The sequence below is a fragment of the Mus caroli genome, unplaced genomic scaffold, assembly GCF_978045245.1.
Source record: "Mus caroli unplaced genomic scaffold, Mus_caroli_1 scaffold_14, whole genome shotgun sequence".
Lineage (NCBI taxonomy): Eukaryota > Metazoa > Chordata > Mammalia > Rodentia > Muridae > Mus > Mus caroli.
Window position 1 is genome coordinate 79984208 of NW_028227269.1, and position 133293 is coordinate 80117500.

At 40.3% G+C, this 133293-nt stretch overlaps 4 protein-coding genes, 1 non-coding gene and 1 pseudogene across 7 annotated transcripts in view; 1 reads left to right on the forward strand and 5 right to left on the reverse strand.

The window, feature by feature from the left end:
* Positions 1–713: 713 nt before the first annotated feature.
* On the reverse strand, positions 714–14108 carry Cox16 (cytochrome c oxidase assembly factor COX16). 2 transcript variants are annotated; one of them, XM_085830521.1, is made up of 4 exons: positions 13868–14108; positions 9678–9749; positions 3461–3523; positions 714–792 (listed from the first exon to the last, which is right to left on the reverse strand). In XM_085830521.1, the coding sequence occupies exons 1-4, from the start codon at positions 13934–13936 to the stop codon at positions 757–759; spliced, it is 240 nt and encodes a 79-aa protein (XP_085686647.1). In that variant the 5' UTR covers positions 13937–14108; the 3' UTR covers positions 714–756. The 2 variants fall into 2 exon arrangements, with proteins under 2 accessions (XP_085686647.1, XP_021034928.1); XM_021179269.2 differs by having other exon boundaries at positions 714–986.
* A 12768-nt stretch (positions 14109–26876) lies between these two features.
* On the reverse strand, positions 26877–66638 carry Synj2bp (synaptojanin 2 binding protein). Its single transcript, XM_085830520.1, has 4 exons — positions 66463–66638; positions 39718–39854; positions 33467–33562; positions 26877–31236 (listed from the first exon to the last, which is right to left on the reverse strand). Exons 1-4 carry the CDS (start codon positions 66524–66526, stop codon positions 31096–31098), a joined length of 438 nt encoding a protein of 145 aa, XP_085686646.1. The 5' UTR covers positions 66527–66638; the 3' UTR covers positions 26877–31095.
* LOC147001272 (small nucleolar RNA SNORA40) lies at positions 30294–30420 on the forward strand. The gene has a single exon (XR_015045309.1). It is a non-coding gene; the product is annotated as a small nucleolar RNA SNORA40 (small nucleolar RNA).
* A 32764-nt stretch (positions 66639–99402) lies between the features above and the next one.
* Positions 99403–112553, reverse strand: LOC110307020 (disintegrin and metalloproteinase domain-containing protein 21). The gene is made up of 2 exons (XM_021179216.2): positions 112323–112553; positions 99403–101923 (listed from the first exon to the last, which is right to left on the reverse strand). The coding sequence occupies exon 2, from the start codon at positions 101796–101798 to the stop codon at positions 99609–99611; it is 2190 nt and encodes a 729-aa protein (XP_021034875.1). The 5' UTR covers positions 101799–101923; positions 112323–112553; the 3' UTR covers positions 99403–99608.
* A 7860-nt stretch (positions 112554–120413) lies between these two features.
* The window catches only part of Med6 (mediator complex subunit 6), an 18025-nt gene continuing 5145 nt past the window's right edge, over positions 120414–133293 (reverse strand). Inside the window, exons 3-8 of one of the 2 annotated variants that reach the window (XM_021178979.3) lie at positions 131916–132007; positions 130201–130283; positions 129361–129469; positions 127168–127283; positions 121386–121413; positions 120414–120818 (exon numbers count right to left, since the gene is read on the reverse strand). In XM_021178979.3, coding sequence (XP_021034638.1) covers positions 120688–120818; positions 121386–121413; positions 127168–127283; positions 129361–129469; positions 130201–130283; positions 131916–132007 — 559 coding nt within the window. In that variant the 3' untranslated portion in view covers positions 120414–120687. The remainder of the gene's footprint in view (positions 120819–121385; positions 121414–127167; positions 127284–129360; positions 129470–130200; positions 130284–131915; positions 132008–133293) is intronic. The other variant, XM_021178980.3, reaches the window with a different exon arrangement.
* Positions 132363–133148, reverse strand: LOC110306851 (small ribosomal subunit protein uS12 pseudogene; annotated as a pseudogene).

Consider the following 133293-nt stretch of genomic DNA (forward strand, 5'->3'; position numbering starts at 1 on the left):
TTATCCATTAAGTAATATTCTAAGATTACTAAAACTAATGTGTTGAAATTAATTAAAATTGATTGAGAGAAAAGTGGGGTGTTTCGATCATTTGGAATAGTTATAGTGGGAATATTTCAGCTAAAACTTCAGGTATTTAGAATTCAGTACTGAGATTACACAAGGTAGAGAATTGAGACTGCCTAAACAGAAGAAAATGAGCTACTGGTTTTAAAAACAAAACTCTTACCTTTCCTACCATTTTGTTTAAGGATCAGACTACAGGAGATCTAACAAACAAACTAGAACCAACTCCCAGACTATGCTAATGCACAACACAGCCATTTCATAACCTCAACAAAATGTCACATCTTCTTACCATCATGCACTACATATGAACAGGTTTCAGAGGCTGATTTATAAAGTATTAGGAATAAAATATAAGACCATTACTAGATTATGATCACTTATTTATAAGCTTAACATAAAGTCACCGTTTTATTGGGAAAATCTGGATCTAAGCCTATGATTTTCATCAGAAACCAAACTGAGATAGCAAAAATGTTCCAATGACTAGAAAGAGTATGAGTGGGTAATAGGAAAGTAGAATTCATGGCATGTTATGGAAGCAGTAGTCACATTTTTTTTTTTATAGATTGGTAGTGGAGTGTGTGTGTGTGTATGTGTTCAACACTACTATTTTCATTTGCAAGTAGACTGAAAAGCATACAGACTTATACTTGACTTTTTAATCAAAAATTTCTGCCATCATATTATTCACATCCAGGTTTCCACAGGTCTGGAATCTTCTTCCTACATATCGAGATGAGAACATTTCATTGAAAAAAACAAAACAAAACAAAACAAAACAAAACAAAAACTGAGCACAGTCAGGTTGTCTTAGGCTTAAGAGTTTCTGGGTTTCGTCCTTGGAGGAGTTGAGGATCTTCCCAAGGCCTCGGTCCTCGAATATTCTTCCAGTTTTCAAAAGTGGAGTCCTTTATTTTCTACAGAGCCACAAAGTTAAGCATATTAGTTCAAAAGCCCAGTGGCTTTGACTGATGTTATCACTAAGTGGTGATCAGGTCAAGGAAAACCCAATAGGCTCAAGAACAAGTTCAGCAAACAGACTCCAAGCCAACCTCAGGGACTTCCTGGGTTTAGAACTTTACTTGCTTGCTACAGAGAGACGTTACATCTACCTTTCCGCATAATAAGCCCATAGTGGCAAAAGGAGTTTACACTCTGTTTCTTTTTTTTTTTTTTAATAAATTCCTTTTCTTTTTTTTTTTTAAGATTTATTTATTTATTATTTGTAAGTACACTGTAGCTGTCTTCAGACACTCCAGGAGAGGGCTCCAGATCTCGTTACGGATGGTTGTGAGCCACCATGTTGCTGGGATTTGAACTCTGGACCTTCGGAAGAGCAGTCGGGTGCTCTTACCCACTGAGCCATCTCACCAGCCCTACACTCTGTTTCTAAGAGCACAAAGAAAGGAAAGAGTCTGGGAAAACAGGAGTAAATATGAAGCTGTACTAGTGTAGCAACAGCTGAAAGACTGGTATGAGTAACAGTAGAAAACAGAAGACCTAAGGTGTAGACTCTGGCATCTTCACAAGGAAGAAAACAACCAAAGCGCCCTGTTTTGCAACCTGGGAAATGACACTGGGCTTCAGAATGAAGTCATTCACCTCTGGTAACCTGAGTAAAAGTATTTATCCTAGGCAGAACCATTCAACTACACTCTGATATACCATAGCTTCCCTTAGTCTTAAATGTCTCAAGCATGGGGGGAAGCTGGAGAAAAGGGGTGGATAGAAGAGCTCCTTGAACCTCTCCAATAGTCACTTTTATATACCTGCTTCTATTCTGAAATAACTGAGGGAAGAAAAAAATTGCTATGAGATCAAAGGGTAATTTATATCCAAAAATGGAGAAAATGGCATATGTTTTCCTTGATGTTTAGATACAAAGTATTAACCCTTTTATTGAAGAACCATACAATCTTTACCAATTAGCACAGGCCACCTTGGCATTGCCTCTCTTATAAGTGGTTGCTAAAAGGCAAGATGAAATACTCTATATTCATAAAGCTATTAACCTTTATGATTCCTAAAAGAACTACACAGAAAAATCTATTCCCAGACAAGCCATTCACAGCCCCGACTGCCTGCTAAGTGCTCACTCACTTCCCCAAGCAGACAGTCCAAGGCTTCAACAAAGGACAGGGAAGCAGGAAATGAAAGTGTTTCTCTTTCAGGTAGGAGTGTATTTTAAATATATATGGATGTACAAAGTGCTATTAATTTAGCATAAATATTTTCAAGAATGGCTATGAAACTATCTAAAGCAGCAGTTCTTACCGTTCCAAATGCCACAACCCTTTATTATAATCTCTCATGTTGTGGTGATCCCTCAATCATAAAATTATTTTTGTTGCTACTTCCTAACTGTAACTTGGGGACTGTTATGAATAGTAATGTAAATATCTGATATTTCCAGTGGTCTTTAAGGGGTCACAACCCACAGTTTGAGAATTACTTATCTAAAGGAATTAAATGGCCTTTTAGTTTGTTTCTTTGTTTGTTTTTTGAAACAGAGTCTATATAGCCAAGGTTAGCCTTGAATTCACTATGTAGTATAAGTTGGCTTTGAATTACCAGCAATCCTAGTGCATTGGTGTCTTAGGGTTTTACTGCTGTGAACAGACACCATGACCAAGGCAACTCTTATAAGGTAACATTTAATCAGGGCTGTCTTACAGGTTCAGAGGCTCAGTCCATTATTATCAAGGCAGGAGGATGGCAGCGTCCTGGCATGCATGGTACAGGAAGAGCTGAAAGTTCTATATCTTCATCTGAAGGCTGCTAGGAGAAGACTGAGTTCCAAGCAGCTAGGATGAGGATCTTAAAGCCCACACTCACAGGGATACACCTACTCCAACAAGGCACACCAACTCCAACAACTACTAGGAGGCTACACATCCTAATAGTGCCACTCCCTAGGCTGAGCATATACAAACTATCAAGCTTGGCCTCCCTAAATACTGGCATAGCAAACATGTGGTTCCATTCCTGGCAAAATCACCATTATCCAGATATGTTGAAGTATACATGCTTATTAGAATTTAAAATAATTCCTAGGATGTGAGACAAAATTGACAAGAAAGAGTCATGGGAACATATTGTGTTTAGGGGCCATTTACAGGAAAGACTCCTTGTAGAAAATCTACAAAAATTTATGTTTGGCTGCATGTCAGGCTGTACATACATGTTATGCAAGACTCAAGCCTCACTGTCTAATACCCAGTGCTATAGGACTTATTCCCCAGCACTTCTGGTTCCAAATTTAAGATAATTTACCAAATACTGCAAACTCAGATTAAATTTATTTTTTCTTTACTATTAATATATCTTGAGAAACAGAACCAGTCATGACTAATGAGAATGTAACAAAACATAGAATATTAGCATACTATACCTCATACTCTGACTCTAAAGTTATTTTATTTACTTTCAATTTTTTCTCCAATTCAGGATCAATCTATAGAAAAGAAAAAAGAACATATATCATTTAATTGTTTTATATTCATTTTTCACTTTTTTTTTTCATTTTTTACTTTTAAAAATCATAGGAGAGCAGAGACTAAAGGAAAGGCCATCCAGAGACATGCCCCACCTGGGGACACCAAACCCTGACACTGTTGATGCCAAGTGCTAGCTGACAGGACCCTGGTATAGCTGTCTCCCGAGAGGCTCTGCTAGCACCTGACGAACATAAATGCAGATACTCACAGTAACCATCAGACTGAGCCCAGGGACCTCAATGGAAGACTTAGGGGAAGGACTTAAGAAGCTGAAGGGATTTGCAGCCCCATAGGAAGAACAACAATATTAACTAACTGGACTCCCCTACCCCCACCCCCACAACCCCACCAGAGCTTCCAGGGACTAAGCCACCAACCAAAGAGTATACATGAGTGGACCCATGGCTCCAGCTGCTTTTGTAGCATAGGATGGCCTTATCTGGAATTGGAGAGGAGGCCCTTGGTAATGTGGAGGCTTGATGCCCCAGTGTAGTGGGATGCTAGAGCAGTAAGGCAGGAGTGGGTGGGTAGGGGGGGGGGAGCACCTCTAGAGGATGGGGTATTTGCAGAGGGGAGAACAGGAAGGGGAAAACATTTGAAATGCAAATAAATAAAATAACCAATTAAAAAGAGAGAGAGAAAGATTATATAATCTCAAAAAAAAGTCATAGGAGAGCTGAGCCTGGTGGCTCATGCCTTTAATCCCAGCACAAAGGAGGTAGAAATAGAAGATCTCTATGAATCTGAGGTCAGCCTGCTCTCATGAGTCCTAGGCCAGCAAAGGACACAGTGAGCCCCTGCCCAAACAAACAAACAAACAAACAAAGTCATAGAAAAAATAGATAAGAAAATTCAGCCAATTTAAAGCATATGTCAAAATCTCTAATATCAACTGTGATAATTAATGCATAGTGAAAACTAATACATAACTCCAGACACTGATCTACACTGAGGAATTGTTTACTAGGCATTTGGCATGTACATATACTGTTTAATGCTCACAAAACCTATAAGATAAACATAAATTCCATCATCTACTATGTATATAGAAAGCAGGATACAGCAAGTTGAATAACTTGTGAAAGACACGTGTGTTGGTATTAAACATTGGCCCTCTGCCTCCAGAGGCAGCAGTATTCACCTACTGCCAATGTAGATTTTGTAGTACAGAAATATTTAAAATATTGCTATATAATGCACTTGAAAATAAAAGAACCTTTTCCATAGACCAAATAAAGAGTTAGAAATTTAGAGTTCCAGCCGGGCGTGGTGGCACACGCCTTTAATCCTAGCACTCGGGAGGCAGAGGCAGGTGGATTTCTGAGTTCGGGGCCAGCCTGGTCTACAAAGTGAGTTCCAGGACAGCCAGGGCTATACAGAGAAACCCTGTCTCGAAAAAAAAAAAACCAAAAAAACAACAACAAAGAAATTTAGAGTTCCATAGTGGCACACTGAAACTCATGTCTATTACCTGTGAGTTACAAAAAAATAAAAAAAAAGAATGTTGGTGAAATAAACAAGACACAGAACATAGACTCACTGAGTATGAGTGACTTAACAGAGCCTATGAACAAAGTGATGAGCCAGGGGTTTAATCCCAGAATTCCACTAGAATGATGTATGGTAGAGACAAATGTGATAAATCAAAAAAGGATAAATTATGACAAGTAGATCTAAAAATCCCAACTCATGGGGCTGGAGAGATGGCTCAGCAATTGAGAGCACTGACTGCTCTTCTGAAGGTCCTGAGTTAAAATCCCAGCAACCACATGGTGGCTCACAACCATCTGTAATGAGATCCGACACCCTCTTCTGGTGTGTCTGAATATAGCTACAGTGTACTCACATATAATAAATAAAGTAAATCTTTAAAAAAAAAAATCCCACACATATGTACCTGAGCTTCCAGAATTATATCAGTGCTATTGGTCATGTGCCACTTCTGCCTTATCAGCAAATACTATCCTATTGAATAACACTTCCCTAAGCTATCTTCTCACGCTTCTATTTTCTATTCAAAGTGAGATTTAAAACAAAATAAATAAATACATAAAATAAAATAAAATAAAATAAAATAGCTCAATTAAGTCTTCAGTTTAGGGTTTCCTAAGAGCTGAGAATTGGAGTTGAAAGTCATTTTCCCTCCACTGTACTTGCCAAGCCTGGAACAAGTATAGAATCATAACCAAGGGTTATTAGCATTACAGCCAGCTATCTCATGTTTGTGCTCATGTATGAAATTTATAAAAATAAATAAATAAATAAGGAAAGAAAGTAAAAGGATTATTAGAAATGTGCATTGGGGTCGAGCGTGATGGCGCACGCCTTTAATCCCAGCACTTGGGAGGCAGAGGCAGGCGAATCTCTAAGTTTGAGGCCAGCCTGGTCTACAGAGTGAGTTCCAGGACAGCCAGAGCTACACAGAGAAACCCTGTCTCGGGAAAAAAAAAAAAAGAAATGTGCGTTGGGAATGAAGAAAGGAAGAAGTGAGAGATAAGAAAGGGTACTAGGAGTGTGGTGGTTTGAATATGGTTGGCCCACAGGAAGTGGCACTATTCAGAGGTGTGGCCTTGTTGGAGTTGTGTGGCCTTATTGGAGGAATTGTGTCACTTTGGGTATGGGCTTTAAGGTCCTATGCTCAAGTTCCATCCAATGTGAAACAGAGTCCTCCCCTGGCTGCCTTTGTATCAAGATGTAGAACTCTCAGATCCTCCAGCACCATTTCTGACTACTCACTGTTGTGCTTCCAGCAATAATGATAATGGACTGAACCTTTGAAACTATAAGCCAGCCCCAATTGAATGTTGTCCTTTGTAAGAGTTGCCTTCGTCAAGATGTCTCTTCACAAGAATAAAACCCAAACTATGACAAGTGAAGAGAATATTATCAAAGCACGTTACACACATGTATGGAAATGTCATAATGAAGAATGTTACTTTGTACAGTTTATATGTTAATTTAAAAAGAAGAGGTTGGAAAGCAGGAAGATGTTGCTACTGGGGATTAGAAAAATCATCACCTAGGGCTGCAAAGACAAAAGCAGAAAGCAAATGACAAGTGACAGGGTTTATCTCTCCCAACAGAATTACTAAATTATTATTACTACATTAGTAATTATTAAATTCCTAAATTCTAAACTCCATAAAATAAAAATATAGAGCTAAGCTGAAAAATCTCTGAAAAGTACAGCTGAATTTCTTGGTTTACTAATTAAAAGTCATATAAAGTCAGGTCTAAAGAATAAGGAAGAAGCTGAGACACACTAAAGCTAACTGTAACTCCAGCTAAGCCAGGACCCAGCTCATGCCCAAGTGTTAAGGGCACCAGACCCCACTCTGCCTGCCAAGAAAAAAAATGATGAACTGTTTCTAAGGAAAACAATATCACCTAGAACCTTTACAGCCACCTATAAAAAATAATTAATATTTAGGTGAAAATAATTATAAGGCATATTCAAAGATAAAATCATATAGTAAAAAATGAAGAAAATGGATAATTATATCCTTATGGGAGATGGGACTTTTAAGTAATTATGATTCACAAAGTGTTTAAGTTACTCCCAAAAAATGGATAAAATATGGCATTATGAAAGATTTCTCTAGAGTACTGAAATACATAATAAAAGAATTAAGTGAACCGTTTAGAAGTAAAAAATATGTACTAAATCACAAAGTTATATAGCTGTCTCTTGTGAGGCTATGCCAGTGTCTGGCAAACACAGAAGTGGATGCTCACAGTCAGCTATAGGATGGAACACAGGGACCCCAATGGAGGAGCTAGAGAAAGCACCCAAGGAGCTAAAGGAGTCTGCAACCCTATAGGTAGAACAACAATATAAACTAACCAATTCCCCCAGAGCTCGTGTCTCTAGCTGCATATGTATCAGAAGAGAGCCTAGTCAGCCATTAGTGGAAAGAGAGGCACATTGGTCGTGCAAACTTTATATGCCTCAGTACAGGGGAAAGCCAGGGCCAAGAAGTGGGAGTGGGTGGATAGGGAAGCAGGGCGGAGGGAGGGTATAGGGGACTTTTGGGATAGCATTTGAAATGTAAATGAAGAAAATATCTAATAAAAAAATTTTTTAAAAAGGAATCGATAAATGGAACCTCATAAAATTGCAAAGCTTCTTTCTGTAAGGCAAAAGACACTGTCAATTAAAAAAAAAAAAAAAAAGAACAGGGTTGGTAAGAAACTCATCATAACAAAAGACAGATTTAGTAATTAGAAAGTAAAACAGCAGAGAGTCTCCAGGGATGAGTATATACACAAAAAGGGTTAAGTGCAGATTAATAGTATATTCTGTAGTGCATACAGGCTATGAATTTACACATAGTTTAATAGTACACTCTACAGCTCTTATAGCTCATGAACTTAGGCATAGTTCAATAGTACACTTTATAAATCTTAAAGTCCCATGTAGGAGGCAGAAAGAAAACTGAGGTAAAAACAAACAAAAAACTTTTTTATAAAACATTAATCTTTTGTTTTATGTATCCCATGGTTTTGCTTAAAATCCTCAAAGATACAAATGACAGTTTGAAACTCCAGGGGTTTTTTCCACATTAGAGTACCTAAGAGTTAAGGAAACCATTTCCTGCTTCCATGATTCAATATCAACCCCTCTCCTCCTCCCTCATTGTGCTGGAGGTCAAACCCATGGCTTGCTCGATGGTAGGCAAGTGCTCTACCACTCAGTTTGATTCACAGGCCAGGGAATCACTGTGTATAAAATAATAGAAAGCTAGACCCTTGATAAGACTGAACAAGGCCAACTGTGTTCCTGCTGGACAAAAACATGTCTAGTATCAGATCTTCCCCTGTTGGTCACCACTCTATTTAGTTCCACCTCATAAGGAAAATGGAATTTTAATAAGTTTTGTAGACAGTCAAATAAATAATATAAGTAAGGGGGGTGTATGCACAAGCTAACTCAGCATTTACTACCCTGTTTTAAGATGAACCAATTTAGGATTGATTTGTAAGTACTTGCCTGTTTCTTCCTGGACATGTGGGATTCAGTCTTCTTATGTGTTTTCATCCCCATATCCAATATAACCAACTGCAATTTCTTTTTTGCATATTGTGCAGTCTGCTGTTTTGGTTATTTAACTCCCTAATCTAGTTACATGTGCCCTTTTCATCTGTCATTAAAGTAACAGGATTACTTAGTTTTCTTTTCTAGTGATGTCTGGATCATATCAGCACTATTATTATGATTATTCTTATTTTCATTACCTGGTCTTGAAAATAGGGTTACAATATTTACATTAAATATTAAGCTAATACTCTCTTGTTACAGAGCACAAGATAGATAGGCAAATCAAAGACTGTCCTACTCACATGTACTTAAACTACATACTTAGTCATAGTACTTGGTGGGGATACAGCAATGGAGAGTCCATTACCACAGTGAAGAATGCTTGTTCCAGCATATAATGGTACATTATATATTATTTAGAAGAGTCTTCAAATATCAGGTATGTGTTCCCTCTCCCCAAATTACAACACATTTCTCAGTTAATGAACCAGACATCTTATGTAACAGACAGCGCAAATTTGAGAGTGAAAGTGTAATTACAGAGGGTACAAATCCTAGCTCTGTCCGGCATACACACATGACTATACGCAGGATAGTATAGCTGTCTGGAGCTTTTTTTCCACACCTGTAAAATGGAGGTCCTAGTATACTCACTCCTACAATAATACAGATGCTATAAAAAAAGATAGGTGTCTTCATTTATAATAAAATATTTTATTTTAGTATCAGTTACTAATGAGAAATGGCATATACTTATAACATCACTGGCAGTTACAATAGAATAGCTAATTTATAATTAGAGAGGAAAACTGTGTTCTTAAATTCCATAAAAATCCAAAAACAACTACATCTGAGAATATTTGGGGAGAGAAACAATATTACAAGTAAATACAGAGAACTTTTCCTGAATGCTTGCTATGGTTCACTTGCATGGACCCACAGTAGTGGTATTTTAACCAAGAAAAGGTGCAAAGACCAGCTATTGGGTTTGCAAGACAAGACAGATTAACATTGCTAAGTGAAATGAGCATGAAATTCTCCTACACAAGTCAAACACCAATTATAGTTCTTACCTTAATCGTCACAGCATCATACCGGATTTGTGAAAATTCACGAAGACCAAAAGAACCTCCAACAACCAGCAACTGAAACAAAGGAAGGGAATAGCTACATGAACTAGGTCAACTCTGACTAGCTACATTCAGTTAAACAATGCCTTAGACAGCATATAAACAACTTATAGATTATATTTCCTAGAAAATTATTACTCATTTTCTTAAAAGTAGATATGGTGGGGGTTACCTTCAAAGGCATTCTAGTGACACCTGAAACCTGAACAAATATTAAACCCTAAATACACTGTTTTCTTTCTATATATAAATATATATAGCAAAGTTTAATTTTCAAAATAGGCACAATAAGATTAGCAACAATAACTAGTAATAAAGTACAGCAATGATAATATATTGCAATAAATGCCATTCGAAATACTTGCATCTGAAATAATCCATGGGATTTTTTTCTCCTTTTTTTTTTTTTTTTTTTTTTTAATAACAACAGACAAGATGCAGCAAGTGAAATGTCCGAAAGGGAGGCCACTATACTATCCTGGAAAAATTATAATATTGTAACTGATGTTATAAATCAATACTACATATGTTTTTCTGGTTTACTTTTTTTTTGAGACAGAGTGTGGTGATTTGAATAAGAATGGCCCCCACAGCTCATATATTTGAATGCTTAGTCATCAGGGATTCACACTCTTTGAAAGGATTAGGAGGTGTGGCCTTGATGGAGAAGTATCTCACTGGGGGTGACCTTTGAGGTGTCAGAGCCTAAAAGGCTCTCTCTTCCTACTGCCTGAAGGTCTAGATGTTGAATTCTCCAATTATTTCCCCAGCAGCATGTCTGCCTGCATGCCACTGTGCTCCTCGCCTTGAAGGCAATGGACTGAACCTCTGAAACTGTCAGCCAGCCCCAACTAAATGTTTGTCTTTGTAAGAGTTGGTCATGAGCCGGGCGTGGTGGCGCACGCCTTTAATCCCAGCACTCGGGAGGCAGAGGCAGGCGGATTTCTGAGTTCGAGGCCAGCCTGGTCTACAAAGTGAGCTCCAGGACAGCCAGGGCTATAAAGAGAAACCCTGTCTCGAAAAACCAAAAAAAAAAAAAAAAAAAAAAAGAGTTGGTCATGGTGTCTCCTTACAGCAATAGAAACCAACTAAGGCACAGGGTCTCATTAACCAAGATGACCCTGAACTTGGTATGTGCCTTGAACTTCCAATTCCCCTGCTTCCAAACTCAAGAGGAAATAAAAAACACACCCAACTAAATGATTGCCTACTGTTATATAGTTTGGAGTGGGCCTGTCTCTGTACTTAAATCCCTTTAGAGATTTATGTAACCTTAGAAGGTAAACCAACAGAAATACCATTTGTTAACTAATTGATCAAACCAAGTCAAAAAAAAAAAAAAAAAACCACAAATGTCTATCCAATTAAGTTTTTTTTTAGTGTTTGTTTGTTTGTTTGTTTTGTCTTGTTTTGTCTTGTCTATAAATATTTCCTGTCAATGTAGCAGGACAGAACTCTTAAAACCTCTTTGGGTTTTGAGTGCTATTTGATTCCTGAGTCTTCTTTGATCACACAGAATCAGTAAAGTGTGTTTTGCTTGAAGTTTTAATTTTAAAATTTATTTAGTATTTGTGCATGCAACCATACATGCACACTTATGTGTACATGTGCACGTATGTGTCCTATGTGCCGGTACATGCGGGTGACTGTGGAGATCAGAAAAGGACAATCAGATACCATGGAGCTGGAGTTACAAGCAGTCATGAGCAGCCAGATACAGCTGCTGGGAAACTCTAGTCCTCTGAAAGAGCAGCAAGTACTCTTGATCAGGGAACCAGCTCTCTCCTCCCTTGAGTTTCTAATACTAACTACATAGGGTACACCTGGGAGTAAAACTCTGGCCTTGTCTGTGTAGAATTTCTTTCAACTTCATGACTTTACAAAATTGGACATTTGTAAACACTGCCTTTTATTTTCTTAACAAATTATAAAGGAGTCTTGCAGCATATGGCCCATTTTTTTGTATGAAGAAACCCTTTCAGAGAGCTTCCAAACTGCTACTGTTATTTTACCAAAGAGTGAGCTGGCTATAATCCTCACATCAGAGATGAATAAGCTAAGCCAATTAGGAGCAAAAAGCTTGATATCCATATCACTACTTAAATAATTAAATAGAAAGAGTGTAAAAACATAAAAATAGAAATTTAAAATTTGAGGTTCATAAAAGCAACAAAACTTCACTGTTGTAACTTTAAAACTTCTGACAAAAGGAAAATGGAAAAAAAAAAAAAAAACCTAGATAAACTCAGAAGGTAAGAAACGGGGAGAGCACCTGTGCTGCATGTCCCTGCGTGTGCACACGAGTGCACATGTACACAGGCTGAAGGGTGAAAAGTAAAACAAAAAAAATCATCAAAAAACAACATTCGATTTAGAGTCTCTGTTCACTAGATTAGTGGCTCAATTGGAGGAACTGCTCTGCTCTCTGAAAGGGTTTCTGCATCAGAAAAATGGGTCATATGCTTTTCTTCTAAGAACATTCTCTCCTCTTGTTTCCTCTCTTGCAATCTAGAGATTCACCTCTTAGGTTTTAGGGCCCTCCATTAACCACCATGATTTCTAGGTATACAGCAGCCACAATAAAAATTTGTATTTAACAATTATACATATAAACTATTCTTAGCTACTTTTTAAAAAAAAATGCTATTTGGAATACATAAGACTAAATCAAAATATCTGCTTTTACACATGCATACAATATATAATTTTATATATATATACATATATATAATTAACATGTAACAATAGTAGTTTTAAAAAGTCATAAAACTGAAAGGGAGAAAGGAATCACAGGAGAAGTTGGAGGGGGAGAAGTAGGGATGAAACAGATGTAAACACAGTGCTTATCTATTAAATCTATATAGTAATTTTAAATAAAAAGAATGCTATTTTGCACACGTGTATGTGCATAAAGCAAACAGAAATGAACGACTAGCTAGATGTGTGTGTGTGTGTGTGTGTGTGTGTGTGTGTGTGTGTAAAAAGGTTATAATGAATAGCTTCCTGTGAAGAACTTGCGTTTGCTCCATGACTGGAGGCTCCCTTACTGTGCACCCTGGACTATGCGTTATAAAACAGAAGAGGAGAACCCCAGAACTCAGAGGAGGATTTCTCAAATTGGGCATAGAAAGTGCTCTTTGCTTAACTTCTGGAAGGGCATCTGGAAAATAAATTAGGCTTAAAGAGTTTTTTTTCTAGACAGAGTTCCAGATTGTGCCTTCATAAGACTGATATAACCATTTAAAAACTGACCAAGAAAGAAATTTCCATTTGTAAAGGAGCCTCTTTCCTGCTGGTTAGCCCCGAAAATAGGGCAGGGTACTAAGTCTACATAGAAAGCCTAGCCCTGAGATTTTTTTTTCTTTCTGTAACATCTTGACTTTTATAATTTTGAAAGAAAATCAAATTGGCTCCCATAGTGATAGATGGTGATTGCAAGTCAGTAGCAACATCCGTGTTTTTGAACGGCAGAGGAATTTGCAGAAATAAAAAATTTATGCATGCCTTGTCTACATAAATTGCTGTCATTTTATAAAAACGAACGCTTACCCCAAAACTCTTAAAGCAAAATTATCAAAACAAGATCCACACACATCAAAGACGACTTAAAAAAAAAAAATTCCGTTTCTAAAATCAACCTTTCTTTTAACAGTGCTTAAATACAAAAGGCACTTCACCCGTGCCAAGAACCACACCAAGAAAAATGTCTTGTATTTTTAAAAGCTTTTGTTTATTTTCTTTTATATCGAAGTATGCTAAAGCAAATTAACAATGATCAAACAACAAATTATGAACATAATTACTACAAATGAATGTAATTATTAAAGAAGACATTTGATTAATCTTCTTGCAAAATCTCAATATCTAACCCAGGAAAGGTACTGTAAAACGGGGATAGTAACACGCGCGTTCACGAAGGGAAAGGCAACGGGGGGTGGGGGATGGTGGGACCCGAGGTACACTTTTGAGAATGAACTAAAAAAAAACAAAAACAAAACCCTCACAGTTCAGGTGGCTCCCACAGACCCCTAGTCAGCAGTATCCGAAAGACAGCACCAACACGCCACTCAGCCAAAGAGGGCCCGCCCCTTCCGGACTCGCAGCCCCGCCCCGCTCCCGCCACAGCCGCTCACCAACATGGGAACTCCGTAGCGTAGGGTCTTGTTCTTACGCAGAGCGCGCAACACAGCGGGCGCAATCATGGCAGAAGGTGCGGCCTGCTTAGTTAGCCGCTTCCAGAGCAAGCCCAGCGCGGCCCGCAACACGTCTCAGGCGAAGTTGTAGACTCAGCGCAGGCTTTGGGTGCCAGGTCCACGCCTGATAAGCCTCCGCGAGTCAAACGGAAACGATTGGCCTTAACGCACTCCTGCTTCCTCCCTCCCCCGGAAGTCGGGGCTACTGAGCTCTGGTTCCGTGACCTCAGGATAGGCCGGGTGCAACTGGGTTTTTCGATTTGGAAAATCTGTAATTCGCATATTCTGGATCTTGACTTCTGCGGCTCAAGAAACGCAGATAAAGGGCGGGGTTGGTTTTTAAGCTAATGCACAAGTAGCACCAGGTTAATGAAGACATTTTAAGTTGTGGCTCATCCGTTGTAACTGAACTTTTTTAAAAAACTTTTATTGATTATTTTATTTACAATTCAAATGCTATCCCCCGTCCCGGTTTCTGCTCCGCAAACCCTCTATCTTACTCCTTACTCCCTGCTTCTTTGAGGGTGCTCCCCCACCTACTCCCACCTCACTGCCCTAGCATTCTCCTACACTGGAGCATCAGGCCTTCAGAGGACCAAGGGCCTCCCCTCCCATTGATGCCAGATAAAGCCATCCTCTGCTACATATGCAGTGGAGCCATAGGTCCCTCCACGTATACTCTTTGGTTGGTGGTTTAGTCCCTGGGAGCTCTGGGGAATCGGATGGTTGTTCTACCTATGGGGTTGCAAATCCCTTCAGTTCCTTCAGTCCTTCCCCTAACTCCTCCATTGGGGTCCCTGTGTTCAGTCCGATGGTTGGCTGTGAGCATCCACATCTGTATAGGTAAGGCTCTGACAGAGCCTCTCAGGAGACAGCTATATCAAGCTCCTTGCAACAAGCACTTCTTGGCATCGGCAATAGTGATGGCTGTATGGGTATTGATCAACAATACGTTTGGTAGCTGCATATGGGATGGATCCCCAGGTAGGGCAGTCTCTGATGGCCTTTCCTTCAGTCTCTACTCCACTCTTTGTCCCTATATTTTCTTTAGACAGGAGCAATTTTGGATTAAAATTTTTGAGAAAAGTGGGTGGCCCCATCCCTCAACTGGGGGTCATGTCTAACCTCTGGATATGGTCTCTACAGGTTCTCTCTCCCCTTTGTTAGATATTTCAGCTAATGTTATCCCCATTGGGTCCTGGGAACCTCTTGCTTTCCTGGTGTCTGGGACCTTCTGTTGGCTACCTCCTGTTCGTCTCCCATTACAACACACCTTTCTGTTCAATTCCCTGATCCTGGCTCTGTACATCTCCCCTGTTTCTTCCCACCTGATCCTGCCCCCCTTTTTTTCTTCTCCCCTTCCTTTATTCCTCCCAACCTTCCCACCCTCTACCTCCCATGATTATTTTGTTCCCTCTTCTAAGTAGGACTAAAGCATCCACACTTTGGTCTTCCTTCTTCTTGAGCTTCATATGGTCTGTATAAGTTGTATCATGAATATTCCAAGCTTTTTTTTCTAATATCCACTTATCAGTAAGTGCATACCATGTGTGTTCTTTTGTGACTGGATTACCTCACTCAAGATGATACAGTCTAGTTTCATCCATTTGCCTGCGAATTTCATTAAGTCCTATACTTAATGAATGAACACTTGTTTTTCATTGTTTGTGTGCCTCTGGATGAGTCAAGAAACACAGAAACGAAAAAGAAGAAACAGGCCATCTAATAAGGACACAAACTAGAAACTATGATAGCTTGGATGAACAAAACACCTGCCTTGTCTTTTCCAGGAAGAGACAGAGAAAACTCGCCTCCCTCTGCCTCTCTGCCTCTGCCTCTGCCTCTGCCTCTGCCTCTGCCTCTGCCTCTGCCTCTGCCTCTGCCTCTGCCTCTGCCTCTGCCTCTGCCTCTGCCTCTGCCTCTGCCTCTGCCTCTGCCTCTGCCTCTGCCTCTGCCTCTGCCTCTGCCTCTGCCTCTGCCTCTGCCTCTGCCTCTGCCTCTGCCTCTGCCTCTGCCTCTGCCTCTGCCTCTGCCTCTGCCTCTGCCTCTGCCTCTGCCTCTGCCTCTGCCTCTGCCTCTGCCTCTGCCTCTGCCTCTGCCTCTGCCTCTGCCTCTGCCTCTGCCTCTGCCTCTGCCTCTGCCTCTGCCTCTGCCTCTGCCTCTGCCTCTGCCTCTGCCTCTGCCTCTGCCTCTGCCTCTGCCTCTGCCTCTGCCTCTGCCTCTGCCTCTGCCTCTGCCTCTGCCTCTGCCTCTGCCTCTCTGATGCCTCTGCCTCTCTGATGCCTCTGCCTCTGCCTCTCTGATGCCTCTGCCTCTCTGATGCCACTGAATGCTTTGGGAATAGCCTCACAAGTAACCACAGGAGAAGCTACATATCTCCTTAAGCTTAGGCTAACATCTATGTCAGGGGGAAAGAGGGCATAAAGGCAAAGGGGAGATGGCATGATCTTAATCTCACACAACACTAGAAGACAGGTTTATACGTAATGAAAAGATCCTCTCTCTTTACAATTTTCATAACAAGCTTTAAAATTGTTAGAAGACTACACTCTGGTGCTGTTTTGTTGTGGTGGTTGGCTGGTTGGTTGGTTGATTGGTTGGTTTTGCCACTTTTCATTCCATACTAATATTCCTTACTGAATATGCCATGAATTTACACACCTCCAATTTACACACTTCCATAGCACTTGAAGTCCACTGTACTCTATAGGCAACATAAATTATTCCCTCTTCAGAGCTCCATAGCCTTTGACTTATAACTCGGCACACTGTGTATTGTGTTAGTGTATAAAAGTGTTACTATTGTTAGTAGCATACAAACAAAACAGGAGGATAGCTACAGTATTTCAGAGTTTGAATATTAATATCGGGGGAAAGACATAATTTGCATTAAATCAAAGGAAACGTTGATGTGTCCAGGAAAACATTTCTTAAAGCAAGACTTTTTGTCAATCCCTTTCCTCCCCTGCGTCTTCACTTGACTGTAGAATAGAGATCTGCAAATGTGTGAATCAAGTAGTATAAGGGTGAGCAGTTTTAAACTGAGAGAAACAACACAATTAGAAGTACTAGAAGAAAATTTTGTAGATATACTAAAATTACTTTGGATCAGAATTTAGGATTGACAGGATAGGTCTCTAATAACAGGGGTGCTATAAATTATGAAGGGTGTCTCCTTCAAAGCTGGTGTTTATCGTTCTTGGTTGACTGTGCTGATCCGCCTGCTTCGGGAGCACTAGGATTACAGGTGTATGCCATTATACCTAGCCTTGGATAGACATCTTTCTGTTGTTTTGAAAAATCTTCTCTGTACAAAGATGAAACCATAAGGGGCTACAAGATTTATTAAAATAGTGTGAAGTGTATAGCACTTACACAGCATCAACTTTCATCTTAAATTCATTTCCTATGACATTTCAAAACTCATCCAGTGTCCATATTACTTAAGTGTGTTATTTCTCACTTCAACAGATATTAGAAATCAAGGGGCCTGGCTCCAAAACTCTGGGCATTTTCTGACCTCCTTACTACATAGAAGACCATCGTTCTGAGTCATACTCCATCAAAGCCCTGCACCCAGCTAGTGATTTATAATGGGATTAATCATACACATATAGTCTAGATAGTGCTATTATCAGTAATATGCTATCCTTTTCATATAAGTATTTATCCAGATTAGTGAAAGGAAACAAGCTTATCCAAGGTTATACTTTGTCAAGTAGTACAGATATTCCTTCCTATAGAATTGACTATTATCTAATTGATAATGGCTTCTATGGACATTTCATGGATCCTCTTAAATTGTAAACTTTAAGCTGGCCTTTAGTCCTTGTGGGAAACATTGTGTTAGAGCCTTAAGTCCTTGAATGAGAAGCAACCCCATAGACTCAAATGTTTGAATATGTGGTTCCCAGTTGGTAGAAATGTTTGGGGAGGAATAGAAGGTATGGGCTTGTCAGAGAAGGTATGTCACTAGGAATGGGTTTTAAGGTTTCAAAACCCCATGCCAATCTCACTCTTGCCCTTCCTCCTCCCAACCTCTCTCCTTCCCCCCCTCCCCCTCCCCTCCCCAGATATATCTTCTGCTGTGGATCAAAGGTAAGCTCTCTGCTACTGCTCCAGTGTTATACATGTTTGCTGCCATTAAACTTTGTTTATATATTATCTGGATCATGGTGTTTTGTCATGGCAATATAAAAGTAGCTAAGACAAACAATTCTTTTCCAAATTATTACCTCTGTCTCAGTGCTGTGTGTGTGTCTCTGTGTGTGTGTGTGTGTGTCCTTCACCATTCAAGTTGTCAAACTTAATGGCAAGAACCATTACCCCAGGTCATCTTGCTGTTCTGTACTAGTGACTGTCAAACATTAGTGTGTCTCTAAATCCTGTAGAGAATACTAAAAATCTATTCTAGGCCCTATCACCAGTTTCTGATTGCGCAGGTGAAGGATGAAACCTAAAATATATTTCCCAACAAGCTTCCAGGTCATACTGAAACTGAGGTTCTAGGGACAACACTAAAGAACCCCTATCTATCTTCTTTCCCTAAAAATGTTTTTCCTTCAAACTTGATCAGTGTGGGGATTTCTGGTACATTGCTAAAACCTGGAAACCATAACCTCCTCCTATGATCACTAAGACAACATGTCAAAAAAAATCTTATTTTGGTTCTCCCTACCATTTAATGTAACTTCTGAGTGTAACTGGAGTGGCTGAGAGTAGATTTACTCCAGTTCCGTTTTATTTAGCTAAAACAAGTTACAATTAGGTTGTTAGCACAAAACTAGAAAACTCTTACTCCTTTATGCACATTCTCTGATAAAAGTGATCACAAGTGCTCTCTAGGGTATTTCCAGTATCATCTTGTTTTCTATGGGGTGTGAGCTATAGGATAAATGAGGCCACATAACTGCCCCTCTCCTGGTCATCCCCTCCCACAATCCTTCCCCCATCCAGCCCCTTCTCCTCTGAGAGGGTAGGTGCCCCCTCTGGGTATCCATCCACCCTGGCACATCAAGTCTCTTCCTCTCCCACTGAGGCCAAATAAGGCAGCCCAGCTAGAACAGCAGAATAATATATCCCACATACAGGAAACAGCTTTTGAGATAGCCCCTGCTCCAGTTGTTTGGGAAAGACCAAGCTGCACATCTGTTACATATGTACAAGGAAGCCTAGTTCCAGCCCGTGTATGTTCTTTTGATTGGTGGTTCAGTCTTTGAGAGCCCCACAAGCCCAGGTTAGCTGATTCTGCTGGTCTTCCTGTGGAGTTTCTCTCCCTTTAGGGGCTGCAATCCTTCCTCCTAGTCTTCCTTAAGAGTCCCCAAGCTGCATCCACTGTTTGGCTGTGGGTGTATGCCTCTGTGGTTGATGGTTTGGGCATCTCAAGAGGACAGATGGTAGCTAATCTTAATGGTCACATTGATGGGATTTTGGCAACTCTGTAAGGGAGTTTCTAAATTAGGTTAAATGAGGTCGGAAGATCCATCCTAAGTGTGGGGATCACCACACCATGGGTGAAGAATAGAAGGGAGAGTGCCAATATTCATCACTCTGCTTCCTGGTGGCAGACACAATACAGCAGCTGTCTCCTCACACCCCTGCTGCATATCTTGCCTGCCATGGTAGGATTGCTCAGTCAAACTGACACAAATGTATCCCTTTTTGGTTTTTTGGTTTTGTTTTTAATTTTGCCACACCAACAAGAAAAGTTGCTGATACAATTTTACCTCTGCCACTAGATTTATCAAATTGAGCAAAGCTCTATCCAATTTTTCAATTGTCAAGGGCCAATTTATAAAGTAAACGCCTAACATAGTTTAATATTTTCAGGTAGACAGTTAAATCTTAAGGATGGAATTCTAGCCAAGACAGATACTCACATTCAATTCTAGCAATAGTCATTGTTCACTTCACTTTCAAATAAAGAACAAGGGAAATTTTTACAGGATTTTTTTCTGGCACCTATTTCTTGGAGGTTGTTGTGTATGTGTGTCCCTACTCCATATTACGTGCTTGTGTAGAGGCCGTAGTCAACATTGGGTATCTTCCTCTCTCTCCACCTTATAATTTGTAGCAATCTTTGAACCTGTAGCTTTCCGTTTGAATCCTGTCTCCTCCTTGTACTGCTGCTGTTAAAGAGTACCATTACGGCCAAAGTTTATGTGGTTAATGGGTAACCAAACTTAAGCCTTCATGCTTGCACAGCAAGCACATTCCCTACTGAGCCTTCTATGACTACAGAATATACTAATGCATATTTTAGAGCCATTCTTTAAATATGTCATGGTTTTCCATTTAGGACTCAAACCGATCAACATTTGAAGAATTTCTTCCACTTTTATTACTTCAGATGAACCTGGTTAGGTTTACAATTTTTAGTAATGTGACCAAGAGCCTAATATGGACAGGTTTGGAGTTGTTTGTTTTGGTAACTAGTAATGGAACATACAGTATTTTAGCCATCTATGGACGGCATATAAGACAGGAGTTCTTGAAAAATTTAATAACTGAAAATTCCCATAGACTAGTATTTTTACTAAATATTTTCTATGTTTACATATCTGAAGGTTTAATAGCATGCTACATGAATTTAAATCTGAGAACAGACTCTACCTTCTAGGTTTGCCTACATATAGTTTATGATGTCACAGGATTGGCAGTACACTGTATCACTAGTAAGTAATGCATAACCATAAAACTTTATTGGAATAGAACCATATCTTTTTAATATTCATTGTTCTTTTCAGGCTATAAATGCAAAAATATAAGAACTGCAACCTAAAACATTTTTAAATTATTTCTCTCTCTCTCTCTCTCTCTCTCTCTCTCTCTCTCTCTCTCTCTCTCTCTCTCTCTTTCTCTCTCTCTCCTTCTCCCCCCTCCTCCCCCCTCCCTCTCCCTCATGTGTGTGTGTGTTTAGGGGTAGGAGTTATTGTCCTGGTGCTGGAGTGATGGTTAGAGAACAACTTGGGGGAGTCAGATGTCTTCCACCATGTGGGTTCCAGAAATCACTCAAGTCCTCAAGCTTGGTAAAAGGTGCCTTTATATGCTGAGGCATCTCACCACCCTAGTCATTTACTAGACTTTCTGAGTCTGAAGTAAACTGCCAGGTTTGGTAACAAAACAGCTGTACATCTGGAACAAGTTTATCATCTTTAACCATTGACTTATTTCACCTATAAAAATGGAACTACTCAAACTGCCTTGTAGTTTTGAGAGTTTAATACTGGGAAAGTGCAGTAGAACACAGTATCTAGCACCAAGAAAGTAGAGCCAGTAGAGTGTTCTGATTATGATGAAGACTCTGAAGCCAGACTGCATGGCTTTAAACTTCAGCTGACATTAAGTAACTGTGTGACCTGGGCAAGTTTCTTAACCTGTCTATGCCTTGTTCATCTCATTGTAAAACGGACATAACAGCTTCTCTAAGAGTTTTGTGAACCTAAAGTGAAATGTTAAGGGCTTAGGATAATAGCTAGGACACTGGTCAGCACTCAGGAATTGTTAAAAATTCTATCACAGTGCTGAGTCCTAGTGTCGGCCTCTTCTGTAAAGTAAACCTCAAAATTATGTTTCTTTCCCCTTCCCATTGTCCCATCAGAGGTATTGGTTTAAGAAGATGACAGAAAAATAAGGAAATACATAATAGTCTTCTAAAGAAAACAAGACTGTAAATGTTCAATAAGTTCAACAGGTCTTTATTGAGTGTCATAGTTCAAGAGGCAAACCTGGACACACTGGTATCAAACAGTGAGCTTGAAACAGGATCACTGATGAATTGGTGATGATTCCTAGTTAATGTGGTTTACGTCTACTTGCTTTGCAAGTAGCTCTCAGACATGTAACCTGTGAAACAGCTGATGTTTACATACAGGGAGCCAAGGGGATATAAAAATTAGAGCAGAGAGAGACCCACACAGAGCCATCAGGACAGAGGAGCCGAGGAGCAACCTGGGACAGGACCCTTCGAGTTTCCATCTGTACTGGGAGCTGACCCTGTGCCACAGCGCTCCATACCAAAATACTGCTGGGAGAGAGCTGGTCTCCCAGGAGTGCTGACAAATCAGTGAGCACAGGTAGGACCACCACTTCTGCTCAAATTCCTGGACCAAGAAGGACGAGCCCAAAGCCATCAAGATACAGGAACTAAGGAACAGCCAAGGAAAGGATCCTTCTGGTTTCCATCTGCACCCAGAGTTGACCCTGTGCCACAGCTTTCCAGACCCAAATTCCTCTAGGAGAGAACTGGTCTCCCAGGAATGCTGACACACAGGTTTATAGGAGAGTCAAGCCACAGTCAGAGACAGCAAGATGAGCTAAGACCAGAGATAACCAGATGGCGAGAGGCAAGAGCAAGAACATAAGTAACAGAAACCAAGGTTACTTAGCATTATCAGAATCCAGTTCTACCTTCACATCAAACCCTGGATAGCCCGACACACCAGAAAATCAAGACTCTGATTTAAAATCACATGTCATGATGATGATAGAGGACTTTAAGAAGGACATAAATAACTTCCTTAAAGAAATACAGGGGAGCACAGGTAAACAGCTAGAAGCCCTTAAAGAGGTAACACAAAAATCCCTTAAAGAATTACAGAAAAAAAAAAAAATCAGGGGAAGGAATTGAACAAAACCATCCAAAATTGTGGGGCATTGGGCTATGTACAGACAGCCTGGTTTCCAGTTGAGGCTAGATGTTGAACCCCGGGACCCAGTGGTGATAATTCACTTACATGGGACGGAAGGAGTTCTCTCATGTCTCCTGGAACCCTGGCTCCTGTCAAAGTTACTGCCCCCTCAACCCCAAGAGAAGCATGGTTAGTAGTCACATAGGCAATGTCCCAAGCTTCTGACCTTCAGGCTAAACTCCTCCCCAGTTAGCTAGCAACAGTAAAGATAACAGCACACCATAAGAGGGTCTGTTTGGCCCCTCCTTACTCTCTTGCTCTCACTCCCCTTACTCTCTCCTTGCTCTCTCCTCACCCTCTCCCTCTTGCTCTCTCCCTCTTACTCTAGCCTTTCTTCTCTCTCTCCTTTTCCCCCTTTCTCTCCTCTCGGACATGGCCAGTCTCTTTCTCTTTCTACCTTTTCTCTTTCCCCCTGCCTTTCTACAATAAAGCTCTAAAACCATAGACTATCTCTGTTCATCAAGGCCCGCTGCATTTACTCTTGCCTCTCTCCAATAACCCCAGGGCAACCCGGTGTTGCCCTGGGGCCCCCAGTTGGGGGCTGCCCCTTGTCCACCCTCCCCCCATCGTTGAGTGGGGTCAGTGGCTCAGATGCCCACCCGGGGCCAAGTGGACAGTGTCCAGCACCCCTCCCGTATCCGCCTGCCCAGAGCATAAGAGGACTCTGGCTGGGCTCGGGTTATCTGCCCTTCCCCCTCCTTCCCCTACACCCCTTTTAGTACCCACACAGGATCTAAAAATTGAAATAGAAAAAAATAAAGAAATCACAAAGGGAGACAATCTTGGAGATAGAAAACCCAGGAGAGAAATCAGGAGTCACAGATGCAAGCATCACCAACAGAATACAAGAGATAAAAGAGAGAATCTCAGGTGCAGAAGATACCATAGAAAACATTGGCACAACAGTCAAAGAAAATGCAAAATGCAAAAAGATCCTAACCCAAAACATCCAGGAAATCCAGGACACAATAAGACCAAATCAAGGATAATAGGTTTAGAAGAGAGTGAAGATTCCCAACTTAAAGGGTCAGTAAGTATCTTCAACAAAATTATACAAGAAAACTTTCCTAACCTAAACAAAGAGATACCCATGAACATACAAGAAGCTTACAAACCTCCAAATAGACTGGACCAGAAAAGAAATTCCTCCCGTCACATAATAGTCAAAACATCAAATGCACAAAACAAAGAAAAAGAATATTAAAAGCAACAAGGAGAAAAGGTCAAGTAACATATAAAGGCAAACCTATCAGAATTATATCTGACTTCTCACAAGAGGCTATGAAAGCTGGAAGATCCTGGACAGATGTCATTCAGACCATAAGAGAACACAAATGCCAGCCCAGGCTACTATACCCAACAAACCTCTCAATTACCATAGATGGAGAAAACAAGATATTCCATGACAAAACCAAATTTAAACAATATCATTCCACAAATCCAGCCCTATAAAGAATAATAATAGATGGAAAACTCCCAACACAAGGAGGGATACTACACCCTAAAAAAAGCAAGAAAGTAATCTTCATTCAACAAACCCAAAAGAAGATACACATACACACACACACACACACACACACACACACACACACACATATATAAAAATAACATCAAAAATAACAGGAAGCAACAATCACTATTCCCTAATATCTCTTAACACCAATGGACCCAATTCCCCAATAAAAAGACATAGACTAACAGACTGGTTGCGTGTAAACAGGACCCAACATTTTGCTATATACAGGAAACACACCTGAGTGTCAAAGACAAACACTAACTTAGAGTAAAGGGCTGGAAAACAATTTTCCAAACAATGGTCCCAAGAAACAAGCTGGAGTAGCCATTCTAATATTGGATAAAATCAACTTTGAACCAAAAGTCATCAAAAAAGATAAGGAAGGACACTTCATACTTATCAAAGGAAAAAAATCTACCAAGAAGAACTCTCAATTCTGAACATCTATGCTCCAAATACAAGGGCACACACATTCATAAAACAAACGTTAATGCAGCTCAAACAATAATAGTGGGGGACTTCAACACCCCTCTTTCATCATCGGACAGATCAGGGAAACACAAACTAAACAGAGACAGAGTGAAAAGAACAGAAGTTATGAATTCAACAGATATCTATACAACATTTCATCCTAAAGCAAAAGAATATACCTTCTTGTCAGCATCTCATGGTACCTTCTCCAAAATTGACCATATAATCAGTCACAAAACAGACCTCAGCAGATACAAAAAGACTGAAATAATCCTATGCCTATCAGATCACTACAGATTAAGACTAGTCTTCAATAGCAAGAAAAACAACAGAAAGCCCACGTACACGTGGAAGCTGAACAACACTCTACTCAATGATAACTTGGTCAAGGAAGAAATAAAGAAAGAAATTAAAGACTTTTTAGAATTTATGAAAATGACAGCACAACATACCCAAACTTATGGGACACAATGAAAGCAGTCCTAAGAGGAAAACTCATAGCTCTGAGTGCCTCCAAAAAGAAACTGGAGAGAGCAAACCCTACCAGCTTAACAGCAGACCTAAAAGCTCTAGAACAAAAAGAAGTACACCGAAGAGGAGTATATGGCAGGAAATAATCAAACACAGGGCTGAAATCAACCAAGTAGAAACAAAAAGAACTATACAAAGAATCAACCAAACCAGGAGGTGGTTCTTTGAGAAAATCAACAAGACAGATAAACCCTTAGCCAGACTAACCAGAGGGCACAGAGACAGTATCCAAATTAACAAAATCAGAAATGAAAAGGCAGATATAACAACAGAAACTGAGGAAATTCAAAAAAGCATCAGATCCTACTACAAAAGCCTATATTCAACAAAACTGGAAAATATAGATGAAATGGACAATTTTCTAGACAGATACCAAATATCAGATATACTATCTAAAGAGTCCCATTCTGTCAGACATTTAAAGAAGACAAAATACCTATACTCTTCAAACTATTCCACAAAATAGAAACAGAAGGAACACTATCTAATTCATTCTATGAAGACACAGTTACACTGTGTATTCTCCCTTGGAGATGTAATGGTTTCTGTCCAATCAGGAACTTGTCACAATTTCCTTTCATAGAGGACTTCATATGAGATTTTTTTCTACTTCCATCCTGTTTAATATTCTAAGTAGCTTTTAAAAACTGAAAGAAAAAAAAAAGAATCAGAGCAGAAAGGAAACAACATAAGGTGCTTAAAGAAAATAGTTTTCCAAGAAGTGAAAAGCCTGGAAGGTATACAAGTATCCAGTATAATAAACTCGTATTCAAACAGAATTGGAAACATAGCATTACAACTGAAACGGAATTCAATTCTGTGTCTTCATTTGCAAACCTGTCAACACTGAAAAGAATCATCCCATTTTCCTGTGACTAGTCAATACATTACGAAGTTCTTTTGTAAATCATTCTGCTGGCAAATAACAAAATTGCATTGAAAACCTTTATTAGTCCTCCTTTCTTCCCTTTCTCCCCTGTAGTAATGGAACATGAGGGGAATTCACAGTTAGAGGCATTAGTGTTTAATAGAGCTGGATTTTTCATCAACAGTGCTTTCTTCTGTCAAATTTTGTATTATTAAGTGCATCAGGTAAATAGTCACATGCTTTGAATTCTCTATATAGATATCAACACAAGAGTTAATGGCAGTTCAGAATCTCATTCCCACTGGTCAGAATTCTTTAAAATACTGTCTCTTTTTTAAAAATCATAACTGCACACTGTAGGTGAGGACTGGTCTCAATAAAATTCTGCAGTTAAAAGGTACAGCAAAGAAGGCTTAACCTAGGATAGTAGCCAACCCTGAAACTACTGTGAGAGGTAGAGAGCTTAGGAACTCAACCCCTGAACTTCTTCAGTGATGTTAAAAAGATACAAAAAAGATCACCCACTCTCAAAATGTAAGCTGTTCCAGCTTCGTGACTAAACTTTATCTTTGTATTTCTGTACTACATCATTATCTGTACAAAGATACATTCCACTGAAAGTGGGTAAAATAAAATTCTTATTGACTACACAAACACACACACACACACATACACACACACACACACACCAGAGGAAGGGGAATGGAAGGAGGGAGAGGGAGAGGGGGAGGGGGAGGGGGAGGGGGAGGGGGAGGGGGAGGGGGAGGGGGAGGGGGAGGGGGAGGGGGAGGGGGAGGGGGAGGGGAGGGGGAGGGGGAGGGGGAGGGGGAGGGGGAGGGGGAGGGGGAGGGGGAGGGGGAGGGGGAGGGAGAGGGAGAGGGAGAGGGAGAGGGAGAGGGAGAGGGAGAGGGAGAGGGAGAGGGGGAGGGAGATCTAGCCCTAGCTTCCTACTCACAGAGATCTGCTTGCCTCTGCATCCTAATGCTGAGAGCAAAGACATGTGCCATTATACTTGGCTTCTAAATGTATTTTAATTGCTTACTTGCACAATAAAACCCAAAATACTACAAACAGCTTGTATCTAACTTAAAACTAATATAATTAAAACAACACCTGATTCGTTTTCTCAGATTGTTCAATGGATTCTCCCATTCTAATCTAGATGCCTACACAATTCTCTCTAGCTGTCTATCAGTCCTTCTGGTCTTTATTGAAAGCCTAAAGAGAAAAGATGAAAGTAAACTGATTTTTTAAAATATAGCTTTTGTATGTTTTCATGTTGTGGACACACTAAAACAAATTTGAGACCAAAATAGAGGCGGGTATCTAACTTGAAGTTAGCTCACCATTCTGACCCTCATTTTTTTTTTCCATTCTAATACAAATTTTACCCAGGAGTATTTTAGATTCACAATCCTATGACTTGGTTATTAATGGCTGCACAAGCTGAAGCACTTACTAACCACATATGTTACTGGAGGTTGATCACTGTCCTGAATAAAACAATGTTCCACTTCATACTCTGCCTCAGTATCTGGGGCAGATGCTCAGAGAGCAGGGCTCTGGACTTAGCCCAGTTCTTCATCCTGGCTACTGAAATGCCATGGAACATTTCCAACAGAATCTGCTGTACATTTTAGCCACCTGATGAAACATGTCATTGTTGACTGAATTCTAGTCCCACATGTTCTTCTTTAATGTGGGCTGACCAGCCCACTGTCCAGGTGATTCTAAGCAGAGAGAGAGCTCCTGACAGTGGTGAATCTCAAGGCTCAGCATTAACCAGTTACCTAGAAGGGCTGCCACACACTCATCTCACTGCATAAGTATGGGATGAAACCCAGCATTTGCAGGTAATACATTATGGCTTTTGTTCAGAGACCTTGCATGAGGACTGCTAGCCATGAGGGAATATTACTGATACTGCCATCCATAGTCCAGGCTTTAAATCATGATTCTCTCTTACCAACTATATAGCCCTAGGAAAATACTTCCTTCTCTCCTCTTCAGTCTCTTTATAGCAATACTTAGATCTCAGGGTAAGTCATAGCGTTACTAATCAGTTTAAGACAGTCCCTGGCATAGACTGTAATTACAAACACCATTTCTACTTGTTGCCTGCGGTTAGACTGTCCAATTAATTACATGAAATCACCCACACAGAAAACTGTAGGAAAAGGAAACAAAAACAACTGAAGCAAACAGTGTCTATTAGAATTACATATAATTCACAATAACAAATATAAGAAATACTTTATGGAAACTTAAAAATACCTATAATCAATTTTCAAAACATTAAACATTATAATTTATGTGGTAGGTGCATCATATATAATTTTAAGGTGGTAGGAATATTTGAGTTAGTCTATAAGGAACATAAAATTTGAATAATCTATATAGATTCTCAACATCTCATCTAGTTTTCATATAACTAAGAGTGAAATATTACAGTATTTGCCTAAAAATTAAATGTTTTAGTTAAGTGTTTCTTTCCTAAGGAGACCCAAGTGTTACCAGAATCCTTATCAACCAAAGTAAAACTTCTACCAATGATATTTTTTATTTAGATCAACAATACAACACACAGCAGTGTTTTATCCTCCTTGCCATTAGTTTTACTTTCTATGTCTGAAGGCCTTTCAAAATCAATTTCCAAGCCCTGAGGTGAATACTAGAAGTAAGCAGGCCCATGGCAGAGCTGTTACCCATGCCATCAGATACAAGAAGGGTAGCAGACACTGGGCCTCCAGAGTGCTGCTGGTCAAGACAAGATCTGGAATACGTCTTGCCTTCTATGGAGCTTACAATGGCTCCTGTTACTAAGTCAGTTTCAGAAAGAACTGAATGGCTTAGTTATGTGAAGACTGTTTAAAGCAAATGTCTCCCTGCATCAAGAGTTTTCCCAGAGGCAAAGTCTCACTGGACTGTTCTAGACTTTGCTTTCCATTCTCCCCTGCTGCCACTACAGGATGGCTTTCCTTTTCTGAGTTCCTTACAATACTTGCTGGTTGTCTGCTTATCTTCTATGTTGCTGCACTGTGCTCTGTTTTGCATGGCAATATTTTTCTTACTGGCTGTGTTTATTACTCACCCTGATAAGATTCTTAACTTTTCCTCTATTTATGCATGCTCTTACTAGATGATTGGACACCTAACAATTCCCTCTTCTATGAAATCCTCAGTACCCAGATCTCAGGAGCTATTTTCTTTTGCTGTCTGTAATATAAACAACTTATACTTAGATAACTAACTCCATTTTAAGGGTTTTCTTCCTAACTGTAACCACAATGTCCCTTTGGATGAAATATGTGCATTTCTCTTTTTATAAAGGTGTGCTGACAACACTAGTGTGCAATCAACATCTGTTAAGTGACTGCTAGACTGTCAGGAAAACTCTTCATAATCGTATGTCAAAATAATAGTCTGGCCAATGTATTGAAAAGAAGGAAATTATTTTGTTAAAGTGGAAAAAAAAAATAGGCTTGGTTCAACTATCCTCAGTACTCTAAAACCAACTTAGATGCTACACGAACAGGACAGCTCCTACCTCGCCAATATCCCTGCATCTCCAGCATCTCTTCATCTACACTGTGGACTCAGGCTTTCCTCAGCAATGCTCACCAAATTTCCTTGCACCCTCTACAAACAAACAAAACTTATTCCTTCTCCTTTTTTGAAAAATGGTCCATTAACCTTATTAAAACCAAAACTAGTGTTTATAGCTTTGGGGGAAAATACCTTTTTCAAAAAACACTTTTTTTTTTTTTTTTTCAAAAAGAAAACCCATACCAATGCCTTCTCATCCTAACTCAGTCAGAAGCAGGCTGATTCAGGTCCATCCTGCCAGCAGGGCAGTTCCTTCCCTTAGGCTTTTTGTCTGACACTAGAAACTGAGAATTGTTAAGCAGCTTTGAAGGCTCAAGTGCCACCTTGAGACATGATCTTTTTCAGCTGTCTTGATGGTTGATTGGGCCCTGCTGCTTCCCATCCCATGCCAATGGATCCTTTAACAGTACTGTAAAATAGCAACTAAGGCAGTTCAGAGACTGGTGGGACTCATCTATACCCCAAAGCCTTTTGAACAAATTGACTTGAGTAGAGCTGCCTTACTACAATTTCCCACAGCACTGTAGCTACTGAGTAACACCAGTTGCTCTACAATTTTTAACTAATTGCTTCAGTCATTATTTTCCTAATGTCACTGACTGAGCATTCTCTTTTAAAGCTAACTTCCCCATTCTCAATATACATGCTCTGCTAAGAGTTCTTGAAATGTTTCAGTTATGATCATTCCTTAGCATGGTGTATGTTTTTAACTTGTGGACAAAGACTTACAGGCAAGTGGAAAAAGTAAGTTCTCTTTACAATCCAGAACTCATTTTTCAATATGAGTCTTGATTATATATGAGGGAATATGATCCCCTAGTCCCCAAAAATTGTCCATTAGAAACCCAAGAACCAGTAGCTTTCTTACCTCTTTAATTCTCCATAAGGCATCAATTTTATGCTACTCTGTGTGTGTGTGTGTGTGTGTGTGTGTATTACTGTATACATGTATTTTCTTTTTTAATTTAAAAAAATAAAAAAGAAAGAAAAAAAAAACTTCATTCGCCTATGTCCAATATAGGCATCTAGGTATATAGTTACAAATTAAAGGCCACAAATACTTCCCAAGAAAAAGCGTTTAAATAAAAAAAAAAAAAAAAAAAAAATCAGCTCCCCTTTCACATAGCACAGCTAGCCATCAAAGCACGCCAGCTAAGAGAAAGGTGTCGTCCATGGAGACAGGAAGGCTGAGCTTTTCCTCTTTGGATGATAGCTGAGTTTTTATTGGCAGTCCTAGTAAAATATGTAACTTCTCATTCATTCTAAGCAAGGCTTCCCCCGCACCACCACCACCACAGCTTTTCTTCAAATAACCCCTGTACTCTTCCATTAGAATTGGAGATTTTGAATAGCAGGGTTTTGGGTGATAAGCAGTCACTTTAAATCATGTATTGGCTATGTGGAGGAGAAAGAATATGGGAGGATGTCAGAGATGGTGAGTGAGAGAGAGATAGTTCATTGGACACACTGGAAGACAGCAAGCATTTCAAAGCTGCTTTCGGTATCTCACGAAGGCCCAAACTGCTACCATGGTGAGGGCAAACACTGGTAGCAGCACCATAGCTACAGGAACTCCACTTGGCTCTCCTTCACCTCGATGTACTATAGGTCCGTTCTGCACTGGTAACTAAAAGGGAAGGAGAAATATTAACTCTCTAACTACTGTGTATGCCACAACTAAAAGATCCAAGCTGACAATGACCTGCAAACGTAGTCTCTATCACCCAAAGCTGTAAACCCACACACACTAACAGAAGAGACAGACTAGTCTCCTAGTTGAGCATCACTCTCACAGATGTTCTGACCGGGAAGCATTGAACTTCGGTTTACTAGCCTAATGGGACCTCACAGAGGAGAGTAGATCATCCTGTCTGTTTCTATAAGGTCTCTACCTTGTTATATATGCTTCCTAACAGGAAAATGAAGGGGTGAGATGAAAATTATGATCCCTCAGGAAGTCTAGATACTGCAGAGCAGAAGAGGGGAGAGAAAGGAGACCTACCTAAAAACATTTACTTACAAAGAGCATCAGTCATTTTAATACAGTAAGAGCAGATCCAAGCTCTGTCAACACACTTACAAGGTCATTACTGGGAAAGATTCTAACTCAGCCTCTTGTTCCTAAGATGGGACCTTGTCCTCCATTCCCACATTCGCAATGCTAGGTACAGATAAAGGTGAGCTCTATCTGGAGTAGACATTAAAGACTTAGAGATAAACAACCTACATCCTAGTCCTTCTCAATGTCTTTTTCTTCTTTTTTTTTTTTTTTTTTTTTTTTTTTTTTTCTTTTTAGGTTTTCAAGACAGGGATTCTCTGTGTAGTCCTGGCTGTCCTGGAACTCACTCTGTAGACCAGGCTGGCCTCGAACTCAGAAATCCACCTGCCTCTGCCTCCTGAGTGCTGGGATTAAAGGTGTGCGTCACCATGCCCGGCGACCATTCTCAATTTCTATGCCCGAAGTATTTCCTTAATTTATATCTGCATTGTCTTTCTTCATTCCAGCCCTGTTTTACAGGGTGGCTCCTCTTAAATCAATTTTTGGTGGTTGTACTGGCTGGTTTTGTGTCAACTTGACACAAGCTGGAGTTATCACAGAGAAAGGAGCTTCAGATGAGAAATGCCTCCATGAGATCCAGCTGTAAGGCATTTTCTCAATGAGTGATCAAGGTGGGAAGGGCCTCTTATAGGTGGTACCATCTCTGGGCTGATAGTCTTGGGGTCTTTTAGAAAGCAAGCTGAGCAAGACAGGGGAAGAAAGCAAGTAAGAAACATTCCTCCATGGCCTGGGCATCAGCTCCTGCTTCCTGACCTGTTTGAGTTCCAGTCCTGACTTCCTTGGTGATGAACAGCAGTATGGAGGTGTAAGCTAAATAAACCCTTTCCTCCCCAACTTGCTTCTTGGTCATGATGTTTGTGCAGGAATAAAAACCCTGACTAAGACAGTGGTTAACTTGAAATAACAATACCATCTTCTTCCAGTTAGATTTAACCTCATTACATCCAGCCCATGAAACCCTAACCCATTTTATAGGGAAGCAACTGCACAAACTATCTTCTGTAACTGCTGTTCTACCGTTTATCAAGAGATGAGACATGGGTCTTCAGGGTTAGATAAAATTTTGGAACAATACTGCTTGTTGCATTCTAAGTTATTTGTGGCTGTTTCTAAAGTGAACATATATCCTCCAAAAGGAACCCTTATCATATCTGAAACATGTGCCCACATAAATTCTCCATGCTTTAGAACCAGAGAAGAACCACTGCAAAAGCAGATGCTGACCAATACTATACTGTCTTTTATCACTTGCTTTTGCATTCAACACACCAATGTTCTGTTTGCAACTCTGGTTGCTTTCTTGGATATCACTTTATGTTTTGGGGGTATTTGGTTTTTTGGGTTTTTTTTTCTTTTTTATTTTCTTCTTCTTCTTTTTTTTTTTTTTTTTAATAGTTTGAGTTTTCTTTCAGAGTCTCACCACATAGTTCAAACTGACTTCTGCTTTCTCCAGTTTTGTTTTGTTTTTGTTTTTGTTTTTTGGATTTTTTTTTTTTTTTTTTTTTTTACACTAGCTCCTTTCAATCTTCTTCAGCCTCTGTATCCTCATTTGGCCTCTTACCAAGTAATTCTACTTTCTTTCCATTTTCACTTAATGAAACTTTAATCCACTGAAGGTAGAACCTGGGTTACATACTTCTTTTACTGATAGGCAGAAATGCTAAAGGACTCCTGCCTATGCTAGACAAAGGCAATCATAACAAAAGATAAAGTAAAACAGACTTTGAAGCTTACAAACTTATTCACAAGAACAGTGTAAAAGCCTACTGTCCCATATCCAGGTGCAGGTAATACCTACCCTGTGCTGTACTCTCAGGGACACAGCACATCCCGCATTACGGAAAAGGTCTACAGCATCTTGGTGCAGCAGGTTCTTCAGATCTTGGCCATTTACCTGTCAATAGCAAGAGAGAGAAGTCAGAAAGGCAAAAGACTAAGTCTCTTAAGTGAACAATTTACTTTCATGCAGTGAACCAATCCCTTAAAAATAAAATCAGACTCTTTCAGGTCAAATTCCAAGGTCTAGAAATATGAGCTAAGTTACTGAGCATGTAGAAGGAAGTTTCTTCATTTTCAAAGTTAGGTTTTCCAACAACCGAGGATCTATGGACCATCTGAAGTGAAGTCAGGTTTTAATAGACTTGGTTCTCCTCTTTCTTAACTTCTGTGCTTATCCTGTTTGAATGTACCGGCTCTGGTTACTATACCTACAGATCATCTGTGAGTATCTGTCTATCTCTATGTAGGTAGCATCAGGTAACCCTCTATGACATCATCTTCGAGGTTATCCCCTTATTCTTTATATTTCTAGTCCTCAGCATCTCTAGCTTCAGCCCTGGAAACAATTCTCTAGACCATTCTAGTAGGTTTATTTTATTGTCAACAATTTTCTTTAATTCCATGTAAATTCCTAACCTCAAGTTTACTAAAATTCTTTTTTTGTGAAGATAGAAACCTTTACAAATGACTTGAATGTAGGGCATTCTTACTACATAGAGTTGACAAATGGGAAGCACTAGTACTCTTTCTGCTGTTAGGAGTCACAAGTGTTATTTATATCACACTCAGTGACTCAACACATCCCACCTTGTGCAAGACATATGGATTTATACATGTCACTGTTACTATTTATGGGATTAATAGATGAAATATTTACTATATTTAATAGGCCTGTGCTTTATATACACTATCCAATTTAATTCCTGCAATTATCCTATGAAGTAGATTGCATTTTTATACTAACTTTGTTAAAGAAGTAACTGTCACGCAGCCTCCTAAGTATAGAAACTAGGGCTAGAGATTTTAAATAATGGAATGAAGCTCAGAATACTCTTAACATTTCACTGTTCTTTGAATGTTTCTATTTTCCCACCCTGACTTGCTAACTGCTCCTTTGCTCAGCTAAAGCTGAAGCTATTTACGTTTATATTGTTCTTTCCACTCTCATCAGTCTTAGGTTAAGTTTTAGACAAACTGGGTGGCTCAAAAGGATACTGAGACAGATCAACTTTGCATAGAGTTTTCATTTGTTGGGAGCCCAGGAAAAGTCCAGTGGGAGAAACACCTTACATACATGGTCCTGATCAAACCTAAGTTATTGAATAGAAAAGTTTACAAGGAGCTTAAGAAACACAGCAGCTACAAAAATTTCCCACTCAGTGAGACTGAAGAGTCACCAGAAGAAAGTGTTGTAAGAGGCAGGCTTGATAGTCACAGTGAAAATACACGAAGAAGCAGCTAACACCCTACAGAAACCCACTGTGTCATCTTCAACCACCATCCCCATCCAGACCTACCATCTCCCATCTCTAACACATTTTTACTGTACTTTCTCTTCATGAGTCTTGCTAGTATCTTTGATAAGTGGAACTACCAATACTTTTATTTTCTTTTCTTTTTTGAATCGGATTTTCTTTATTTACATTTCAAATGTTATCCCTGTTCCTGGTTTCCCCTCCGAAAAACACACTACCCTTATCTCCCCCTGACCCCATTCTCCTGCTCACCAACCCACCCACTCCTGCTTCCTGGTCCTGGCATTCCCCCACACTGGGGCATAGAGCCTTCACAGGACCAAGGGCTTCTCCTCCCATTGCTGTCTGACTAGGCCATCCTCTGCTACATATGCCCATGAGTCCCACCATGTGTACTCTTTGGTTGGTGGTTTAGTGCCTGAGAGTTCTGGGAGTGCTGGTTAGTTCATATTGTTGTTCCTCCTGGGGGGCTGCAAACCCTTTCAGCTCCTTAGGTCCTTTCTCTAGCTGCTTCATTGGGGACCCTGTGCTCAGTCCAATGGATGGCTGTGAGCATCCACTTCTGTATTTGTCAGGCACTGGCAGAGCCTACCAGGAGAGAGCTGTATCATGCTCCTGTCAGCAAGCACTTGTTGGTATCCACAAGTGTCTGGGTTTGGCAATTGTATATGGAATGGACCAAATGGGGCACTCTCTGGATGGTCATTTCTTTAGTCTCTACTTCATACTTTCTCTCTGTAACTCCTTCCATGGATATTTTGTCCCCCCATCTAAAAAGAATTGAAGTATCCACACTTTGGTCTTCCTTCTTAAGTTTCGTGTGGTTCATGAATTGTATTTTGAATATTCTGAGCTTCTGGGCTAATATTCACTTATCAGTGAGTGCATATCATGTGTGTTCTTTTGTGATTGGGTTACCTCACTCAGAATGATATCCTCTAGATCCATGCTTAAGAATTTCATATTTTTAATAACTTAATAGTACTCCATTGTGTAAATGAACCACATTTTCTGTATCCACTCATCTGTTGAGGCACATCTGGGTTCTTTCCAGCTCCTCGCTATTGTAAATAAGGCTATGAACATAGTGGAGCCTGTGTCCTTGTGACACTTTAGATTGGGGATATTTTCTTCTATCATTTTGTTGAAAACATTTACTAGCCCTTTAGGTTGAAAATCTTCACAGTCTTCTGTACCTATTATCCTTAGGTTTGGTCTTCTCAGTTTGTCTAGATTTCCTGGATGTTTTGGGTTAGGAACTTTTTGCATTTCTCATTTTCTTTGATTGTTGTGTCAATGTTTTCTATGCTATCTTCTGCACCTGAGATTCTCCCTTCTATCTCTTGTATTCTGTTGGTGGTGTTTGCATCTATGGCTCCTGACTTCTTTCCTAGGTTGTCTATCTCCAAGGTTGTCTCCCTTTGTGATTTATTGTTTCTATTCCCATTTTTAGATCCTGGATGGTTTTGTTCAATTCCTTCACCTGTTTGGATGTGTTTTCCTGTAACTCTTTAAGGGATTTTTACCTTTTCTCTTTTAAGGGCTTCTACCTGTTTACCTGTGTTCTCCTGTATTTCTTTAAGGGAATATTTATGTCCTTCTTAAAGTCCTCTATCATCATCATGAGGAGTGACTTTAAATCCATGTCTTGCTTTTCTGGCATGATGGTGTATCCAGGACTTGCTATGGTGGAAGAATTTGGTTGTGATGATGCCAAGTAACCTTGATTTCTGTTGCCTCTGTTCTTACACTTGCCTCCCGCCATCTGATTATCTCAAGTGCTCCCTGCCCTCGCTATATCTGATTGGAGCCTGTCCTTCCTGCAATCCCAGTTGAGTCAGAACTCATCAGAGTCCAGCTTTCTCTGTGATCCTGTGATTCCAGGATCCTGTAATCCTGAGATTCTGGGTGTGTCAGAGTTCCTAGGAGTCAAGCTTCTTCTGAGACCCTGAGATCCTGGAGTGACCAAGCTCCTAGGATTCTGGGATCTTGGGATCCTAAAATCCTGGGCATGTTAAGAGTTCCTGGGAGTGGTACCTCCTCGAGGGGCCATGGGGCTGTCTGCTGAGTTTGCAACCAAGGTAGACCAGCAACTGGAAGGAACCTGAGCCACTGGTCGGGCAGGGCTCCTGCATCTCTGGCTCCTGCTGCTCCCAGTCACTCACGTGGTGTAGGAACTGATGATGTGTTCTGCTCACCAGTGATCCTAAGATCCTGGGCGTGCTAGGGCACCTGGGGAGCAGAGAGTCCTCTGGGGACCATGGGACTGTCCGCCGAGTTTGTGGGCGCTGGCACCCACCGACAGACTGGATATTTTCAATCATCATAATTTCTCTAGTTATCAACTGAGATTAAACTCAGACATTAACATTTAGACATACTAGACATATAGCAAACTCTAAAAACCTACCCACAACTTCTGCCCTTCACACTTTCAGTCCTTCATTATTTTGTCTTTATCATCTTCACATTTGACTCATCTAGGATTTTAGCTATAATTTAAACAAAGCACTTTGTAAATTATTGTAATCATTTGTCCCAGTACCTGACACGTAGTCCAGGAACAGACTGCCCTACTTTCTTTGCCATTATTGAGTTGAATATCCCTGGAGAAAAGCATGGTCATATTCTGTACAAAGATCCAAGTTAGCTGCTACAAGTTATCCTTAAAACCCTTCTATTCACCAAGCAAACTCACTAACAAATATTCATAGTATCTGTTACATACCTTCTTCATTATCCTAACCTGAGTCACCTCAGTAGGTTCTTCTGCTTCATCCTTTGTGAGAATCCTGAAAGCAGCTCACTCTTTCTTTTTCATCTTCTTCCTCATCTGTGAATGTTCTCTCACTGCTGTTTCCTAATCCCTACTTAAATTTATTTTTATTTATTAAGAGTAACCCACACACTATATATTTACAGAACTCAGTCACTTTCTTCTCTTGATTATAATCTTTTGATGGTCCTTCTCAACTAAAACCACTGTTCTCTACATAGAAAACAGTGGTACATGTACATGGCTGCTCTCTTTCTTCCCCTGCAAAATTGTTGAAGGACCTGCTTATGGGGCTGGTGACATGACTGTTTGGCCAAGAGCACTGCTTCTTTTCTAGAGGACCTGGGTTCAGTTCCCAGCACCATGGCAGCTTACAACCATCTGTAACCCCAGTTCCAGGGGTTAAGAAGTACTCATTTGGCTTCCTGCAGACACCAAGTCCAGATACACGATAGACATACATCCATACACTAAATAAAATCTTTAATAGTCCTTGTTTGTGGAAGTTCTAAATCAAGTATCTGACATAATCCTTAATTTTTAATCAAATCCTGTCTTGGTCTATGCTTCATTCACTTACTTCAGCCTTTTACCAGTTTGGCCCTCTTGCTCTATTCAGTTCATAAGACAAAGTAGGAAATAATTGTTTTTTCTTAGACCATGGGCCACAGTCCAAGGCACATGTGGAAACAGGAAGCACTTCTGTAGCGAGAAGTCCCATCCTTCTTCAAATTTCTTTTATTTGAGCACAGCCCTTAGAAGCAGGCCTAAATCCTAGATAGTAATTCACAATCTCATTACTTTGCCAGTCTTTATACCAATGTGTATGTTATTTTCACACAAATAAGCTGAGCTACAGCAGCATTAAAAAAATGAATTTTTAAGATTTTATAGCATGGTCTAAGCATTCCCAATGCTCAAAATTGACAGTATAATTAATGACACTGTAGCCAGTGAAGTAGAACAGAAATAAAAAATACAGCCACACATAAGAGTTTTAAAAGTCTTATTATACCTGAATTTTTATTTACTTTAGGAATATTCAATTGATTCTAAGACTAAGGGTCTGGGGCTGAAGAGATGGCTCAGTTGTTAAAAGCATACACCGTTCTTCCTGAGGTCCTCCGTTCAGTTTCCAGCAATCACATAGGGCAGCTCATAATCTCCTATAACTCTTACACCAGGAGGATCCCATCCCTCTGGCTTCCATGGCACCAGCACTCATGTGTACATTTCACCCTACACACACACACACACACACACACACACACACACACACACACACATATACACAGTTAAAATAATAAAAAATTTAAAGGGTCAGTGAGCCCATATGACTGTATTTGTTAGTCAACCTTCCTATTTTAGAATTCCTGATTTGGTCATTTGTTAAGCCTATGTTGAGTACTATACTGAGATATGGAAACCATAATAAAATTTAGTTCCTATCTTTGAGTATATAAAAATAAGATTCATGATTACTATATAATAAGAAACATTAACAGGATGAAATGGGAGCACAATTGACAGAGATCCAAACTGTACTTCATTTTTTTCATCTTAATAATGGGTAAGGAAGGGCCCTAAATTTAAAGAAGAAACTTAATCCTTACCTTGCTTTTTAAAGTTAACACCATTATTAAGGACTGACAGTCTCCCAAGAAAAGGCACAATTCAGTGTTTTAGTCAACAAAAGAGAAGTGGTAAAGTTATCAAGAGAAAGTTGAAAAGTGTGGATCTTAAATCTCCTTCCTCCAAACCAGTCCTTCATTTCTACCTGCTTTGTGTTTTTTGAACTAGGGCAAGTAACTTCACATTTTATGTTAAATTTGCCTTGTCTGTCAAACAAGAATAATACTATCCTCCCAGCCCAGCGGTAAAGTTGGAAGAGTGATCAATGTTCTTCCTATTCAATGATACACTCTAAATATTTTCATTTCCAAAAAGGCAGGTCAAGGATGGAATCAGATGTGGTCTAGGGAGCAAAGTATAGCAAAGAAAGCCGAAGCCATTTCTCACCGAGAGGATCTTATCACCCTCCTGGAGCCGCCCATCCTGGGCCGCAGCCCCATCCTCTTTGATACGGCTGACGTAGATGCCACTGTCGTTGGAGACATACTGTTGATCTGTCCCACCGACGATGTTGAAGCCCAGCCCTGAGAAAATCATGGAAGAGTGAAGGAGAGAGGGACGAAGAAGAAAGAAAGATTAGAGGAGAAGAAAAGAGAGGCAAATGGTCTAGTGGGGAAGAGAGACTGATAATTCAGACTGTGAGGTAAGCTAAAACACAGTCATGGGCAAAGCCAGTAAGTCATTATGAACAAAGGCCAAAAGTACCTATATTGCTAATTGGAACCAGGCAGTACTACAGGTACTGTGGTCACAACTGTGATCAAAATGACTGGCTGAATGAAACATAAACATATATGTACATATATATATAACATGGGAAATAGTATTGTTGAGTCTCGATATAAGTGCTTCTGCCCGCACTTGATTTTGATCCTGTTGGTGATATTCAGAGGACCCAAATTCTGGTATTCCTGTATTAATGTAAGGGCTAGCTGTGCTCATGAAAAGTAGGTTTGTTTTAAACTATTAAATAATATGTTCTTTTTTGTTTGTTTTGTTTTGTTTTTCTTTTTTTCGAGACAGGGATTCTCTGTGTAGTCCTGGCTATCCTGGAACTCACTTTGTAGACCAGGCTGGCCTCGAACTCAGAAATCTGCCTGCCTCTGCCTCCCGATTAAAGGCATGCGCCATTCTTAACTGAAGTCTCTCCAACTTGTTTCTTCTGTGTTTCAACATTGGGATCATTTGTATATGTCAGTGTTTTGGAATAAGCAGTCTTGGAAGTTTATCTCTTTCTATTTTATACTGGGGTAGGAGGGTAGTGATATGGTTGTTAGAGGAAACCTCAGAACTAGAAAAGCAACTGCTACTTTACAGGAGAACCAAGTCACCAAATTCACTCTTCTCTTTCTATGTCAAGTACAATTGACCACATACCTACACACAGTGATGGCCAAGTTTACTCACTAGAGAAAACTAATTGCTCACTGATTAGTGGCTGAGTACTCCCCTCCTCCTAGTCCCTGGAACCCACCATTCTATTCTTAGTTTCTACAAGTTTCATTAGTTGACATGAGTAAAAATTTCAGTTACAGGAGAAAGGTTCTAGAAATCTGCTGTGTCTACCCAGTTATATTAATAAGTATAATATGGTATACTTTCAAATTGGTTAATATGGTAGACCTAAGTATACTTATAATAAAATATAGCAAGCAAACAAGTTAGCTGCCTAATTGATTAAATTTTTATTTTCATGATCCAACCACTAAGTTGTAGCAAGTATTTTGTCTACAAAAATCATTTGATTTTCTTGAAGAAATTGTTTTTAAACTTATGTAAAGAAGAAAAAGGAAAAGGGTGAGAGAGAAAGGGAAAGAGAATAAGAAAAAAAAGAAAGTAATCTCTTCTTTCTGTAACTATAGGCATAATTCAGGGACACAGTACAAAGAGAAGGAAGACGGGTGGGAATAATTTAAAAGACAATGTATTGGTGCAACAGGAAAGGGAAGCCAGTCATGGCTCCCCTAATGATCTCAGTAGAAACGTATCACTAACATGTGGGCTTTCTAAGTTCTCTGAAGGGCAGAGCAAAGCTAAGACTCAAAGTACTAGCACAGCATACCAAATCAATCCACAATGTAATGAGAGACAGAACCAAAGAGGAAGTGTCAGAAAGCTTGTGATCTAAATAGCATACCTTGTCCATAAGTCTTTGCTACCAAGTTAGCTTTGTGTTTATTTGGGGACTTAGGACACACAACAGGAAAAAAATTACTTCTAGAAGGCTATTTTCATAACCCTGAAGAGTAGAATAGGAAAAACGTGAACTCTAAATTACTTATTCATTTTTTTATAACTTCCAAATTTAAATTATACATGATTGTAGTTTAAGTGTGGATGGGACTGGCAAAATAGCAGAAACCAGATCATGAAAGGCTTTGAAAATTTAGACTTAAAAATAGTGGCAGGAGATCAGCGCCAGGGTAGCGGGAGCGCAGGGTTGCCTGACACCCGCCAGCTACCCACGACCCCCGCCGCAGGATTTTGGGACTGCTGGTGAGTGGAACACAGCTTCTGCTCCAATCCAATTGCGCGGGACCTGAGACTGCATTAGTTAGGGAAGCAGAAACCGGCCTGAGTAGGGCCACAGGCCTCATCCGGCCGGATCAGCGCCAGGGTAGCGGGAGCGCAGGGTTGCCTGACACCCGCCAGCTACCCACGACCCCCGCCGCAGGATTTTGGGACTGCTGGTGAGTGGAACACAGCTTCTGCTCCAGTCCAATCACGCGGGACCTGAGACTGCTCTGGTTGGGGAGAGAGAAATCCGGCCTACATAGGGCCACAACCCTCTTCCGGTCAGAAAAGCACCGGGGCAGCTGGGGCGCAGGGTCCGCAGACACTCGCCAGCTACCCACAACACCCCCCACAGGATCTTAAGACTTCTGGTGAGTGGAGCACAGCTTCTGCTCCAATCCAATTGCGCGGGACCTGAGACTGCATTAGTTAGGGAAGCAGAAACCAGCCTGAGTAGGACCACAGGCCTCATCCGGCTGGATCAGCGCGGGGGTAGCGGGAGCGCAGGGTTGCCTGACACCTGCCAGCTACCCACGACCCCCGCCGCAGGATTTTGGGACTGCTGGTGAGTGGAACACAGCTTCTGCTCCAATCCAATTGCGCGGGACCTGAGACTGCATTAGTTAGGGAAGCAGAAACCGGCCTAAGTAGGGCCACAGGCCTCATCCGGCCGGATCAGCGCCGGGGTAGCGGGCGCGCAGGGTTGCCTGACACCCGCCAGCTACCCACGACCCCCGCCGCAGGATTTTGGGACTGCTGGTGAGTGGAACACAGCTTCTGCTCCAGTCCAATCACGCGGGACCTGAGACTGCTCTGGTTGGGGAGAGAGAAATCCGGCCTACATAGGGCCACAACCCTCTTCCGGTCAGAAAAGCACCGGGGCAGCTGGGGCGCAGGGTCGGCTGACACTCACCAGCTACCCACAACACCCACCACAGGATCTTAAGACTTCTGGAGAGTGGAACACAGCTTCTGCTCCAATCCAATTGCACGCGGGACCAGAGACTGCATTAGTTAGGGAAGCAGAAAAACGGCCTGTGTAGGACCACAGGCCTCTTCCGGCTGGACCAGCACCGGGGTACCGTCAGCTACCCAGGACCCCCGCCACAGGATCTAGAGACTGCTGGTGAGTGGAACACAGCTTCTGCTCCAATCTTTAAACAATGACAACGATAACAACTAACCCCAGAGATTACCAGATGGCGAAAGGTAAACGTAATAATCTTACTAACAGAAACCAAGACCACTCACCATCATCAGAACCCAGCACCCCCACTTCGCCCAGTCCAGGGCACCCCAACACACCGGAAAAGCTAGACACGGATTTAAAAGCATATCTCCTGATGATGATAGAGAACTTCAAGAAGGACTTTAATAACACACTTAAAGAAATGCAGGAGAACACTGCTAAACAGGCAGAAGACAATAAAGAGAAAGCACAAAAATCCCTTAAAGAACTGCAGGAGAACACTGCTAAAGAGTTACAAATCCTTAAAGAAAAACACGATAACATAATCAAACAGGTAGAAGTCCTTACAGAAAAACAGGAAAACACATCCAAACAGATGATGGAAATGAACAAAACCATACTAGACCTAAAAAGGGAAGTAGACACAATAAAGAAAACCCAAAATGAGGCAACACTGGAGATAGAAACCCTAGGAAAGAAATCTGGAACCATAGATACCAGCATCAGCAACAGAATACAAGAGATGGAAGAGAGAATCTCAGGTGCAGAAGATTCCATAGAGAACATCGGCACAACAATCAAGGAAAATGTAAAATGCAAAAAGATCCTAACTCAAAACATCCAAGAAATACAGGACGCAATGAGAAGACCAAACCTACGGATAATAGGAGTGGATGAGAATGAAGATTTTCAACTCAAAGGACCAGCAAACATCTTCAACAAAATTATAGAAGAAAACTTCCCAAATCTAAAGAAAGAGATGCCCATGAACATACAAGAAGCCTACAGAACTCCAAATAGACTGGACCAGAAAAGAAATACCTCCCGACACATAATAATCAGAGCAACAAATGCTCTAAATAAAGATAGAATACTAAAAGCAGTAAGAGAAAAAGGCCAAGTAACATATAAAGGCAAGCCTATCAGAATTACACCAGATTTTTCACCAGAGACTATGAAAGCCAGAAGATCCTGGACGGATGTTATACAGACACTAAAAGAACACAAATTCCAGCCCAGGCTACTATACCCAGCCAAACTCTCAATTAACATAGATGGAGAAACCAAAGTATTCCACGACAAAACCAAATTCACACATTATCTCTCCACGAATCCAGCCCTTCAAAGGATAATAACAGAAAAAAACCAATACAAGGACAGGAAACACGCCCTAGAAACAACAAGAAGGTAATCCCTCAACAAACCTAAAAGAAGACAGCCACAAGAACAAAATGCCAACTTTAACAACAAAAATAACAGGAAACAACAAGTACTTCTCCTTAATATCTCTTAATATCAATGGACTCAACTCCCCGATAAAAAGACATAGACTAACAAACTGGCTACACAAACAAGACCCAACATTTTGCTGCTTACAGGAAACTCATCTCAGAGAAAAGGATAGACACTACCTCAGAATGAAAGGCTGGAAAACAATTTTCCAAGCAAATGGCATGAAGAAACAAGCTGGAGTAGCCATTCTAATATCTGATAAGATTGACTTCCAACCCAAAGTCATTAAAAAAGACAGGGAGGGACACTTCATACTCATCAAAGGTAAAATCCTCCAAGAGGAACTATCAATCCTGAATATCTATGCTCCAAATACAAAGGCAGCCACATTCATTAAAGAAACTTTAGTAAATCTCAAAGCACACATTGCACCTCATACAATAATAGTGGGAGACTTCAACACACCACTTTCACCAATGGACAGATCATGGAAACAGAAACTAAACAGGGACACAGTGAAACTAAGAGAAATTATAAATCAAATGGATCTGGCAGATATCTACAGAACATTCTATCCTAAAACAAAAGGATATACCTTCTTCTCAGCACCTCATGGTACCTTCTCCAAAATTGACCACATAATTGGTCACAAAGCAGGCCTCAACAGATATAAAAATATTGAAATTGTCCCATGCATCCTATCAGATCACCATGGACTAAGGCTGATCTTCAATAACAAAATAAATAATAGAAAGCCAACCTTCACGTGGAAACTGAACAACACTCTTCTCAATGATACCTTGGTCAAGGAAGGAATAAAGAAAGAAATTAAGGACTTTTTAGAGTTCAATGAAAATGAAGCCACAACATACCCAAACTTATGGGACGCAATGAAAGCATTTCTAAGAGGAAAACTCATAGCTCTGAGTGCCTCCAAAAGGAAACTAGAGAGAGCACACATTAGCAGCTTGACAACACACCTAAAAGCACTAGAACAAAAGGAAGCAAATTCACCCAAGAGGAGTAGACGGCAGGAAATAATCAAACTCAGGGGTGAAATCAACCAAGTGGAAACAAGAAAAACTATTCAAAGAATCAACCAATCAAGGAGCTGGTTCTTTGAGAAAATCAACAAGATAGATAAACCCTTAGCCAGACTCACTAGAGGGCACAGGGAAAGCATCCTAATTAACAAAATCAGAAATGAAAAAGGAGACATAACAACAGATCCTGAAGACATCCAAAACACCATCAGATCCTTCTACCAAAGGCTATACTCAACAAAACTGGAGAACCTGGATGAAATGGAGAAGTTCCTAGACAGATACCAGGTACCAAAGTTGAATCAAGATCAGGTTAATGATCTAAACAGCCCTATATCCCCCAAAGAAATAGAAGCAGTCATTAATAGTCTCCCAACTAAAAAAAGCCCAGGACCAGATGGGTTTAGTGCAGAGTTCTATCAGACCTTCAAAGAAGATCTAATCCCAGTTCTTCACAAACTATTCCACAAAATAGAAACAGAAGGTACACTACCCAACTCATTCTATGAAGCCACAATTACTCTGATACCTAAACCACAAAAAGACCCAACAAAGATAGAAAACTTCAGACCAATATCCCTTATGAATATTGATGCAAAAATCCTCAATAAAGTTCTTGCTAACCGAATCCAAGAACACATCAAAACAATCATCCATCCTGACCAAGTAGGTTTCATCCCAGGGATGCAGGGATGGTTCAATATACGGAAATCCATCAACGTAATCCAGTATATAAACAAACTCAAAGACAAAAACCACATGGTCATCTCCTTAGATGCGGAAAAAGCATTTGACAAGATCCAACACCCATTCATGATAAAAGTCTTGGAAAGATCAGGAATTCAAGGCCCATACCTAAACATGATAAAAGCAATCTACAGCAAACCAGTAGCCAACATCAAAGTAAATGGTGAGAAGCTTGAAGCAATCCCTCTAAAATCAGGGACTAGACAAGGCTGTCCACTTTCTCCATACCTATTCAACATTGTACTTGAAGTCCTAGCCAGAGCAATTCGACAACAAAAGGAGATCAAAGGGATACAAATTGGAAAAGATGAAGTCAAAATATCACTTTTTGCAGATGATATGATAGTATATATAAGTGACCCTAAAAATTCCACCAGAGAACTCCTAAGCCTGATAAACAGCTTCGGTGAAGTAGCTGGATATAAAATTAACTCAAACAAATCAATGGCCTTTCTCTACACAAAGAATAAACAGGCTGAGAAAGAAATTAGGGAAACAACACCCTTCTCAATAGTCACAAATAATATAAAATATCTTGGCGTGACTCTAACTAAGGAAGTGAAAGATCTGTATAATAAAAACTTCAAGTCTCTGAAGAAAGAAATTATAGAAGATCTCAGAAGATGGAAAGATCTCCCATGCTCATGGATTGGCAGGATCAACATTGTAAAAATGGCTATCTTGACAAAAGCAATCTACAGATTCAATGCAATCCCCATCAAAATTCCAAATCAATTCTTCAACGAATTAGAAAGTGCAATCTGCAAATTCATCTGGAATAACAAAAAACCTAGGATAGCAAAAACTCTTCTCAAGGATAAAAGAACCTCTGGTGGAATCACCATGCCGGACCTAAAGCTCTACTACAGAGCAATTGTGATAAAAACTGCATGGTACTGGTATAGTGACAGACAAATAGACCAATGGAATAGAATTGAAGACCCAGAAATGAACCCACACACCTATGGTCACTTGATCTTCGACAAGGGAGCTAAAAACATCCAGTGGAAGAAAGACAGCATTTTCAACAAATGGTGCTGGCACAACTGGTTGTTAACATGTAGAAGAATGCGAATCGATCCATTCCTATCTCCTTGTACTAAGGTCAAGTCTAAGTGGATCAAGGAACTTTACATAAAACCAGAGACACTGAAACTTATAGAGGAGAAAGTGGGGAAAAGCCTTGAAGATATGGGCACAGGGGAAAAATTCCTGAATAGAACAGTAATGGCTTGTGCTGTAAGATCGAGAATTGACAAGTGGGACCTCATGAAACTACAAAGCTTCTGCAAGGCTAAAGACACCATCAATAAGACAAAAAAACCACCAACAGATTGGGAAAGGATCTTCACCTATCCTAAATCAGATAAGGGACTAATATCCAATATATATAAAGAACTCAAGAAGGTGGACTCCAGAAAGTCAAATAACCCCATTAAAAAATGGGGCTCAGAACTGAACAAAGAATTCTCACCTGAGGAATACCGAATGGCAGAGAAGCACCTGAAAAAATGTTCAACATCCTTAATCATCAGGGAAATGCAAATCAAAACAACCCTGAGATTCCACCTCACACCAGTCAGAATGGCTAAGATCAAAAATTCAGGTGACAGCAGATGCTGGCGAGGATGTGGAGAAAGAGGAACACTCCTCCATTGTTGGTGGGATTGCAAGCTTGTACAACCACTCTGGAAATCAGTCTGGCGGTTCCTCAGAAAATTGGACATAGTACTACCGGAGGATCCAGCAATACCTCTCCTGGGCATATATCCAGAAGATGTCCCAACCGGTAAAAAGGACACATGCTCCACTATGTTCATAGCAGCCCTATTTATAATAGCCAGAAGCTGGAAAGAACCCAGATGTCCCTCAACAGAGGAATGGATACAGAAATTATGGTACATTTACACAATGGAGTACTACTCAGCTATTAAAAAGAATGAATTTATGAAATTCCTAGCCAAATGGATGGACCTGGAGGGCATCATCTTGAGTGAAGTAACACAATCACAAAAGAACTCACACAATATGTATTCATTGATAAGTGGATATTAGCCCAAAACTTAGGATACCCAAGATATAAGATACAATTTGATAAACGCATGAAACCCAAGAAGAATGAAGACCAAAGTGTGGACACTGTGCACCTTCTTAGAATTGGGAACAAAACACCCAGGGAAGGAGTTACAGAGACAAAGTTCGTAGCTGTGATGAAAGGATGGACCATTTAGAGACTGCTGTATCCAGGGATCCGTCCCATAATCAGCTTCTAAACGCTGACACCATTGCATACACTAGCAAGATTTTGCTGAAAGGACCCAAATATAGCTGTCTCTTGTGAGACGATGCCGGGGCCTAGCAAACACAGGAGTGGATGTTCACAGTCAGCTATTGGATGTATCACAGGGCTCCCAATGGAGAAGCTAGAGAAAGTACCCAAGGAGCTAAAGGGATCTGCAACCCTATTGTTGGAACAACATGATGTACTAACCAGAACCCTGGAGCTCTTGTCTCTAGCTGCATATGTATCGAAAGATGGCCTAGTCGGCCATCAATGGAAAGAGAGGCCCATTGGACTTGCAAACTTTATATGCCCCAATATAGGGGAATGCCAGGGCCAAAAGAATGGGAATGGGTGGGTAGGGAAGTGGGGGGCGCTATGGGGGACTTTTGGGATAGTATTGGAAATGTAATTGAGGAAAATATGTAATAAAAATATAAAAAAAAAATAAAAAATAAATAAAAAAAAATAGTGGCAGGTTTGAACAAGGGGGCTGAGGCCTATCAGTTCTCTCAATGCTGAGACAAACCAGAGAAAACTCTTGCAGTGAAATTTAACATCTTCACTACGGTTTGAGTCTCTCATGAAATAGCTCCTGTCTTTGAAGAGCTTGGAAATGAGGAATCAGGTGTTAAGGAGCCAAATGAAGCTGATTACACAGAGAGACTTTGTTACAGGTTATTTAAAACTCTAGAACAGCATTTAAAAAGTTGTACAAAAAACCTGAGATCTATTATTTGAAAGTACAGTCTTTTATTCACCCCTAATACCACATCATAGAGGTACATTTATTTAACGCATTGGTATTTCTGTTGTCAGTGAACCAAAACCACTTGAAATAAGAACTCTTAGATTAACTGAAGCCTTTTAACCATATTTACAAAATGAACTTATCTATACCTTAAAACTTTACTAGAATGAATGACAGTTACCACAGCAGTGAGTAGTGACATTACAGTTTGTACTTGGGGCTGGAGAAATAGCTTAGCAATATAGCATTTACCTAGCTAGCATGCTGGGCAATACCCAGCACTACCAATAAACAGATAAAAACTTAACCATGTTTTAAATTATGTGTGTGTATATATATGTATGTGTATATGTGTGTGTATATATATATATGTATATATATATATATATATATATATATATATATTTCCTAATCCATTTGTTCAATAAAAATCACTGACTATTTACTAGTAGTCAGGCAACTGTTATGTCCTGATGAAGACAAAAAGCTAACCTGTACTAAACTGTTCAGTTCTGACTTTAACCACCAACAAACATATTCTTTCTGTCTCTTTTTGATATTTCATAAGTCAGATTAGTTTTAAGTTCAACTCCATAACTTACCAGATGAGGAATGAAGCAAATGAGTTTGGAAATCTGATGATCACCTTTCTTTTCTGGAAAATAAGGATTACAAATTCTACCCTCTCTCTCTCAAAGTTAACGGTTAGACTCTTGTAACAAAATCTGAAAAATGTCTTTATGTAAAACATAGTAACTGTTACATTGGGACAAAGCACTAGGAGTTTCTGTCAATAAACTAGCGACTGTTTAATTTCCAATTAAAAGTCTGATGGGGCAAGGAAAAATATATGATGTAGTCATGAAAATTCTTTTAAAAATGAGAAAAAAAAAGAGTTAAAAAAAATCTACCTACCTACAAATACAAAAGACTTGATTACATTTTAAATTCTCTGAAATTAAGTATGCTTGTCATTGATTTCCTAGACATCCCCTTCAGAACTAATTTAACTTAGAGGGCTGGAGAGATGGCTGAGTTAAATGAACAAGACTGGCTACTTTTCCAGTGGACCTGGGTTTGATTCATAACTCCAGTTCCAGAAGCCTTCTTCTGACCTCTGAAGGCATCAGGCTAGCATGTGGTGTACATACATACATACATTCAGACAAAACACACACACACACACACACACAAATAAGATACACTTAAAAGATAAACTTTTAGTATGGGTAACATTTAAAATCAGTAATTTTCCAGCACATGTACCAATTAACTAGAACAGGTATCAGCTAAAAACAACTAGAGAGGATAGATTAATAAATTATCGCCAGGCAGTGGTGGCGCACACCTTTGATCCCGGCACTTGGGAGGCAGAGGCAGGCGGATTTCTGAGTTCAAGGCCAGCCTGATCTACAAAGTGAGTTCCAGGACAGCCAGGGCTATAAAGAAAAACCCTGTCTCGGATTAAAAAAAAAAAAAAAAAAAAAAATTCTAGTCTGTATCAGCTAACAGCTGTTATATACCAGAAGATACACCAGAAAAATCTTTTCTAAGCAGAGCAGGCACATATTCTGGTGTGTTGGGAATCTAGATATGCACCTACTGCCTTAGTATTATTAAGATACACTTTTTAATTTCAAAAACATCCTAATTAGGGCAAATGTGATCATCCCATCTATAAAAAATAATACAAGAATATATTCAGTGCAACACACAATGTACTAACATGGAAGTAAGAATTATCTAGGTTAGAGAATAGATTAAAAGTTAAAAATTAGAATCATTTAATAAACATGTACAAAGTAACATGGGTAGAATTCTGAAATGTTATTCATAGTACAAAACCTTCTGATAAATAAGAACACATACACAGACAAAATTTTATTATCTATTTACAAAAAGGCATGCATATCTAAGGATGTGTAGAGATACATTGCAGTGAATAGCTATGAGAGGATACATTGTATCATTTACACAGAGTGTAAGAATAACACCAGAACTAACCAGTACCACCACCACCACCACCACCCCCAGGGCTGTGGCTCTAGCTGCATATGTAGTAGAAGATGGCCTGGTCGGCTATCAATGGGAGGAGAGGCCCTTGGTCTTGCAAAGATCATATGCCCCAGTACAGGGGAAAGCCAGGGCCAAGAAGCGAGAGTGGGTGGGTTGAGGAGCAGGGCGGGGGAAGGGTATAGGGGGCTTTGGGGATAGCAGTTGAAATGTAAATGAAGAAAATATCTAATAAAAAAAAGAAAATATGGGGAAAAAAAAAAGAACACCAGAAAAGGACATACTGACAACACAAGTATCCTCTGAAGCTGAAGGGTGTAATTAATTCAGTCTCAGCACATAGGGTCTCAAATAGGTTAAGGGCAAAGAGAAAAAGAATAAAAATGAGACTCAACTGGTTTTCTTCCAAAACTGAAGAAACATTGCATTGTGAATTCTAGTTTTAATGTGCTAATAAATTTTAAGACATGGCAAAAATAAATTAAGTTGTTTAGTCTTTATCTTACATGAGCATACATGTAAAATATAAATATAAAATATCATTATATATTATATACATATACATATTCATATATACATATTCATATATATATATGGATGATATAGTTTAAGGGACAATGACTCCCTCTTCTGGCCTCCAGGGGCATCAGGCATCTATATGGTGAACATACAAACATGCAGGCAAACACTTGTAAACATTAGAAATAAATAAGACTCTTAAAAAGGAAGGATGGCATCAGTATGGAGAGAAAGAGAAATAAAGTATGTCCAATTGAATTGGCTTGTAAAGCTAAACAAGACATACCTTTTTCTGTATGCCTCCTGACTCTAGGTCTGAATCCAGTTTACCATTAAGAGCAATAGCAATAACAGTTTATATTTATTAACTGTTTAATATGTGCTAAATAATATGCTTTACATTTCACATGCATGCTATCTCATTTAATCTTCTTACCAAACATGAAATAGTACTCAGTATTTAATGGGTGACTATTTTTATTTTATTAAACCATAATCACATCATTTCCTCCTCCTTTTCCTCCCTTACACCCTTCCCATGTGGCCTCTACCTCACTCCCTCTGAAATCCATGTGGCCTCCTCTTCTTTAACCACTGTTATAACATATACAATACAAACTAGCAAATACAACTTGCTGAGTCCATTCAGTGTTGACTGCATGTATAACGCTTCTAGGGCTCACCACTTGGTATTCGATAACCAATCAAGAAGCTCATCCCTGGGAAAGACTAATCTTCCCTCTCTCAGGACTTATCAAATTGCCTGTAGCTCTTCAGGTAGGGGTGGAGCTCCATGAGATTTCCCCAATTCACACTGGCATTGTCACTGATTAAAATGCAGAGAAAAATAGAGGCTATGCCTAGCCCCTATTGATACATCTGCAACCAACACTTACAACTAAGTCTCAGTAAACATTTCAAAAGAAGGGGCATAAAAACCATAAGAGGCAGAGAACCAGTATGTCTGCTGTGAAGTTGCATCTTCTAATCATGACAGGGAAGCCACACCCATGGAACCTCTCAGGATCTTCTGAATTCTACTCCCCTTCTCTGTTTCCAGTGCTTGAGGCCTCATTTCTTGGGGTACATGGCACCAGCTATTGCCCCACGAATGTCTATTCCAGGCAGGACAGTTATAAGGTCAGGCACCACTAAAGCACCTTAAAGAGCTCAGAAGTATCTGGAGTAGAATTAACATTATAAAGGTATAAAACAAATGAAAGTATATACTGTATATATACTTTCACAAGTGTATCAGTAAGTTCTAATACTTTTATTTCTGTAACCAAAGAAACAGGCATACAAAGGGGAATGACTTGCACAGTCATATTATTATATAGAAAAGTTAGGATCTGTATTCACTCATTCTGACTCTCCCCCCCTCCGAAGGAGCAAGATAACTTTGTTGGGAGCAAAATGATAGTACAGATTAATACAGATTAATTAACAGTAATTAATACATATTAATAATTACTGTTAAGATTGACGGGTGGGACACATAAATGAGAGTACTGAAGACCCATTCTGATTCTTAAACACTGTGAATTTATATTGAAACTCAATTCTCTGTGACTAGTTCAGAAACCTATCCCCACAGGAATTGCTCAATAAATAAATATATATGAATTGAAAAGAATAAACTGGTATTTCATATGAACTCAGGGAGTTAACTTAATTAAGGCATCTTAAATCCAAACTATTATTTTGAGAAATTCTCTGTTCCCAAAATAAAATCTTTCTTGTTTGTTACTTATTTTGACTAATGAATCCACTTTACTTCAGAAAACAGAAAGATGATGCCACAACTAAAAAGCATTATACACAACTTCCTTATCTTATCTGATGAGCTGACAAAATGTACACCCTAGCAAAGATGTTTCAAGGTACCATTATCCCAAATATGCAGTACAAACTCTTTTCATGGCTCTGAAAACCTGTCTTCCAAATATCTAAGTAGCCATGCTATTCTCTTACTCTGTAACAAGCAACTGCCCAGACACTGGATATCCATGTGCCTTTCAGCTATTACATCATGCTTCCCCTGCCTCTCATTTTCCACAATGAAATGATTTACTTTCTTTAGTTTTGCCTCATATTACAATCTGGATTCTTTTCACTATGACTGCCTTTTTAAACTTTTTAAATATTTTTGAAATTAAAATATAATCACACCCTCTTTTCCCTTCCTCCCTCTAACACCCATCACTACCTCTCAAAATCATGGCCTTTTTTTTTTCTTTCTTTTTTTTCTTTAATTGTATAACTGCCCTCTTTTCGATTTTTCTACTGTTTCTTACTCAACATATAATAAACTTTATATGTAGTAGCCATGGAACTATAGTTTGTGATACAAGGGGAGAATGACATTATCTAACTTATTTCCAAAACATTTGCTGCTACAGGCATTTTATAGTTTACTGTGTAGAGAAAAATCTCTTGTGCCCTCTATGTATGCAGCACCTGACAATAAAATGCTGATTGGCCTATAGGCTTAGGCAGGAAATAGAAGGTGAGACATGGGTAGGGAGATGAAATTCTGGGACAGAGCCAGGAGCAGTGGATTTAGCCCTGGAACAGGGAGAAAGAAGCAGGTAGCTGAGCAGAGGTAACCAACTACATGGCAGAACTTACAATCGAATAATGGGATGATTAACTTGTAAGCTAGTTGGGGAACAGCCAAAGCTATGGCCAAGGTGTATTTTGAGTCTCAGAGTTGTTATTCCGGGAGCCTGGGGCAGGGAGGGAAAACGTGGATTTTACATTTTTGTTTTCTCCCTTGCTACAGTATCGCACTGAATCTGAACCTGTAAGAAACAGAGTACCTCTTATGAAGGCTCTAAGCGCTTGGGTTACTTTCCTTATTAGGGTACTTTTAGCACATGCCCACCACTACTCTCCCTCATGCTCTAGGTATGTTCTTCCCCAAGGATTCAAATACTACTTACTTAGTTTCCAGACTGTGCCATTAATGGGAAGTGGTAGAGAGGTGGAACCTAATGATAAAGTTATGTCTCTAAAGGGGAATACCCTTTCAAGGAGATATGTGGACTCCTTTGAAATGAACAACTTTCTTACATACTTATATACCTTAAGACTGAAAGCAACAGAACCAACAAACCAAGGCTGAAACCTGTAAAACCGTAAGCCAAAATGAACCTTCCATGTAAATTATATCAGAAATTTTTATCACAGTTATAGAAAGCTAACACGGTCTCCTTTAGTGCTGCAAAACTATTAGAACCAGAGATGACTTCTTGTTCTTTATTATAATGTCTGCAATTCCTAATTACAATGTAGATACATAATGAATATGGTTTCCCTTTATTTTTTTAATCCTATAAAAGCAACAATCCTGATCCTATCATCTAAGCATATTATGAGTATCTTCCCTTTGATATTGCATTTAATCAAATATAATCACTAGCCACTTTTCTGCTTAGTCAAATGTTTCTATAGTTTAGCATCAACTACTTGCTTTCCAGTTTACCCCAAATAATGCCAATATTCTTTAACATTTTTTTCAAGAACTGTTTCTTAAAATTGATCCTTAACATAATCTCAAAAGACACAACCATATATTTTTCTTTCTTTGCAGGGCTCTCTAGTTATTCCTTCCTCTTGTTTAAAACATCTTAACTGTTTCCTAGCCTTATAACAACAACTTGGTCCAACTAGATTATATCTAGTGAGGACTGTGGTTTATGACTTTGAAAGCTTAAATAGCACACATTACTAGTTCTCTTAAAAGCATCCCATTGTAATATTCTATATCTATCAGATTGGTGACCACTTTGTATAATGAACTAAAGAAAGCACTAGGAAAAAAAGAAATTAAGTACATGTTCATTTTCTAACAATTGTGCTGTTTAGACAAGGTCTCAGTACATTGCCCTGACTAGACTGAAATTCACTATGAAGACCAAGCTGGATTTGAACTCACAGAAATCTGCCTGCCTGCTCCCAAGTGCAGGGACTAAAGGAATACACTACCATGTCCAGTGTAATATATGTTTTTGAGAGAGAGAGAGAGAGAGAGAGACAGACAGACAGACAGACAGACAGACAGAGAGAGGGAGAGAGAGAGAAAATGCTTCAGAGTATAAAGACAAGACACAAGTAAAACAGCAAATAATAATGACAAAACCTACAGTATTTAGTTTAGATTTTAATGTTACAAAGTCCAAATCCCAAATCTGCCCCAGAAAGCTATGTGACAATAGAATCCAAGGTTTCCTCATTTGTAAAATGGAAACCAGTGGATCTGTGTTTCGAATTGCAGCTGGGGTGTCTTAAAGCCGCCTAGATGCCACTTGGGGAAGCAAAACACAGGGGCTCTAGGCTATGTTCCTTTCTAGCCACTGGGCTGGCAGGCTCTCGGGATGCCCACATGCTGCTCAAGGAAGGCAAAACGCAGCCTACGATAGGGGTCCCAGTCCATGTTTCTCTAGGTGAGAAACAGCAGGGATTGAGACAGAGGCTGAGGTTCTCAAACTCCTGTGCATCCAGACCCTGCTGCTGGGAACCATGAAAAGTTGGAAATGAGGGGGCGGGGGAGGCCTGAGATGAGGGGGTGTGAGGAGGTGGGAATCCTGCTTAGCTCAGGGTGAGTGCCAGGAGTGGGGAGGGGCCTTCTGCTGAATCTTAGGTGAGGTCCTGTATGATGAAGGCTCCCCTGATGAAGGAGCCAGTCCTTGCTTGTCCAAACTGTTTATTCATAGTGGATAAGGATACATACGACTTACAGGGTAAAACAGAGATTAAATACCTTTTGTAGGAAGGAATGCCTGGGAAGGGAAACTTAATGGCTAAACCCTGGGGCCTATCTAGATGCGTCATTAGTATGGAAAACTCTGGGTTTCTATGCTACAAGACCAGTTGTCATGGCCTTCTTAGTAGGGTGTCATGGTCATATGCTTCTGGACAGGAACCTGGCTGGGAGCAAATTTAAATGCCTACAATTTTCAATTATGAGAATTGCCCAGGTCACTTAATCTGCTTGAATTTACCAGTTTTTCTGTCTTGTGGCACCGTCCACTGACCCACAATACCTATTCTGCCTGTTCCTTTGGCAATACATGAAAGGCAATCTTATGCAATATTGATAATAAGGTGACTTCTAGACTGAGTTAAAGAAGACTTCAGAGGCTCTAAGCCCCAATGTAGGGGATTGCCAGGAAGCAGGATTGGGTAGGTTGGTGAGGAGGGGAAGGGGAGAGAGGATAGGGAGTTTTCGGAGGGGAAACCAGGAAAGGGGATAACATTTGAAATGTAAATAAAAAATAAATATCTAATAAAATATCTTGGTGTGCTCTAACTAAGGAAGTGAAAGATCTGTATGATAAGAACTTCAAGTCTCTGAAGAAAGAAATTGAAGAAGATCTCAGAAAATGGAAAGATCTCCCATGCTCAAGGATTGGCAGGATTAATATAGTAAAAATGGCTATCCTGCCGAAAGCAATATACAGATTCAATGCAATCCCCATCAAAATTCCAACTCAATTCTTCACTAAGATAGAAAGGACAATTTGCAAATTCATCTGGAAAAATAAAAAACCTAGGATAGCAAAAACTATTCTCAACAATAAAAGAACCTCTGGTGGAATTACCATGCTGGACATTAAGCTGTACTACAGAGCAATTGTGATTAAAAACTGCATGGTACTGGTACAGTGACAGACAGGTAGATCACTGGAATAGAATTGAAGACCCAGAAATGAATCCACACAGCTATGGTCACTTGATCTTGACAAGGGAGCTAAAACCATCCAGTGGAAAAAACACAACATTTTCAACAAATGATGTGGGCACAACTGGTGGTTATCATGTAGAAGAATGCGAATTGATCCATTCTTATCTCCTTGTACAAAGCTCAAGTCTAAGTGGATCAAAGACCTCCACATAAGACCAGAGACATTGAAATTAATAGAGGAGAAAGTGGGGGAAAGCCTAGAAGATATGGGCACAGGGGAAAAATTCCTAAACAGAACAGCAATGGCTTGTGCTATAAGATCAAGAATTGACAAATGGAACCTCATAAAATTGCAAAAGACACTGTCAATAAGACAAAAAGGCCACCAACAGATTGGGAAAGGATTTTTACCAATCCTAAATCTGATAAGGGAGTAATATCCAATATATATAAAGAACTCATGAAGTTGGACTCCAGAAAACCAAACAACCCCATTAAAAATGGGGTTCAGATGTTCCAACCAGTAAGAAGGACACATGCTCCACTATGTTCATAGCAGCCTTATTTATAATAGCTAGAAGCTGGAAAGAACCCAGATGCCCCTCAACAGAGGAATGGATACAGAAAATGTAGTACATTTACACAATGGAGTACTACTAAGCTATTAAAAAGAATAAATTTATGAAATTCCTAGGCAAATGGATGGACCTGGAGGGCATCATCCTGAGTGAGGTAACCCAATCACAAAAAAACTCACACAATATGTACTCACTGATAAGTGGATATTAGCCCAGAAATTTAGAATACCCAAGATATAAGATACAATTTGCTAAACGCATGAAACTCAAGAAGAACGAAGACCAAAGTGTAGACACTTTGCCCCTTCTTAGAATTGGGAACAAAACACCCATGGAAGGAGTTACAGAGACAAAGTTTGGAGCTGAGACGAAAAGATGGACCATCTAGAAACTGCCATATCCAGGGATCCATCCCATAATCAGCTTCCAAACGCTGACACCATTGCATACACTAGCAAGATTTTGCTAAAAGGACCCAGATATGGCTGTCTCTTGTGAGACTATGCTGGGGCCTGGCAAACACAGAAGTGGATGCTCACAGTCAGCTATTGGATGGATCACAGGGTCCCCAATGGAGGAGCTAGGGAAAGTACTCAAGGAGCTGAAGGGATCTGCAATCCTATAGGTGGAACAACAATATGAACTAACCAATACTCCCCCTGGAGCTCGTGTCTCTAGCTGCATATGAATCAGAAGATGGCCTAGTCGGCCATCAGTGGAAAGAGAGGCCCATTGGTCGTGCAAACTTCATATGCCTCAGTACAGGGGAATGCCAGGGCCAAGAAGTGGGAGTGGATGGGTAGGGGAGTGGGTGAGGGAGCGTGTGAGGGACTTTTGGGATAGCATTGGAAATGTAAATGAAATAAATACCCAATAAAAAATATGAAAAGAAAATGGGGTTCAGAGTTAAACAAAGAATTTTCAACTGAGAAATACTGAATGGCTGAGAAACGCCTGAAAAAATGTTCAACATCCTTAATCATCAGGGAAATACAAATCAAAGCAACCGTGAAATTCCACCTCACACCAGTTAGGATGGCTAAGATAAAAAATTCAGGTGACAGCAGATGCTGGTGAGGATGTGGAGAAAGAGGAACACTCCTCCACTGGTGGTGGGATTGCAAGCTTGTACAACCACTTTGGAAGTCAGTCTGGAGGTTCCTGAGAAAATTGGACATAATACTACAGGAAGATCCAGCAATACCTCTCCTAGGCATATACCCAGAAGTTCCAACTGGTAATAAGAACACATGCTCCACTATGTTCATAGCAGCCTTATTTATAATAGCCAGAAGCTGGAAAGAACCCAGATGTTCCTCAACAGAAGAATGGATACAGAAAATGTGGTACATTTACACAATGGAGTACTACTCAGGTATTAAAAACAATGAAATTCTTAGGCAAATGGATGTATCTGGAGGATATCATCCTTAGTGAGGTAACCCAATCACACAAGAAGTCACTTGATATGCACTCACTGATAGGTGGGTATTAGCCCACAAATTTAGAATATCCAAGATACAATTTGCAAAACACAAGAAAAATCAAGAAGAAGGAAGACCAACATGCGGATACTTCACTCCTCCTTAGAATAGGGAACAAAATACCCATTGAAGGAGTTACAGAGACAAAGTTTGGAGCTAAGACAAAAGGATGGACTATCCAGAGACTACCCCACCTGGGGATCCATCCCATAATCAGCCACCAAACCCAGACACTATTGCATATTCCAGAAAGAGTTTGATAAGGGACCCTGTTATAGCTGTCTCATATGAGGTTATGCCAGTGCCTGGCAAATACAGAAATGGATGCTCACAGTCATCTATAAGATGGAACACAGGGGCCCCAATGGAGAAACTAGAGAAAGCACCCAAGGAGCTGAAGGGGTCTGCAGGTGGAATAACAATATGAACTAACCAGTACCCCAGAGCTCATGTCTCTAGCTGCATAAGTAGCAGAAGATGGCTTAGTCAGCCATCACTGGGAAGAGAGGCCCCTTGGTCTTACAAACTTTATATGCCCCTGTACAGGGGAATGCCAGGGCCAAGAAGCGGGAGTGGGTGGGGAGGGGAGCAGGGCGGGGGGAGGGTATATAGGGAACTTTCAGGATAGCATTTGAAATGTATATAAAGAAAATATCTAATAAAATAAATTAATAAATAAGAAAAAAAGAAAAATATATTTACAAGAAAAAAAAAGATGACTTCAGAGGAGAGGGTTCTTAGCCTGAGTTTTGACCAATGAATAGGAAGAAGTATTAAGATGGAATCTTAGAAAGATTGATTTCACACTTATACTGAATAGTCTCAAAAATTCAATCTCTGCTTACCTGGGCGATTTCTCTCTTGAATCTCCTAAACTAAACCTCTTCTATACCCAGACTGGTTTATTCACTGATCTAGAAATACATTTTTTTCCTAATATTATTATTATTATGGCTAAGGCTCTCTTTACCCATAATCCTGCACTAAAACATGTCCTTTCTATAAAGCCTCTTTAAGCTTATCAAAAAGGCCCTTACCTCCATCCTTTGACCTTTTCCAGGATGGAGTCTGGGATGGTTTATCTTTATTGCCAATTTATTTTAAATCACCTAGGGAGCAAACTTCTGGTCATATTTAAGAGAGTGTTCTTGGAAACCTTAACAGAAAGGAAGACTTTATCCTGAATGGAGGTGTTCTATGGTCTGGGACCTAGGCTGGATAAAAAGGGGAAATGAGTAGAACATCAGCACCCATCTCTCTGCTCCTTACTGTGCAGGGCAACACGACCAGACCCTCACGTTCCGGTTGCTGGGTCTTTCCTGCCATGATGGAGGTTGCCCTCAAACTATAAACTCTCCCCTAAATTGTTTTTGTCAGTTATTTGTCACAACTAATACTGGGTCAGACTAGCATGCTCTTTCATGAAGCCCTCTTCCTTTTCCTTCCTGCTACATAGATACACTCACAGTCCTTAACCACGTGAACCTTAGTAATCAGATTTAACCCTTTGCATGTGAATACATGTCTCTATTGTACTATAAATTCCATAAAGGGCTGGATTTCCTGTAGCCAGAGAAAACAGAGCAAAGACAGAGCACTATAGTCTCCAGTCTATTTAACAGGTGCAGGAAGGAGTAAGTCACAAAACTGTCAGCATCTGCAGTTAAGTGGGAAGCACAGGACTGGAAACTAAATGCTAGACGAGTGTGCAGTCTCAGGTTCTCACCTTGATGTGCCCACCTAAAAACTTTCCACAATGCAATTTTTACAGCTTTTTTAAGCATTTTTTTTTATTTATTGTATATATGTGAGTACACTGTTGCTCTCTTCAGACACACCAGAAGAGGGCATCGGATCCCATTAGAGATGGTTGTGAGCCACCATATGGTTGCTGGGAACTGAACTTAGGACCTCTGGAAGAGGTCAGTGCTCTTAGCCACTAAGCCATCTCTCTAGCCCATTTTTACATCTTTTTACATGTATTAAATCCCTCTAAGCAATAGGTATGCTATAACAACAAAAACAAAAAAGAAAGTTAAGGAAAAGGTTAACAGTCAAACTCTTAGGTACTGTGGTGGGAGAAAACATCTAGTACAGTAGAATCAACAGACCTGGAGTAGACTCTTAGGACTCTTGCTGGCCTTAGACCTTGAGCAAGTCTTTAATCTCCCTCGGACCACTTCCCAATCTAATAGTGTGGATTAAACACCTACTATTTAAGAGTTCTATAAGGTCATCACTCGGGAGGCAGAGGCAAGCAGATTTCTGAGTTCAAGGTCAGCCTGGTCTACAAAGTGAGTTCCAGGACAGCCAGGGCTATACAGAGAAACCCTGTCTTGAAAAACCAAAAAAAAAAAGAATTCTTAAGATCTAAATAAGCCTATGTGACTATAAACAGAGACTCATTTAGCCTAAACAAAACATAAAAAAAATGAGTATAAAATATATATTAGTACACTTCCAGAAAGATACTTCCTTAATTATTCTATATGAAAGCATTGTGCTAAGTATCCCTTCCTTTAAAGGGCCTCTACAGACAATAAAGATATGGACATTTCTTCTTTCCTCTCTGAAGATGGCAGATTGCTAAAACCCATTGAGCCCTTATATCTGGATACTGGAACCCTAAGAATACTCAGTTGTTCAATCTTTGGTACAGAGAATAAAAGTTAAATTGGTCTTGTCATAGTGTTCAGAATAGTGAGTCTTCACAACTTTAAGATCTCTAAATCTGATATGAGAAAAAGTGAGAGCCTCCAAGTCTTGTTCTAGAGGATAAAAAATGGACCATTCAACCTCTGGAAGCATTTGAGATTACGACTACTGCTTTTGACAAATATTTAGATTACCAGCTAAAATTGTCAAAAACCTGGGGACCAGAGAGATAGCTCAGCAGTTAAGGGCATTTGCTGCCCTTGCACAGGACTGGGTTCATTTCCCAGTACCCACCTTATGGCTCACAACCAGCTCCGGGATCCTTAGCAGTCTTCTGGCTTCTGTAAATACCAGGTACACATATTACACATTCAAATGCAGACAAAACATTCATATGGATAATTTTTAAAAATCTTTTTTTAATGATAGAAATTATTTAAAATAACATAAGGAATGAGCCCAAGAACAAAAGCAAAACAGTCTTCTGAAATCAAAGACTGCCGAGATTTTCCTTACTAGGGCGAGGAAGCAAGCACAGGGCAAAGGCCAAGCTACATACCTTTTCCTTTTCACCCCTTAGACACTCATTTCATTGTTGTGACTTTCCTATGATTGTGGGCTTGTTTGTTTTCAGTAGGTTCATTTGCCTTACTAAACTGTAAATATCCAAGATTCTTGTCTGATACAATACTGGCACAGATAGTAATCATACACACACTCACCCCGCCAAACCAGACAGTGCTGCCTGCAAACAGTAGTGCATACTCCGAATCAGAGGCTTCTTATATTGCTCCTCTAGAAAGACTTCTATGACACTATCAAAATTACCTAGACATTGTCAGTGGTAATTCCTGACTTATTCCCTGTGTCTCTCCATGAAGATTCTGAGACCAACGGTGCCACAGACCAGGAATCAGCTCTAGGAAGTGATAAGCAGGAACTTGAAACCTTTCCTTGTTTACTGAACCAACAAACTTCCAACGATTTTTTTTAACCAAATTTAATCCTAAATTTGTAATTACTTTTTCCTAGCAAGTTCAATGATTTATATCACTGTAATTTGACTGGTACTGGAATCAACTAAGAGATTAGCCATGAACAAAATATAAAGGATTTTCTTGATGAGGTTTTCTGAAATGGAAAGACTCACCCTAAATTGTAGACAGTACTTTCCAGTGTCAACCAGATAGGCAGTTCAAGGGAAAAAGCTTGCTTTTTAAAGCTGTACTTCCTTCACACTTCCCTGATGAGTTTAATCACCCACCCTGTTAGTAAATGCGTAAGTCTACCCTGTTGCTGCTGTTCCTGCTGTTGCCACATTTCTGCCCTGCTATCAGAACCCTTCATCACTGGGATTCCAATATGGACTAAAGGCCAGTGACTCTCAAGGCATCCTCCAAATTGTCAGCACCAAGTTGGGTCTGCTGAGCAGCTATCAGGCTCTCAGCCTTCACTGTGCAAGTAGCCATTGCTAGACTTCTCAGACTTTACCATGTAAGCTAATCTAACAAATTCCCTTTTGATACAGATATTCATTCTATTGACTTAATTCCTCTAGAGAATCCTGACTAATGACAATGACTAATAATTTAAAATATTTTATAGGGGCTGGAAAGATGGCTCAGTGGGTAAGAGCACCCGACTGCTCTTCCGAAGGTCCAGAGTTCAAATCCCAGCAACCACATGGTGGCTCACAACCATCCGTAACGAGATCTGGCGCCCTCTTCTGGAGTGTCTGAAGACAGCTACAGTGTACTTACATATAATAAATAAATAAATCTTTAAAAAAAAATATTTTATAAAAAGTCCAGAAACCACTCAATGGAACTTTATTTTTAAACAAATAACTATACAATTCAAAAATAAACCCTTTTGTGTAAAAATATGTTAACTAGCTATAAGTATTCCTCTTATTTAGTCTTTTGAAGCTTTTCCCTGCTCTAATCTTTGAAGGAAAATACTAAGACTAGAAACTTTAGATCTGTAAATTCAATGCTTAGAAATTAGACAATGCCTATTCAAATACCCAAAAGTTCAAACAATGATATTAAGTCAAATTTTATGCTTAAAGCAAGAATAATATCAGAAGTCTGCTCTTGTCAGAAGACCTGGTAATACTGTGATACCACGGCTAAGAGACTCTATGTCCAAGTATATTGGGTTCTTACTATGTGGCAAGAAGACAACCTCAAACATCACAAAAAGTAGTATCATGGTAGGTTATTTAGGTTAAAGAACTAGATGCCTTAATGCATTTGCAAAGGGAATCAGAAACGTGTATCTCATTGATCCTATGGGTTCATTACCAAAAGTTTAAAAACACATTTAAAAAAAAAAAAAAACAGACTTTTATTTACAGATCTGAGACTGCTGGGTGAGAGAGCTCATCGGGTAAGAAGTATTTGCCATTAAGTCTGACAACCTGAGTTCAATCCCTGGAACCCACACGATAGGAGGAGAAAACTGACTCCTGAAAGTTGTCCTCTGACCTCTACAGGCCCCTTCCCCAACAAACAAACAAACAAAAACACATAGACACACAAATGTAATAAAAATCCATTTCTACTACCTTAATCTCAAAGTTCGAATGAAGAATTAAATAAAATAAGAAAATTAGATTCAAGAAACTTGGGCATATTGAAAAGCCTTGGGCAAAAGTTTCTGAGTTCAGTTTAGGTTTCTACTGCTGTGAAAAAAACCACCATGATACAAGCATGAAGGGATGAAAGGAGTTACTGAATCCTAAACAGACCATCATGAAGAGAAGTCAACACAGGCCTGGAGACACAACTGAAACCGCACTACTTACTGCCTTGCTCCTAATGACTCACTCAGCCTGCTTTCGTACAATCCAGGACCACCTACCTGCCCCATGGTAGCACAGCCCCCAGTGAGCTGGACTCTCCCATCTCCATCATCAACTTAAAAAATGGCCAACAGGTGTGCCTACAGGCAATCTGATGGGGGCAGTTTTTCTCCACTAAGGTTCTTCCCAGATTAACTCTAGCTTCTGTCAAGTTACCTCAGCACCCCCAAAGAGCTACCCAGAGCAAAGCTTCTGTATAAACCACAAAGATTAGCAGAAAGTTATTCCCATAAATACGATCAACTTCCAATTTTCTCATAACAGGAAGACAAAAAATATGACTAGTTCTGAAAGCTGTGCTTTACACAGAATAGTCAGCAGTGATTAAGCTATTGCAAACTTATAGATGAGAAAAGTTAACAGACTATGCTAAGTAGTGGCCATCAGAATAGAAATTCACAGTAACCAATGATTTATTCAACTCTTGGAATACAGTATTTAACAGAACTTACTGGAGTCAGTTTAGCCATTCACTCACTAATGGCAACAGTAACAAATACACACTGCTTACCATATGTCAAGACATTGTCCTAAATATTTTCCAGAGAGCAACTGGCTTCATCCTAACACTATATGTGAAACACTTCATTTCATAACTGTCTCCATGTTACAGAAAAGAAACTACAAGCATCCATCAGTTAAGTTATTCTGCCAATACATTAAAACAAGCAAAAAATAATAGTAATAATAAAATAACAACAAAAAACTGGTAAGATGTTAGATTAAAAAAAAAAAAAACAAAAACAAAAACAAAACAAAAAACCTTGGCCCTAAGTGGTGAACCCTAAACCTAAAATGTTAAGGCCATAAAGAAAACTGCAAAGCCTAAGGAAGGCAGTGACACGATGTAGTAATCCAGCAATGAGCATCCATGAGGAAGACCACACAGCAACGCTAAATGGGGATTTTCCTGTCAGAATCACATGAAGTGTTTGTTTCAAGAATTGTTTGATCCACACTGAATCCAAATCCCTAAAGAAAACAACATTTTCATTTTAATATTTTGCTAAAAAGTAAAAACGTAAACGCCCAAGTAATGCTGGTCAAGTAGCGCCAGGTCTGAAAACTTCTGTAAAAGGTCTCCTCCGCCCGCTTTAGCATTCCAGTTGATATTGTAAATTGACTCCGCAGAAATGCAGGCAGGGACCCTAGCACCGGAGAAACTGCGAGGCACTCCGAAACACACACACACACCGCCATTCGCTGCTCCTGTTTTTACCTGAACGGGCCCTCGGCGAAGAAACAAGGATGGAGCAAGCAACTGAATAACGGATACGGCGGCTCCCACACGCTGGCTAAACAGCGGGCTTTTTCCTGGTCTTGGCTATTGCCACCAACAGCAAGAAAGCCGTCCTGGCCATAAACGCCTGCGGTAATCCGACTGGATTAAGGGGCAGAGTCCTTGGGTCCGTTATCTAGCTAACAAAAGATGCCAATGGACTCTTTGCTCCGTGCCCGATAGCGTTCTGGGAAGCCGCTCGGTCGGGGCCTGCCTGCTCTCCAGTCAGGTAAACCCGGCTCCGCCAAAGCAAGGGACGCAGCAATTACTCCCTCCACGTCCCGCGCCTACCCGAAGGTCCTCTCGTCAGGTTGATCTCTTCCTCCGTGACTAAATAATCCACCCGTCCGTTCATATCTGACTGCTCTCCGGGCGGAAACCCGGGGTCAGCGGGTGCCCAGAGCAGGTGAAGGTGAATCAAGCTCCGCGCCGCCTCCCTAGCATAGCTTTTACAGTTTCCTCAGCGGCCAGACCGGAAAAGGAAACCGCGGGCACTGGGAACGTGGAGGATGCTGGGAGTGGTGGTTCTCTGAGCCCACCAGCGTTTTCCGGTACTTCGCACTGTTCTCAAGGCAGATCCTGAGGAGCCATGAGCAAAGAGGGGTATAATGCTCGCCTACACTGGAAGAGCATGTGGGAAGGAGAGAGGGTAATAATGGTATGAGATAGAATTACATTGATACTTTTGACATTTTAAATAAAAATCTCAAAATATCTACAAATGTATGTGCGTGTGTGTGTGTGTGTGTGTGTGTGTGTGTGTGTGTGTGTGTGAGAGAGAGAGAGAGAGAGAGAGAGAGAGAGAGAGAGAGAGAGAGAGATCTTTTATGAGCCTCAAACCAGTCTATGAAAGGCATCATAGGCAAAGTACCAATGAGATTGCATACCTGGGTGGGAAATTGTAACCTTTTGTGCAATACAGATGAAATCCAATGTGATGCCCCATGTAAGAAAACTTGGTAACACTGCTTCGAGTTCCTTGTTAGCAGACCACTGTTTTAGTTAATAAAATGTATCCAAATAAAAAAAAAAAGAAACCTCTCTCTCTCCCCCCTCCCCCATCTCTCCCCCTCCCCTTCCTCCCCCTCCCTTTCCCTCTTACCCCCTCTCTCTCCGCCCGCCCCCGTTTCTCTCCCTCTCCCTGTCCTCCCTTCCCCTCCTCTCTCTCCCCTCCCCACCCCATCTCTCTCTCACATAGCAAATGTTTACTGCTTAAAGCAAGGCACCTGGTCTGACACTCATCACAGGAAGTGAGGATTTCCCTGATATTTACATCTGAGAGCATTGTTTTCCAGGGCCTTATGAACAAGATTTCTTAGAGCTGCCAAGACTCTTACTTAACATTTAAATAGATGTATATATATCCCTGGCTTGCATTTAATAATAGGCCTATCTAACTTAAGAAATGTGTACACATACAAAGATACAGAGAAAAGATAATCATAGGCTTGTTCAAGAAAAATCCTCCAAGCAAAAGGAGGTGAAATATCCTTCTTTTCACAAAATGATTGCAAGACTTAAGATGTGACTTTCCAGCCCATCTTGACTTTTAAGATAGGACATTCCAAACAGAGGTGAAGAAACTTTCAGGGATCAAAACTACAAAGGCCTTAAGGACCAGTAAGGTGGCCATAAATATGTATGGTGACTCAAGGGACTCCTGTGGTGTTAAGAGAATCAAAGACTGCATAATCAGACTATGGTATTCAAACTTATGGTTAAAAACCAAACCAGCAACTCAGGTTTATTAAAACAAGTCAGAGGTGGATTCTATAGGAATGAGACAGGACAAGAAGGCAGGGAACCTGAGGTATGAGAGAAGGATCCTGTCATCTCCAGGTCTGATTAAAACCTCTTGCCGGGCCGCTGAGATAGCTCAGCAGGTAAGAGCACTGACTGCTCTTCCAAAGGTCATGAGTTCAAATCCCAGCAACCATATGGTGGTTCACAACCATCTGTAACGAGATCTTAGGAAGAAGAAAGGAGGAAGAAAAGAAAGGAAGAAGGAAAGAAAGAAGGAAAGAAAGAAAGAAAGAAAGAAAGAAAGAAAGAAAGAAAGAAAGAAAGAAAGAAAGAAAGAAAATTACCCATTTAAAAAAAAAAAAAAAAAAAACTCTTGCCAACCGAGCAAGGATTCTAGCACAATGAGCAGCATTTGCTGTAAAGGCTGCTGACATAGACTTAATATTTCTTCCCTGCATAGATATTGTATATAAAATTGTCAATGTCCTAAGCCTAAAACCTCAATGTGTATGGCTCTAGGTGGACAGGAACTTCATTCCTTTCTCTAGAAATTGTCTGAGAATCTTAAACCACGTGTAACATGTCCTACCTTCCTTTATTTGTAGAACTACACCTCTACTCTGTCAACTGTACCTGTCAGGTGCCCCTCCACAACCATCTACTAGTAAGACAGTGACTTCAAACTCCACGTAAACCTCATAGATAACTACTTTAAAAGCAATGAACACATAGCCATGCTCTTTATTGTCCCTTACTATCTTTTGAGTGCCTTGTTTTCTAATCCTCATCTATGATGTTTTATGCTTGACCTAGGGAGTGGCACTATTGTGAGGTGTGGCTTTGTTGTAAGAAGTGTGTCACTGTGGGGGTGGACTTTGAGAGACTGGGATTGCACTGAATCTGTACATTGCCTTTGATAGAATTGTCATTATTACAATATTCTACCAATTCATGAGTATGGATAGTTTTTCTGTTTTCTAGTAGCTCCCTGAATTCCTTCCTTCAGAGATTTAAAGTTTTCCTTCTACTTCCTTGGTTAGATTTAGTTGTAGGGTTTTTGTTGTTGTTGTTGTTGTTGTTGTTGTTGTTTTACTTTTATTCACTTTACAGCCTGATCGCTGCCCCCACTTCTGGTTAGCCTCTCCCATAGTCCTTCCCCAATGCCCCCTCTCCTTCTCCTCTGAGAGGGTGGAGGCTCCCCTGGTTATCCTTCCACCCTGGCACATCAAGTCTTTGCAGGGCTAGGTGCATCCTCTCCCACTGAAGCCAGACAAGACAGCCCAGCTAGAAGAATATATCCCACAGACAGGCAACAGCTTTTTAGGATAGCCCCCATTCCAGTTGAAGACCAAGCTGCGCATCTGTTCCATATGTACAGGGGGACCTAGGTCCAGCCCATGTATGCTCTTTGGCTGGTGGTTCAGTCTCTGAGAGCTTGGGTCTGTTGGCTCTTTTAGCCTTCCTATGTAGTTCCATCCCCTTTTGGAGCCCACAAGCCTTCCCTCAACTCTTCCATAAGAGTCCTCAAGCATTATTCACTGTTTGGCTGAAGGTCTCTGCAATCATCTGAGTCAGCTACTGGGTGGAGACTCTTAGAGGACATCCATGCTAGACTCATGTTTACAAGCATGACAGAGTATCACTAATAGTGTCAGGGATTGGTGCTTGCCCATGAGATGGGTCTCTAGTTGGGCCACTTATTTCTTGGTCATTCTGTAGTCTCTGCTCCATCTCCAGTCCCTGCATTTCTTGTAGGCAGGTTAAATTTGGGGTCAAAGGTTTTGTGGCTGGGTTGGTGTCTCTATCACTCCACTGGGGTTCTTGCCTGGCTACAGGAAGTGGCCTCTTCAGGTTCCATATATCAAATGCTGTGAGCTAAGGTCATCCCCATTGATTCTTGAACAAGTCTACCCCAGGTCTCTAGTATGTCCACAAGTTCCCCCACACACACTTTCCCACCCTCATCAGTTGCAGATTTGCATTGGTTCTCGTGATGATCTGGCCATCTCTCCTGCCTGTCCCCACATTCAATCCTGAACCTCCCATTCCCTTCCCCATCCCCTCACCCACACAGTTCCCTCCCTCCATCTGCCTCCTATGACTGTTTTATTTCCACCTTCTAAGTGAAATTCAAGCATCCTCACTCATCCACTAGAAAGTAGGGTTTGTTCAATATACAAAAATCCATCAACATAATCCAACAATATAAACAAACTGAAAGAAAAGAAATCATATGATCTCTGTGAATATGCTTGACCCAGGGAGAGGCTTTATCAGGAGGTGTGGTCTTGTCAGAGGAAGTGTGTCACTGTTGGGGTGGGCAATGAAACCACCCTAACCACATTAAAGGCAGTTGTCTCCTACCAGCCTTCAGATGTAGGTGTAAAACTCTCAGCTCCTCCTGCACCATTCCTGTCTGGACACTGCCATGCTCAGGCCTTGATGATAATGAACTGAACCTCTGAACCTGTAAGCCAGCCCCAATTAAATGTCATCGTTATAACAGTTGCCTTGGTCATGATGTCTGTTCCCAGCAGTAAAACCCTAAGATAATCTCATTAGATGCTGAAAAAGCCTTTGACAAAATTCAACACCCCTTCATGTTCAAAGTTTTGGAGTGATCAGGGATACAAAGCGCATACCTAAACGTTGTTATCAAAGCAATATACAGCAAGCCAATAGTCAACATCAAACTAAATGGAGAGGAATTAAAGCAATTCCACAAAAATCAGGCAAGGCTGCCCACTCTCTCCATGTCTATTCAATATAGTACTTGAAGTTCTAACCAGAGCAGTCAGACAAATAAAGGAGATCAAGGGATACAAATTGGAAAGGAAGAAGTCAAAGTATCGCTGTATACAGATAATATGATAGTATACATAAGTGACCCCAAAAATTCTACCAGAGAACTCTTACAGCTGATAAACACTTTCAGCAAAGTGGCTGAATACAAAATTAACACAAAGAAATCAGTAGCCCTCCTTTATACAAATGATAAACAGGCAGAGAAAGAAATTATGGAAACAACACCCTTTCCAATAGCCACAAATAATATAAAATATCTTGATGTAACTCTAATCAAACAAGTCGAAGACCTATATGATAAGAACTTCAAGTCTCTGAAGAAAGAAATTGAGGAAGATATCAAAAGATGGAAAGGTCTCCCATGTTCATGGATCAGTAGGATTAGCATGGAGAAAATGGCCATCTTACCAAAAGCAATTTACGACTTCATTGCAATTCCCATCAAAATTCAAACACAAGCTGTTTCTTTTAAAGACTTTCTTCCAAAACTTTTCCAGAACAGCTAGCTAGCCTATCCAACCTTTCAGACTGCCATAGTCAAGGAATCAGCTAAGCAATGAACTTTCTCAGCACACAGTGACTGGAAGGCAAATGATGCCAGCTAGCTCTCCTTTGACGAAACTAATTTTCCTATTTCCCTTTGGGCCCCCAGAAGGGAATTCTTCACCCCAATTCAGCTAGAAACAGACAAAAGAAGAGCATCGTCCCAGTTCCTTATAACATAAGGATGGATGGTTTTAGTTATTTTATAAATTATAGATATGTTGTCATTTTAAGGAATACTTTACAAATGTAGCTTTGAGCAGGAAGGAGACCAGAGATCTTAGACTCAGGGATTTCTACCTTTCCTTTCCTCTTCTCTATCCTTCCTTCTTAGGTAAAGGAGAGGAGGGTGGAAGAGAAAAGGGTGGGGGGGGGATATAGTAATATCATAGAAATTAGAAGAATAGTCATATATGGATAGTTTATCAAATTTACTCTTAAACAAAACATTGCATAGCCATATCTTATATTAGTAGAAATCTCTATAATTGATGCAAAGTTGAAGTTATATTTTCTTACATTGGTATGGAATTTATTTTGATACTGATCTAAAGTTTTCATTGGTATGAATTTCTTATATTGATACAAAATTGGGATTAATATTATTAATCTTAAATAAGCATTGTGCCTATACAATACATTTAAGAATACAAAGCTTAAACCTAGTCCTTCTATAACTGCTATTATAAACTACTCTTAGATGATTAAGCAATATGAGTTAGGGCCCAGATAGCAAACTCATGGTTCTGAGTTAATTATAAAAGGGTGTTTTCAAGAATTTTGATTAGAAATGGCTGAGAGTAGTCAAGGCTTAACAGTTCAGAAATGCTTTGAATAGATAGATAGTCTTCAAAGGTGTCAGAGGTCCTCAGAATACAATATTTATAGCCATTTCTTTACTAAAGATCATTTGACTAGAGACATGTCTGCTCCCGACAACACCCCTTTTTTGGATTCAAAGAAACTGAGCATCAATAGAGTTGCTCCAGTTGTGGCAAGACAGGCACTAGGCAAGAATTGCCTCAGTTCATCTGCAGAGGTAAATACTCTCCAAGAAATGCAGAATAGTCGACTGACAGCTCTGCCAATACAGGGTAAATAGTCTTTCAAAATTCTGCATTACAAAGGTCTGTCAGATGATCCTTACAAAGGACCAGAAGGCTGAAGACTTATGCTCCAGCATTTTGAGGAATGAGGGACTGTCTAGGTAGTCAGCTGTCTCTATAAATTGGTTACGTTTTGGAAACTATGTTTTGCGATCCCTATATTTGCAGGTAATATTTATGTTGTTGCTGGATTTCTGATGAGGTTGAAGACTGGTTGCAATCTCATAACCAACCCAAGCTCTTTAGCATCAAGAGAGATGATATAGATTTGAGAGGATAGTTTTCAGAGAGCATACAAAAAAAAAAAAAAAAAAACAGGACATAATTCAGATGTAAAATTGTAAGCCTTTGGCTGGGTGTGGTGGTGCACGCCTTTAATCCCAGCACTTGGGAAGCAGAGGCAGGCGGATTTCTGAGTTTGAGTCCAGCCTGGTCTACAAAGTGAGTTCCAGGACAGCCAGGGCTATACAGAGAAACCCTGTCTCAAAAAAACAAAAACCAAAAAAAACAAAAAACAACAACAAAAAAAAGTAAGCCTTTTAAGTTAGGATATATGGTAGAGTGCTTTTTATAAATTGACAAAATTGATGGATCAGGTGTTAAGTGTATCATATACTTTATAAATTACATAATGGTAACAGTTGTGCTCAATTTATATCTGAGAAAAGAGTCTTTTAATTGGACGAAAAGGGAGAAATGTTGTGGATTGCCCTGGGGCTCTTTATATTTTGATGCTATTTCTGCTTTCTCAAGAAGGGGCTGCCTCAAGGAGGAGTGGGTCCCGTACTCAGGTGATTTCATGTGAACCTTCTCCCCATTTTAACTGGTCAAATAAATACTAGAGCCTGTCACTGGGCAGTGGAAGAGAAAGGTGGGGTTGCAGGTTTTGGAGAGGGAGAAAGAGGAAGGAGGAAAAGAAGATGAGGAGATGGAGGAGAGAAAGGAAGATTTAGGACGAGGTAGAAGGAAGATGCCACAGAATCACGTGGCCTGGAGGAGCAACAAGTAGCAATGTTTAACAAGAAGATTGGCCTATTATACTCTTGGGCTTTTCTCCTCCTCCTCCTCCTCCTCTTCCTCCTCCTCTCCCTCCTCCTTCTTGAATATTTATCTTTTTGGTATAAAAAAATTTTGGAGTGTTTCTTCTATTTCTACTTTTCAGAATAATTTGCGTAATATTAATATTAGTCCTTTTTGACTGTCTGGTAGAATTCTGAATTGAATCTATCAGAACCTAGGGTTTTTTGTTTGTTCGTTGGATGTTATAGATCTGTTTAAATGATTAATTTCATTTTGATTTAGCTTTGTTAAGCTATTATATTTTCCAATTGAATGGAATACAAAATTTTAAAATGGTTTTCATGGTTCTCTGAACTTTCTTAGTGTCTGTTGTAATGTCTCCCTTCTCATGTCTTATTTTATCAATTTGAGTCTTCTCTCTCATTTGGTTAATTTGGATTAAAGTTTTGTTAATTGTTTTCTTTCAAAGAACCAATTCTTTGTCTCATTGATTCTTTTTATTTTAATTTTCTATTAATTTTTGTCCTGGTCATTATTTTTGTCTAATGCTTTGAGGATTGGTTTGCTCTTCCTTTCCCAGTGCCTTAAGTTTCTTCATTGGGTTGTTTAGTTGAGATATCTCTGTTGTTGGTGGGTTGTTTTTTTTTTAATATAGGAGGTTACCTCTATAAACTACCTCCCTAGCACTGCTATCACTGTATCCCATGGATTTGAATATGTTGGATTTTTTTTCATTATTACTCAATTCTAGAAAAAAGTATTTCCTCTTCAATTGCCGCAATGACACATTCCTTATTCAGTGGTGTGTTGTTTCATATCTGTAAGCTTGTACAGTTTCTCTTACTGTTGATTTCAAAATTTATTCATATAGAGTATGGGGTGTTGTTTCAGCTTCCCTGTATTTATTGAGACTTGCTTCACCTGTGATGCATTTTAGAGACAGCTCCATGGAATATTGACAAAAATGTGTATACTTTTCTATTTGGGTAAAATGTTTTTAGGTATCTGTTAGATCATTTGATCTATGATGTTATTTAATTCTAGTGTTTCTTTATTTGTCTTTTGTACAGTTTATCTATTTAATTGACAGTAGAGTCTTAAAACTCTCCCATTATTATTGTGTTGGAGTTAAACTGAAAGTTTAAATTGAATAGCATTTTCTTTATAAAACTAGATAAATCCATATTTTGTCCATATATATTTAGAATTTTTATATTTTTATAATTTTTCCTTGATGGATTAACCCTTTAACTAATATGAAGCAACTTCCTGTATCTCTTCTGATAAGATTGATTTGAGTTGGGCCTAGTGGAGCACATCTTTAATCCCATCACTTGGGAGGCAGAGGCAGGCTGATCTCTGTAAAGGCCAGCCTGGTCTACATAGTGAGTTTTAGGAGAACCAGAGTTACATAGTGAGTCCTTGTCTCCAAAACAAAACAAATTAAATTGAAGCTTATTTTGCTTTTTGCTTATTTTTAAATTTTTATTATATTTTTATTTACTTATTTTGTGTGCATGTGTGTTGCAATTCATGACATTTGTGTGTGGGCACTTGTACATGTTTAGAAGGCAGAGGACAAATAATGGGAATCACCATTTTCCTTCTAGTATGTGTGTCCTGGGAATTGAACTCAGGTCTTCAGGCTTGGCAGCAAGTGCCTTTATCCACTGATCCATCTTGTCAATGAAGCCTATTTTATGAGATAATTGAGCTGGGCGTGGTGGCACACACCTTTGATCCCAGCACTTAGGAGGCAGAGGCAGGCAGATTTCTGAGTTTGAGGCCAGTCTGGTCTACAGAGTGAGTACCAGAACAGCCAGGGCTACACAGAGAAACCCTGTCTCAAAAAACAAAACAAACAAACAAACAAACAAAACCCTAATTGAATAGCACCTGTTTGTTAATTGGTTCCATTTGCTTGGAATACATAGTTTTGCATACTTTTACACTAAGGTGTACTTATTGGAGGCAGCAAAAAGAAATCTTCTATTTTCTAATACAGTTTGCTAGTTCATGTCCATTGATATTCAGAGTTATTGTTGAAAGGTAAATATTGCTTCATGTATTAGCCAGGTTCTCTAGAGTAACAAAACCAGTAAGATGAGTATGTATATACAAGAACTTATGAACTCAATTTACTTTTAAAAAGTAACAAGCAGCAAAATCACACCTGAGAAGGCACTGAATCCTCCATGATGAAATGTAGTCCAATGTAGTCAACCTGCCACCAGGTTCTATTGAGGACTCAGTGCTGGTCTCTGCTCTTGGCAGATCTGGACCTTAGCAGAAGCTGTAACTAAGTCAGCCTTAATAGGTGGAAGTACATGTTGTCAAGTTCATGTATAACCACCATGTTTGTTACCATGACTACATTGTTCACGGGTCCATTAGGCATGTGAAGGCCAGCCTGGTCTATTAGGATAGTCTGAGAAAGAGGCTGGCTAGCTGTCCATAGAATGACTCATCTTATCTACTTGATTACTCTGCCTCTTCTTTTTTAAAAACAAATATTTTAGAACTATTTTATGTTCTAAATGTATATATGTCATGTACCATATGTGTGCCTATGAGGATCAGAAGGCATTGAAGTCCCTGGAACTGGAGATGCAGATGGTTGTGAACCACCATGTGCACATGGTAAATTGGCCACATGGGCTGGAGAGATGGCTTAGCAGTTAAGAGCACTGACTGCTCTTCCAGAGGTTCTGAGTTCAATTCCCAGCAACCACATGGTGGCGTACAACCATCTGTAATGGGATCCAATGCCTCTGGTGTGTCTGAATATAGTGTGTCATATGTATAAAATAATAAATAAATCTTAAAAAAAAAAAAAAGAATTGGCTGGGCATGGTGGCCCACGCCTTTAATCCCAGCACCTGGGAGGCAGAGGCAGGTGAATTTCTGAGTTCAAGGCCAGCCTGTTCTACAGAATGAGTTCCAGGATAGCCAGGGCTACACAGAGAAACCCTATCTCGAAAAAACCAAAAAAAAAAAAAAAAAAAAAAAAAAAAAAGAATTGGCCACATGTCCTCCATAAGAACAACTGTGGCTCCTAGCTGCTGAGTCATCTCTCCAACTCCCTTTTCCTTCTACAGTCACATTTTGAGAACATTTACATGAATAAATGTCCTTTATACATTCAGAGAGAGCCACATACCTCTTCCTTAAATGTCTTTCCTACCAATTTTGCAATCTACTGCCCAGACAAACCATTGGCTACGGCCTAAGACTCAGTCTCTGATCACTGAGCTGGTCATGGCTCCTTCCAAGAAAAGTGTGCAACCATGTGCATTGTGTGAACCTATGCCCACTGTGAAGATTGACCTTCGCCAGTGGTCTCCATGGTTGTCACATAAAGGGGCTGTAATGCTGTTATTGTCCTTTTCTGGGTAGTGCCTGCATACTTTGCAGAAACATCTGTAAAGTAGGTCCTAGTCAATCAACTCTTCTCATCCAATTGACACAGGGCATACCCCATATATCCATAGATGAATGCTTGGGTACATAAAGCCTTGTCACATGAGTTAGATGTATAAGTATTAGGACAATTCTTTATATAACTTATTTGTGCCTTCAGGACCTGCTCAGCCTTTGCCACACACAATCAGTTTCATTTGATGATGGATTGCTGATGTACATGCCCACCTTTATGGCTTAGAGGATGGATCCATTGCTTTTCTGTTGGTGTGATGAATCAGGAAGAATGCATCCATGCCACAGAGGCAGCAAGTAGCAGGTGTGGCAGCAGAAGAGATCCACGTACCTCTTCCAGAGGTATGCAGAATGATCACATTCTTCCTCAAAACATGAATCAGAGAGAGCAAGCTGAAAGTAGGGCAGAATCATAAGCCCTCAAATCCTGCCCCTCAGTAACATACTTCCTCCTAGTAAGGCTGCACCAGCACCCAGAACATCTCCACCTGCTAGGGTCCAAAGCTGCAAACATCTGGACCTATGGAGAACAATTTTCATTTAAACCACTACAAGTATCAATTTCATTTATCTTGTACAGTTCAAGTAGTTCATACCATGGATTTTCGATGTCCTCCGTGCTACCAGAGGAATCTAAGTTATAGGCTATATCCAGTTGGAAAACCAGCTCTAGATACCACCAAGCCTACCAGAGAATTTCAGCGATACAATTCTGTTTCACTAGAACCATTCCTGGCACCACAATTTGTATTAATCTGGGATATCTAGAGGAATGGAATCAATAGAATATATGTGCATGTGAATGTATTAAATAAGCTTATTTTGAAATAGTAATGGCAGCCAAATCATACCTAATAGGCTGAAAACCTAGTACTCAGGCCATGGGGTTGAGTGCCTCAACCCTGAACCTGACACTGAAAATATGGCGTCTACTGAAGAATTACTTGGTCCTCAGTCATTGAAAGCCTGGATATGCTGGTTCTGATATCAACAGAGAAATCAGCAGCAACAAGATAAATTAATTTGGTAGGAAGAGGGAAGGCCAAATGAACAAAAAGTGAATAATTTTCCTTTTACCCTTGCCCCTTTTTTTGGTACTCTAAAAGGTACACCCATATTTGGAATAGGTCTTCCCATGATAATTAATGTAGTTAAGACAATTCTTCAATTGAAGCATCATACATAGGTGATCTAATTTGTAAAAGTTGATATCAAAACCAAACCATTACACTCCTGCCATTTTGGAGAGTCTGGGAGTTTCTTAACTTTTTATTTAATAAGTGTCATAGCATCTTTGATTTTTTTTTTCCCATCCTGGTCTCTTCGGTGTGTACATTTTACTCTTCAGACTGAAGTATTCCTTCTAAGATCCTTGGTAATATTGCCTTGGTGGGCATGAATTCCTTTAGCCTGCGTTTCTCGTGGAAAGTTTTTCTTTTTTTTTTTCAATCAATTAAAATAATTTTGCTTGGTTTATTAACTACCTGGGTTGTTAATTGTTTTGTTGTTATTTTTTCTAAGAATCTTCTGGAAGACACTGGTCTTCTTGCTTTCATGTTTTAGACTTAGAAGTCAACAGTTATCTAAATGGATCTGTCTTTGTATTGACTTGGCCCTTCTCTGTTGAAGTTTTCAATCACATACTTTTTCTGTACATTTAATACTTTGACTGTAATAAAACACAGGGAGATTTTTTTTCTTGTTCTGTCTGTCTGGTATTCTGTGTGCCTCTTGTGTCTGGATGGGCTTCTATTTGCCTATTTGAGAAACTTGACTAGTGATTTCATTAATATATTCTATGGTTTTTACATGGAGAATATTCCTGTAAGATGTAGGGTTTACTTTTTCAGTGTCACAGAGTCCTTGCATGTTTTATTCAAACATTAAAGGATCTCACTGACCTTTACTAAATGATCTAATTACTGTTGTGCCTTTATACCCAGTCTATCTTCAGCATTATCCATTGGCCAGGCTTTTAACTTGAGCTTTGTGTTTCTCATTTCCAACATCATTTCAGTTTGTGTTTTCTGCAGTATTTCTATCTCTTTATTCGGCTCTATTTTCATATCACATTCAGCTGTCTGTGTTCTCGAGAAATATTGGAGTCTCCTTTCATTTGTTTTGCTATATTTAAAATCATTCTTTTGAACCCCACATCTGAAATTTCTTCTCAGTCATTAGTTTGGGATTGACATGTTTTAGAGTAGACAAGTTGCCTTGGTTTTTCATGTGGTTTGTGGGTTTGCTCTAGAATCTGCCAATCTGGAGTTAAATTGTGTGCTTATGACTTTTCTAATTCAGGGTACCTCTCTTCTTTTAGTGACTGGATTTGTGGTGTCCAGAAGAGACTAGATTGTAGTACAGTTATGTATAATGATGTTTTTGTCTGTTAGAGTGGTGTCAGGCCTAGGCTTTATTTCTGATCTGTCTCTGAAGGTTGTCCCTATGTGCAGGAACTGTCACTCTCTAGCAGTTAACCCACTCTGATAATGGGATAGTAGGTGACTACAACACAGACCAATTTGTTTAGCAAGCAAAGGAACCCCTGTGGTACACTGTATACTAACATGTCAGAATGAATACAAAGGAAAAGGCAAAAAGAGAGGCAAACAATAACGGTGAGAATAGTAATAAGTATCAAATTGTTAGATGGGAAGCAGTGGAGAGAGACATGTGTAGGAGTAGGAAGAATTAAGGCAAAGGAAAAAATGAGGTCAATAAGTAAGAGCTTTGATTGACAGTAGACTAAAAAGAAGTGATAAGATTATACTCAGGGGCTGGAGAGATGGCTCAGCGGGTAAGAGCACTAACTGCTCTTCCAAAGGTCATGAGTTCAATTCTCAGCAACCACATGGTGGCTCACAACCACCTATAATGAGACCTGACGCCCTTTTCTGGTGTGTTTGAAGACAGCTACAGTGTACTTATGTATAATCATAAATAAATCCTTTTTAAAAAAAGATTATACTCAGATATCTTAAACCAAATCAGCCTCTAGGCTTTAGGAAATGTAAATGGGTATGAGGGAAAAAACAAAGGAAAAGGGGGCTGAGGGAGAAAAAAGAGAGAATTAAGAATAGGGGACAGTGTTGGCCTGCTACACTGTCCTCCTGTACAGTATGTAACAAGTGATAGCTATAGGGGAGGGAGAGGGCTGGATGGAAGTATAATATAATGGAACAATGCCAGGACAGGTAATTAAAGGAGATCTGGAATACGCATGCGCGCGCGCGCGCGCGCACACACACACACACACACACACACACACACACATCCACTTAACAAAATGGCAGGAGTTAATACACATTTTTAATAGTAAGTTAAATATCAATGATCTCAAATCCACAATAAAAAGACACAGACTAGAAAACAGGATCCATGTTTTTGCTATTGCAAGAAACATGCCTCATTTCCAATGATAGACACCACTTTAGAGCAAAATTATGGAAAAGGGTATTCCAAGTAAATGAAAATAAGAAATAAATAGGTATAGCTATTCAAATATCTGACAGATATACTTCAAACTATAACTAGTCAGAAGAGATAGGAAAAGACATTTCATACCCATTAAAGGAAAAATCCACCAACAGGATGTTACAATCCCAAACAAACACACAGACTGGGTAGTTTCATAACTGAAACATGATGAGATTTAAAACCACAGATTGACCTTGACACAGACTAATAACCCATTCTCACCAACATATAAGTCATTACGAAAAAAAGAAATAAACAGAGAAACTCTGAAGTTCAGTGATATCATTAATTAAATGAACTTTAACATGGAGGCAGACTCCAGACAGTCACCCAGATCAACAAACACCAGGGATATCCAAATGGCAAAAGGCAAGTGCAAGACCATAAGCAACAGAAGCCAAAATATGTGGGTATCATCAGAACCTAGTTCTTCCACAAAAGCAAGCCCTGAATACACCACCACACCTGAAATTCAGAAACCTGTCTTAAAATCCTATCTCATGAAGATTATTAGTCCTTTAAGGAGGATATTAATAACTCACTGAAAGAAATACAGGAAAAAAAAAAAAACAGGAAAACAGGTGAAGGAATTGAATAAAGCAATCCAAGACCTAAAAGTGGAAGTAGAAACAATAAACAAAACACAAATGGAGGCAAACCTGGAAATGGAAAACCTAGGAAAGGGGTCAGGAATCACAGATATAAGTATCACCAACAGAATACAAGAGATGGAAGAGAGAATTTCAGGTGTAGAAGATATGGTAGAAGAGGTTGACCCAACTGTCAAAGAAAATTCAAAACATAAAAAACTCCTAACCCAAAGCATCCAGGAAATTCAGGACACAAATTTGAAAAGACCAAATCTAAGAATAATCAAAATAGAAGAGAACAAAGATTCCCAGCTCAAAGGACCTGAAAATGTCTTCAACAAAATCATAGAAGAAAGCTTCCCCAACCTAAAGAAAGAGATGGATATAAAGGTACAAAAAGCCTATAGAACACCAAGTAAATGGGACCAGAAAAGAAAATCTTCTTGTCATATAGTTATCAAAAAACTAAATGCACAGAGCAAAGAAAGAATGTTAAAAGCTGCAAGGGAAAAAGGCCAAGTAACATACAAAAGTAGACCTATCAGAATTACACCAGACTTCTCCACAGAGACTAGGAAAGCCAGAAGATCCTGGTCAGAGGTCATGCAGACTCTAAGAGAACACAAATGCCAGCCCAGGCTACTATATCCAACAGAACTCTCAATCAACATAGATAAAGAAAACAAAATATTCCAGGACAAAACAAAATTCAAACAGTATCTACCAACCCAGCCTTACAGAGGATCCTGGAAGGAAAACTCCAACACAAGGAAGAAACCTGCACCAAAGAAAGGACAAGATATTAAGCATCTAACAACAAAGTCAAAAGCAGAAAGCCACGAGTACATAAAACCACCTACAAAAACAAACATGTCAGGAACCAACAGTCATCTTTCTTTAATATCTCTCAGTATTAATGGACTCAACTCACCTGTAAAAAGACATAAGCTAACAGACTGGATACACAAACAAGATACAGCATTTTACTGCATACAGAAACACACCTCAACAACAAAGACGGACACTATTTCAGACTAAAAGGATGGAAAAAGGTCTTCCAAGCAAATGGTCCAAGGAAACAAGCAGGAAATGCCATCCTAATATCCAATAAAATAGACTTTCAACCAAAAGTTATCAACTGTGATAAAGAAGGACACTTCATATTCATCAAGGGGCAAATCCACCAAGAGAAAGTCTCAATTCTGAACATATATGCCCCAAATGCAAGAGCACCCAAATTCATAAAAGAAACTTTACTAAAAATCAAAATTCACATTGAACCTCACACAAAAATAGTGGGAGATTTTAAGACCTCACTCTCACCAATGGACAGGTCATTGAAACAGAAACTAAACAGAGACACAGTGAAACTAAGAGAGGTTATGAACCAAATAGATTTAACAGATATCTACAGAACATTTCACCCTAAAAGAAAAGACTACACCTTCTTCTCAGCACCTCATGGTGCCTTCTCCAAAATCAACCATATAATTGGTCACAAAGCAATCCTCAACAGATACAAGAAGATTGAAATAATACCATGCATCCTATCAGACCACCATGGCCTAAGGCTGGTCTTCAATAACAGCAAAAACTACAGAAAGTCCACATACACGTGGAAACTGAATAACTCTTTACTCAGTGGTAACTTGGTCAGGGAAGAAGTAAAGAAATTAAAAACTTCCTGGAATTTAATGAAAATGTTGACACATCATACCCAAACCTATGGGACACAATGAAAGCAGTACTAAGAGAAAAGTTCATAGCACTAAGTGCCCTTGTAAAGAAACAGGAGAGATCTTACACTAACAACTTAATAGCACACCTGAGAGCACTAGAACAAAAAGAAGCAAACTTACCCAAGAGGAGTAGAAGGCAGGAAAGAGTCAAACTCAGGGCAGAAAGTAACCAAATAGAAACAAAGAAAACAATACAAAGGATCAGCAAAACCAAAAGCTGGTTCTTTGAAAGAATCAACAAGATAGATAAACCCCTAGCCAAACTAACTAAAGGGCAAAGAGGAAGTATCCAAATTAATAAAATCAGAATTGAAGAGGGAGACATAACAACAGAAACAGAGGAAATTAAAAAAATCATCAGATCCTACTATGAGTCTCTACTCAACAAAACTGGAAATTCTAGATGAAATGGATGGTTTTCTAGATGCCACCATCTTTTTGCCTTTTGCCACACAAGTGTGCGCCTGCTGGGCTTTGAAAGTATAAAAGCACTACTCAAAAACAAATCGATTTATGTTGAAAGGATGAAGCATAAGGTTGAGTGATCCCAGATACCCTGGCCACACCAGTTTTCCCACTGGGATATGGCCACTTTTATTTGTCAGCTTCCTAGAATCATCTGGGAAGGGAGTCTCAGTGAAGGAATGTTTTCTTTGTTTGGCCTGTGTCATGCCTGTGAGGGATTTTCTTTGTTGGGTTGGTTAATGTAAGAAGACCTAGCCCACTGTAGGAGGCACTATACCCTTGGCTGGTAGTCCTAGACTACGTGAGAGAGGAGAGCTTGTTGTGCAAGCAAACCTTTGCATGCATTTTATTTTTGTCTAATCATGACCGTGGGTTTGACATGACTAAAGCCACTGACATGACTTCCCCATCCCTACTGCCAATAATGGACTATAACTGGGATTATAAACCTCTTATGTTCTAAGTTGCTTTTGTCAGTTATTACAGCAACAAAAATGAAACTAGGACACCATTTTAACAACTGGCATCCACACATAGATGGTCTTGTTCTTCACAAAGGTCAGACTATGGTTTCTAGCTGTAAGGACTTTGGCTTTTCTCTGAAGCATCTTTTGCACTTCCTGGAGTAGCTTTCTATCTAAGAATCTGCATTCGAATCCTTGCCTGTTTCCTGGACCCACATTAGTCATAAGGTGGTTGTCTGTTTAGCTGCTAGAAAGCAGGAGATACTCAAGGCTTGGTGATATAAAATGCAATGGCTTCAGTTCTTTCTGGCCCGAAAGTTCTAAAGGGCAACTCTAAGATGATGATTCTCTACCAGAGCCCTGGAGAGTGTTCTCAGAAGTGCATGGAAGTCATCCTCTAGCAATTGCTTTCTTCAGGGGTTGCTGACCTCCTCCAGAGCTTGCTAAGCCTTTCCTGTTGGCATTCTGTCCATATTCCACCCCCACAGTTACCTGGCAATAGCCAGGAATGCTCCTCTCCACAGTTACTTGGCAACAGCCAGGTAGGCCTGGCCCACTATAAAAGGGGCTGCTTGCCCCCTCCTTGCTCTCTTACTCTTGCTTCCCTCTCACTTCTCTCTTGCCCTCTTGGGCTTTTCCCTTCCTCCCTCCCTTTCCCCACTCTCAACGTGGTCATGGCCAGCCTCTACTTCTCTACTCTCTGCCTTTCTCTGCCTCTACTACCCTCTTAACTCCCCTCCCCATGCCCTAAATAAACTCTGTTCTATACTATACCATTGTGTGCTGGTCCCTCAGGAGGAAGAGATGCCTCAGCATGGGCCTGCTGAGACATCTCCTTCCCCCACACCTAACCACATCCCCATAGAACAAATCTTAATATTTCTTTATCTTTTTATAATCAACATTTCCTCCACTCTTTTGCCACTAAGTCCCTTACTGTCTTGCCTAGTGTGTAACATTAGATCTACTGCTTCTTTAAAGATCGAAAGTTTACAGTTTCTGGATGCCACTAGCCTGTCTATTGTTGTCTCTCCTTTCCATGCCGTCCCATTCACCCAGCACAAACGCAAAACATGTTTACATTAATACCCATGAAGTGAAGTCCTAACTGTCGGATAAATCTCCTCCTTGCTGAATTTCTGATTCTCATCATAAATTCTTTGCTTGGTTTCACTAAACTGTCTGGCAGTATTCTCTTGTATCTCAGTTTCCTTCAGATTGTTACCAACTTTCTTTTTAGGCAGTTGATAACTTTCCATTTCCTTGGAGTAAGTTGCTAGAGAATTATTGCACTTCCTTAGTATTATCAAATTCCCCTTTATCTTTCATGTTTCTTGTGCCCGCCATTGAAATCTATACAACTTCTACATGAAGTGTTCCACCTTCAAATATTACTTTTTAGGACACATTAGGTTTGGCTTCAAGGGGGCATAGTCAGCAAATATTTTCAACAAAATTATAGAAGAAAACTTCCCAAACCTAAAGAAAGAGATGTCCATGAACATACAAGAAGCCTACAGAACTCCAAATAGACTGGACCAGAAAAGAAATTCCTCCCGACACATAATAATCAGAACAACAAATGCACTAAATTAAGATAGAATATTAAAAGCAGTAAGGGAAAAAGGTCAAGTAACATATAAAGACAGGCCTATTAGAATTACACCAGACTTCTCACCAGAGACTATGAAAGCCAGAAGATCCTGGACAGATGTTATATAGACCCTAAGAGAACACAAATGCCAACCCAGGCTACTATACCCAGCAAAACTCTCAATTACCATAGGTGGAGAAACCAAAGTATTCCATGATAGAACCAAATTCAAGGGGGCATAGTTGTGTAATCTCGTTTTAGATACTTTGGCTGTAACTATTATCAGTGACTCACATAGTACCTAAGTGATACAGGTTACAAAGTTTTCATTACTAGAGTGTTGTTTCATTGAGAAGTCATGATACTGTAGAACTGGCCAAACAACCAAGTCGAGACTTCTTTGGAGCACTGATTTTTACATCAGGAGAAGCACAAAGCAAATCAGAATCAACTTCCCCATTGGGGATGATAGAATATCATGTGGGCTCAGGTACCATGTTCACAGCTATTGTCTTGTGAGTGGCCAGGCTTAGGGCACTGTAGTATCGGGGGTGGGGGGGTGGAGGGAGAGCATCTCTCTGATGAACAGCTTCAGGATACATATGCATTTAGTGCTAAACCACCTCTTCTCTAACACTGCATTTGTTCCAACTTGCACTTCAACTGAACTCTCTGGTTTTAAATTTACACTACACACACACACACACACACACACACACACACACACACACACAAAGACTCTATGTCCCAGTATAGGGGAATGGCAGGACCAGGAATGGAAGTGGGTGGGTTGGGGAGCAGAGGGAGGGAGGAGGGGATTTTTGGAAGGGAAACTAGGAAAGGGGATAACATTTAAAATGTAAATAAAGAAAATATCTAATAAAAAATGTACACACACACACACATATACACACACAACACAGCACAAAGAGCAAAGATACAGATAGCTATTGCAGCTATTTTGTTGACAATTCGGGGAATTGAAATCCAAGGTAGCATGCTGGAAAGGGGGGAAATCTTCTGAGGCCTTTCCTCAGCTTGCCAGTCACCATTCCCCCCCCCAACATCTCCAGTTATATGCTCTTTACATGCTGTATGCATGTCCACATGCCCTCTTCTGAAAAGCATAGCAATCATGTTGTACTGGGGCCTACTTAGAACATCTATCAAATTTTCTGTTTAAAAGCCGTATTTCCAAGTATGCTGAGACACTGGGGGTTTAGGGTTTACTCCATGACCTTTGCAGTTTGTGTGACTAGGATTTACAGTGCCATTATCTTCCAGCCAGCACTAGTAGTGCTGTGGGACTGGTCTGACAACAGACTTGGCTACCGCTGAGCAGGCCTCGGGGCTGCCTTGCATGTCAGGAGTCACACCAAGTGGTTCAATGACTTATCCTTGCTTGGCTTTCTCTTTGGGCAGAAACACTTGATCCTTCACAGAAAGGTAGGATGCCATGTGGGCTCAGGTGTCAAGGCTGTGGGAGTTCTGCTGAGCCCATATTCAGAGGAGCCAGGTTCAAGGCACTGTAAGTTTTTATGAGGTCTGTAAATTCTGAATTCTGCTGCTAGAGAAGTAGGAAGGCCACTGAAGGCCAGGATCTTGAAGAGAGTTTAAGGAGCCATTTTGTGCTCATTTAGAACCTCTTGAAGTCCAGCATAAGCGGTCTTGGCCCATGCCAGATATTCATGTCAGTGTCATGTTTTTTTAAACACAAACTGTCCCTTATGCCCTTTGTTCCCATAAAGAAGGAAGTGGATTGTTTGATAGTTGGCTTATTCCCAAACACACGGCACTGTAGCAGTTTGGCTATGGATTGAATAACTACCAAAGTAGGAGTTCAGTGTAGTGACAGTGAGGCCTCAGAGATGAAGAAATGCAAAGGCTCCTGCTTTTGGAGTAGGACACTGTCACAAGTTATTTAAAATTTCTTAGAGTACAATTGTTCTGACAAGACTGATGAGTTATCTACCATACTAAGGAGGCACCTAGGATAATTGTTCTTGATTTGAAAAGGTATTGCTATGTAACAATAGATATCTATGGAACCTAAATGTCTCATGAAGGACATGTGATAAAAGACTTAGTTACCTGCCTCTGGCATGGTTGGAAGATGGGCCTTTAGACCTTAGCACCAAAAGGAAGTTATGTCATTGAAGGCTTTCCCTTGAAGAACATATCAAGATCTACAGCCTCCTCCCCTTCCTCTCCTTGCTTCCAGTTACAAGCAGGCAATGTGGTCTCCCCACCATGATTCCCACCATGTTGTTCTGCTTTTCCCTGGACCAAGAAGTAATGGAAGCAAACCACTGTAGACTAAATCTGCTGAAACTATCCAAAACGGACCATTGGCTTCTTCAGGTGTTTTGATTCAGAAACAGAACAGGGAAAATGGCTGTGATCTATGTGTTTTTGCTGAGACTATACTAGTGGGGTAGCTCAAACCATTTGGAATTTAAGAAAAGGATTTAGAAAGCTTTTGGGGAAGCAGACTTTAAAAAAGCCTAGAATATGGTAAATAGAGGTAAGGGGGCGGTGCTAGTGAGGGCTCAGAATGCCTACAGGAATGGATATGATGATGAGGTATCAGGCAGGATGCTGCTGGAACTAGAGTTGATCAAGTATGTCCTTCCAGCAAAGAGCTTGTCTACATTTTGTCCATTCTCAGAGACCTTGCGGGAGGTTGGATTTAGCAGTAAAAACCCAATATTGGTTAATTAGATGGGGATACCTGAATGTAGACCACATGGTGAGGGGACTGACAGACAAAAGCAGTCACATGGGCTGCACTGAGCAAAGACACAGGAAGAGGGATGCCCAAACCCTTTGCAGTTCATGCCCTGAATGTTGGATGTACAACGCTAATGTTTACTGTTTGATATGTTGGGTTTGGTTTAGCTTTGCTTCAGTCTGAACCTATGTCTCTGTGCCCAATAGTGAAAGACCCACAATGTGAGGACTCCCCCATGTTCTGACTCAGAAGAGGCGACACTCCAAATCACTCAGGAGAAACAGTCTTGATGCAAACAGCAAGAGGACTTTTATTCCAGGCGCACTCTGGGGCCCACAGTCGTACACCACGCAGGGTTAGAGGACCTTGTGGGCCCTGAGTAGCTGGGTAAGGGGGTATTTAAAAGAAGAAACCACAACTCAAGGGGGTGGGGAGGGTGTTGTTAGAAAATACCAAAAATACCAGTTAAGAGTCACGAGGAAGTGCAAAGTCACAAGAGTCACAAGGAATACCTGGAAATTGTGTGGGTTATTTCTCAAGACAGTTTCTATGAGCCCCTAACAATAGCACATTTGCATAGCGGGTTCCAGGAGTGGTCAGGGTGACTTTCTTTGAATGAACACTCCCTGAACCCAGGAAGCAGGTGGGTGGAGGAATGTAGCTATCTGTTTTATGATTAGCATGCCTTGGAGCATTGAGTCACAAAGGTCACATTCTCAAGCCTGGGCCTAACTAAAGGCCTAGTTTTTTGTTTTTATGTTACGCTTTTTCAGTAGTTGATCTGTCATGAAGCTGTTTACCCTGTGCCACACTGTCTTGTTGTGCCATGTACCTTGATTATTAATTTGTTTGTATATTTGCTTGCTTGTTTGTTTGAACAAACAAGCTCCCAGGTGACATTGCCTTGAGTCTGAAGGAAGGCTTTAGACTTGGATTTTTCAGGAATATTGGAAGAGGTAAGAGTTCAAGGACCCTGGAGACAAACTAAATGTATTTTGAATTCTGAAATAAAAATAATCCTTTGGGAGCCAGGCACAAAATACTATGGTTTGGATCTTAAATATATCAGATGACATATACTAATGGTTTGATTGCCAGCCTGTGTGTGACAGAATCCTTAGGAAGTGAGACTAAATGGAAGAAGTTAATTCATTAAGGATGTACCCTTGAAGGCAATATTGGGACCTCAGCTGCTTTTCTGCTCACATTGCTCCTAGCCACCACGAAGTAGTTTTCTCTCTAAATTGATAATAATTGCTAATAATTTATCCTTGATGATACAAAAAGTCTTTTAAATTCTTCATGTTATTTAACCTGTGACTATACCTATTCATTTTACAGCAGAATTGGGGTAATGATATCGAAAGAGAAATTTTCAGGAATTTGATGGGATTGATATTTTTTAATCAGCTGATTAATAACAACCAACATATCTAGATATGTCAAACCTATCTGTAATCCTAGAACTTAGAAGATGGAGGCAGTACAATCAGGAGTTCAGAGTTTGAGTCATTTGTGCCTACTTGAGATCTTATCTCAGAGCAAAAGCAAAAAGACAGAACAAAACGATACACAAATTACAGAAGAAATATAAACAAAATGAGAACAACAAAGGAAACAACATAAAAACTAGTCTGGAGCATAGACAAGCAGAAGTATTTTGGAAAATAAAAAAGACAACACTTTCATGTGGAAACTAAAAACTAGGACTGCTACTCACTGATAAAGAGAAGAACAGGACTGCTGCACAATGCTCTGAAGCTCTCCTCCTGTTCTAACAATGCTGTTTCTAGGGAGACATTTCACCACCCAGCCGTGGGAGTGAACAAGAAGGCACCACTCCTTCTAGAGTACAAAGACCTGTTAGAACGAAAGGGTGTGCTGAACACAACTCTTCATTCTGACAGACAAGAATGTTTGGAAAAATGGGGCAACCTTTGAATGGCAACATTCTTGAAGAAAACTCACTCTCCCTTACCCATCATTAACTGACAATAGTTTTCAGCTAGGTGTTGGCCTTGCTATCCAGCACCCACACACGCATACACACACATTATGCTGGAATGCTGACTGGGCCTGTGCAGATCTGGTATAGGCAAACAGAGCTGCTGTGAGTTAGTGAGTGCAAGAGCTCTGTCATGTTCAGAAGATGCTATTTCCCAAAATTCCTCATCAGCCATTGTCTTCTCTCACTATTGCTGGAGTCTTGAAAAATAGAAAGCTTGGCATCTGCAAATTGAACCAACAAGTTTACCCTTTTTGATTGGGACCTGATTTTCTGATACCCATTGTACAGAACACCCATGATACAACTCACAGACCATACGAAGTTTAACAAGAAAGCAGGCTCAAGTGAGGATGTGAAAAAGTCAGCTCAGGAACTTTAGGAAGGTCATGAAACACTCGCCCCTCCAGAAGGGAGAGTCTAATTAACAATTCTCAGACCACAGGGCAGGAACCAACCTGCGGGTGGGGACACATTCCGCAGGACTGTTGCCTACCTTCAGACAAGGGTAGTCCTTTTCACCTCATTCCCTAAAGACTAATCAGTTTAAAGAGTGTACTGTTCCGCCAATCATATTGTACCTAGCTGTTGATGCTCTATTCTGCCCCTGGAAACCATATAAAAACTCGCCAACCAGGCACAGGGGTCACCGCCTCTCCTTTGGGTCTTGGATGACCCCACTGCACTGGAACAATAAATTCCTCTTGCTTTTTGCATCAATCCCGGCTCCATGTGGTTCACTCAGGGGGTCCCTGGTAAGCTAAGGCTCTTCAGAGTCTTACAGATACTACAATCCTACTTAGAAAGGGGAACAAAATAATCATGGGAGGCAGGAGGAGGGAGGGAATTGGGTGGGAGAGAGAGAGGTGGCAGGATCACATATAGGGAGAGAAAAGAGAGAATCCCAGAGGGCCAGGAGAATTGATGGAAATCTGGGGGTGGGGTGAGGCATGACTGAGGGGGTCTGAGACCTCAAGTACCCATCTGGGATGGATATCAGGTGCTTCCCTGCTCCCTATTAGATTCCTAGCCCAGAACACCATGTGTCCACACTCCCCACTACAGTCACATAGCCCAGAACAGAGTTCTCCAGGCTAATAAGGTACCTAAAGGGTTTAGCCAATAAGCTTCCCTCCCCAGACACTCCTCCCTGCAAAAGGTATTTAATCTCTGTCCACCCTGAGTAGTTGGTATGCATCTGTTTTCCACAATGAACAGTCAATAAACAGTATGGATAAACAACAACAAAAAACGTCTTTTCAAGTTGCTTTTTTCCTATATTTTGTTACAGCCACAGAAATCTGAATAATCTACTTATGAATCAAATAAACCAAGCTAGGTTCATCATACAATGGAAGAACTACCACAAGATAACTAGCATAGAAGTTCCCAATCAAAACAACTGTATTAAGGCAGAAGGGAGCTAAGAATCAGTGACCTTTAGCAGTGTATTTAGAGGCACTGGGCCATACCAAAAGCCGGCTGCGCATAAGACAGATAGATCCTTTGACTTAAACTACACCTGCCAATGAAAGGAAATAAAACTTGAGACCTGTGATTCATGTCAAATAGCCCAAAGAAGAGTTTGTGAGCTTTAAAACCTGGGGCTGAGAACATAGCAGAACAGGCCAGGACATGCCCGGGCAGGCCCGTGGTTACATGTCCTGACTGGCCTGGTGCCTCCCTATCTCCCGCCCTTCTGACAGTCTGTTGATGTTTAAATGGACCAATCATGTAAAACCGCGCCAATTCCTCCCCTGACCCCACCCCTTTTCTATAAAAGTCCCTAGCTTCCAAGCCTCAGGGTCGAAACCACTGTCTCCTGCGTGAGATACGTTTCAACCCTGAGCTCCGCCATTATGACTCCACCATGTGGTCAACACCTCTGTCTCCTGCGGGAGATATGTGTCGGCCCGGAGCTCCATCATTAAACTACCTCGTGTTCTTACATCAAGTTGGCCGTCTGTTCGTGATTTTTGGGTGCGCGCCGAATTGAGTGGGGGTTTCCCCACTAGGTTCTTTCATTTTCACCTGCAAAATGTGATTCTCTGCCTTCTAAGCTCAGTCTCTGAGCTGCTAATTCTGCCCTCTCCATATGCATTATTCCTCTTCTAGAGAGAATGAACAGCTTGTGTTTACATGAAAAGACTCTCAGCCTGATTCACACCTGTATATATTTGGGGCTTCAAAGCATCTTTTAGGTTCTTTTTAATTATCTGTTTCTTTTAGGCTAACATATTTTCTTTGAAATTATGTCTTATTTATTTTTTCAGGTAAGAACTTTTTATTTTAAATATCAAATTATTTTAGTGACTTTCGGTGTTACATCACAGAAACAAGGAAAGGTTTCCTTGTTAGTTTTCTAGCCCCTGACATGTAGTTGTGTTTTACATGCATATAAATATGTAAATACAATTTGTTGGATCCTCTTAGTGTTACATGTATGTATATGTTTTTTAGGGCTGACCCCTTGGTATTGGATAGCCTCATTCTCTGGGAAAAACTGATTTTTCTCTCTCTTAGTAGTCATTGACTGTAGCTCTTCATCTAGAAACAGAGCCTTGTGAGATTTCCCCCAAACATATTGACATGTCAACTGGCATTCCCATTGTTCAGATATTGTTTGGGCAACCATAATTTTGAGATTTCATGGGTATAACTTCACTCTCATGTCTAGAGGACACTACCTGAGCATCCTGGTCCTCTGGATCTTACAATCTCTCTGCTCCTTCTTCCACAATGTTCCTTGAACCTTAGGTATCAGGCTTGTATTGTAGATGTGTTAATTGGTATGGACACCTCATGGTTAGTTATTTTCTGCATTTTTGACCAGTTGTAACTTTCCATATGCTGCAAGAAAGAAACTTATTTGATGATGGATAAGAACTACACTTACCTGTGTGTCAAAAGGTATGAGTTTAGAATGTAGTTAGGAATTACACTGGTTTAGAAAAGTGGTTCTCCCCTAGGGTGCTTGGCCTCACCATCCATGGGTAGTTGGCTAGATTTACAATGCCAGACTTAAATTCTCTCCTATTATGTGTGTCTTAGGTCCAATCAGCCTGCTGCTATTTAATCTAAGGACACTGTTCTTGCCATGCAGGTCACTGCTATGTTTCAGAAGCATCTCAGCTAGGCAGGATAACTGATTCCTTCCCAGGATTTGAAGGCAAGGCTCTGTTGCTGAAAATACCACATGCTTTGGACAAAGAACATGAAGGAGCCAACTGGAACTGACCTGGAAGCCTCCTCCCTGCACTAAAAACCAAAGCACTGTGTAGCCTTGGCTGTCCTGGAATTCACTCTGTAGAACAAGCTGGCCTCAAAGTCATAGAGATCTGCCTGCCTCTGCCTCCCAAGTGCAGGGATTAAAGGAATGTGCCAACACTGCCTGGCTAACTTTAATATCTTATCAACCCTCTAACCATAGTCCCAAAGGAAGTATATTAACTTTGAATAAAGATAACACTCTCAATGACTTATGTAACTCTCTCTTAGCCCTACCTCTTGGTAGCTATACCACCTCAGCAGCACTAGCACCACACCAAAGACCAAGCTTCCAACACACAAACCTTTGAAAATAAGCCACTCCAAAGCATAAATGACTCACAGCCCAGAAGAAGACAGAATTATTTTTACATGATTTTTGAGTTGTTATTAGAAATAGCATTGGTGTTAGTATCTTTAATCCATTTTCTCTTCATCACAGGGTTAAGCAAAGGATGACAGTGTCAACACACAGTGTGGCGAGAAGAGATGTGAGATATGAATTCTACAATCTTTACTTTGAAAGAAGGTATCGTGTTGTCCTATTTCAGTGGGTGTGTAGTACTCTGCACTTGTCACCTAGCCGACAACCTCACTGATGACTTTGGAGGAAGTGTCAAGGCACTCCAGCTTTTAATCTGTCGTGTAGATATTGCTACCCAACTTTCAGTCATGTTTCCACTGAAGGTTATGAGAGAGCAGAAAAGAACAAGATTTTGCTGAAAGGACCCAGATATAGCTGTCTCTTGTGAGATTATGCCGGGGCCTAGCAAACACAGAAGTGGATGATCACAGTCAGCTATTGGATGGATCACACAGCCCCCAATGGAGGAGCTAGAGAAATTACCCAAGGAGCTAAAGGGAACTGCAACCCTATAGGTGGAACAACAATATGAACTAACCAGTACCCCGGCGCTCTTGTCTCTAGCTGCATATGTATCAAAAGATGGCCTAGTCGGCCATCACTGCAAAGAGAGGCCCATTGGACTTGCAAACTTTATATGCCCCAGTACAGGGGAACCCCAGGGCCAAAACGGGGGAGTGGGTGGGTAGGGGATTGGGGGTGGGTGGGTATGGGGAACTTTTGGGATAGCATTGAAAATGTAAACGAGGAAAATACCTAATAAAAAATAAATTAAAAAAAAACTTGGAAATATAAGAAAAATTGACAGGCTGAGGGAGGCACGACTTATGGAGAATAAGATCATTAAAAAGATGTCAAGTGCTTTGCACCTGGGACAGTAGGGAAAACATTTCTCAAAGGCACCTCAGTCAGAGGTCTGAAAGGTATAAACCAATTAAAAGACCCCCTTTCTCTCCTCCCTCCCCATTCCATTTTAGGTTATAATTATATTTCTTCTTTACTTTCCTCCTTCTAATGCCTCCCATATACCCTTCACCACTCTTCTTTATCTGGCTGATATCATCTTAAAGAATTTTTCTTAAGACAATGCTGGGAAACCTCCTCATATGGACCAAGGAAGTCACTTCCTCAGGGTCCATTCACGATGTCTAGCTGCCCACTCAGAGGTCACTGTAACTGTGGTTTTAGAAAGCTTGTAAGCTTAAGAAGCTACTCTTGAGTTGGCAACAGGTCACAGTGTCATCCTAGAATGCTAGTTTCTCGTGCACACGGAGTACTATAGATGTAGAGGTCATAGAGACTTTGACCTAGATTTTTATTCTTAATTTAAAAAAATTACATGTATAGTATGCACACAAGTAGCATGTGTCTGTGCACATGTGTGCCCCAGCACTCATGTCAAAGTCAGAAGACATACCCATCCTCCTTTTCCCTTGTGTAGGTCCCGGGCCCCAAACAGGTTGTCAGGCTTGGTGGTAAGTGCTCATTTATCTTGCTGGCCTACACTCAGATTTTACAGGGACATCTAGGAGAGCAATGTGTAGCAGGGTCAAGTGACCCTCTGAGGATTGTGTGTATAAATCTGCAAAAGTAAACTGAAACTGTAACGGAGATCCCAAGATTTCAGAGATGCTAGGGGTGTGAAACAGCCTGCTGAGGAAAGCCACAGGTACTGTTCAAATCCATCCTAGGAGAGAGGCCATGTCTATTGCAATGGCAAGGTCTGGGTGACTTCCAAGCCCCTTTAAATTTACCGTGTGACTCAAATGTCTGACTAGAGCCTACAGGATTAAATGTTTGCTGTGCTAGGTTTTGGTCTTACTGTGATTCTATCTCTGCATGGTGTAGTATGTGTGTGTCTCTGTGTATCTCTGTGTGGTATAGTATATGTGTGTCTGAGTATGTGTGTGTGGTATAGTATGTGTATCTGTATGTGTGTGTGTCTGTCTGAGTATGTGTGTGCTCTAGTATATGTATGTGAATGTGTGTGTTTCTGTGTATGTCGCATGTACTTGTGTGCATCTGTGTGTGAACATATGTGTGTATGTGCATGTATGCACATTCATATGAATGCATAGTATATGTATGGTTAAAGGACAACTTTCAGGCATCAGTTCTCTGTTCCCACCATGTCGAGGCCACGTCTCTGCTGTGCTAAGTACTTGCTGACCTCTCAGCTTCCAGACAGTTCTCTGGTCTCTACCTCCCATCTCACTAAAGAGTGCTGGATTTACAGACGCAAGCAAGTCAATGCATGTTTTGTTGTTTTGTTTGTGTTTAGGATTCGTTTGGCAATGAAACAGGTTTCATGGTTTCCACCGCAGCCACTTTTACCTACTAGGTCCTCATGCTGCCCCTGATCTTTGAGATTGTTTACTCTGAACAATTGATCTCAACAATCTGTAACTTTTTAAAAAAGAGGCTCTGAGCTAAGAGTTTGTTTTAGTCTGAAAGGAGACTTTGAATGGGGACTTTAGAAGAAATGCTAATACTGAAATGTTAGGGGATCTTTAAGAGAAAGACATCTTGCAGTATGAGGTGGACGTGATCTTCTGATGGTGAGGGAGAGTTTTGGTTTGGATATGATGCATCCCCCAAAAGTTCACTGTCTCCAGCTGGTGGATCCAGTCACTGGAAGTTAATTAGTGAATGGATGTCTTGATAGATTCATAGTATTCATGATTGAGAGGTGGGGTCAAATAGCAGTTAATACATTCCTGGAGGAGCACCCAGGCAATATATACCTTGTCCCTGGCTACTGAAACCTTTCCTCTCTTCCTTCCCCTCTCCCTGTCATACCTCCCCCACACCCCCAGTACTGGCTCTCTCTCCCCCACTCTCTCCCTGTTCTACCCACCCAGCAGCAGGAGCGCAACTTTACCCACTCACAATGCTTGCCTCATGATGGATGGCACAGTAGAGCCAACTGACCATGTATGGACTAACTTCTAACTTTTGGCATAAAAAGTTAGAAAGGAAGGAGGGAGAGAGGGAGAGAGGGAGAGAGGGAGGGAGGGATGGAGAAAGGGAAGAAGGAAAAATAAAAATAAAAGTATATCCTGAGAAATGATTCAAGTGTTAGTGATTTAAGATATAATCTTAAAATGTGAATGTTCAGTGAAGGAGCTGGGAAACTGTGGGGCACAGTGCAGAAATCCATAAAGAATGAATGAATGGGTGTGAGGTGGTAACCAGGACACACTGTACTACCCTGGAAGACCTTCTGAGAGATGAAGTATCAAGCACCTGTAATTGTTTCATGAGGACTGGGAAGCGGGGTTTTGTTTGTTTGTTTGTTTTTTCTTTTATTGCTTGAGAGATGCTTCCAGGCACATTTACTGCCTCTCATTTCTGACATGTTTCATGAACAGGCCAAGTACTGCCTTAATAAAGAAGGAAGACATTTGTGTGTACTGGAGGTCTCCGTACTATTACAGCCAACCTCCTGAGCCGGGGACAGTCTCCCTGGGTACTGCTAGCATTTGCTGCTCTGTCCTTCCCAACCATCAATAGGCTTCCGTTTGTTTTGTTTTGTTTTGTTTTGTTTTGTTTTGTTTTGTTTTGTTTTCCTGGTTTCCCAGGATTTCTTTTCTCATATAAAGCATTTAGATTTAGTCCTTGTCTCGGTGTCTTTTTGTTTTCCTAGGGAGCTTGTGGAAAGTACACACCAGTGGTCCACCCGGTGTCCTCCTGTCCCATCATTGCTCATTTGTACTCACGATAGATAATTTCCATGGTTTGCCACTACAAATGCTTATGACTTGTGTCTTCCTTTTCCTGACAGTTTTCTCTAGGACCATTCAGTAATTCCCCAATGTGTTTCACATGACTCTCAGGGAGGCCATGGAGGATGGGTCCTGTGGCTCAGAGAAGCCTGGTTAGCAATCTACTTCCTTTGTGCTTCTCAAACCAACGGAGCCTACCTAACTTCACAAAGAATCCAGCAAACTAACTCTTTAAACTGACAATTTCATTCACCTGTAAAACAATGACAGTACCTTTCTGACAGTAGACCAGGCTGGCCTTAAACTCATGGAGATCTGCCTGCCTCTGCCTCCCAAGTGCTGGGATCAAAGATGTGCACCTGAAAGTTACTTTTTAAAATAAGTTATATGATGGCAAATGGCTACCATTTGGAAAAGTATCTATGGTTGGATAACTATCTTATTCCTTATAGCAAGATAAACTCAAAACATACAAAAGAGCAGAAGCCAGTATGATCTCAGGAACCACTCATTAATTCGTTTTGTATGGGTTTCTATACTCTGCCCTTCCCTTTCCCCGTCCTTCACTGAACAGTCACATCTTAGGGTTATATCTTGAATTACTAACACTTGAATCATGTTTTGTTTTTTGGATTTTTTTCTTTTTGTGCTATAAGTACATGGTCAGCTGGCTCCACTGATTATTTCAAAGTACTACCAAGCATACAAACAAAAGTCAACAATTATAAAATAACATTAGATTAATACATCTTAATCCGTTTTACATACTTACACAACAAATACTTTTTGGAAACTCAACAAATGAGAGCATCCATCTTTTGTTTCCACGTGAAAACATATACTTGAACATGTCTATTTATAATGTATCATCTGCAGCCAAGGTTAACCAGGTTATAACATTGCTTTACTCTCCAGTTTCTGTGGTTTCAGTAATGAACCTCTTCTGGATGGTGCACGGTCTGCACTGGTCCTCATCTTCTACTGAGGTGCAGAAATCTACTAAGGCGTGACCACTGGACCTTCCCACAAAACACATAAAGTAACAAGGAAACATACATGGAATATTGAATAGTTCAGCAATTATTTTCCAAAGACTGAATCAGTTTGGAGAGTAGAATGGAGTTTCCAAGGGCAAAGGCACAGCAGAAGCTACTAAGTATTTTGGAGTGCCAGCTCCACATATGTACAGCTGTGCAAGGATGGCACAGCCAAAAGTGCATTGAAAAGAATAGTACCACAGAGGAAGAGGGTATAGTGCAGTGGACATCAAAAAGGTCAGCTGATTCAATGTTACTCAGATGTTGTCTTGAGATATGATGGGTATCTGATCAGACCTGTATTTTCTTTCTTTTCTTTTTTGTTTTTGTTTTTTTTGTGTGTGTGGTGTTTTGTTTTGTTTTGTTTTGTTTTGTTTTGTTTTGTTTTGTTTTGTTTTGTTTTGTTTTGTTTTGTTTTGTTTTGTTTTGTTTTGTTTGAGACAGGGCTTCTCTGTATAGCCCTGGCTGTCCTGGAACTCACTTTGTAGACCAGGCTGGCCTCGAACTCAGAAATCTGCCTGACTCTGCCTTCCAAGTGCTGGAATTAAAGGCGTGTGCCACCACTGCCCGGCTCAGACCTGTATTTTCAATGGATGGGCTCTTTAAAATTCTAAGAATAGACTATAGATGGGACAACTGGGCACAAAACACCAGCCAGGTACCTCTAGTGTATGCCGCAGCATTTTAAATGAACATGTGAGTATTCACAATTGAAGTTTGAACAAAAACTCTAGTAGTAGTAGTTTGAAAAGAGGGCAGAGTGATATCTCCAAGGTAACTAAAGAGGTATTCTTTCTCTCCCATTATTATTTTATGCAATTAATATACCACTTTATTAAAATATGTGTTTGAATTGGGCAGTGTGTCATAAAAGATAATGAACAAAACATATAAAAACAATTCTGTTCCATGGGATTTATATATATTCACAAAAAGACTCCAAGAGTATTCCTAAACTGTCAGATAATGGCAAAGATAATAGACAAGGTAGACCATCAGAAACATGGGGAACAAGGTCATAGGATTTTAATTAAAGGAACAAAAATAAAAATCAGCTTCTCACTTTTGTTTGCTAAATAAATTCAAGCAGTTGGGTGGCTCAGATATTATCATTTCTCAATTACACTTTATTTGCTGCTTAAGAGAATAAATAACAGCCAAGAACACATTAAGAATTACCTGTGCCTGGTGACAATATTTCTTATACAGATGAAGAGGGAGATACTTTCATCTTTCTGGAAACTCTCAGAAATATGCTCAGATTCATACATACAGTAATATTGTTATTGCCAAACTTAATGCATAGGCTATTAAGCTATGTGTCTTCTTAACCTGGTGAAGAAGCCTTAGTCTCTTTGGGACCAGAAGGTATTTTACAATATATTCTATAAAGCCCAGCTATGAACAGACAAATTAGGACGGATAAAACAGGCACAGTTATTGACAAGACAGTGATAATGACTCTTCTTTTTTGAGACGTTGGACCACTGTCAATACTACCTCCATACCCTCTGTGCAGGCAGAAAGGCGGGGACCACCCATAGTCACAGTGACAGTGATGCCTGTTATTACAGACCCCCTTCCTATGACAAGTCTCAGGAAAGCAAGCATTTGAAAGGACAGACAGACTGACACACTTCTTGTGTATGCAGATCTTTCCTACTCCACAGGTGGTGCCATCTTTCACTTCACCAACATCAGGCACACCCATCCCCAAACAATGGCCAGTACTCCAGCAGGTGATACCATTGGCATAAATGTTCTGCAAAATATAAGGAGCCTGGGGATGGTGAATGTCTTCTACATTTTCACAGTGGACTTTCCCACAAAACACATCTGACATTCTGCATTTTAGGAATGCTGTGCCATTTGTGCCACAATGGCCAAACCTGTTTCCTTGTAAGTTGATTTCTTTATAGCAATTATGAGATGTGCTTCTTGCACCTTTGCCAAAAATCTCCCTGCACTGTTGGTCATGGTTATTACACTGCTTTTGATAGCAGTAGGAACCGGCACCACAGGGGACCCCATCCTGTACATATCCATCTTCCGGGCACTGGTGAGATGTTCCATTGCACCATTCTGGAAGGTCACATTCATTGATCTTTGGTCTACAGAGTTCCCCCAAGAGCATGAATTTGCAGTCTTTGCAACAGAGCCCAAAACCACAAGCAGCTGCAGGTCTCAGCGTACAGTTAAGAAAACAACAGGGATCTTGCTCACATTCCTGTACAGATCCACAATCACACTCTTCTTCACTTTCAACCACACCATTCCCACAGCGCTTCACCAGGAAGCCTTCACCTTGTCTTGGATGATTGTACAGACAAGTTCCTTGGTTTAAAGTGGTCTTCATAAAATCACTATAGCTGCAATTGGTGAATCTCTCTGCTGGCACTCTGAAAGTACTCATGACACAACCACTTTCCCCACAAGAGCAGGATTCCTCATCATGCTTCATACCAAAAGTATGGCCTAACTCATGGGCCACTGTGTTGGCAAAAAGAGACCAGGCGTCCCCTTGGAAATTTTCAACTCCACAATCAAGAGGAGGACGACATATTCCTGCAATGTAGGCTATACCAAGTACACTTATAAGTGAGCTTCTAATGAAAATATGGGCTGCATCATGATGTACCTGAGAAAGACTGATTTGTTTCCACTGAGAAAAATCTTCTAAGACCTGATGTATGTTTTCCATTGGGAAAACATTTCCTCGATTCCAAATCTCGATGCCAACCAAAGTCACATAAGTATCCAGTAGCTTGTACATGGAATCTACCATGTTAACAATAAGAACCACATCTCCTCGCACTTTTGACAAGTTTTGTTGAGCGTTAGTGAAGAAACCATAGTCTACCACTATAGCCAGCTCCAGAAACCACATGTGGGGCCACAGTTTTCCATAATTTTGCTTCATAGCTGACTTCTCAGCCTCTTCAAGTCCAAAGGGTTGGTACGGTAGTCTCTTCTCTGTTAAACTACATAGCATAGGTGGAAATTGTGTCTTGTTATTATTTAATGTATAGACTAGGTGCTCAAATGTGCTAGAGTGCTTGATAGGTTCAATTTCATAAGAGAAGCCATTCATTTGTAACACTCCCTGCAACCCCCCATTGCAGGCACTGAAAGCAACTAAAGACTCAAGGGCTCCCTCTACATAACCATGATAGTAACAGTCACTAGGGACAAAGGGGTAATCGCTGAGGGGGGCGTGTTCTTCTGTGTAGGTGAGCACAGGGATGTGAGTAGAAACCAACAGCTTCTTGGCTCGCATATGGACAACATGTCTACGACCACCAAATACAATGCTGTAGGAGAGCCACTCTGAATTCTTTGCACCCCTGGCCCTGCTGGTCACCTTCAGAGGGATAACCACTTCTGGAGAACTGAGGTATTGAGTGGACCCAGTCTGTGAGAGGTCAATAAGGGATGGAACTGCCTTAAGCCAGAGCAGCAAAAGAGTGACTCTCATGAGTGTTCTAGCATCTGCACCTAACATTATGAAGCACTCCATCCAGAGCTGAAAAAGACAGGGGACGAGACACTTCTGTCCTGGCTCTTCCCCTGGAGCAGGCCAGGGAATAGTGCTGCCATGTCGAGATTGTGTCCTGGCAGAGCTGGAGCATCAGAGTTGCAGTGCTGAAAGTGGAAAAACAAAAGAGTGCTCAGATAAAGTGAAGAAGTCAAGTGAGAAAATACCGACTGACTGACTGATGCATCAAGGCAATGGTTTGGGATTTGGTTTCAATGAATGGGATGAACAGTTCTGAGGTGAGGGTAGACAAGATAATATTGGCCGTATATTGAGAACTTTCAAAGTATGAAGATAAGTACTTACACAAGTAGCATAATCCTTATTGGTGGTATGAGGACATCCATAATAAAAGGAATTAAAGCAAAATTAGGAGTAGAGTTTGACTATATCTTGATTTTTCTAGCATAGTATTAACCTACATTTGGGTGTCTGCATAATTACTGATAGTGTCCCAGTGACAGTTAAAATTGAAGACATGAAAAATAATCAAAACAATCTGTATATATATTTGTATAAGTCTTAGGATTTATATGGATTGTTCATTATTTGCTGTCTCCTTGATGAGTTCCCCTTGGAGGAATAGATGTATCCATATATATGTATGTATATGTATGTGCATATATATATGTATATACACACATAACATACACACACACACACATATGTATAGTATTACACCGTCCTTACCGACAGGGTTTATAACTTTTATCTTTTTGTTTTGTTTTGTTTTTTGTTTTGTTTTTGTTATTGTTTTTGTTTTTCATGACAGGGTTTCTCTGTGTAGCCCTGGCTGTCCTGGAACTCACTTTGTAGACCAGGCTGGCCTCCAACTCAGAAATCTGCCTGCCTCTGCCTCCCAAGTGCTGGGATTAAAAGTGTGTGCCACCACTGCCTGGCATTATAACTTTTATCTTAATGTCTTCTATAATACCTAGTATATACTACAGATGTGGTGGAACACTTTAAATTATAAATGAATGTTACTTAAAATGAATTAAACTTTAATAATAATTTCAGAAGAGGGAAAATTTATGAAACTTTTCTAAGGCTATGGCAGGAACATGTTCTCATCGGTTACCTGTAGAAAATGGCAATGCCAAAAGAAAATGACTTCTGGAAAACTAGCAGCCTCTACCAGCCTTCCAAGTGATGGGGTTACAGGGATGCCCTGATGTGCCCAGCTTTTTATTGTAGCTTTAATCATGCTGACACGATGAACCATGCCTAAGATGAGCAAAATAAAATACCTAACCAAATAACAATCAACTCCAGAATTCCAAATCCATCTTACTTAAAGTAGGCATCCTGATTTAACTTTTCCTGCACCTCCATACATCCTTTTATGTTTACTTTTGATGACAGAGGAAGAGAAGAAGGAAAGGAAAAAGGGAAGGAGAAAAGGAGGCAAAGAAAACTGTATGGCGTTGGGAAGAAAGAGAGAAACAGAGAAGCACACACCATTCTCAACCTTTAAGAAAGCCCCCCACCTGCATAATTCAACTTGAACTTAAAAAGACTTTCCTGTGCACTCTGATTCCATCATCAGATGCTTCATATACCATACGGTTCTGAGTCAAGGCTTCCATCTTCCAGTCCAGTCAATACCAGAACATTCATTCTACATCTGACTGCACTGATTTTGACATTTCTCATCACTCTTGCACAAAGTTCAAAGACATGAGCTCCAGAAAGATTAAATTATTCCTCACCAAAAATTTTACCCTCATTATTGTTAATCTCAGCAAAACATCCCCAAATCAAGTTTTAAATTACTCAAGCCATAACTATAATCTCTCTGTCTGTCTGTCTGTGTCTGTCTGTCTGTCTGTCTCTCTCTCTCTCTCTCTCTGTGTCTGTCTCTGTCTCTCTATGTGTCTCTCTTTCATACACACAAACATTTCTTATATCCTAAAGAATTTACATTTCTAATCCCTCCAACTCTTCCTTCCTCTGATACCCACACCTCAAGCTCAGGAAAAAACCCGAGTACTTGCCCCTTCCGTTGAGGGTGGTTTCTCTTAGTCTCTTGCCTTTGTTCCCTGTTGTATTTGAGCCTAAGCCACTATTTCCAGCACTTCCACCGCTACATATCAAAGTCTTTAATATCCTGCTGCTACAGGTTCTGTGTTGAACATGTCCAGAAGTTTGTGTCTAAAGCCCTGATTACATGGAGGTGCCATTGGGAGACACTGTGAACCTCCTGAAGGGGGCGCCAAGAAGGAGGGCTCTGGCTCACTGGAACCCTGGCTAGTCTTCTCCCTCTGAGTATCCATTCCCCTGCTTGTGATGAGTATGGATTGCTTCTGCTTTTCATTTCTTACCATTCCCGTCTGGGCTACTCACCCGATCATGAACTAGAACCGAGAAAACACTGACCTAAAATAACCCTTTCTCCTTGTAAGTTTTATTATTTGGGTATTATGGTATAGTGACAGGAAATATAACTAATATACCCATTTAAAGTACATATTATAGGGGAGACTACATAAATCCTGTCAAACTCATTATTCGTTTATTGGAGCTGTTATAAAAATAATCCCCAAATAACACGATTATCAAAAGTTTTACAAGGGAATGTACAGTCTGAACTGTAATCCCCTGACTTCCCAAGAACAAGGAATGGAGACATTTTTCCGACATATATCCAAATCCTCTGATGCCTTACTTAGTTTCATTTTCCTAGATACAATATTCAAACTTCCTTAATGTTCTAAGTCTTCTTGTTCATGTAGTTCATGTGGAGATAATCCATTTTCATCTCATTGAAATCACAGTAAGATTAAATCACTAACCAGTACACATTGTCTGAGTGTAAAATAGTTAAGGTTTTGTCTGCTCTAAGTTTGGTACACACATATTGGTTTGTCTCAGTCTGAAAACATGCTTGCCATTGATGCTCCTAAAAGACCCTGGATCCATCTGACTAGGGTCTTGGAAAAGTTGGAGGGTTTGTTTACTCAACAAGACACAAGCAGCACACAAGACAACTACAAATTTTTATTGTTTTGAGACAGGGTTTCTCTGTGTAGCTCTGGCTGTGCTCATCCTTGCACTGTAGACCATGTTGGCCTCGAACTCAGGGATCTGTCTACCTCTGCTTCCTGAGTGCTGGAATCAAAGACATGCCTACCAGCTCTGACATTAAAAAAAGAAAAAAAGAAAAAAAAACTTTATAAAACCCACAAGCTCAGAAGCTCTCTGGATTAGCATCCGATCATTGCTTCTGGATTCATTTTCTATATCTCTTTTGCCAAATTCCCCCTTTTTATCGAGTGGGAGTTGTTGAGGATGAGAGAATGTGGAGTCGGAAGAGCAAACCAAAGGCAAAGTGCTATGGAGAAAGCTGAGGAGCAACCTGAACCTACATCCCACCTATCCTCCCAGAGCTTAGCTTTAGAGCAGGCAGCAAGAAGAAAATAAGCTCAAAACCCATTGCAGAAGACTCCCTGAAATGTAGTCCTCTGAATTAAAGACAACATGATGGCGCACGCCTTTAATCCCAGCACTTGGGAGGCAGAGGCAGGCGGATTTCTGAGTTTGAGGCCAGTCTGGTCTACAAAATGAGTTCCAGGACAGTCAGGGCTATACAGAGAAACCCTGTCTCGAACACCCCCCCCCCCAAATAGAAGCATCTCCCTTCACTTACTGCACCCCAGCATACCATGCTCTATATAACTTTAGATGGGCACCTGTGTGCAAGCCTGATGGCATCCCTGAGCTGATCCATTTAGAGAGTTTGATATTTAATGGGCCATGATGTACATTTAAAAAAGAACAAAAGAAAATAGAACAACCAGAGGGCATCCCTGAAATGTCCCTATTGATTCTCACACATCCTGTGTTGATTAGGACTAGGCAAGCTGAGTGTGTGATTCTGAGTAAAAAAAAAAAAAAAAAAAAAATTGAGCCATGTTGGGTCCCGGATCCATCAGAGACTAGTCTGGGCAGGTGAGAGTGCGGACTACAGAAGCTACACAGCTTCTGGGACAAGCAGAATCAACACAGCTTCTGGGACAGGCCCTGTTTCGGGCCTTCATCTTCAGCCAGGAGGCAGGTTCGAACACCAGATATCTGTGCACCTTCCCTGCAAGAGGAGCGCTTGCCTGCAGAGAGTACTCAGACCACTGAAATTCAGGAGAGAGCTAGACTCCCAGGTCTGCTGACAGAGGCTAACAGAATCACAGGAGGAACAAGCTCCAACCAGAGACAACTATAACATCTAACTCCAGAGATTACCAGATGGTGAAAGGCAAACGGAAGCATCTTACTAACAGAAACCAAGACCACTCACCATTATCAAAACCCAGCATTCCCACCTCAGCCAGTCCTGGATACCCCAACACACCCGAAAAGCAAGAATCGGATTTAAAAATCACATGCTGGTAGAGGACATCAAGAAGGACTTTATAACTCTCTTAAAGAAATACAGGAGAACACTGCTAAAGAGGTAGAAGTCCTTAAAGAAATACAGGAAAACACAACCAAACAGGGGATGGAATTGAACAAAACCATCCAAGACCTAAAAAGGGAAGTAGAAACCATAGAGAAAACACAAAGTGAGACAATGCTGGAGATATAAACCCTAGGAAAGAAATCTGGAACCATGGATACAAGCATCAGCAACAGAATAAAGGAAATGGAAGAGAGAATCTCAGGTGCAGAAGATTCCATAGAGAACAGGGGCACAATAATCAAAGAAAATGCAAAATGCAAAAAGATCCTAACTCAAAACATACAGGAAATCCAGGACACAATGAGAAGACCAAACCTACGGATAATAGGAGTAGATGAGAATGAAGATTTTCAACTTAAAGGGCCAGCAAATATCTTCAACAAAATTATAGAAGAAAACTTCCCAAACCTTAAGAAAGAGATGCCCATGAACATACAAGAAGCCTACAGAACTCCAAATAGACTGGACCAGAAAAGAAATTCCTCCCGACACATAATAATCAGAACAACAAATGCACTAAATAAAGATAGACTATTAAAAGCAGTAAGGGAAAAAGGTCAAGTAACATATAAAGGCAGGCCTATTAGAATTATACCAGACTTCTCACCAGAGACTATGAAAGACAGAAGAGCCTGGACAGATGTTATGCAGACCCTAAGAGAGCACAAATGCCAGCCCAAGCTATTATACCCAGCAAAACTCTCAATAACCATAGATAGAGAAACCAAAGTATTCCATGATAAAACCAAATTCACACAATATCTTTCCATGAATTCAGCCCTTCAAAGGATAATAAAGGTAAAACACCAACACACAAATGGAAACTACACCCCAGAAAAAGCAAGAAAGTAATCCTTCAACAAACCTAAAAGAAGACAGTCGCAAGAACAGAATCCCAACATTAACAACAAAAATAACAGAAAGCAACAATTACTTTAATTTCTCTTAACATCAATGGACTCAATTCCCCAATAAAAAGACATAGAGTAATAGACTGGCTACACAAACAGGACCTAACATATTATTGCTTACAGGAAACCCACCTCAGGGAAAAGAACAGACACTACCTCAGAGTGAAAGGCTGGAAAACAATTTTCCAAGCAAATGCTCCGACGAAACAAGCTGGAGTAGCCATTCTAATAAAATTGACTTCCAACCCAAAGTTATAAAAAAAAAAAAAAAAAAAAAAGACAAGGGGGGCACTTCATACTCATCAAAGGTAAAATCTACCAAGATGAATTCTCAATTCTGAATATCTATGCTCCAAATACAAGGGCAGCCACATTCATTAAAGAAACTTTAGTAAATCTCAAAGCACACTTTGCACCTCACAATAATAGAGGGAGACTTCAACACCCCACTCTCACCAATGGACAGATCCTAGAAACAGAAACTAAACAGAGACACATGGACACTAACAGAAGTTATGAAACAAATGGATTTAATTGATATCTTCAGAACATTTTATCCTAAAACAAAAGGATATACCTTCTTCTCAGCGCCACATGGTACCTCCTCCAAAATTGACCGTATAATTGGTCACAAAATAGGCCTCAACAGATACAAAAATATTGAAATTATCCCATGCATCCTATCTGATCACCACGGACTAAGGCTGATCTTCAATAACAACATAAATAATAGAAAGCCAACATTCACATGGAAACTGAACAACACTCTACTCAATGATTCCTTGGTCAAGGATGAAATAAAGAAAGAAATTAAAGACTTTTTAGAGTTTAATGAAAATTAAGCCACAACATACCCAAACATATGGGACATGATGAAGGCAGTCCTAAGAGGAAAACTCATAGCCCTGAGTGCCTCCAAAAAGAAACTAGAGAGAGCATACACTAGCAGCCTGACAGCACCACCTAGAAGCTCTAGAACTAAAGGAAGCAAATTCACCCAAGAGGAGTAGATGACAGGAAATGATCAAACTCAGGGCTGAAATCAAACAAGTGGAAACAAAAAGAACTATTCAAAGAATCAACCAAACCAGGAGCTTGTTCTTTGAGAAAATCAACAAGATAGATAAACCCTTACCCAGACTAACTAGAGGGCACAGAGATAGTATCCTAATTAACAAAATCAAAAATGAAAAAGGAGACCTAACAACAGAACCTGAGGAAATCCAAAACATCATCAAATCCTACTACAAAAGGCTATACTCAACAAAACTGGAAACCCTGGATGAAATGGACAACTTCCTAGACAGATACCAGGTACCAAAATTAAATCAGGATCAGATTAATGATCTAAACAGTTCCATAGTCCCTAAAGAAATAGAAGCAGTTATCAATAGTCTCCCAACCAAAAAAAGCCCAGGACCAGATGGGTTTAGTGCAGAGTTCTATCAGACCTTCAAAGAAGACCTAATTCCAACTCTTCTCAAACTATTCCACAAAATAGAAACAGAAGGTACCCAATTCATTCTATGAAGCCACAATTACTCTGATACCTAAACCACACAAAGATCCAACAAAGAAAGAGAACTTCTGACCAATTTCCCTTATGAATATCGATGCAAAAATACTCAATAAAATCCTCGCAAATCAAATCCAAGAACACATTAAAATGATCATCCATCATGACCAAGTAGGCTTCATCTTTGGGATGGTTTAATATATGGAAATCTAACAATGTAATCCACTATATAAACAAACTCAAAAACAAAAACCACATGATCATCTCGTTACATGCTGAGAAAGCATTTGACAAAATCCAACACCCCTTCATGATAAAAGTTTTGGAAAGATCAGGAGTTAAAGGCCCATACCTAAACATAATAAAAGCAATCTACAGCAAACCAGTAGCCAACATCAAAGTAAATGGAGAGAAGCTGGAAGCAATCCCACTAAAATCAGGGACTAGACAAGGCTGCCCACTTTCTCCCTACCTATTCATATAGTATTTGAAGTTCTAGCCAGAGCAATCGACAACAAAAGGATATCAAGGGGATAAAATTGGAAAGGAAGAAGTCAAAATATCACTATTTGCAGATGATATGATAGTATATATAAGTGACCCTAAAAATTCCACCAGAGAACTCCTAAACCTGATAAACAGCTTCAGTGCAGTAGCTGGATATAAAATTAACTCAAATAAATAAATAGTCTTTCTCTACACAAATGATAAACGGACTGAGAAAGAAATTAGGGAAACAACACCCTTCTCAATAGTCACAAATAATATAAAATACTTTGGTGTGACTCTAACTAAGGAAGTGAAAGTTCTGTATGATAAGAACTTCAAGTCTCTGAAAAACAAAATTGAAGAAGATTTCAGAAGATGGAAAGATCTCCCATGCTCATGGATTGGCAGGATTAATATAGTCAAAATGGCTATCCCGCCGAAAGCAATCTACAGGTTCAATGCAATCCCCATCAAAATTCCAACTCAATTCTTCTCTGAGATAGAAAGGGCAATTTACAAATTCATCTGGAAAAATAAAAAACCTAGGATAGCAAAAACTATTCTCAACAATAAAAGAACCTCTGGTGGAATCACCATGCCTGACATTAAGCTGTACTACAGAGCAATTGTGATAAAAAAATGCATGGTACTGGTACACTGACAGACAGGTAGATCAATGGAATAGAATTGAAGACCCAGAAATGAATCCACACAGCTATGGTCACTTGATCTTTGAAAAGGGAGCTAAAACCATCCAGTGGAAAAAAGACAGCATTTTCAACAAATGGTGCTGGCACAACTGGCAGTTATCATGTAGAAGAATGCAAATTGATTCATTCTTACCTCCTTGTACAAAGCTCAAGTCTAAGTGGATCAAAGAACTCCACATAAAACCAGAGACACTGAAATTAATAGAGGAGAAAGTGGGGAAAAGCCTCGAAGATATGGGTACAGGGGAAAAATTTCTAAACAGAAGAGCTGTAAGATCTAGAATTGACAAATGGGACCTCGTGAAATTGCAAAGTTTCTGTAAGGCAAAAGACACTGTCAATAAGACAAAAAGGCCACCAACAGATTGGGAAAGGATTTTTACCAATCCTAAATCCTATAGGGCACATATATCCAATATATATAAAAATCTCATGAAGTTGGACTCCAGAAAACCAAACAACCCCATTTTTAATGGGGTTCAGAGCTAAACAAAGAATTCTCAACTTAGAAATACTGAATGGCTGAGAAGCACCTGAAAAAATGTTCAGCATCATTAATCATCAGGGAAATACAAATCAAAACAACCTTGAGATTCCACCTCACACTAGTCAGGATGGCTAAGATAAAAATTCAGGTGACAGCAGATGCTGGCGAGGATGTGGAGAAAAAGGAACACTCCTCCATTGCTGGTGGTATTGAAAGCTTGTACAACCACTCTGGAAGCCAGTCTGGAAGTTCCTCAGAATATTGGACATAATACTACCAGAAGATCCAGCAATACCTCTTCTGGGAATATACCCAGAAGAAGTTCCAACTGTTAATAAGAACACATGCTCCACTATGTTCATAGCAGCCTTATTTATAATAGTCAGAAGCTGGAAAGATGTCCTTCAACAGAAGAATGGATACAGAAAATGTGGCACATTTATACAATGGAGTACTACTCAGCTATTAAAAACAATGAATTTATGAAATTCTTGGACAAATGGATGTATCTGGAGGAAATCATCCTGAGTGAGGTAACCCAATCACAAAAGAAGTCACTTGATATGCACTCACTGATAAGTGGATATTAGCCCAGAAACATAGAAAACCCAAGATACAATTTGCAAAAACAAGAAAATCAAGAAGAGGGAAGACCAATGGGTGGATACTTCATTCCTCCTTAGAATAGGGAACAAAATACCCATGAAAGGAGTTACAGAGACAAAGTTTGGAGGTAAGACGAAAGGTTGGACTATCCAGAGACTACCCCACCTGGGGATCCATCCACCAATCAGCCACCAAACCCAGATACTATTGCATATGCCAGAAAGAGTTTGCTGAAGGGATCATGTTATAGCTGTCCCGTATGAGGCTATGCCAGTGCCTGGCAAATACAGAAGTGGATGCTCACAGTCATCTATAAGATGGAACACAGGGTCCCCAATGGAGAAGCTAGAGAAAGCACCCAAGGAGCTGAAGGGGTCTGCAACCCTATAGGTGGAACAACAATATGAACTAACCAGTACCCTCAGAGCTCATATCTCTAGCTGCATATGTAACAGATGATGGCCTAGTCGGCCATCACTGGGAAGAGAGGCCCCTTGGTCTTACAAACTTTATATGCCCCTGTACAGGGGAAAGCCAGAGCCAAGAAGTGGGAGTGGGTGGGTAGGGGAGCAGGGCGGAGGGAGGGTATAGGCAACTTTCAGGATAGCATTTGAAATGTATGTAAAGAAAATATCTAATAAATAAATAAATAAATAAATAAATAAATAAAAAGAAAGTTTAAAAAATCAAGGAGAAATGGCTTTCAGTATGTTCACTGTATAAGCCTATTTGAATCCACATGGTGCTCACCTCTCTTCTACCTCTCCACTTCAGGGTCAGAGGAGAAGTGAGTCTCCCCTAGATTAATTTTTAACTTTATTATTATGGGAGTCTGTGAGCCACAGCAGGAATATGGAGGTCAGAAGGCAACTTCATGGAGTGGGTTATCTCCTTCCACCTTTCCATGTGATCTGGGGTCTATCTGTGGCTACCAGGCTTGTGTCGAAGTGACTTTGCCTGCTGAGCCATCTCACCAGCCCTCTCCCCTCAATTCAGGTAAGTAGCAGAAAGGCCATGCTGCTTTCTGACCTACCTGGGGACTTGATCTATCAATTTTCATTACTTCTACTGTATCTTTATCTTCTATGTTGCTTGCTCTTTAACTGGCAAGTAGGATAATCAACCAATTCACCCATATTTGCTCAGAACTATCCTGGTTTTAACCCCTGGAGTCCTCCATTCCAGCCATGCCCTTAGTTCCAGATAAACCACAACCATTCCGCCCTCTACCCCCTACCTGTGCTTAAGCCACTCACATATTTAAAAGGAAAGAAATGCAAAAATTATGAATTTTCACATTACCCAATAGACTGTGCTAGAGAAGAACTTACACAGAGAGTTAAACTGGATGAATGACATATCAGCAGAAAACAGTTGCTGTCTGGCCCCTTTTGTCAGACAGTTGGCACAATCCTTATCAGTAAACAGAAGTTTACAGTTGTAGCTATACCGAACAATCAAGCCCCTCCCTTACCCCCTTTGTCTAGTTCACAGCTAAATTCTAGATTTAGTTGCTTAGCAACAAGGATCTTTCACTTCTATATAAATAGCAACTCTAGAGATTCAGCTCAATGGCAAAGTATTTGCCTAGCAAGCCCAATGTTCTGGGTTTGATCTACAGTTCAACAACAACAACAACAAACCCATAAAATTATTTTAAAAGTCAAAATTACAGAGAGCACCCAACTCTAGACTCTCTTCTTCTGGCCTCACTGTTCCTATACAGCTTTGTTTCAGAACCGTGTGATGGAGTTGGGCTGCCCTGCTGCTCACGGCTTTCATCTCTCTTAGACTTGTTTTGAGAAAAAGCATATTCAAAATAAGTAGTCAAGAAAAATGTTGATAGAATGTTTGATGTGGTGTGTAATCTATAAGAGTGGTTTAACTATTTAGTAACTCAAACTCTGGGATGGTTTCTTTTGTAAGAGATTCTTATTCATGGAAACTTCCCACTGACAATTTAACTAGCAGACCCATAACCCACGAGAGTTAGAATCATTATAAATCAATTCTCTATTTTTTTTTCCTCAGGAAAAGACTCTACTATTCATTCTGGCTTCCTTGAAAACTTCTCTGGAACTGTTTTCAGCCATCTAGACAGAACTAGCAACTTGGGTGACTGAGACCAGAGGATCACAAAGCCTAACCTAGACTCAAGGAAGTTCAAGGCCAGTCTTCACTATATATGGAGACCCTGTCTCAAGAAAGTTTTAAAGTCAGGACTCCTTCCTAGTTTTAAAAGACATATAAAACGGCTAGAGACAGGGCTCAGTTGGTAAAGTCCTTGCCATGCAAGCATGAGGACCAGGGTTTGCTACCCAATGCCCATGTAAAAGTAAGGCACTGAAGCACAGGCCTGCAATCTCAGCCCTGGAGTGGCAGGGGAGGGAGAAACGCGCACTCACTGAAGCTTTACTGGCTAGCCAGTCCAGCTGAATTAGTGACTTCTAGGTTTAGTGAGAGATTGCTTCCTAAAACTAGGTATAAGGACTAGAGAGATGGCTCAGCTGTTAAAAATACTGGTTACTCTTCCAGAGGACACAGGTTTGATTCCCAGCACCAATGTGACAGCTCATAACCATAGGTAACTCCAGTTCTAGGGGATCCAATGCCCTCTTTTGGCCTTCATGGGCATCATGAATGTGATGTACAGACACACACACAGGCAAAACACTCCTGCATATAAAATAAAAATAAATCTTTAGAAATCAAAATAGAGTGTAATAGAAAATGCCTGATATTGACCTCCAGTCTCCATAGACCTGCATGTACATCAATACATACATATACACACATGTGAGCATATACATACAAAAATAAATAAATTTAACAAGCCATAAATAAAAAAGAACTTCCTTAAGATGGTAAATGGATTCCATAAAAATTTTAAATATACATTATGGAAAATATACATTTACTATTTATTAAAAAATTTGGAATTTCAAAAAAATCAGATAGGGCTGTTCTACTCAAGTGTTCTATGCATTCGAATCCATTTATTTAAGAAAAAGATGAGACACAATGCTTCAGGAGAAAGAAATAAGCCATTATTTACATGGGAAACAACAGAATTCAGAAATGTTTCCCCTGACCCCAAGTTCCCCTGTACCTGTCACTGTGTCGTCTTCCCTTGAGCTTCAATGGGACCTGGAACTTAATTCCAAACAAAAACATGACACTGTTTAATCAAGATTGTCCTAAGCGGGCCATTAGTCCTTCTTCACTTGTCATCTCTGTAATTAAACAACTGACCCAATCTACTTAGGAAAGAAATAAAGTTACTTAGCTCCCTTTTTTGGGATGCTGAAAGTCCAAAGGATGGAGCACACACAAGGACTTGAAACCCAATGTATCAAGTGTAAGTGTACACTGCCCATGGCCTAAGTTGCAGCGGCAGAAGAATGGTCCAGGGACTAGTGACTGTGGTGGGGCCAGGCTTGCTCCTTTTATAACAAGCCTCTAGTGAGGCTTTACTCAAGACATTACCATCCAGGACTATGCCCTAATTACCTAAAGGTCCCATCTCCTGAGGTTGTCCCCTCCTCCCAGTAGACTACTCTGCAGACCAAGCATTTAATCACAATGCACCCTAGTATGTACCTTTTTTTTTTTTCCAGTTTTTTGAGACAGGGTTTCTCTGTATATCCCTGGCTGTCCTGGAACTCACTCTGTAGACCAGGCTGTCCTCGAACTCAGAAATCTGCCTGCCTCTGCCTCCCAAGTGCTGGGATTAAAGGTGTGTACCACCACCTAGTATGTATCCTTAACTACACTCAAATGATAGCAGTGGGCTTACCCTAGTGGGCTAGCCCTCTTAGAAATAGTGCAGAGATGAGTTAAAGCACCGAGCACAAGAAGCCACTTCCCAGATTCACAGGTAGCCAGACATTAACCTCTAACCTTGAATAAAGTGGAGAAAATACAACTTAAACACAAAGTCAAGGCAGGGAAAGCTGTATTTCCTGTAGGGCTATCAAGTGGCAAAACATAATAGTGTAAAGGGAAATCTCCAATGGGATGGGATTTTACAACCTGGCACAGAAATCAGGATATAATACAAAGTTGCTGCGGGAGTGGCTAAAAGCAATGTCCACACAGAGAAGTTAACTGCCAGAATTGGCATGATGGATGAAGAAGGGATTAAAGGGGCCTTAGAAATAGACACGCTGGGAGCAGGGGCTGTCTCTGACTCTATTGCCTGCCTTTGGATCCCTTACCCTAATAACCCTAATCTTCAGGAGAAGATACACCTAGTTCTACTACAGTTTGATATGCCAAGGTGGTTTAAAATCCATAGGAGACCTCTTTGCAGGAAAGGAAGGCGTGGGGGAAGGGAGGGAAGAGAGGAAGGAGGGAAAGCTTTGATTGGGATGTAAAGTAATTAGTGAAAAAACAGATATGCTGAAATAAATTTATTATACATGATCAAGATGTATACTAGATGTTCTCTGAGAATGTCCAAAGAGCATACCGTTGCCACACACACTCCAGTGGAGTCTGTGTGACAAGTCCAAAAGCGTGGGCGCAGTCCTGAGGCAAAAAAGTTTCATGGAAACTGGTCTCCTGGAGCATCTTTGGCATCCCATAACATGGATGTGGCCCAGATATGTCCTTGCGATAGTCTGGTGAAGAGTTTTGCATGCTTTCTTTCAGTGTTGTTTTATTATAAGTGCTTCAAAGGAATGATTTGACAAATAGCTAAGTTAGATTGGCTTCCACCAGTGTTCCAATATCCTAGGCAATAGTTGGGCCGATCTTGGGCTTTGAATTTCTTAAGAATGCTACTCATTCAGACAAAAAACCCTCCAAGGTTGACAGAGAGATAGTGAAAGAAATCAGGCATTGCAGTTTACTGGAGCCAGGCGAGGTGGTGCATGCCTTTAATCCCAGCACTTGGGAGGCAGAGGCAGGTGAATTTTTGAGTTAGAGGCCAGCCTGGTCTACAGAGTGAGTTCCAGGACAGCCAGGGCTACACAGAGTAACCCTGTCTCAAAAAAAAAACAAAAAACAAAAAACAAAAAAAACACAAACAAAAAAAGAGTTAGAAATCTCAAGGCTAGTTCAATGAAGTAAACTTAGAATTCTCATTACAGTCATGTATGGCAGACTACATTACATATTAGAAGAAAGTTGGTGGTTCCTCTGATAAATGGAGGTTCCCTACAGATACATAAAATAACAAAGTCACTCCCATATGCAGGAGTTCACAATGGCCTAGGAAGAAGGAGGGTTGTGGTCTAAGAAGGAACTAGAGTAAATACTTAGAATAACAGCTGAGTCACTTCTATACACAGGAATTTACAATGGCCTAGGGAGAAGGTGGATTATACAATAGACTAGAATTGGAACTATGGCAAGGGCATAAAGCCCTTGCCCCTGGCTTCTAAGAATAAACTGACCTTAGCTGGGACTGCTTTTTATCCCAGTTGTAAACACTGCCTGGTTCCTGCCAGGCTTTATGTATGCATATTTCTGTTTTGTGTAAAGAGTCGTTATGCATCAGATGACCTTAATGTATCACCTAACTTCTTTGTTTTCTTCTGTAATATAAGTCTGATGCTAGCTTTGAGAAATTACATTCAGATCCAACATTCTGTGTTCGTGTCAGTTTGTCATTCGCCAACTCCTTGCCCACCTGAGTACCGGGACACTGATTTCTCCTGTGGGTTGAGGGACTCCGACAGAGGCAGCCCATGGCATACCATTACCAGTGTTAGGGGAGGGCTGACAGCAAGAGCACTACAAGATCCAGTGTTGATCCCCAAAAACCAGGGTTTAGAGCAGAAGAGGACGCTGGGGAACCTGTCTGACAAAAGCAATGGTGATAATTTGATTCTGATGCATAGAGGCAAAAAAGCAACAAATACTTAACCATCGCTGGGGTGGGGCATTAGATCACAACTATCATTAGACTGCCAAGCACAGATTGGCAGTTAAATCCAGGTTAATAGAAGGACTTCAGAATCCTTAGGGGTGAAATAAATGAGGTACCAAGAAGGATTATTGCTTCATGTCTGTTCAATAATCAAAAGAATAAATGACAGGTTACTGAGCAATAGGAGGCCAGTGCTTCCCTAAAAGGCTAATTATATGTTCCCAATTTTGGGCCTGAACTTGTCTGAGATATGAAACCCACTGTGTGCAGAAGTGATCAGGGCCCTAGGAAAAACTATCCTGCATCACCAAGACAAACATAAACAGGCTCTTTACTAGAGCTACTTACCCTGAATTCTATGCAGGGAAAAGGGGCTGTTCACACATTTCTATTACATTTGGACACAAGATTAAGATTCTTGCTGATCAAGAATTCAAAGTACTATGATGGCCTTTCTATTAGGATAAAAGCACATGAGGGCCAGGTGACAAATATAGTCTCAGCTGTAGTCTAGTATGTGTGGGTCACAGATCTCATGGAAAAAAGTCCTGATGATTCCTATACCCTCTGCCATAATACAGACTGTCTAGATATCCCATATACCCTTTATCTAGCAATTGATGAGACCATATTAATCAAGCCAGAAATTCGAGAGACAGTGATGACATTGGAAGCCTTGCTAAGACATATGAACTCAGAGGTTGGGTGATTCTGAAGGTTGAAAGGTTGCTCAACGATTTGTGGTGAGGACCACAGTGTATATCTCTGGGGTTCTATAGGAGGTCTATCATCTAATAGAAAATTAAAAGATATTATACATCTTTTCAAAAAACAGGTCTTGTTAAGCAAATTGGCTACCTGATTATATAGATATCAAATAACTACATTGTCACAGAAAGTACCCAAGTGGCCGTGAGGCCAGGCTTGTCCACCACAAGCTAGATTTTGTTGATTCTACCAAGTCCTAAGATTTGAGTCTGCAATAGTTGATAAAAAGTGGCCAATACAGGCTCAGCTATAAACAGGATCAATATCAAAACAAAGAATTTAAGTAGATAGCCAAGTTCTATGGCATTGGGCGTTCTCCTTCAGTTCATGTTTCTTGCTGTAGGAATAATCCTATTTAGTAGCTGAAGAAGAATTTTTTAAAGTCTAACCTGGGTTTAGGTAAGGATCAGCATGTTTGTGTAAACACATCAGAAATACCCCAAGGCTTGCTCATATTGCCTTTCCTGGATAGAGAAGTAGAAATATAGGATAGAAATGTAAGAGAAAATACTCATAGTGGGCTGAGCTTCAAGCCATATGCATGGACAACCATTTTGTATAGAAAGGAATATGGTCCAAGAACAACATATACAGACTCATGGGAAATAGTAAATGATCTAGCTAGTTGTAGAGGATCTACCAGAATAGTGACTGGCAAAAGGAAGAATAAGGTGGAGACAGTTACATTGTGCTGACAGTTTACTCCTTAGAAAAATGACAGAAGTAGGCCATCCCCTAGTCCCTGGTCAATCACTGGTATGAGAATGCCCCTTTCTCAGATGTCTCACTACCCCCAAGCAACCTTGATACCAGCCCCAAGTGGGGAGCGTCCTCTGAGATCCATCCATCATGGCTTTCAGAGAACCTTCTCCAGAGCACCTAAGGTACCAGCATTGTATAAGAGGCCAACCAGCTCTACACTCCTATCCTCAATTCCTAAATGACAAGCACCATCCAAACGATGCTCTGCCCTTCCCACTCCAGGTCCCAAAGCATGACTTATGAGAAAGGTGTCAAGCTTACCATAGCCCGACCGCTTCCCTTTCCTGCAGCAGGCTTTTCTCTGGAAAATCCTACCACTATGTACTTCAGTGTTGTTTAGCTTCCACGCCTTCTCAGCTCCCTCCTCCAGTAATTTCTCTTGGTACAATTTCTCTTTTATGGATGAATCTTGATGGATACAAGAACCGGTTCCAGCAATAATTCTAATAGAAACGTAATGCAAGTCTGGGTTGTTTTGGTCATGTTGGTGGCCTTCAAACAAAGTCCCACCAGTTCTCAGAACAGATTAAGAACTTCTGGCCTTGTTTTAGCCTCAAAGTCATCTTGAGCTAGTTTGAAGCCAGTATGTGATACATGAGGCATCGTTTCAAAACCAAAACCAAAAAACCAACCAACCAACCAAAATGGTAAGAGAACAAACAGAGTACACCACCTTGAGGCAAGGTATCAGTGTGAACTGATGGGAGCTTTTAATCTACACTGAATAGACAGATATGTGTGGAAATGTGTATAAAGTATCTCATACGCGTGTGTGTGTGTGTGTGTGTGTGTCATGTATGTCACCTGTCAGCTGAGGCCTAAAAGCAGTGACACCCCAATCGCAATAAACAAACATCATGATTTCCAAATGCTATTTTCAAAGTAGAATATATATACTTAGATGGCTGTTCTCAAGGTCGGGATAAATCTCAAATAAACATCTTACTGTGCTAACAGCAAAGAATGAAAGAGTGCAGGAAAAAAAAAAAAATCCCAGGAATTGGCTGCCAGTGGCAAAACTGACAACTTCAGCAGCAATATATAAATATGGGCTCCAAGAGCTCCCCAATGATACAAGCAGCATAGAAATGAAGAGGCTACTTATAGCAAAAAGCCAACTAACAAAGAACGACAGAATGACAAAAGAACGTAAGTACTACCCCAGCAGCACAGGTAAGAACCACCCTTTGAGGCTAACCAGTGGCTACGTGTTTATGTAGTAACAAGGAGCATTTACAAAATCTCTCAATATAACTTAAAAGGGCTAGAAAGATGGCTTTCTGGATAAGAGCACTTGTTCAGCAAGGCCTGAGTTTAAAGGCCCAGCATGCACTTAAGCCAAGTAAGGCTGGGCATTCATGCATGCCTGTAACTCCAGCTTTGTGGGGGAAGGGACAGTTCCTGGAACTGAGGGTCAGCCAGGCTAGCCAAAACAGTCAGCAAGCTTCCAGTTCAGCAGGACACCTTACGGCAAGGGACTGACGAAGAGCTATAGAGAAGACTACATGGGTGCACTTAGGTACACAGATGCACACACATGCATGCACCAACATATAACATAGTACTTCCCATTTTGCACTTAACTGAAAAACTGGAGTCAGTACCACTGGAGAAAAACACTTTCACAATATGGAGTAAGAGCCCTGAGGATACAGAGACTGCTGTGACCCAAACCATGGACCATGCACATGACACTATACACAAACACAGTCGATATAGCCCTGTCTAAATATACCAATGGGGAAAACTCCAAAATAACTCAGGACATAGTTAAGAACCTAAGCTACAGATCGCCAGAATTACATTCCACACACTAGCAAACGCCGACAAGTGCTCACCACAGACGAACATGGTAAGAATCTATAGGACGGTAATGATACAAACAAGTGAGTTTTCCTTTACCTTTCAATTATTCAATAAATATATTACTGTACTATAGAGGAATAGCCAAATAGTACAAGACATGCTTAATTATTCCATTAACATATCTCAAGAGACAATGGAAAGGCATGATGAGTAATATATACAAATAACTTTATTGTTTTAAAGATATATACTGGCATATCTGTGAGTTAGGTGCACTGCCCAAGTCCAGTAGAGGAAAGATTACAAAAGATATTTAAGAAATATTCACATAGAAAACATGGTAGGGAGAATGTCCTTTTGTAAAGAACAAGTGCATTCCGTACAAACGAGAGGGCTGCGATAGTGTTTCCAGGCTCAAGAGCCTCCCACGGTGCTGAGGTATAGCAACTGACAAGGAGCTGGCCAGCTTCTTCCTTGTCCAACACTCACTGGAGTCTCATTCGTTTCTCAGGGGGACCTTTAGTGCTCACAGTCTGCTGAACATTCTTTGTGCTCTCCTTCTCCTCAGATTTTACAGTTTCTGGCAAAGGCTCTGCCTCCTTTTTTGCCTGATCCACTAGACAGCAAAAGCAGGTATTTTGTCAAGACAAATGAAGGTAGAAGAAAAACATAATTTTAAACACTGGTTAATATTAAAGGTTTACTCTTTCAAATTCATTTTAATTGCTTATGAAGTTGAATATTTAGTTGTTTCCCCCAGGTAAACATATTTTAAAATTCACTTATAAACCTAAAAAAAAACAATCAAAAAACTTTTATAATGCTAGGCAAACATGTTTGTACTAAAATGAGACATCATGTGTGAACAAGCCACAAAAACTGGCAACATCACAGACAATTCAACACCTGTTCACAATGTCGAAACCTAATATCATGTCACTTTGGCTTCCTTGCTCTTCCCAATCTTTCCACCCAGACTCTACCTCCAAATGCTTTGATCACTACCACAGAACTACTACCTGCTTGCATTCAACACAAGTCAAAGATTAGGAATGACAAACTATACTGAGACAGCCTAAAAGGACAAACTGGCTGCAGCTCATCTCCCATGCCGCTGCTTAGAGCATTACACAGGCTGCCTGACCTTACTTTAAGTTTAATAAGAACAGCAGATGAACCATACCTGGAACAGGCTTTTCTCCAGACTTTTGCTAGGATTTGAAAAATAGGAAATGGGGGAAAAAAAGAGGGAAAAGTCAAGTTAATAAAGTTTCTTCTGGGCTTTATAGTCTTAAATGGCACCCTTACATAACTGCATTATAAACGACAATTACCATTCAAGCACCATAAAAACAAGCTTCCCACTTCCTACTCGGTACCCTTCATTTCAAAAAGATATAAATCTAAAAAACATAAAAACACTGCTCATCAGCCGGGCGTGGTGGCGCACGCCTTTAATTCCAGCACTTGGGAGGCAGAGGCAGGCAGATTTCTGAGTTCGAGGCCAGCCTGGTCTACAGAGTGAGTTCCAGGACATCCAGGGATACACAGAGAAACCCTGTCTCAAAAAATACCAAAAAAAAACCCCAAAAAACAAACAAACCATTGTTCATCTAAAAAGCTGTCACCCCTCTACACACAGGCAACAATAAAAGAGTAGCGATATAGAATCTAATGAGAAGAAATAACAGTGTCCAAACCTTCTGATACTTACCTGCTTAGAGGATATGGACTATAAGAAAGGACCCCAGTATTGGTTTAATCATAGCACTTGGGAGGCAGAGGCAAGTGGGTCTCTGTGACTTTTGAGGCCAACCTGGTCTACACAGCAAGTTCCATGGATAAACCCTTTAAGTATAGCAGGAATGGGAACTAAGGAAAAAAAAATGTTTTTCCCCCTAAAGATTTATTTTTATCTGTATTTTGCCTGTATGTACAGTTGTGTACCACGTACATGCCTGGTGGCCATGGAAACCAGCAAACATCAAATCCCTTGCAATTAGAGTTACAAATGTCTGTGAGCTGTTACGTGGGTGCTGGAAACAAAACCCAGACCCTCTATGAAGCAGCAGCGCTCTCACTGCTGAGCCACCTCTTCAGTCCAGCTGGTCCACTGGGTTAAGATCATGTACTGCTCTTGTTTGTTTGTTTGTTTGTTTGTTTTTGTTTTTTCGAGACAGGGTTTTTTTTTTTTTTGGTTTTTGAGACAGGGTTTCTCTGTGTAGTTCTGGCTGTCCTGGAACTCACTCTGTAGACCAGGCTGGTCTCGAACTGAACTCAGAAATCCGCCTGCCTCTGCCTCCCGAGTGCTGGGATTAAAGGCGTGCGCCACCACCGCCCAGCCTTGTACTGCTCGTGCAGAAGACCTGAACTTGGTTCCGGACACCCACACTGGGCAGCTTCCAACCACCTAGAACACCGGCTCCCTCTGGGATCGGGTGTCCACCTAGAACACCGGCTCCTCTGGGATCAGGCGTCCTCTTTTGGCCCCTGAGGAGAACACTGCATTCACATGCACAAATGTATACACAGACACACCACAAACAAATAATTAAAAAATAATTTTAAAAAATTATTGTAAGAGGTATAGTATTAAAAATAAAACTTCAGGGGCCTGGGAGATAGATCAGCAGATAAAGGCACTTGTCACCAAAGCCTGGCTACCTACCTCCACCTACCTTAGTTTGATTACCAGAAACCCAGAAACTTTAAGTTCGTGTTCTCTCTCTCTCTCTCTCTCTCTCTCTCTCTCTCTCTCTCTCACACACACACACACACACACACACACACAATCTCTCACTCACTCACATACACACATTTTTTAATGAAATTGCAAAAAAGACTGTTGGGGACATTAGAAGTCAGGAGCAGTGTCAAGTCCCCTACTATGCAGCAGGGCTTTATGGTCCTTGGTTTTTTTTTGATAGACTTTCTTATTTTTCTATCCTAGTACTCATATTAAGTCCTCCAAAACACCTTCTTCTCCCTTGAGGCTCATAAGCAACTCCTTACTCTCAACAGTGACTCTCTGCATGCTAAATCACACTGGCACACTGACAGAACAACGGGACACTAATACCACATCCACTATACTTTCCAACCTACCTTGGCAGATTCCTACTGTTGGCATGATGGCCAACAAAGCCAGCAGAGGGTCTCAGATCCCCTGGAACTAGAGTTACAGATGGTTCTGAAGCACCGGGTGAGTGCTGGGGATTGAACCCAGGTCCTCTGTAAGAGCAGCCGTGGCTCTTAAGCACCAAGCCACCTCTCTCCCCACTGTCATGTGTTTTCTCAATGTCTTTCTGAACATAGGTGCTCCCCTTCAACCTCCTTACCTATCTGCTTTATAGAAGACCACACATTTCTCTGGAATCACCTGCTCCACATTCATACTGTCAACTATGAACTTGCATGCTCTAACTGCAAGTCATGTGAACATTTACACTTAACCAAACCAAACAGGACTTCTTAGTCACTGTGCAGAGAAAGTTAACCATGGTAGGCCTGACACTGCCCTCCTCAGAAAGGCTGCTTACAGTGGCTTGGTGATAAAGAGCTGTGATCCTAGATACTCAGAAGGCTGAGGAAGGAGGAGCCCATGATCATAGCCTACTTGTGCTCCGTGAGCTTCAAGGCCAGCTCAGGCAACTTAGTGAGACCCTGTCAATAAGTAAATAAATAAATAAATAGGGCCAGTAAACTGGCTCAGTGCATAAAGTAAAATGCACCTACCACCACACCTGACCTGCTTTTGACCCCAAGGACCCACACAAGGAGAAATTCAACTTGTTGCCCTATAACCATAAGTTACCGTATAACATCCATATGTCCCCTCTCCAGAGAACCACCCTACCAGTAAGCCACAATAAGTTAATGCTATCTATCTATCTATCTATCTATCTATCTATCTATCTATCTATTTGGAAAAAAGGGGGTTGTTGAAGACATAGCTCCTCCAAGGCCATGAGTTTAACCCCCAACATTGAAAAAAAAAATTAAAAACAAAAAAAAAAAAAGGCCTATTTCCAAGGTTGGCCCTTGGCTGGAATATACAAACTTAAATTGTAGGGGTTCAGAAAAGGTGATTCTGTACCTGATAACACTGGGTCACTGTCTCTATGCTGCACAAATAATATGGCTTATGTCAAAGATCTGCTTTCCTTCAGAGACTGTGGGCCTTTATTAAGTATGTAAGAGAGGCATCAGTATATGATAAACTTAAAAAGGTAGTTCTAAGTTTCTAATACATTTCCAAGGCAGAAATATTCACATATTGCTATGTTTTTATGGTCGAGGTAAAAATGCATACTGTATAGCCTGTATAAGAAAGGGAAAAAGAGCCGGGTGTAGTGGCGCACAACTTTAATCCCAGCACTTACTTGGGAGGCAGAGGCAGGCGGATTTCTGAGTTCGAGGCCAGCCTGGTCTACAAAGTGAGTTCTAGGACAGCCAGGAATATACAGAGAAACTCTGTCTCGAAAAACCAAAAAAAAAAAAAAAAAAAAGAAAGAAAGAGAAAAAAGGAAAAGGACAAGGAAACCTGTACTGTATACAAACCACCACAGGCTCCTCTAGACTCTATTGTGTTCTCCCCATAGAATCTGACTATACACTCTTTAAAAAAAAAATGCATAGGAGTGTTGTGCCTATATGTATTTCTGTACACTCTATGCATACTTGGTGCCTACAGAGGCCAAAAGAGGGCACTGGAGTCCCTGAACCTAGAGTTACAGACAGCTATGAGTTGCCATGCGGGTACCAGGAATCCAACCTGGGTCCTCTGTGAGAACAGCCAGTGTTCTTAACCACTGAGCTGTCTCTCCAGCCCTTAGCTATATGTTCTTACTATATCTCACAGAAATAAATCTCTACCAAGTAAAACTACATCCAATCTTTATAACAAATTACCAAATATGAGGGTGGTTACAGACACCCACAACACAGCTGTATATCATGAACATATCAAGACAAATATATCTAAGTTTGGAGGAGTAAATATTTAATAGAAGAGGAAACATATAGAGTAACATAGAGAGGAATGAAAATTTTGAGATTTTTGTGCTGCTGAACTACCACTTGAGCAGACACCTTAAGCACCAGCACACACTGACTAGTCTTTCCCAGTGGACACTGCTGTCCGACCAGCAGAATGTGCTGTGAGATATGCAAACAGAACAGGAATGCTTTTAGGCAACCTGAATCAAACAAGGTAAACCTGACTGTTGTCACATCTTATAGTACCCCCAGCAGTTTCCAGATTAAAAACCAAAACCACTGAAAAGAATTTCATCATAAAAGACATTAACAGCAGATAAAACCATACACATTTAATAATTCATTTTCAAAAGAACCTTCAGGAATATCTATAAAAAGAAACCTTATAATTAATATTTTTTAAATTATCTTACTTTTTTGGTGTAAGGTTTTTTCTTTTTATGTGTATGTTTTGTTTGCATGTATGTCTGTGCACCACATGCATGTATGGTACTTGCAGAGGCCAGAAGAAGGTACTGAATGTTTGTGAACTATCACGTGGGTGCTAGGAATCAACCCCGTTCCTCTGTTAGAGCAACCAGTGCTCCTAACTGTTAAGCCATATCTCTAGCCCTGACATTTGGTTTGGTTTGGTTTTAAGATTTACTTTTACTTATGTATATGTGTACATGTTCAAATTCACACTTGTGGGTACCCATAGAGGCCAGATGATAGTATCTGAACCCTGGAACTGGAGTTGTAGGCAGTTATGAGCTGCCTGATTTGAGTGCTGGGAATCAAACTTGGGTAATCTCAAAGAGCAACAATGACTCTTTCACAATTGAGCATCACTCCAGCCTCTGGGGCAAATATTAAGATCGAGTATGTATGGATTTACATGACAACTCAACCTAAATGAGCTATGTTCACCCATGCTCAAGAGTCACATATGTCTAGTGGTTAACGTACTGGAGAGTACAGAGCTGGATGCTCTTCTCTCAGCCTACACAGCAGAGATGGTATACTCAGTGAATGAATGACCAACCTCATCTCAAACAGCCCAGAGCAGTTTCCAAGCACACAGCTCTAACTCACATCTCCCCTTGCTCCCCTTCAGGAACAGTTCATGACATTTCTCTAAGCTGGCTTTCTGATGCTATGTTCCAACCTGTGTCACATGCTATCTTCACATAACCATTATAGTAACATCCCTCCCTATTTTACAGTCAGACAGGGAAGAAAAGGCCTGCTCTAATGCCATTTTATAGTGTTAAACAAACAATTAGCCTAAAGCTACTTTTAAAATCCTCAAATCCCTCCTAACAACAATAACCATGCCCGTGAGAGTACACATCTCTAAAGGGCCAGAAAAACCGACACTAACCAGGACACTAATGTGGCCACGTGCTCCACCTCTCAACGGATTTGCATAGAAAGCTTGTGTTGGCAGAATAGAAAGCTTGTGTTGGCAGAATGCAGGTAGTCTGCTGTTGCTGCTAGACTACTGGTAAATCACTATTTGGCATTATAAACTTGCAACACTGTTTCTACCTCCACTTCCTTTCTTGATCATGCCAGGCCCTCTACCACTTTCCACTCCTTCTGTTAAACTCTTAACCCATTAACCAGTAAAGAACCTACAGACCTTCGGTATCAGGCTTGGAATGCAGCTGAGACAGAGTAGAGAGCATGAGCTTCATAGTCTAGGCTTATTAGAACCCATTATGCCTTCAGCAACCTTATGGTTGAGAATATTATCTAAATACAGTCTCAATATTCACAGATTCAGTAAGGGACACTGAACAATGCTGACTCCATTTCTTGTATTCATTAACTCCACTAAGTCTTTAAGAACCTCTTTTCTCATTCAGAGGTAAATCTTTAGCTAATAAGAAAAAGCAGTATTTTTAAATCATACCTAAGAGACTTTCCAATTAAAAATGTGTTAGAACAATGTCAAATGAAAATTCACAACACATTCTTGTTACCTGAACAAATCTGGGTGGAAATTTCTGTCTGAGGTCTATGAGTAAAGCATCCACACGCTGTCTTTGAAAAATAGAGCTTGGTTCTTCTTTCCTTTTGGCTTTAGGTTTGACTTTCTCTATTAAAATATAAAATTCAAATCAACATCCTGAACATACTCAAACCATTATTTTTAATGATATCTTTATTAGGACAACTCTTCAACTAAAACATAGTAAATACATAAAAGAAGTTCCTAGCTCTCCTTTGCAAACATTTCAAAAGCTGATATAGTTCAGTATCACTGTATAGCACTGATAGACAAACGGTTCCTTGTCCTGAACTCACTCTGTAGACCAGGCTAGCCTCAAGCTTAAGAGATACGCCTGCCTCTGCCTCCCAAGTGCTGGGATTAAAGGCGTGCGCCACCACCACCTGGCGACAAACAGTTCTTAAACTAACATTCCTCATAATTACCTAAATCAATCCATATTATTTTTGAGTATTTTAAGTACAATTCAGCAGTCCTTTTCCACAGAATCTACTAAGGACACATAGGAAAGACAGACTTTGCAAACTAGTCACTACACTCAATTATAAAGACAGTAATTAAACCAGGCAAGAGAATCAGGAGTTGAAGGTCATCCTTGGCCATACAGCAAGATCAGATTAACCTGCCTGGACCACACAAAATCTGTTTCAAAAGTTTGCATTTAGCAGGGAATGGTGATGCATGTCTCTGTTTATCTTAGCGCTTGGGAGGATGAAGGCAGGTGAACTGTGGGATCAAGGCCAGCCTGAGCTCCACTGAGAACTTTTCTAAAGCACACTGATTTATTCATTCTCATTCCCTCTGAGAAAAAAAGCTAGCCACTGTATCCAGGGGGAAAATTACAAAACAAGATCATGAAGGCAAGATTAAAAGGAATATTGAAAAAAAATTCTGAAGTTACTCACATATGTGATTTGCTCTAGGCAGGGGAATAGATAGCATAAGGTGGGGACAACATCACTCCACTAAGGCCCACTTTCCTTTTTTTTTTTTTTTTAAGATTTGATTTATATGAGTACACTGTAGCTGTCTTCAGACACCAGAAGAGGGCATCAGATCCCATTACAGAGGGTTATGAGCCACCATGTGGTTGCTGGAAATTGAACTCACAACCTCTGGAAGAGCAACCAGTGCTCTTAACTGCTGAGCCATCTCCCCAGCCCCTACTTTCCTACATTAAACATTACTGCCTGTACCCCAATATTAACAATCAAAATAACCATATCTGAAGGGCCACTGAATGGCTCTGAATCCTACATAAAGGCTATCTTTCCCACACTTCAGTATTCTCAAAAAAGAAAATACACTGATATAGACACATTTCCGGAGATAGGTTTTTGGTGATACATGGTAAAAGAACAGCACAGATTACCAGCCATGGAAACTAAAGGACCCAGCATCATAACAGGTGGTAATATCAGAGAATCAGAAAGGGACCTAGGGCCAGTGAAAAAGTACAGTGGACAAAGATACTAGCTATGCAAGCCTGAAGATCTGAGTTTACTCTCCAGAATACACATTTAAGGTGGAGAGAAGAACCAACTATGGAGTTATCCTCTGACATCCACAAATGTGCTGTGGTACAAACAACATACACACACACCTTGGGTGAGGGGTCAGGGGAGAGGATAGACAGCCAGTTAGTAACCCCATCAACTAGGGATAGGACTTGGGAGTAAAGTTCTTACCTAGTCAAGTCCTGGGTTTAAACCTTATCACAACACACAACAGGAGGGGGTGAAAATAGGAAGGGGGAAGGGGAGGGAGGGAGGGAGAAGGACATGGCCTGGCCATCTGAAGAAAGGCCACCAAGAATAGTATCTCATCTCCCTGACTTTGAAGACTAGAGGGATGAAGGGTTCCAAAAATCCAAGATAACTCAAATAAAAAAATAACCTTTGCTCATTCATCATCACTGTTTCTCCTCTTTGCATTCTAAATAATTTAAAACCTTAAATCGTCTTTCCAAAGCTTGTGAACATAATAGCCCATGGACAAAATAACTGTTCTGATGTTACTATTCCTGCACCTATGACATGAACACAAGGGCCGCAATGCCATCATCTTTTGAAAAATTAAAATCTATCTAGGTAACGTTACAAGCCCTCGAGCTTCATCCTCAGAAACCCAAACTGTTTTGGGAGGGCCTGGGCACTCCACTTACCTTGTTCTTCGTGATCTTTAAAGTGCCACCAATATCCTTTGGAAGGGTGGTATCGACAGTATGACATAGCTTCATCAAAAGCTGACTGAATTCCATGCACTGCAGTAAGCTTGTAAAACAAAACAAAACCCAACACATTCTAAATCTCTCAACAGGTCAACTAATGTGTCCTAAGTAAATACATACTATTACCTATGCAAAGACAGTAATTTCCTATTTTCAGAATCTAGATTACCATTTGACAGTTGTAGTCACCCTTCAGTATCTGCAAGGGATTAGTTCCATATTCACATGCCTTATATAAAATAATGAGCATTTCAGTGTAACCTATACATTTTATATATTGCTAAATCATCTCTAAATTACTTTAAGGCATAGCATAACATAATATAAATACTATATAGACAGCTATTACAATGTATTGTTTAGGGAACAATAAAATGGACAACAAAATAGTATAGGTGTAACAGGTGTAGTTCTTTTTCCAAGTGTTTTATGCATGTTACTAATGTACACTGTAGTTATTCAGGCAGACTCAATATATTAGCACTAACTTGATCCACAGAAACAGAGCTCAAAACCCTCCAACAGTCAGCATTTTGTACCAGCTGGCACAAAGTGGAAGACCTTTACTTGATTCTCAGAGCACAGTATCTCAGTTAGATGTCTGCTTTAATGTTCAAAGAATGTGAAAAAAGCTAAGTGTGCAATCTCAGTACTTAGAAGACGGAAGCAGGAGAATCAGGGGTTCAAGGCCAGTGTCCACCAGTACAGGGCTACTATGTCAAGGACGGAAGGGAGGGAGGGAAGGCAGGCAGGCAGGTGAGGGAAGACACATACCACTCTGGAGTTTATAACTGATCCCAAGTCTGGCGCCTGATAGATGACTCCAGCGATGATATAGTAATCAGCCAGTGGAATAACTAAAGCAGCAAGGAAAAAAATGTTATGAACACACCTTGAACACAAACTGCTAAAAAGATGATTTTTCAAGAACTGGGCAACTAAACTTAAACACTTCCCTAAATGGAACTTTAAGGGAAGATCTGGCAATTTCTCTCTTTATAAGTAAGCAACACAGGAAAACAGCCACACTGCTCATTTATTATGTTACCTAGAGTTGAGTACTTCTATATCATTCCATCTACATAGCCTGGAGTTCATCAACTCTTAACCACATGCAGCGCTTCCCAAACCACAGGCACAGCTCAACCAAGTTAGGTACATGTGTAGGTACACATAGCACACTTCAGTGTTCTGTGTATGCTGTGTATTGCAGTCAGTCAACTAGAGTGACGATATCACCTGATGATATACTTGCCTCTGAGTCCCAGGACTGAGTCCAATGTCACCTCATACCATTTCTATATCCTGAATATTCCCAAGTGACCTTGCTTATTATCTAAGGTTCTTTTTTCTCTGTAGAGACTCTAAACCTTTCATTCTGAAACAAGATTTGGCTGCAACCAAACTGCAACCTCTTTGGCTAGTGATTCTCTGATACCGAACCAGACTAAAAGATGTCCCCAAGTATCTTGATGTAGAACATCTACTTGGGAGATGTCTCTTGGCAATACTACCCAGCTTTCTACTTTGATCATCTCTTCAGTGAGACTGCAAATTCCTGGCTTGATCTCAAGGTGTTTTTCAAGTTCCAATGTTCACTAAACTACATGCCGTAGCTCTCTCATTCAAACCAGATCTGGGTTCATTTACTCCTCATTGTTGTTTCTTAAGTGAGTATCATTTGGTAATAAACCCAGGTATGATTTTTGATTGAATGTGCCATTTGAAGATACTCACTTTATTCTCTATGAATTTAATAGAACTATATAGGTCATGTATTTTATAAAGTTATCATCTCAGAGACTGAGGGGAAATGAAAGGTTCTCAAGAGACTCAAGGTCCAGGGACTCAACAACTGTGCTCTAGTGCTACAAGAGTTTTGGATATACTTCTTAAGTGTAGCTATACCTGCCTGCCCAGCCAAAATGTAGAATTTAAATATGGTGGATGCCTGGTTTGCTACTAGGAGTCTGCGATTCTAGTAGGCAAAAAATGCTATGCCTATGTGACCAGTTCTTTAAAACAAACAAACAAAAAAACCAAAAAACAAAAAACCCTCAGGCTCAGAGTTTCAAATGACTTTCTGGAGAGAAATAAATGAATGTGTGTGTGTGTGTGTGTGTGTGTGTGTGTGTGTGTACACATATAGTTTTATCTATGCTGAACAGAAGGAATACTTGGTATGGGTCCTCAGAAGATGTAGATTCCTACAATGTCTTTTTGCATGACTGTCTAGCTGTGAAACCTTCTGGGCAGCCATATGAATTCTGACCATGAGTACAATGGATGCTGATCCTAACAAGTATTAGATATGTATGTAGTTTGGAGAACCTACCGAAACAGAATTCAATGCAAATGAAAAACAAAAGAAACCAAAATACATAACACACAAGTCATAACACACAAGTCAGTTGCAGAATGGTATACCAAAATAAATCCCTTATTTAAAAACACAGGTCAGAAAACAAATAAATTATTGTACTTTTTACCTTGAGCAGGGGACTGCCGCTGTTGCTTTCGAATGATGAAAAGAATGGGCTCTTGAGCATGTAAAAGGATGTATTCGATTCCAACCATCTGACTGAAAGGGACACACAGAGATCTTGAATGAGTCCAACCTTTCTGTAGGACACTTAAGTTACCAGATAAAGTGTAACAGTATTGTAAAAGTGGCTAAAATTGCTTATGATCAGTGTTTAAGGTTGGCTATTGAATAAAACTACCTATTTTCCTATACAGGTGGTCTACAGATTAAAATGTGGCTTTAAAACAATACAAAACCTCATAAATTTAAATTTAGTTTCAGTAAGATTATATTTAAAGCTACAGTAAGTTACCTTTAACGGCTACATTTACCTCCTAGTAAAAGCTATTTGAAATATAGAAATTTTTTTTCAGAATATGAAAATTTATTACTGTGTTTCCATTGCCAAATTTTATGATCTTGGTCTTTCCTTCTCACCTTTGCATAGAGCCAAAAGAGACACCGTGGCTACTTTAACCGCCTTAAAGCGGACTCCAGGAATAACACCTCCAGCACGACTAAACCCAGCACCAGAACTCATCATTCTCCTCCTTGCCGTTACGGCAGCCATCACGGGGCACGAACGCTGCCATCTTCTTGCCATTCTTAACGAGCTGCACCCTGGCACCCTTCCTGCATTCCTGGCAGAATTTGGCTGTTTGGCTTCAACCCCTACTTTTTCCAGCACAATTCCCTTTGCATGAGAGGCACCCCAAACGGACTGGCCTTCAGGGTAGTGCCTAAGTGGGCTTTCTTGTACTGCTTATCATGCCACTTCTTGTCCCATCAGTGACTGCGGAGCTTCCGGGTAGTACGGAGACCACAGCACTTGCCCATCTTGTCGGTGCCATGGACCCAAGAGAAACAGCAGAACTAAACTTTATAAAACCTGCCTCATCCCCAATATTTACATGAGTTATTTCAGAAACTTGTGCAAATGGAACAAAACTCTTATTTAGCATCCTATGTGTGAAGAATCCTGTTTCATGTTTGGATAATTTTTTTTTTCATTTGTCAAAGAAGGGCTTACAATAAACCAGACTACATTAAATAATATCAGATTTAAAAAGAGAATAATAATAGTTATCTGACTGAATGGCCCCAATGATAAACTTACTTACTGAGCAATAGCTCCAGTCCTACCTTACACAGACATTACGAAGACGTTTAAGTTACAAATGGATGTCAAATTTGTACAAACCCAGAGTGTGTTTTATTATTTTAGATTATATGTTTACATACATATATTATACTTTATACACACATACACACACACACGTGGGTGTATGTGCATGTAAGGTCAAAGGACAATCTTTTATGTATATGAGTGCACTGTAACTGTA

Bases quoted from the DNA above. Each gene is read 5' to 3' on its own strand.
- LOC110307020 (XM_021179216.2), bottom strand. From the start codon at position 101,798: ATGGAGTGCTTCATAATGTTAGGTGCAGATGCTAGAACACTCATGAGA.
- Cox16 (XM_021179269.2), bottom strand. From the start codon at position 13,936: ATGATTGCGCCCGCTGTGTTGCGCGCTCTGCGTAAGAACAAGACCCTA. The intron at 3,524-9,677 runs GTAAGAACTATA...TCTTTTCTATAG, and splicing joins ATGATGCTGTGACGATTAAG to ATTGATCCTGAATTGGAGAA. The intron at 987-3,460 runs GTATAGTATGCT...GTGGCTCTGTAG, and splicing joins CTTTAGAGTCAGAGTATGAG to AAAATAAAGGACTCCACTTT.
- Synj2bp (XM_085830520.1), bottom strand. From the start codon at position 66,526: ATGAACGGACGGGTGGATTATTTAGTCACGGAGGAAGAGATCAACCTG. The intron at 39,855-66,462 runs GTAGGCGCGGGA...TGATTTTCTCAG, and splicing joins CCTGACGAGAGGACCTTCGG to GGCTGGGCTTCAACATCGTC. The intron at 33,563-39,717 runs GTGAGAAATGGC...TGCTATTGACAG, and splicing joins AGGGTGATAAGATCCTCTCG to GTAAATGGCCAAGATCTGAA.